The sequence below is a fragment of the Harpia harpyja genome, chromosome 2, assembly GCF_026419915.1.
Source record: "Harpia harpyja isolate bHarHar1 chromosome 2, bHarHar1 primary haplotype, whole genome shotgun sequence".
NCBI classification, from domain to species: domain Eukaryota; kingdom Metazoa; phylum Chordata; class Aves; order Accipitriformes; family Accipitridae; genus Harpia; species Harpia harpyja.
In genome coordinates this window covers 16,294,216-16,438,394 of record NC_068941.1, presented here as the reverse complement: position 1 = coordinate 16,438,394, position 144,179 = coordinate 16,294,216, and the positions used below count along the sequence as shown (strand labels likewise).

Below are 144,179 nucleotides of genomic sequence, written 5' to 3'. Positions count from 1 at the left end.
TAGTAGCTTTATTCTCATGGAGTCCCTGTTTTTCAGACTCTATTCTCCCTTAAGAATAGGTATTTTAAAAATACTTACATCTCTTCTACTTTAAAGAGACCATCATGAAAGCCTGTCAGCAATTTACTGTGGGGACAGAAGGGAGGGGAATTCGATTCTTCGTACCAGATTATCACCAGCTATCACACAATGTGCTGTAAGGTATAAGGCTAGAAACAAATTTGTATTACTTTATCACAGAGCTCAAACTCAATTGCTTAATGATATGACCACACTGATGTAGCTGCTGAATAGAAGACCACGATTTGGACTGTGCGTATTAGACTTGTATATACAAGCAATTCAGGATAATAGGAGCAAAAACCTGCTTACTGTACAGCTACTTGGTATTACCTGTATCTATGCTTACAGAAGAGAAAGTTGACAGAGCAGTAAAAGCATATCTGTGTACATTATTCCTGTACATTTGTCTGTCAGCAGATACAGTTAAATTGATAACTACTTTCAATATTGATTAAGATAGTATGCATGTTTTACCATAACTGGAGACATTCTTTTATGTATTCAATGAGAAATGCTTGGTAACTCACTGGTGAATTACGAGGTAAATTAGTCAAATTATTGTCTTAAATAAGTCTTATTTAAAAGACAGAGCAAAATTTTGGCTACCTTTAAGTGACTTTATAAGCATCATAGGAATCTTACTTCTAAACTGTAACTGCCATGATGCTGCAACTCTATATTGACAAGTTTCCCATTACATTCACTAGACTGTATTTATTTGGCTGTGCTAAAGGAGGCTAATGGTTAAAAGTACTCACGTCTCTTTGTGGCTGAGGGAAAGCATCAGAGCTCCACACTTCACAGATTTCTGGGAAGCTAATAAGATGTGTGGCTGATGCAGCATGCCAAGAAGTGGGCAAATGGCAGCAGAAAATCATTTCAAGTCACTTCAGGATCTTTGCTGAGTCATATCAGTTTCAGTGTCTGTGTGAGCAAGTCCGTGTGGATTCCACATCATACTCGAAACTACCAGAAGGGATTTTTGCCTGCCTTTAATATTTTTATAGCTAATTTACAACATCTGCCTGAAAAAACACCAAACCAAATTGAAAAACACAGACTCAGATGGTGTGTCTGAACATCTCATTTCACCATAATTTGACAGATCCAAATCCAATTGCACATGGACCATTACTGAAAACCAGTGTTCTCCTTACAGTCTGTCTGTTAGATGGTGAAGCTATCATCAGTACAGACAGAACTACTATAGTATAACATTTCCACTAATTCCTTTTCATTTTCTGACGGAGCAGCTGATGCATCTCTTACTCTCACCCATGCCTTGCCTATTTTAGGTCCAGTAAGTGGCTCAAGGCACCTCTCTTTAACAAGGTGGGTGGGCAGAGTAGAAACTGATTTATTTATCGGAGGAAGCACTCAGAGGCACTTTCACTCAGAGACAGGAGTTCTGGACCCCAGTTTTCCTCCCTGTTCTCTTCATTGCTCCATGGAGGGAAAAGAGACCATGCCTACCAAGCAGCAAATTATAATAACCATGCTCAGCTCAACAGATCTTACTGATTGATTTGGTTGATAGATTTGGTCAGAAGGCAGACCTAGCGTTCATTTTATTTCCCCTCTCTGCTTGTCTACTTGCTGAGAGCCAGAGGAGAAACAGCACTCAATGATTGTCGCAGCTTTAATTCAGACCTAAGTCAAAGGCTTAGGCAGCCTAACCAAACACAGCGCAAGCAATTTCTGCACCAGTTCTTCATTGCTGTGTTGATATATGGAATAAGGTCCTACGCTGCATGTTCCAATAATCTATCCATGAGTAGATAATGTTAAAGATATACAGGCCCACGCTGACTCCTATTTTCTGACTAGATACAGACAAAACATAAGGCTTTTTGGGAATGAGTGCCCTTGCTTTACTGCCATTGAGGATCTCAAACTATTCAGATGGAGAACACAAGTGGCAGCTATATGCCATCCACAAAAGAAACAGATACAATTCTCACCTTACCTTTGTCTGCTTCCAGTGAATCAGCATTAACTCAGACTTATATCTAGCTAGCTCTCACCTGTACTCACCTTAACCAGACAAACCTTTCAATGGTGTGAGATGGAGAGGGATAAGCCTTGGTTTCACTGGCATATCAAAGCAGCCCTGCAACCCTTTCAACAAATCCCAGTTTATACAGTCAATGGATGGGCAGAACTAGCTCTGAGAGTGTCATTATTATGATGGAGCTGTGTTAAGTGCGCATTTACAAATTCAGTTCTTTAGGACTTTTTAATTCACTGTGAGTTTGTCTTTTTTTAAACAGTATGTCGAAAATTTGTACTTGGAATATAAACCACTTTATGGGATCATCATTTCAACAGACTTCCAAAATAAAGTTTTGCTTGTAAACAAGAACAAGTCTATCAGGGAGAAATAAACATATTCTCAAGCTCAATGCTACCATTTGTATTGTCAGGGAGCTCCCTGTATCCCTAGATCATAAAGACTTAGAACAATGTAGCCTAGGAGTTAGACAGCGGTAAAAAGATTTTTTAAGTCATCCTACTTACTACAGCAGTTTGATTTGTTCAATCTAGAGGCTTCTTCCATTTCCCTCAGGTGATCATTTGAACTAAAACAACTCAGAGTCAAAAAAATTACTGGCCTGTATGCTCTAGTTTATCCCACCTGTCTCTAATTTAATCATGCTAATTAGCTGAACTATCATAAATACCATACTCTCCTTCTGTCATTACTGTTCAGATTCTCTGTATTTATCTGCAGATGCCATGAGCACTTATTTGTTCTTGCTATATGGTAAACATTGTTATGTCAGGAACCCTACTCCGATAAAGCTGCTTTTCAACAAAGAGTCACCCTAAGGGAAAAAAACAGTGTCCGCAGCTCAGTAACAAGTGGTAACAGGCTATCAGGTGGTAACAAACACTCAATGATTTTATGTCTAACAGTTTGTCATATGTTAGCAATTCAAAGTAAAGATTTTCAGGAGCCTAGGACTAATCTTAACTATTTTTTTAATTTTCATTAGCGTATTAACTACACAGTTTAACACTGTGTTACTATTATGCATAGGGAAATAGCATACCATTTTTTTTCAAGCAAATATAAGAGCTAATGTGATTACATATGGTACCATTTTGCAATCAGGTAGAAAAGAACAGTGCCTCTAACCTCTTGGGAGCACAGACAGGAGTTGCAGCTGATCAAAGAGAAGGAAGAGCAAGAAGATTCTTAAAATGTTGCCAGTTTTTGAAATATTTGGGAGTACGTTTAAAAACACAATTCAGTGCCATTGCTTCTACACAACTGTATCTTATACATACGATTTGTTTGGATGCAGCAGTCACAAAATTTAGCTTGAGAAATTTTGCAGGAAATCATTTAACTACTTCTATTTTTTTGTTTCTCTATTGATATTCCATAAACTATAATCAGGTTGTGCTTTTTAAGGATGCCCTTTATTATAAACAGATAAATAAATAATTGAAATCAAACGGTCAATGTCACATTTTGAGGTTTTATGCAATCCAACTGTAATCCAGGTCATGGATTTAGAAGATACATTTTTCTTATGAAGAAGTACATTTTGCATAATTCGGAAGAGTTTTACACAGAATTGTATTCTCAGATGGATAAAGATGTGTAAATTCCTGAAAATCAAAGGGAACTGATACCCAGGAGGGCAAAGCAGACAAAACAGCCCATCAGCAACTCAACCACATGAAAGACCACAAAGAAACTCCAAAGCCACCCACGCAGCTGCCTGAGGAGTCTGTCAAGGAATGAGAGGCTCTTGTTCAGCTCATGTTGCTGCTGGAAATGTGTTTGAAGAGCTTGGCAATACATCTGGATTTTACAAGTGGCACACAAAGATGAGAAAAATGAAATTGGATTGAATTATGTGCTGCAGTATGCTGGCGGTGTCACATCTCAGCTAACTAGTATGTAATTTCATTTACAAGATAATGGAACAATCTCCTGCATTTGTTACTTCCAGAGGGGCAGCTGACAAACATATCCACAGTGTAAGTACAAACTTAACTAGAGAGTCACCTAAAAGGCAAAGACGACAGGATCATCTTTTTCATAGTATCTTAAACTATGTTTATTTTTTAAAGGTATCTAGAAGGCTTTTGTTTCTGAAAAATGAATATTCAGGCCTCGAACATCAGAGATCTATAAAACCAGAATAGGTATGGTGAAGAATCAATCCCTTTGTTTCTACACCCGTCAGAAACTACCAGTACTTACTGGTAGAGTAACAGAGCAACACAGCTATTGTATCACTTGTTAACTGCTTTCTACCTGTTTGTTTCATATAAAGCTGACAGGAATGCCCCATCTTCCTGTCTTTCCACCCACAAATCTGAAGACATCCCTTCCCAAAATTCTTTGTTTTCCTCAGTCAGAAAGAAATATGACAAGAGACTGACGTTTTCAAAATATTTGTCAATAAGTGTTCAAAACAACTCATCTTGAATTTTGATCTCTACTACACCAACATAGCTCAGCTAGCTGCACTGGAATGTGAACAGAGTTTTTGATGAGAAAACACTTATTTAAAGTACATTTTCAACAAATTATTTATTTCAGATGCCTTCAAACTGCTGCAGGGAGTAGAAGGGAGAATGAGGAAAAACCTGGAACACTGAAGACACTTGTCTTCAACACTTGTTAAATGCTCCCTTGTTTTGTTCACTTTGTGAATCTGTAGCAAAATGAACAGGATCCTAAATACATATGCTGAAGGCTGCGAACTCCTCATTCTGTCTCTGTTTAATCTTCCGCAACGCTTTTTGTTTAAATTTGTGAGTGACTCATAGCAGTGGCTGCAGCCAAGCTTAGCACAGACAGACTTTGTGCGTGCCCACACAAATACTGATGAGTCTAATTCCCACTGTTGGCTTGTAAGATTCCCACTATCACTATCCTGAGCTTTTTTGAGGAGAGATTATTCTTTGCATAGGTCTCTGCCAAAGTATCTCATATGCTGGTGATGGGAATAGTCGGAGACAAGAGACTCTATACATTAACTTTCATTTATGACCTAATATAGAAGATTATTTTTTGCATTAGTTCAAATGAAATATTTGTCCTGAGAATTATGCTTTTAGAGGCCCCTGCATAATGCTCTTTTATTTACAGTTAAAAAGCTCTCTAGGCAGTACCTTTTATATAAAACAAATTTATGTTGCAACAACATTCTCAAAATAAGAATCTACTCACATGCCATTGCTCATTGTTCCACACAGTTAGGAGAAAAAAAATTAGCTTTGACCATCTCAATTAAAATCCTAAATCCTCTTTCACATGAGAACCCTCTTCCCCATGCAAATTTCCGGCACATGACTAGCTTAAAAATAGTTATTGTATAGTATGTTCTGCACTGTAGTTGCCCTCCATTCCTGCAATAATTAGCACACTTGTTCAATATGTAGATGTTCGGCTTAAAAAGCAAGCAGGATGTGATTATCCATTAAGTATAGAAGGTCCGGCCTAGGGGATCATTACTGTGCTAAAATGACCTAAATTTTTAAAGAAAGGGTTCTACCCCACCCCACTTTTCTGAGAGGGATTATTTTCTTCTGGTGACGTAGTTTTTAGCCAGATCGATTTGGTCGTCTGGCATATCTCCTGGCTGCTCGAATGCCGGTGTCAAGCCTGAGGGAGGCTGTGGAAATGCACACCTTGGGGCAAAGTAGGAGCTCCCCTTTTGGCACTGCCCCTGAGCTTAGGTTGGCGTAAATGATCCTGGCACCACACTTGAAGATTCTGGTGGCCTATTATTAAGTGCACCAGCAGTGAAGTGTAACAGGGTTTAGTTGTACTTGAAGTTTTACAGCAGTTCAGCAGAGTGCTCTGAAACACTCTTGCATATTTAAAGGCCTACGAGCCAACCACTTCTAATTCCTGGCTCTTAGGCCTTTAAATATGCAAGAGTATTTCATATATGATATATACTCTACTGAGGCACCATGGGAAGGTGTATACAGTTTAGGATTAGGATAGGGTTGAATTAATTAAATTTGACATAAAAATTGAGGTAGGAGTTGGCTATACTGGAATACCATCCTAAGAGCTTTTGCATTAATTTTTATGTAAACCCTGTACATCCTTTAGTGGATTTCTACTGCATTGAAATATACCTGAACTGTTATCTGATAAAAGGCTACTTCTAGCTCAAGATCTGCCTCATGGTGAAAAGCATACTTGTGAAGCTTGTATTCAGGGCATGAATTAAAGTCAGGTGTTTCCCTGAAGAAACTTGGTGGCGACAGCTCTGATTTCAAGTTACGCATTTCAAGACTTTTTCTTGGCATCTATGCAGGTAGACTAAGGCTCTCTTTGTCTGTAAGGAGACTGCTGTTACCTATGGGTCCCATAATAGACCTGTGGCTCTGAAGATTTTCCTGTGTATAGATGCAAGATCTCAAGTAGATAAATTCTGAATTGGTAAACCCTAATTTCTGGTCCTCCCTTCACTTCTTTAAAGAAGGCATTTGTTTCTCAAGCTTCACGTAGGACTATTGTAATTTTCACTGTATTTACAAAGTCTCATTTTTTATCCAAGTCATTCTAGTTAACCTTTAGTTAAAATTTTTAGTTAAAAATCTCACCTTTTGGTTTCACAACCAACTTAGGCTGATCTAATACCTTCGTGAGCACAGCTGGAAGACTCCAGATGTACCAAGAGGTGCATTTTACAATTGACCAGCAAATTAAGTTCTTTGAGCGTACAATGGCATGCACTAGGTCAGTCCAGATCTTAGGGCACCAAATATGACTCATTTCTGTTTATGTCATGCTTTTTCCTGTTTTCAGATGTATTTCTACAGCAATCTGATTGACAAATTGATTGAAATTTGGGGGAACTTGGCATTACATGAGCAAACTTAAATACTACATAACGTAACATACCTTACAGGAAGTGAGAGTAAGAGAAGTACCTAGAAAATCTTCTGAGTGCCTCCCATTTATTGTATTCTATAATACAGTATCGACTTGTAAAATGAAAGCTGAAAGATACTACTGCCTAGTGATGGAAATATTTCTTCTGTTCACATTCTGGTATAATCCATCAAACACCAGGATAGAACTGTAATTTAGATGCATTTCACTGCCAGCTACAATCAATGATGGTAACCAAAGCGGTAAATAATTACCCAGTTGCTTTCCTAGATGTTTTTGAAATAAATTATCTTACAGATGCTTAAACCTATCCATCTATGCATTTATATAAACTTCTGATGAAAATTGACAGCTTCCACATTCAAGCGTCCTTCAAGCTTCTGAGAAGGCTAGAAGAAGTTCATAAAACTGTTTGCTGTTAATGCTATAACATGAAATAAACTCTGGGCTTTACATCTGTCATGATGTCTCATCACAACAATGGGGCATAGTGAAAGAAGAAGGAAGTCGTTTCAAATACTAGTTGGGTTCACATCATCCAAATGGCTACCAGATGGGGCTCTGAGCTGCCTGGAGATTCCACCTGGGGGGTTAGAGTTGCCCATGCACTTTGCAGCAGGATGAATGGGCTCTCTGTGTCACCACTGCCCCGAGTGTGAAACCCAGCTGATCACATCTGGTGAGAGTCTTGAGGTAGGCCACTGGAGCAGACATCAGTAGGGAACCCATGGGTGGAGGGAAAGGCTGACAGTGCTTCCTAAATTGTCCAGGAGTTCCTTAACTGTCTGTTTTACGTGATTTATTAATTCTCTGGGATTAGGCAGTAAGCTTCTGCAGCTAGAGGGAGAAGGACGTTTTCAGTAGCTGCATGGATTTTAGTGCTGTCCTACCAGCCAAGGCTGGGGAAGGCTTCAAAAATCCTTTCTCAGTCAGAGGTCAGGAGTTACAACAAAGGGAACAGGAAATGAAAAAAGATGACTGAAATCTAAATATTTAATTCCATTAATTCCATTAATCAGAATGTATAATATAAATACAAAAGCACACCGGATTACTTATCTGTAATATAGGGAATTTTAACAGTAGTTATAATATTTTTATTTTTGGTGTATCAGGTTTAGCTGTGTATCATACAGCTAAAATTACAGTTAACTTTCTGATACTTGAAACATTTGTTCTCAGAGTTGGCAAATGGACGTTTACCTATGGTGAATTTAAATCAGACACAAATTTATATATTAGGCTAAAAAAAACCTATAAAGTTTACTCTCTGCAATTTATATATGTCATCTATCAGAGACAATGCATCTCAAAGCACTTGCAAAAATAGAACTTAAAGATAATTACTCACAGGTTTTGTGTGTGAAAGCAGCTGTTCTAATAAGCTACTTCATTTAGAAATTAAACCTACTTGTGTATTATTGCACAATTTTTAAAATATTTTGAAATGAAAAATGTAATTTTTTAGCTTGTAGAACTATATGCAGTGGGTTGTTTTGTTTTTGTTAAATATATCATTAGCTATTTGCTATTTTGCTTCTTAATATGTATCTTGTATATTTGTATTAGTGAAGTCAAGTCAAGAAGTCTATCTTGTACAGAGAAGTTAGTACGATTTGCAATAATTCTTAGGTGCCTTAGATTGTTGAGAAAATGGTGTCTCTCTCACTGATGAGTTTTGATTTTCTTATAGCGAATATCATTGCATGATTGAGCTGGACACTATAACCCTTGTGTTCTGGCACAGTGGATTTCATGTATGTAGGCAGGATACAACTGGTCCCACACTAGGAAAGGAGACATCTTGTAGCACTATGTAATTGTGGCTGCGTAGTTGGACTCAACCTGTCAAAAGTCTTGGGCACATCACAATATGAGGCTTTCATGGTTTTCCTCGCCAGTGTGGAATTACTCCCATTTTGAGTGGCAGAGATAGGACACCACAGACCCTCTTAGAAAGCAAGAGGAAACAGCACTAGTTAATCCTTCATAATTTTTTACTATTTAGTGAAAATGCTGCAGTATGTATCTGCATACTTTGCAGGCAGAGCTCATTGTAAAATTCTCACCCCCTTATGCACAAAGTATTGCTAAGTTAGTTAAGAGACATGACTCCCAGAATACTGGTATTGGGTTTATCTTGTAGCAGTTTGGGCTTATCTTGAAAACAGACATCATGGGATCTGGCTCATGTTTTCATGCCTTTATTAGCAACCATTAGGAAGAAACTAACCTGTTAAATGAAAACTTTAAATTTGATGAAATGACATGGTGCCAAGAATAAGAGCTCTAAAAATTAAGCTCTCATACAGTTGGTTATGTAGTGAGTGGCAGTATTCTTTTTACTGAACAAATAATGAACTCACAAGTTTTGTGCTCCTAGAAGTGCATTCCTTGAACAAGATATAAAACTTGAGTCCAGTACATATGATTAAATGAAAGATGAATAGAGAAATACTGATCTGGGTAACTATATTCCATTGAGCTGAATCTCACTTCTCTTGTAATTGTCCCATAGTTTTGCTCTGCACTGATAACCAGTAACCATGATTAAACCCAGAAGTAGCCATCTTTTAACATTAACTGTGAAGACAATTCATGTGTATGTACTGATTTATCCTGAGTACCATCTGCACTGAAATGTGAACACAAAAGTGTCTGACTTTTGTGGTATGTCAAACCCAAATGAAACAAGAAAGCACTTAGATCACAGGAGAGGTTGAGGTTTTCAATCTGATTTTCAAAATAAAGCATTTAGATTTACTTCAGAAACTAATTCAATTTTCTGGATCCTTACTGGAAAAAACTGAACCCATAATCTTTATGCTTGAAAGAACTTCTCTTCTTTTTTAGCAATACCAGACTTCCACTGATTTCACTTTGTATTTGGACTGTCTTTTATTATATGCCGTAAGAGGAAGACTGGCAGTAAGCAATCTTCTAAACAGACATATTACTCCAGGTTGTATGTCAGGCTGTGGATGTTGTTTACCTGGACTTAGTGAAGCCTTTGGCACCGTTTCCCACAGCATTCTCCTGGAGAAACTGGCTGCTCGTTAATAAGTGTACTCTTCACTGGGTAAAAAATTGTCTGAACAGCTGGGCCCAAAGAGTTGTGATGAATGGAGTTAAATCCAGTTGATGACCAGTCACAAGTGGTGTTCCCCAGGGCTCAGTATTGGGGCCAGTTCTGTTTAATATCTTTATCAATGATTTGGACAAGGGGATCAAATGCACCCTCAGTAAGTTTACAGATAAGTCGGGTAGGAGTGTTGATCTGCGCAAGGCTAGGAAGGCTCTACAGAAAGTTCTGGACAGGCTGGATCAATGTGCCGAGGCCAACTGTATGAGGTTCAATGAGGCCAAGTGCCGGGTCCTGCACTTGGGTCACAACAACCCCATGCAGCGCTACAGGCTTGGGGAAGAGAGGCTGGAAAGCTGCCCGGCAGAGAAAGACCTGGGGGTGCTGGTTGACAGCCGGCTGAATATGAGCCAGCAGTGTGCCCAGGTGGCCAAGAAGGCCAACGGCATCCTGGCCTGTGTCAGTGGCCAGCAGGAGCAGGGAAGTGATCATCCCCCTGTACTGGGCACTGGTGAGGCTGCACCTCGAGTGCTGTGTTCAGTTTTGGGCCCCTCACTACAGGAAAGACATTGAGGTGCTGGAGCATGTCCAGAGGAGAGCAACCAAGTTGGTGAGGGGCACAAGTCTTATGAGGAGCGGCTGAGGGATCTGGGGCTGTTTGGTCTGGAGAAAAGGAGGCTGAGGGGAGACCTTATCGCTCTCTACAGCTACCTGAAGGGGGGTTGTAGTGAGGTGGGTGCTGGTCTCTTCTCCCAAGTAATGAGCGATAGGACAAGAGGAAATGGCCTCAAGTTGCACCAGGGGAGGTTTAGATTGGATATTAGGAAAAATTTCTTCACGCAAAGGGTTGTCAAGCATTGGAACAGGCTGCCCAGGGAAGTGATTGAGTCACCATCCCTGGAGATGTTTAAAAGATGTGTGTGTAGATGTGGCACTTAGGGACATGGTTTAGTGGTAGGTAGACTTGGCAGTGTTAGGTTAACAGTTGGACTTGATGATGTTAAAGGTCTTTTCCAACCTAAATGATTCTATGATTCTATTCTATGATTCAGATACTTTGATGTCAAATACTCCTACCAAGGAGGCATGTTCTCATCACATGGTTCTTGCAACGTATTCACCACTTTACGAAGCATTGACTCAAAAATGTTCAAATCAAGGAGTAAAAAAAAAAATCCTTTTCAAGGATTACTGTAGACTACAATTCAGCTTTGAGATATGAAATGAAGCAAGGTAGTAAATGCTGAAGCAGGAGTGAAGAGTGAAAAGGCAGCCTGATCAGTGTCTCTGAAAGGCTTCTACTCCTTCACTGTTTTCTTCACAGAAAAGTTTTATTTCTGTTTTCCATTTAACTCACTCTTCTTGTGCCTGATTTTTTTAAGTGAAGCTAAATAAGAAAATCAACGAAACAAGCGCTTTTTGTAAAAGTAAAAGCTGTGCATTTATGCGGAAACATCGCCTCTTTTCAACAAAGAGGTTTTATATGTTTTCCATACCTGCTACACTATGGGGAAACAAACTTCCATTCACTTTGTGCAAACTGTAGTCATCTGTACTCTTGTTTTTCTGTACCCTGTGCCCATTGCTGCTATAATAGAAATTTCACATTCCCTGTTAGTAGTTAAAAAATACACATATATACATATATACTTATGAATATTTTGCAGTCAGAGAGAGAAGAAAGTTACTCACTGGCTTGTCAGTTTAGGGACTGATGCTTTCACTTGGTGTTGCACAGCACAGAACAAAACTGATCTGTTCTAGTATTTATAGAAATATGGGTACACAGACAAAGACTAGACACAAACTCTGAGAAAAAATACTTGGACAACTGAAATTAATATGAGAAATCAAACATATTTTCCTACTTTCTATCTCATACTATGGAATGGAAATGTTTATTTTGCTGTCTGATGTTTATTCACTAAAAATATCAACTGACAGAAATCTTATAAAATGTGATGTATTTGTATGAAGGTTGAGAGTGAGCTGAATAATTCAATGATTAATATAGCGATGAGGGACATAACAGCTTATTTCTACCCATAGGTGACATCATGCATTAATTTAGTAGCATTATTCAGGTCTTGAAATGGGGCAGGGGAACAATCTTGATGTCTCTCAAAGGAAAGGGTGTGGTACACAGCTAGGAGAAAGAGCTGATAGAAACAGAACATAAAAAATGTTCATGAAATGTGTCAAGGCAAGCACTGTAGGAATCTAGATGAAACATCCATATCCCAAAAATTAAAGTTCAAAATGTTTTCTTACAGTGATGGAAGAAAGATGTGCAGTTAAATGTAGGAGAGGAAGACAAAATGTCACTGCAGTGCACTGAGTCCAGTTGAAATTTTAATAAGCAAGTGAAAGTCTCTACACACGACAAGCTTCCACTAATGCCAGCTGCTGGTGATACTAATTTCTACAGATAACCATACGGATAGATGACATGCAGTCTTCAAGGAGGTATGGTACTTCTTAGGCTATATCTAAACTGGGGACTTTTCTGTTAGCACAGCCCAGTTGGGCAAGGCCTGACACTGGTGCAGACCTCAGCAGAAATTTGACAAGCTGCTCCAGCTTACAGCTAGAGTCACCCGAAAAGAACTTTCCACAGAGCAGCATATCTGGACCACAGATCACCCCAGCAACTCACCCACTTCATCTTCATACATACAGACAGCATTGACTAATCCTGCTGTAGGACACTGAGAGCCAGAATGCTCTGAAGTAGTCAAGGGGGGACTAGGAGCTAGCTCAATTATTATAAGAATGGGGACATCAGAGTATCAATGTGGGGGAGCCTGAGTGGGTTAACACTACTCAGGGAGGTAAACTTCTCAATTATCCCACACATACAACTGAGCATTCTTACTTTGGTAGGCAGGATATATGGAGATTTTACCTAATGTATTCAAAAGTTTAATCTGCATCATTCACATGCTAACATCTTTGCTTTTGCATGTTTTTATTGATTTATTTCTTTTAAAAATCACAGTATTCTGACCAAGGAAAAAAAGCAGCTTCATAGGAGAAAGCGACAATGAACTGTCTACTAATCAGGAAAAACCTAAATTCAAGGGCAAGAATTCTGCAGGAATCCAGGAAATGCCTGCAGGTTAATTTACCGGCTAGCTAAAGAAATGTAAAACACAGCTGAGATGAAGCAGAGGTGGAGTAGATGGCTGACATGTATAAGGCCTGGGCAGCAGAGCTCCCAACTTCTCAGCCTGTCCCACCCAAGTTTAACATATGTGGCAATCATGAGAAGCAGAAACAGAAGGGAAAAAAGGTGGGAAAAGTCTAAGAGAATAGAAATCACGCAGCTTCCCTTAACGTGCATGAAAACTGATGAATGAGAGGGAAATAATTTTCGTCCTAATGATCTGTAAAATATGAAAAGTTCTTGAATCTGAAACTGTGTAACTACTGCTTATATAAGGGTATGTCTGTGTACATGGGGGTATATATACACGTCTAGTTTTGGATTTGTGGTGACAGGTTGTTTAGCTAAGGGGGAAGATTAGGACCATATTTGGAGGAGGAATGATTGTTAAGTTTCCTTTGCAATCCTTGATATCTTTCTAGTAAAAAAATTTCTATGAAAATTGATTTCTCAAAGCAGTTTTGTAAATATGGAGACAAATCACTGAAGTGAGAAAACTTAATTCCTACTTAAATGAGAAGCTTACAGTTAGCCATAGAATCACTACTGCCACCACACACTACCACCACAAAAAGGGAATCTGGTCTGCTATGTTCAGCTCCTAGTATTGCACTCAGCAAAACACATAGAAACGCGTATAATTTTAAGCATATTCTTAACCCTTTCCTGAATCAGAGCCTAAAATGTTCCCAGTACTTCCAGCCCAGTACAGTTATTGGATTAGGTGCATGGAAAGTGAACAGCATAAGGGAATGTGCCTATTCTAAGGGAGAGATTGTTTCTTAAAGATTTCTACACACGCTATGTTTCTTCTCTGTCCATTCTTGGCTTCATTAATATTAATAAAAGCTTGTGTATTCAAGACATTTATAATACTGAATTACATTAGTCAGTGGCTCTAATTATGTTATTTCTTGAATTCCAGATTGACTCCCAGCCTTACTCATTTTACCAGGTTTAAATAAGAATATGATTCATCATTTACAGAAAGCACATTACATAAGTTGCACAGTTTCACAATTGAGCACACTGACTGCATTGAAGCTACAAATAGGAATAGAAATAGAGAGGATTTTCTATCCTTAGTTTGAAATTAAACTTAGACTACTGTATCAATCATGTGAGCTCTGGCTGAAATGAGAACAGAAAACATTCATCACATGTTTTAGATGTTCCAAACTAATAATAGGCTGGGACTGGTTTTCAAAGAAAGATATAGCTGTGCTTAGGAAGGGTGTGAATCCCAAGTACGACTGCTGCAAATAAAAGCTTTGTTTCTTTTTTTCTGTTGGATTCCTCATGAGGAAAATTTACTCCATATGTAGTACATATAATGGTTTTGCAATTCTAATGAAAAGTGTTAGCTACAGGCAGATCATACAGCATCAAAACTCTAGTACACTCAGCAGTGCACTGTGGCCTACAGATGTGACTCCAATAATAGTAAGTGAGCTCATCCTTAGTGTGGAAGATTATTCATCAGGGAGAGAATAATGTAAGTGATATGATCATTACATCACCTTTTCCTGTACATTATTCTCACTACAGCTGACAAGGAAAACATTTCTCCGTTTTAAGTTACATTATTTTCAAATTTTGCAGAGTCTAGATAAAAGTGGTATTTGAAAGTACATGTACTTTCAAAGTTTCATTTGATAACAAAGAAGGTTAATGCTGCAGTGTTGAATTACTTGTTCAGTATCTCTATCTGTTTTCTTCATATAAAATAGTTATTCCATAGTATTACATCCCACATCTATTAACACTAGCTATTTTAATTTTTAGGTAAAGGTTTTGAAGAAAAGGTATTTTGAATCTATATAATCACAGAATCACAGAATGAAGGCTTTTGTTGAAAGATAGGATCAATCTGATTAGTGTAAAAGAGGTCTTAATATTAAACTCAAAATAAAATGGCCAGAAGTTACAAACTCAGGGAAATGTATGTTCAGATTACAGCAGTAACATGTTTTGATGAGGATGGAGTCAATGAAGAAATATGAAAAGAATTCATGGCTTTTTCTGTGCTTTTGGTAATGATGGTTTACATCCCTATATTCAAGGATGAGGAGAAAACTACATTCATTATGATTAGGATGGAATTTATAATGATAAACAGTATGTTTACTGATAGTATTGCATAAAGGAGGGAATAATGTAAACCAACAGCAGAAGCCCTCCTAATTTTGTGACTGTGGCATTCATAATTTTGAAATTATGCATATTTTGGTCTTATTTTTCCAAATCGGACTGCTGTTCCACAATGTTCTCAGCACCTGCCATCAGAATGAGAATTATTATCAACAGTTTGTAAAAGCCTTAGCCTAGACTATATTAGTAGAGACATATGCATTTGTATATCATGGCCTAGTTTTTCAAGTTTCCACTAAATAAGGATGCTGTGAGGATTTGGAATGCTTATGTGCAAATCTTACGTAGCATTTTAAGAACTGAATTTAGCAAAAAAATACCAGTTTCAAAATGTAAACAGTAGTCCTATTTGTGTTGCAGACATTCTTCAGACAATTAATACAATAAAATTTTTAAAATAAACCCATTCACTCCATTTAGTGTATTTGATTGAATACTGAAGTGGGGAACAGGAACAGACTTTTCATTCAGTTCTGCTGCTTTCATTGGCTTACACTCCTTTGCATAACCACTTGCCACTGTCAGTATTAATAGAAAAGAAACACGTTGTTGGCTTAATCATAGCAGAGTGCCACTGATCCAAATATTTTGTGTAAGGAAATAATAAAAAAACATTTATCCTGGTTTTGGCTTCTTTGCTATGGTATCTACCTCATGCACTTGTTGCATTCACAAGGATTTCCTGCTGTTGTGTGCACCAAGCGGGTTTACTACATGTGTTTCTACTTTTGTACTACATTGCTTTTCCTGCCTGAATGGTTACCAAGCAGTGCAGTATCAGTCACCATGCAGTGTAAATGCTACATCAATAGACAAGTCTCCCAAGCACAATTAAATGAAATTCTGGAAACCTGCTCAGAGATATAAAATTCCATTTTCCTCTCATTCCTATCATTCCCAGATGTGAATGAAATAGAAAATGTTTTCTCTTTTTTAAATTCGGCTATTTCTGTAGAACCATGTGTGAAAACTACGATTATTAAGTTGTCTTTAAATGTAAGATTTTCCTGATCTAAAACATGGCAATGCTCTGAGTCTATATTTCATGAATGTAGATACACTTGCAGACCGGTGGTCTCGGAAAATGGTTTGCAGGGACCAAGCCAATTCTGTAAGCAGTGCAATAAAGGCAGTCTGGTTTACTACAAGCTGACATCCTACTTTAACTAACATTACTTGTCTTTCTTCCTTTTTTTTTTTTTTTTTTTTTAAAATGTGCTCCTTTCTTCTCCTCTCCCTATTTCCCAGACCTCTTCTAGGTGTTCTGTCTATTTTGGATTACCAAGTGGCAATATGTACTATGGCTGGAGTTACTGTGAGCAGTTTGCCTCACTGGTACCCACATTGTTTAGGCAACTGACTACAGCTTCTTGTAGGCAAAAGCTTTCTCCCACCATGGAGACACTGTATTTGGGTCTCCTGATGCCTTTGACACCCCTACTTCTCCATCAATAGGCTGACCAATAGGTTTAAAGATTATTACAGTGGACTGGCACTAACAGTCTGAATGTAAAGGGCTCACTTCCATGGAAAAACAGAACAAAAATATAGTGGAGAAGTTGAAGGTCTGAAAATACCAAAATCCTCATTTCCTTACAACAGGAGTATGAAATGATGCTAGTGAAACTGATAAAATTATTTTTCCCTCTTTCCCTCCTGCTCTAACTAAACAACTGAGATCTATTTTACTAAAACATTATTGCTTTCCGCCTTTAATCAGTGTTTCCATGATTTTTTTGGTTAACTTCAAGGTTTCTTGTCTATTGTTGTACAAATTTTTGGAGGTTCATACCCGCAAAATTTCCACCCTCCCCCAAAGACCTAGAAAGATATTTTTTCTTTGGAGTGGTGGTATTTTTAAATAACCTCCTGATTACAGGTGGGCCTATAAGAAAAATATCAAGCATTACAATATCTTACAACTGTAAAACTCTTCCTGACAGTTTTAAAATAAAAGCAATACTTTTTGTGACACGGACAAAACCACATAGTTTATAAATGTTGAATTCAATCCTTCTTCATAGTAATAGTGCTACTTTAATCAACAGATTTCAAGACGAAGCCTGTAACTTACCAGTCATCAAGAAACCAGTTAAGGGTAGTTTTCATAGTTGGTATTATCCATATAACCAAAGTGCTCATACGGAGCCCTGTACTGGAATGCTTTACTATCACCTCTCAAAAGACCTCCATGAGATATGCAAGTACCAGTCCCATCGCTTCCCAGGTGTGGGAAGCAGAGACATTATTCTTCTGCAGCAGAAGACCTTGTTGCTAGCACTTGTACTGGCTTACATCTACTGACCTTGCTGTGTCACCAGAGCACATGCCCACCTGGGTGCCTTTGCCAGGGCAGCGTGTCTATGCCTATATGAAATTTTACTCATTAAAAAAAGTTTGTTATGAGCGGGGGCAGAAGCTTCTAGGTGTCCGTGCTGTTATGTCATTAGCAGCGTGGTTGGTGGCTGAGGGCTGGTGTGGTATGGGAAGACAGTTTCTTTCAAAAGAAGGGTTATGTTTTGCTAGCTTACAAACTTGTGTGGGAACACAAGCCAACTTTTCTTAGAAAATTTTGTAGTGTAGATGATGCCTGAGGAAATGAGGCGCTCTGGTTCCAAGGACAGTTCTCACACTGACAAAGCTAGCTAAGTGCTTCCAGCCCCCTTTCCTCATCACTGATCATTTCCACGCCTGTGCTGGTGCTCTGTTTGTTCTAACGCGATTGTCTGTGGAGCTGAATAATAAACCAGATCAGAGAGCTGATCCAACTTTAAAAGCACTCCTCCCCCCCTCCCCTTTTTTTCTATTTTTGAGGACATGCTGTTGAGAGAAACAGCCATAGAACCAAGATCTGTGAAGCTAGGGACCAGATCCTTAATAACATTACAGCCAAAAAAGAAATTAGATACCTAATTAAATCTGTGAATCTGATCTTACATGACCTGTTTAGAATTATGAGAATCCAGAGCTTCAGATTCTGTCAGATTCTGTCAGATTCTTCAGATTCTGCCAGATTCTTCTCTGGCACCCTAAAACTCAGTTAATCTTCTTTTTCATTTAGTAAATGAATGGTACTTTAATCTGTTGCCTTCTAGGTGCCAAAGTTATATATATTTCACAAATTTAATTTCAATGGAGGTAATAATAATGCTGACTTAAGTCCTAGCTGAGGGATATGCAAATGCAACAGTATACCAAATATATTTGCATTAAAGATCTAATTGAATTAACTGTTCACACAGCTTTGACACAGTCAGCTTGTCATGGCTTCCTTTGCGGCTTGACTACCTCCATTTTTGATAGAGAGATTTGAAAGGTTTTCTCCCTTTCCCTGGGATTAAAGATAGTGATGAGCACTAATTAGCCACCTGCACCCACAGCACAGTGCTACAGCTTGTTTACCTTACAAAGGCTGCTGCACCCCTGGGGAGAAGTCATAGTGTGGTGGTTTTTTTCTTTTAAACATTTCAAGTTCAGTTCCTTCAAGAAAAGTTTAACAGTTTACATAATTTTTAGCATTACTAGGAGGAGAATGAGTCCCCTTTTCTCACAGTGTTACCTGGATGTAGAAGAGAAAATAAATACTGTTTATTTTTCTTCTCTTTTTAATTTTTCTTTTTCATCCAGCGATTCACACATTTGGTGTTAGCTGCAGCACTTTGCTCCCTATAACAAGTAAAAATAAGACTTTGAAAATAAAAGTAACATTTAGCAATCACAAGAGCTTTACTCATGTTAGCATAATGTAGAATCCACTAAATAGCCAACTAAAATACAAGAAAAAAATCAGAAATAAATAAATCTCTTCTCAAATCCTTTAATGCAGTAATGTTCAAGCAGTTTTTTTATTGTCAAACTGTGTCTTTGAATGAAGCGCTATTTAGGACTAGCAACTGATATAGTTATAATTTAAACTGTATTCTGATTCTTGTTTGCTGTTTTTCCTTACCATGACTGGCTAAGAATGGCAAAAAAATGTTCTGCTTTGTTTGTCTTTTATAAGTTCTGACTCAGTGGCAGGCAAGTACCACTTATGGGCCTGATGTAAAGCCTAGTGAAGTCAACTGGAATGTTTCCAATGACTTCATTAGACTTTGGATTGGGTCTGAAGTGCAGCAATTTACTCAGCTCTGGAGCATAAATTACAGACATAAAAAACAAATTATTTGTGTGTTGCTGGATTACTGACAGAAAAATGTATGATGTCAGAAAAATAATAGGCAGAGATAGCCTGCACAAGTTGGAAAAGCTTAAAATATAGCCAAAGATAGGGGAATACTCTTTGGCAAAAATAGAGACTGTCTTAGTTCCAGTGCCGATGGAGGAAAGTTGAGTAATTTTACAGACAATTATGTCATTAATCTACTAGGAGAAGACGTTAGTAGGAGAAGACGCTATCTGTCTCGCTCAGTCACCACTCTGCTGCCTGATCACTGGACTAATATCTGGATGAGACGATGGTCTGCTATCACAACAGGAAGGGCTCTGAATTAATAACAACCGATAGAAACCCTGTTGGAAATGTTAAGAATTCCAGTGGCCTAAACTCAGAGCAGAGGCGAACAATGTCAACCAAACATGAGCTGAGTTTGTTGCCAGAGTATGTATGACAATGTTGAAGAGAACTGAATGTTACTTAACAAGAAATCAAGCAATGTCCCCCTGAAACATAACATTTTGTTTTAGAGCAAGATCTCCCAAATATTGTTCTTCTGAAATTTTATACTATAGGTCTTGATGAGTTAGGAGTGATACAATGAGCTAGGTACTTGTTTCAGTCAAAACTTACTTAATTTCCTCTTGTTTGAAAACCTCAGGATGCCAACATCTTACCCTAGCTATCCCAGACAAAACTAACCAAAATATTTGTTACACAGTGGTCATTTGGTTGAACCAACTCTTCTCAGGTGAGTATTTTATTTCAGCATACAATAATCCAATCATTGAAGAGTAATTCTACTTTGTAAAAAGATTGATTATTTTGGAATAAACCCATTTTTTGTTCTGGAAGAGCCTATCCATGCAAGAACTGTTATCCTGGAATACTGATTATGCAACAGCTATGTCAATCCACTTTAAAGATGTGTAAAACCTTAGTATTTAAACATTGATTTCTCCCAGATCGGAAGTATTTTTAACTTTTAGAATTTGGTTCAAGTTATTCTTTAGCTAAGTGTATATATCTTTAGCTTCACCTTATTAGCAAATCAGGAAATAGTTTTATTTAGAGAGGTATTTACATAAAAGTTTGTATTTATGTTAAAAGAAATATGAAATTGGGATTTAATGTGGGCAAGATACCTTTGCATCAGTAGGTAATATTACATTGTAAGCCACAGAACTGAAAGATGCACATATTTTGTTTATAAAGTTGATATGCAAAATAAAATTGTATTTTTAAAAAGATACAAAGATGCAAGTTAAACTTCAAAATAATAAGTTGCGTATCTTCAGTTAACAATTTTTGTCTTACATTAATTTATATGCACAATTTATTTATACCGTAGCATTTACCGATTTGTTTTTAAGTAATTTTTTGCCATCAGAAGCCATCTCCCTCTCCCAAAAGCAAACACTCCCCCTTTGAATAAGTAAAAAAACCTTTTAGCATTCCTTTTCTATTCAACTTTCTCCATATTTTGACCTCCTTTGTTTTCACAAATTTTCTTCACAATTGAAGCAGGGATGGACAGGGAAATTGGACAGGCAAATGGAAAAGAAAAGCCAAGGTTTGTTTTTTTATTATTAAACCAGATGACACAGTAACAATACAGATAAGGTACTGGACAAACAAACCTTTCCTCAGATCACACCTGTGCCTTAAAGTATGGTCATTTTTTACCACTATATCAGTCTAATAACAGATTCTCCTCACAAACTTTTCCTCACTTACTGCCTCGAATTGTCATGGTCATTATAGTACTACCCACTCTGGAACAAAAAGAAGGGGAAAGGGAAAAGGGTACAGAGAAGAAGCCCTTGGAATAATCCCTGGAAAGAAAAATTTTGAGTAACTGGAAACACTTGCCTTTTAAAAATCACTATACAAGAAGAGATGCTTTTCTGAGATAATTTTTTCCCTTTCTTTTTATACTGGCTATAGCAGAAACTGTCGTCTTTTTCTTAAACAGCATCTATTTTCTGCTGGGCAGATCACATACAACCTCACCTCACAGGTGCTGCACACTCTTGCTTTGTTCCAGTAAAACATGTGCTCAACTTTATGTATGTACACTCCCTGTGAATTAATGTCAACAGATAATAAACTATTTGATGCAAAAAGCTTTGTTTAACATTATTAAAAAAAAATTTGGTAGGATTCCCAGGCAGGATTTTTACAGACATTTTCCCACATAAGATGGGCAATTAGACAGTATGAAAAGTGACTTCCAGTTCTCAAAGTTTCATTTCATTTGGGAGCCAATATGATTTAGCGGCTAGACTAGTTTAAAAGACAAGGAGCCAGAAGAGTTTAACATTTTCAGGAAGGCTGAGCCATTCACTGAATTACCTTGGGCTAATCACTTAACTGTTATGTTCTTTAGTGAAACTATCTGTAATACTGGGTCAAGCGCCCCCCCCCCCCAACTCATTGAGAAACAGATGCTTAAGTCTGATTCAGTTTTCCAAAATAAATAAATTACAAAAAAGAGCAAGACAAATATGGCATGAGAACAAGACATTCCTTTAGCAAGGAAAGTCTACTTACTAAGTCAACCTGAGATGCAGCTGCAATGAAAGCCTACTCAACTGCAATGTTGTGTATCACTGAGTTAAAAGCCAGCATGAAATACATTCTGATGTCCACTTGATTATTAAATGCTCACTTTGAAACCAGAAGGCAAAATTCAGACTTCACTTATATAGCTACAACTTCACTGCATTCAGAAAAAACAGTGGAAATCCATGGAGTAGCATCCTGTGAAGTGGAGTCTAAACTTCATGCACACAAAAGAAGACACTTTTAAGTCACGGAAACAGGCATTGGCAGCATTCAGTACTTTGCGTTCTTTGTTGACACATTTACTTACTTTAAAGCACTGTGCATTTTTATGGTACTCTATCAAAGAGAAAACAGTTGTCATAGCCATTGTTCTAAACTGGACACTAGCTCAGACTATCTCATGGAAAAACAGCAGCACTATTACCATATAAAGATGTATTGCAAATGGAAAATTAATCTGGCAGTTAAGGCAGGAGAATAGAGATCAGGAACCCACCCAGGTTCCATTTCCAGATATGTCGGAGACTTCCTGGATGATCCTGTGCATATCATTAAATTTTGATGTTCCAGTTTCCTCAACTACAAAATGGATCTAGCAGCACTTGTTAAAGATGTTCAGTGCTTTGAGACTGAGAAGAAAAAAGGCTTAAAAGGTCTGCAGTTAAGGAGGACCTGCACATTGCTAACTATGGCAGCCTTGCTCAAGTCTTTTCCTTTTCAGTTAATGCATCATTCAGTTAATTTGGCATATCATTGAAAACATTCTGCAGTAGAGGCATACACCGTTTAAATGCCCCTATGTGTCATCATCAGCTGAATTAATACTCTCTCTTACACAGAACACACATGAATTTTGTACTTAAAAACATGCAGAAGCCCTGTATCCTACTGAAATGCAACACAGTATGTGGAGAATCTATAGTTTCAAACAACGTTACTTGCAGTGGTTTACAAAACCTAGGAACACAATGGTATTTTCAGCAAAGCAGTGTGCTATCAGTTATACTTCTTTTCATAACCTTAATCATAACTATGTATTGCAATACTGTCACTTCACACATCAAGAGTAGAACTAGACGTAGCCACAGCACAGGGAGCCACTAACGTATCACTTCAGCATACAAAGAGCCTACCGTGGCGTCAAGCCAATAAAACAACAGAACAGTGTATTTCTGTGCCTGTATACAGCTGGCAGAGGCAGAATAGATGCAAAAACAACCTGACAATGCCCCGCTGCTTTATTTACACCTCAGAGTTGTTGTAGTACAATGCCTGGGAATAGACCGAGCTCAGAATTGGACATTTCTCAGCCCTGTGCTCTGGAGCTGGGCTGCATCCTTCATGTTTTCAGTCAAAAATATCTTTTTATGTTTTTCTCTCTTTTTTTTTTCTTTGGGGGGGGCGCGGAGGGGGAGAAGGAGGCAGCATGCATTGAGTGTGCTGACTGTGTTCCCCTAACAAAATATCAGTTCAGAAGTTATTGCTGTGCTCCCTCATCTCACACTCGAACACGTTAGAAAAATTAAACTCTAAAATGTTCAAGGAGCTAACGCCATCTAAAGGCTAATAAGCTGAACTACAACATATGGCCGCTAGCCTTATAACCATGAGGACAACCACTGCATCTGCCTGCTACAGATTTTCTCTTATTCTGTTGCTGAGAACAGCATAGGCACCAGGAGGCTTTAGCTGGAATGGCAAAAAAAAAAAAGTTCTTTTTACTCAGCAATATTGTCTCATACAAAGTCCATCTCTTTGTATGTGACTTTTTAAATTTATCACTAGAGCTTTATTAGTAACATTATTTATCCTGATTTTATTTATGAATATTATTTCATTGCACTTGCACTTACTTTGAACAAATTTGACAGGAGTATGAAATGCTGCTCATTTCAAAACACACCAGAAGTCAAAGAATTAATATTCTGCAGCAATATTAGAGATTTATGTATTTGAACGACTTTTTTTTTCTAACTTTGCTGAAAGACAGGCTCCTCCAATCATGTACAGCCTTCTTAAACATGAAAAAAGTACCTGATTTATAGAAGATCCTGACTTTGTGCTCGATTTAATTGTAAGGCTAAAAAATGGTTCTTCCCTGGTAACTTCTCCAGGTCTCTAAAATAAAATAGTAATAAAATCAATCAGGTTGGTTAATTTACAATTTAATTTTAAATACGTTTGCTTTGCAAAACAAATACTACAAAAGTAGTATTATTAAGCAGTATGGACTTTCTGTTCAAGCTGTAAGGAATGTCAAGCTGCTGAATTACTCTTGGTTTGCTGAAGTGTTAAACCAGTTTCTGAAAAGCATCTTTTTTCTGCAAGCAAGGTGGCAGTATTTCCTTCATTTCTCTTTATTCACCTAGCTCACTTAAATGAATTGTTTTCAGCTGATTTTTTTTCATTATTTTCATCCATAAATACAAAACAGATGGAAAGGACAGGATGATCTCTACTAGTTCTACACACTTGAAAGGCTGAGTGATTAAACCAATTAAATTCTCTTCCTACAAGTATACTTCAATTTTTTAATAAAACCTTTTTCAATGCAAAACATACTTAGATAATCTTCTTAAGAAGAAGGTTCAAATACATTTATAGTAATCTTATTTAGCTAAGAGCAACTATAAAAAGTTTTTTTTTCTCATGATTTTCTTTCAATTCCCATATTTATCCGCTAGGAGTTTGATACAAATCACAGGTCAAAGAGTAATAATTATCTAGTAAAAAAAGAAATTAAACAGTCCTCATCTCCTAAGATAGTAAAATGTACATAAAAGCTAAGAATCCATATAAATGTTATGTTAAAAGTCTGAAATGTCTCAGATGTATGTAGATATAGTGTGCCCTCTGTTAGCAAAAAGAAATGCTAAATTATGCATAAAGACTATAATCAGCACATTTTAATGGTTACCAATCAGTGAAAAATCAGTCTTTAAGAAAAAATACAACTGTAATTCAAGATTAAAAGCAATAATTCAAATCAAAGTTTCCTGTTCACTGATTTGATTCATTTTCATGATGGCTGATTTAAACCACTCCTCTCATATATGCTATTTACTCATTCTGAGTTACAGAAAATATTGTTTTCTGCTTTTGAAACAAAATATTGCTTCCAGACTCCTCACTTTTTCTAGCTGCAGTCACACATTTACTTCTGTAAACAGGGTTATGTCCCTTCACTTCCTAACCCATATCATGCCCCCCCCCCAGTCCACCTTTTACTGACGTCAGTGTACTTGCAGCCAAGCAGTCAGCTGCATCAGTTTTCTGATCCACATGTCACAAATTTGTTGAAAACAACAGCAAACTACTTTTTATGAAGGACAGTCTAGGCACAAGAGGAGGGAGCTGGAACAAGCCTGTGGAAAAGGTCGGACTCTGCAAGAGTCTTGTGGTGGGTTGACCCTGGCTGGATGCCAGGTGCCCACCAAAGCTGCTCTATCACTCCCCTCTTCAGCTGGACAGGGGAGAGAAAATACAACAAAAGGCTCGTGGGTCGAGATAAGGACAGGGAGAGATCATTCAGCAACTACTGTCATGGGCAAAACAGACTCGACTTGGGGAAAAAAACCTTCATTTTATTACCAATCAAATCAGAGTAGGATAATGAGAAATAAAACCAAATCTTAAAACACCTTCCCCTCACCCCTCCCTTCTTCCCATGCACGGCTTCACTCTCGGATTCCCTACCTCCTTTCCCCCAGCGGCGCAGGGGGACGGGGAATGGCGGTTGCAGTCAGTTCATCACACCTTGTCTCTGCTGCTCCTTCCTCCTCAGGGGGAGGACTCCTCACCCTTTCCCTGCTCCAGCGTGGGGTCCCTCCCACGGGAGACAGTCCTTCACGAACTTGTCCAACATGAGTCCTTCCCATGGGCTGCAGTTCTTCATGATCTGCTCCAGCGTGGGTCCTTTCCATGGGGTGCAGTCCTTCAGGCACAGACTGCTCCCAGTGTGGGTCCCCCGCGGGATCACAAGTCCTGCCAGAAAACCTGCTCCAGCGTGGGCTCCTCTCTCCACAGATCTGCAGGTCCTGCCAGAAGCCTGCTCCAGCACGGGCTTCCCACAGGGTCACAGCCTCCTTTGGGCTTCCACCTTCTCCAGCGTGGGGTCCTCCCCAGGCTGCAGGTGGATATCTGCTCCACCGTGAACCTCCCTGGGCTGCAGGGGGACAGCCTGCCTCGCCATGGTCTTCCCCACAGGCTGCAGGGGAATCTCTGCTCCAGTGCCTGGAGCACCTCCTCCCCCTCCTTCTTCACTGACCTGGGGGTCTGCAGGGCTGTTTCTCTCACATATTCTCACTCCTCTCTCCCAGCTGCAGTTGTGCAGTTTTCTTTTTCCCCTTCTTAAATCTGTTATCCCAGAGGCACTACCACTGTTCCTGATGGGCTTGGCCTTGGCCAGCGGCAGGTCCAACTTGGAGCCAGCTGGCACTGGCTCTGTCGGACGTGGGGGAAGCTTCTAGCAGCTTCTCACAAAAGCCACCCCTGTAGCCCCCCAGCTACCAAAATCTTGCCATGCAAACCCAACACAAGTCTCTGTTAATATAAAGAAACTGGGGAAAGAGTACACTTTTTGGGTACAGTGTAACTCTTCGCATTACCTATAGTAATATCCTACACCAATTTGAACCCAATTACTCATGTTTTATCTTTATACAACTAAAGCCATTCTTTTAAATGGATATGGCTCTGCCATCTTCCGTTGTATCAGTTTTCTTGGCCTCAGAGCATACTTCAATATCACACAACACTCCAGACCCCTCATCTAACTCCACAGCTATACTAGAATCCTATATTAATGCATGTAATGTTTCTCTACATATGTACCAACTGCCTCACAAACTTCTCCGTGTGGTCTTCTGTTCTCTTCTGATCACCCGATACCTCAGGTAACAAATTGGCTTTGTATTAATTGAAGGTTTACAGATAGACTTACATCTTCCCACTTTGGAGTCAAAACCTGACTGTGAAAAGCATTAAACTCATAAAGACAAACCCTTCATTCATCTTTAAGACTACCACTTTTACTCTAGTTTGCAAAAAAAAAAGAAAAATAAAGAAAAATAAAGGCAAAAAAGGATCATTTATAATGTCTGCTTGATTACCTGTTGGTTTCTTCTCTTCTCTCTCATACATGTTTGGAATCAATCCGCAAATTGTGAATAAATATGACAGAGGAACAGAAGTCTCTGCGATGATAAGATTCTGTCAGTATCATGAAAATCAATATCCGAGTCAAGGAGAAAGACCCAGATTACTGTCGCTGTTGAACACTGAAGTTATCTGTCCTGTTTGGCCTCCTGGCTGGATAATGAGGACATGCCAAGCCCCTCAGCACAAAACCACAGCGTATTTCAGAATCAGGCACAACACCTGCTACCTCTTGTTTGGCTAGCACTTTGGGAGCACAGAGGGAAGATGAACGTATTACAGGCCATGTCAGAGAACTAAAAGTCTAATGGGGTGCCAGAGCATCTAGAAATAAGGGAACACGGCAGGAAGCTCGTGCTGTTGTTGTGGCAGGACAGGGGTATAGGTGATGTAAAGACAGAAGACACAAAACTGTGGGAAACCAGGATTCAGTATTTCTGCTGCTCCAAGATGAGCTATGCTTAGAATGCAACCATTCATGACTTCCGAAACCTTGTCAATGACTTTTCTTGCCTCACTTCTCAGTATTTCTTGACTACACAGACCTATGACTTCAGACCAACATCTTCAAGACATTTTATGAAGAAGTGTTCCTCAAGGGTAGAAGGAACAGCTTTTACCACAATGTGCTTTTTATCATTTCTGTTGTACTGAATGGTAAAGATTTGTCTAAAAAAATCCAACCAAGGAAAATTTTCTTCCCCAAATTAGAGACTGCAATGGGATGTTCTGCCCAGAATCTCAGAATACACCTCCTACAGCAGCATCAAAAATAATTCTAGTAAAGAATTAAGAAATGTGGCCACCATGACACATGCAGCCCTTTTATCCTTTCTTTTTCATTCTATGGGGGACAGTGCTAATTAGTTGCTCTCACAGGAATTCATTCCACAAACTCAAACCAACCCTTCTGTTGCTTGCTCTATTGTGCTGAGGTATTAAGCTGCTGACTGTGCCATCAGCCCATCATTTTTCAGGTACTGCCCTCCTGAATGTTAAGCACCTCAAATCTGATGCGGTATTAAATCTACACAGAAGGAAAGCAGTTAAAATATCACGCTGGGGTTCTAGCCTTGATCAAAACTCTCCAGAAGGCAAAATGTTACATGATTACTACATTTTTGAATAATAATAATTTTGAACTCAAGTAGACTGCATTTCTGTAGTACCCTGAGATGTAATGAAGGAATGATCCTGGGAGTGATGATCTTTGACTCATGCATAGAGCACAAAGATGCAGTCAGCTATAAATAGTATGCAGGAGTAATGCAGCCATCACTGTATTCCGCTATGATTGCACTGTTATTCTGCAAGACGGACATGAAATCCAGGTCTATTCTTCATCAGCAGAATTAAAAACAAGCTTGTCTACACACAGAGATCCATAAATAAAATGGTTTATGTTGAAGATGCTCTTACCCCCCTATATTTAAGCCTGATCCATCACCCACTAATGGCAATAGAAGTCTTCCTACCGACTCAATTAAATGTTGGACTGAACTATTTATGCTACCTCTGATGTCAGGAAAAGTTTATTTTTTCCTTTCAACGGGTAACAGAATCTCTTACTTACTGTTCAATTATTTTGTGTATATGTATTTTTAAAGCTTCTGCATGAGGGACATAACTGTTTTTTAGATGTCAGTATGAACACAACATGGATAAGGAATTGTAAACATTCACAAAACACTCCAAAACCAAGTAATGATGCCTTGTCAGAATGCACACAGTTGATGGGGAAGCAATTTTACCATGGAAGTATTAAACTAAAACATTGAACAGGCTGTTAAGATTTGGTTCAAGGGGTTTGGGACAACTCTAACATCCTTGGTCTCTCAGGTTGAAGTTTGACAAGGATCTGGCCTGGCACTACACCAGAACCAAAAGCTGCCGTCTTCTCTTCATCTGTTTTCTCTTTCCCACCTTCTCCCGCTCTTGTGCTGGTGTTTGCACAGCAAGCGCATAGCAAAATGGTTTGAAAACCTGGTCTCACTGAAAAATATTGCAGGGGAATGCTTGGCTGTCAGCCGGGTCAGTTTTCTCAGTGTGCTTCACTGTCCGGCACAAACGCCCGCACATGGAGGCACAACCAGCTTAAATGTGTACTGTAACTTTAAAAACCTAAGACCAGATAGGGATAAATGACTTACACTGGATTGTTTTTTAGCCTACTGTCTTCAAAAGTACTGTTCACATGCTGACTTCTATTTATTGTGCACAGAAAAGGTAGACTGAATTGGACCTTACCAGATAAGCCTAATGGTTTATATAACCTTGTATTCTATTTCAACCAAAAATGGTCATTCCAGACAAAGACAAAAATCTCAGACTACTAAGCAAACAGGCAACCTAAAAATATTTTTTTCTACCCAGACCACACTTCTGGTTTTTTTACTGTGTCCCCTTAAGCATCAGGCTTTATCACCGCTATTAATACTTGAAATAATTTATTTATTTATTTTGTTAATTCCCCCTAAACACTTTGTCTTGATCATGTGTTTTGAGTGATTTTCTGGCCTTAATAAGCACTTTATTTGGGAAAAAAAAACCCAAACCCAAACCAAATTTGAATTTGCGACATGCTTGCTTACTCTTCTCACAACCTTCCTACTACTGATTTACAGACATTTTACATATTTCTTCATGTCTGTTACTGCATTTCTGAGGAAGACCAATGCGGTACGCACACACTACTACTGCAACGGCACACACACATAGCAAGGGCACAGTTTAACAATTTCGGCAGCGAGGCCTGCCGATCGGACTGCCGGCTCCCCTCTCTCCTGTCCCGCACCTGTTCCTCCGAGCTGTTAACTCGTTAAAAAAAAAAAATTACCTGTCAGAAAAATTCTTAAAAACGTTTCCCCTTGCACCCCACAGTTGGGGGGGGTTACAACCAGCTTAAACTGCTGGAGGAAGCGAAGCCATTACGGCGCGCGCGTGCGGCGGACCCCAACACCGGGACCTGCCGGGTAGGGGGGAGACGTTCCCCAGCTGTACCACTGCGTGCCCCCTGCGGGGGGGGACGGGACGGACGGACATGAGGCGACTGCCGCTCGCCTCGGCAACCATCCGTTTCCTTAAGGCCACCTAGCGACGAAGCCCAGCGAAACAGCCCCGCGCGAAACGCCGCTCCCTTCTCCAGCACCTGGGGCGTTCTCCCCGGCCGCCTCTTTTCCTCCCCTGTGCGGCAAATGGTACGAGCCCGCAGCAGGTGTGGCCGATGGGCCAAACCAAGAGCGGGCGCCGGAGGGGGAGCGGCGCGGGCGCGCGCGCTCCGGAGAGTGATGAGAGGCGGCGAGGCGGGAGGGCGAGACCGGGACGGGGCTGGCAGCGGCCGCATCATCGGGGAGCGACGTGAGCAGAGCGGCCGCCGCGGGAGATTGAAGTGCCTGCGCCGCCGCTGGGGCCGAGGCCAGGCCAGGCGAGGCGGGGAGGGGGCGGCGCCGCCGCCGCCGCCGCTACCGCCGCCACTGCAGCCGTTGCTCGGGGGGAGGAGAGGAGGAGGCGGGGGCCGCCCGCCCGCCCCTCCGCTGGTAAGTGCCAGTCAGCGATGGGGGGAAGGGTGCGGGCCGCGACCGCGCCGCGGCCTCTCCGGGCGGGGAGTCCGGCCCCACAGCCCCGGCGGCGGGTCGTGTGCCCGCGCAGGGAAGGCCGCCGGGCAGGCAGAGGGCCCTCGTGGGTCTGCTGCTGCCGCTGCGCCGGAGAGCCGCCGGGCTGCAGGCCGAGGGGCCGCCCCTGCCCGGGTGCTTGTCCCCCGGCCTGTGCCGAGTCGCCCATGCCAGAGCTGCGGACTGGGAGGAGGCTTCTGGTGAAGCGGCGCTGTCTGAGGCGGGAAAGGGCGGGCGTGAAGCTGGGGGAAAACTGGTCTCCTCTCTCCAAGGTTGATGAGTACAGGCAGCCCCCCACCCGCAGCGGCTGCCCCCCTCCCCCCTTTGCTGGCCCAGGTGTTGGCAGAGGCAGGCCATGAACTGAATCACAAAACTAGTCTTGGTTTAAAAAAAAAGTTGCTGTGGTTTTTTTGTGTTGTTTTTTTTGGTTTGGTTTTTTGGTTTTTTTTTTTTTTTGTTTAGCTTGAGTCAGCTTCCTGAGCTGATTCAGTGTATGAGCAGCAGAAGCGCTTGTGTGGGCAACAGAGGTTGGTGCAGAGGAGGAACTAGTGGCTGGGGCTGCTGCTTGTGGTAGAAGTGCTGGCTGAAAGTGTTAATAAAGCTACTTGCTAATTAGAACATCTGTAATAACTTATGAGTTATAATTTGGCCATTCTTATCTTGATGGAGCATTTATTTTAATGTTGAGGTATTTCAGACATCTCTTGGTGGATGCGTTTCTCCTTATGCCTTAGAAACTGTGTGTGTACAGGCTAGGTTTCTTCAGTGAGGACTTCACCTTTTTAGAAATAGATTGCTTCTTGTGCAGCAGTACTTGGAAAAAAAAAATCAGTGGGTCACCATTGCTTGATTGTCTTCAGGAGTCAGTTGCAAAAAGAGCAGGCTTTTAGGAAACTGACAACTATATGACTCTAATTTTCTCAGTGTATTCACTTACCAGAACTACATTTACATTCTGTCACATACTGGATGACCTCATGTGTATAGGCATTCCTGAATCTAACAGATGTGATGAAAGGCATTTGCCCTTCCCTTAACTGGCCTTTAGAATCACAATGACAAAAGGCTGAAATATGATGGAAGACAAATTTGTGAACGTGTTGGAGGATAGTTCTGTCTCTAAGTGTGACAGATAGGGTGAGGAAAAATGGAATGTTCCTAAGAAACTCTGTAACTGGACGCTAGTTTGATAGGTCTCAAAAGCATCTTGCCAAATCACTTTTATCTACAGAAGCAGCACCTTGCACGTGCAGGACTCTGCTAGTCTGACTTTCTTAAGTGAATATGGTAGCTGAGTCAGTGGCAGTTTATAGTTCAGTCTTGTTAGATGACCTTTCCCATCTTCTGGTGAGAGGTTTGAGCTTTCCCTCCAGCCCCTCACTAGTATTTTTACCTCATGCTCCTTCTCCCAAATATCCCCATGCTGCCTAACCAGCTCTCTGTGTCTGGGAGGTTCAGATGCCATGAGGGCTTTACTTCCACTTTTCTCAGTTTCTATTCTCCTTGTCTACAGATATCGCTAGGAATTTGCTTTTGTTTTCCAGTAGACCAACTCCTTGCTGGCAGACCTGGGCTTCTGTTAGGAAAAGGGTGTTTGATACTGCTTGTACAGAGCTGCTGGAGCACTAGACTCAGCCTGGCTTGTAACTTCTGCTTATTCAATCAGTTGTTGTTATATCCAGATCTCAGCTCAAGTCACCGCCCTCCCTGGTCTTATTACTGTTGGCTGAAAGTAAAACTCAGGGTTTTCATTCCTTCTGTCTTTGCCTCCCTTTCTTGCATCTAAATTTGTTCATTTAAGCTAAGGAGTAGCTGGTAGCATTTTATTTATTGCTAGAGCTATTGAGAGCTTTGTAGCTCTCCCTCCTAGGTAAGTCACACACCCACAGTAAAAGAAGCCTTGGAAGTTTGGAAAGCTTCCTTTCTTGTCACTTTTTGTGCACCAAAATCTTCTAAAGCATGTTTACAATGCCAAGCAAAACTTAGTCATGCAATTGTAATAAAAATATTTGCCGCTTCTTACCACTAAGAGCGGTGTGCAAAAAAAGTATTGAATGGCTATGGCGTGTTTTTTTAAATCCCTTTTTAATTAAGCCTCCTTTTACTATCCCAGTTTTATCTCCATCTTCTTTCCTGCAAGTGGATGGATTTCAAAAATAATCTTACAATCTAATCTGTTTTGGGGGGGGGGGGGAGAACCCAAACCAAAGCCACAGCCCCCACATACCTATGGATTAGGTGTCAGACATCCCGGTGTTACTTACAAAACTAAAAAAGCTGTTAGGGAATGGCATGAGCCTGACGGGGTGCGGGGCTAACTGCCAAGCCCTGAGCACCCCGAAGGCGGGGGTGGGTGGGGGGGGGCGGCCGGCCCCGGGCGCTGGGCCCGGCTCCCGCTTCTTCCTCCTCCGCCGGGACTACCGCTCCCAGAAGCGCCCGGGCTGAAAGTGAAAATAAACGCCAGGTTACGCTGCCCTTTTTTTTTCTTTTTTTTTTTTTTTTTTCTTCCTCTCTTCCCCTCCCCTCCTCTCCCCGGCGGCGGTAGCACATGTCCTTTCTCTTTTGTTTTCCGCCTGGCAGGCCGGCTGCGCGCCCGGGCTGCGGAACCCGCCGGGAATCGCCGCCCCGAGGGAGAAGCGGGATCGGGACCCCGCCGGAGCCGTGTCCGGGGGCTGCTGCCCGGCCCTCTAGAGAAGCCTAGAAGCGACGGTTTTTGTGGAGCTGGAAGTCCAGGCTGCGGAGCAAAACTTTGCCGTTTCTCCCCGCGATTCCCACATGCGAGTTGATAACGTGAGACCGGCTGCTTTTCTCACTGCTGCTGCTACCTCGAGTGCTGGGGGGGCCAGCGCTCTTCTCCCCCACCTGCTGCTGTTTCCTTTACCCGGCCCTAGAGCTGCTCGGTGGGCTTACCTTGCCATGTGGGGCTAGGAGAGGTGCGGCGGTTCTCCACGGTGTGAAGCGGTAAACATGGAGGCGGCGTGCAGACCCGACGGTGGGGAGCAGAGTCATCAAGGCAGCGGCATGGACGCCCCTGGGGACGCTTCTATGGACTGCTACTTGCGATCTCAGGGCTTGTACAGAAAGAGAGTTGCCAAGGATGGATCTTGTCTTTTCAGGGCTGTGGCCGAGCAGGTAACTGCTTACATAAACAAAGCTACTTCTCAGGAAAGCGTGGGAAGTGGATCTCGTTAGTGGATGATAATTAGCGTTAACATGCAGACAAGTATAGGTTAAGGTTACGCAGTCGTGTGCCGGGAAAAAAAATTATTTCTGTCTTGTGAGGCGAGAGAAGTTCTGTGTGTAAAGCCGCCTTCTGTCATCAAGAAATTGTTACCTGTTTTGACCGTCCACTGCCTCCCTAAAGCTTTTTTTCAGCGTAAGATTTCAACATTTGGGTACAACTGCTTTGTATGAGACTGTTTAGGAAACAGAATTTAGTGGCAAGAGCTGAAAAGCCGCCGCATTCTTAGTTTTGTTAATCAGTTTACTATAAAATTAGAGAAAGTGAGTAATTTATCTTCAGTTCTTCCTGTTGAATTCCCCTCCCCCATTTCAGTGTTACTGATAAAGGAAAAAAGTGACAGCGTCATCTTGTCTTAAATACAAACAAACAGCAGTGGGAGCTCTGGTGCTTCTGATTGTGGGAGCCCAGATTCCTGTGCTAATTATACACAGTTAACTTTTTTTTTTTTTTTTAAAATTACTTTCCCCACTGACTTTGTAAGTTCAGGCAAGCAAACACTGTTGATCTGATGTGAGTGGGGTTTTTTATTTCAAGGGAATAATCAATGAATATACGTTGATACTCTGATTTTTTTAATTAATATATATAGAAGGTTTCTCCCACACTCCAGTGTATATGGAACTTTTTTCCAACTGTTAATTAAATTTTTAACATACCATTCTTATTTTATTGAAGGGAAGGTCTTTAATTCAGAGTTAGTAGGTGTTTATCCACAAATTTGGCCTAATCTCTGTATTCTTCATGCAGAAAAACTGAACTGATTCGAATTTGGAAGTGTTTTAAATGGAAGCTGGTGTGTCAGGTTTGCAAGAGAGGCTGCGACTTAAATTGACTAGAACTTCCCTAGTAGTGAGGATGCAGACAAAGTCACATTAGAGATAACTCTGAACCTATGGTAAAAGTAGTGTTTTTCCAGTAGAGATTTGAACAGGAGGTAGAATGCAGGTGTCATACTGGGATCTGAATTCTTGGCTTCTAAATCAGTATTTGGGCAACAGACCTACACCTCCAGAAGTCAAGAGAAAGTAAATGTGCACTTTGTTAGATTTGGTTGGATTTCATTTGAACAAGTGCATGTTGGCAGTTGATTTCCTCACCCACTCCTGCAGTACCTTACTTCTTCCATTAATTGAAGTCCTTTACAAAGGAGTCAGTTAAAGAATGACAAAAAGTGCTGTTCGTTTCGCTCAGTAAATCCCTATAAAATTGAATGTTTGAATTTAGTAAATCTGTGAATTCTGCAGTTAACTTAATTTTTTATTAAGTAATTGGGGTTTCACCTGCACAGAGATGTTGTTACTGAACGAATATGCATTTTAAATATTCCTAAAAATAATACTAGAGTATTTCCAACCCCGTATTTAGACAACAGTCATTAATTATTTGTGGTCCATCATCAAAACTCCTCAGAACCAGTGTCACTTTCTTCTCTTTCTCCCTTTGTAGGTGTTACACTCTCAGTCTCGGCATATTGATGTTAGGATGGCTTGTGTAGACTATCTTCGGAAACATAGGGAGAAATTTGAAGCAGTAAGTATTTTTGTTTTCTTTGTGAGCATTTGAAAAAAATATTACTTTAATCCTTCTACTTTTCTAAGGTATATGCTGCTGTTTGTGATGGTATTCAGCATAGCTATGTACTAGTTGATGCTTTTTAAATTGAGTGCTCTTTAAATTAATTGGCACATGTGTGGTAATAACTCATTTTCATAAGCCTGGAGAAAGACCTATATATTGCTTGGACTGGAGGATTAGTGGAGTGGGAAGAGTTTTTTTTAATGCTCATTAAAAAACAAAACAAACTTTCTTAAACTTTAATAGTCTGTAGCGGAGCTACCAAAATCTGGATTTTATTTTAGTATAATGCCTATTTTAGTGAAGGTCATAAAATGTTCTTACTGCGCTATTTAATTGCTTTTACAATATATAGGGATTTGACTGATGAGATGAGTGAAATTTGTTTCAGGGTCTACAATTTCTTATGCATTGCCGCTGTGGTTTTGTTTTTTTTTTTTTTGTAAACATCTGTAACGAAGTTCTCCATCAACCATAGACATAAAATATTTTGATATTGATCTATATTTGGCCAATGTTTTCAGTGTTAATATTATAAAATCCTTTTTTTTCTTCCTTTTAAAAGAACAATAATAAATAATGGTGCTCCTGTTTGTGTATGTATGTGTTCTAGTGTATATACTATTTAACTAATTTCCAGGATAGCTGAAACGGGAGTATGTGTAAGCATTTGTTACTAGAGGATTATTACTCAGCTCTCTTTCTGTTCTAAATTTACCTGGACCCAAAATAAAAAGGCTGTTTTAGATGCATGTTGGCATAGGGAAGAGAAGGAAAGCAGGAGTAAGAGTGTGTGTATTTGCTGTAATTTCTGACAAAGTCCCCTATGCTCAAATGTTGCTGATCGCTTTTAATGTGGAAGTTGTCAAGAATGAATGACATAAAATACAGTGAATCTCTGTGGGAGAATGCAGCTCTGACTTGACTATTTCCCTTTGCCAGGACTGTTTGCTTGTTTCCAGTCCATCTGAGGACTTATCAACTCTTAGATCTCTCTCCCTTCTTTTTTATTTTATTTTTTTCCCTGCTGACTTTTTAATCCCTTTCTTTCCACAATTACCCCACTCACTCCAATATCTGCTTCTCTACTTCTGTTTTCTTGTTGCATTGGGTAGTTTTTGGAAATACTGTGACCCTTCTTGACTCTAGATGTGTGTCGTTTCCCCTCCCCAGTTCTGGCATCCTCTCAGCCGGGTAACTTCTTTGTCAACGCTGGCTGGTTTTACTATCTTGGTCTCTCTCCTACAGTTTCACTGTTCTTTTTTTTTTTTTTTTTTTTTTCCTTTTTTGCTGTCCTTCTGAAAAGTCTCTCTTTTTAAAAGTTTTTTGCCATTTTTCAGAATAGGTGTTTCATGTACAATGTTGAGGTGTTTCATATCTGTTCTCATTTCCTCATGTTCCTGCTTCCTCAGGTACCTCACTTCAGCTCTGCTGATCTCCTTTGCTCCCCATATCTCTTACTGTACTTTGTTTTCCATCTGGAATATAGCATTGTTAACTTACCTGTCTTAAAAAACCCGAAAACAACACAAACAACAAATGCCTTTTTCCCTAGCCTCTTAGTTCAACTCTTTGCTCATCTGCCTTCTTAGTAGTTATGCTCTGTTGATGTGTACTGGTGGTACTCATTGATAAGTTCCTCTTCTCTCTGTCTATTGTAACCATTCCAGCTTGGATTTCTGTCTCTCTCATTCCATTCATACTGCTATAACCCAAGTTTCAGGTGGCTGTGTGTAACCACCATCTTCATTTTCATCCTCATCCTTTCTTGAAGTGTTATCTTTGCTGCTGTCTTTCCTCCTCTTTTTCAACTCTTCAGTTTCCTGTGAGAACTTTCTGGTGCCTCTCCTTTCTTCCTCTGTGCGTTATCTTTAGCTCATTTAATTTTGACACACAAAACAACTGCTGTCTATGATCATGTTTTACTGATCCACCTTTTAACTTCTTACCTGGTTGCTTCTTTCTAAATTAAAAATTTTGGCCAGACTTTTTGGTTCTTCTCATGAACAACACTGTCCAGCCAGGTTCAAAATGACTAAAGCAGAACTTTTAATCTCACTACTCTACTCGGTTTTCATTTATACCTTGTTTCTTAATCACTATGGGTAAAGAGGCCACCTAGCTTGTCGCTTAAGTTCATAAAGGGAATTAATTCTTTGTTTGGACCTCCTAACTAAAGTTTGGATCTTAACTAAATCAAGCAGATTATGTCTAAATAGCATTTTTTAAATACAGCCTCTCTGTTGGCCAGCATGGCTGAAACACTTTGAAGTTAACATGTCTCAGTTACTGCAGCATCCTTCTCTGGCCTTGACAAATGTGAATTTGGCCTCTTCATGCATGTTAAGGAGTGCAGCTGAAGGATTACTTTCTTAACCTGGCAATTAGTGTAGCCTGATTGTTTGTACCCTTTCACTGAAAGTAAAAGCAGTTTGTTTGAAGCGATACAGAAAAGAGGAAAAAGTGCTCTGTGATTTGCCTATACTATATCTTACTGCTTCTTGGGTGCTACAGAAACGTGACTCCCATTTCTGATTGTCCATTGCTGCTCATTTAACAGGATACTTGAATAAGCCCACGCATGTTCTCAAGTGATGCTGTGCACGCCTGGGATTAATTGCCCGTAAACATCTACTTGATACCATCTTTGCTTTCTTTCAGGTTTCCTGTTTGGCTGCTGCATTTCTTTTTGGGTTTTTTGTTTGTTTGTTTTTGTTTTGGGTTGTGTGATGACTCTAAAAGCTGTTTATGTGGTATTTTCTGGAATGCACACCTATATGTTTGACCATTTATTCCGTCATCTCTACATCACTTTATACTTGGATTGTAAGCTCTTCGAGGGCAGGATAGTCTTAAATTTCCAATGGTACGTTCCCATTGCTACAGTGGGTCATAGACCGGGGATTCTGTATACTACAGTAATAAAAATAACTAATTGTTACTTTTTTTTTTAAATACAGTTCATAGAGGGGCCATTTGAAGAGTATTTAAAATGTTTGGAAAATCCACAGGTATGTTAAACTTGATTTATAATAGAAAGCACTGCTTTTGTTGATGGGTAATTGGATTTTTTTTTTTCCTCACAAATGTTTTTGAGCTTAAGAGGTCTTAGCATTATGTGAATATTTATACTTTTATGCATGTACTCTCTATTGAAAATGATTTGGAGAATTTTTTGTTTCTTGATTTAAACCTGTTATTCCTCAAAATTGTATCCAAACATTTCTAGCCTCTGCAAATGCCAACAAGCATAGCGTGGCTGTTGTTTTCTTGAAGACAGCCTTGAATAACGGCCTAAAAGTTTAGGTGAGGAGAAGACAGTTATTGATATAAGGGATGTTATGAATAGTAGCCACAGGCTCTTGGGAAGATACTGATTTGAAGTAAAATTATTATCCCCCTCTCCATTTAATTTTAGTATTTTTGTTAGGGAGTTAAAAATTCGTGTAAGCTGGGGGGAGGGGAAGAGGACTATCTACTGCAACATTGCAAAATCAGTTAATTTTTTGTAAGTGTTTGTACATAAACCTTATTAAATTTTCCCCTCCTAGAAATTAAAGCATGATTTTTATTTTTTTTTTTTCCCCTGCCATGCCTACAGCATCCCTAGTTAGAATGGCTAACCAGATGGTCCTTTATTTCAGTTTCCAAAATGAATGGTAGAAGGGGGAAGAACATGGGTGTTAGCCTATTCTGCTTCTGTCTTGCTTTGTTTATTCCAGGATCTTTAATTGCAAAGCTTTGTTAGTCAAATCCTGAGGTTATACGCTATGCTAAATGGTAAATCATGCCATTTTCCAGTAGAACTTATGCTGCACTGAACTATGCCAATGTAAATGGTTTACAGCACAGCAATGTGTGTGTAGAGAAAGTGTCTTTCATACATGTCTGCTAATATTTCAAAAAAATAGTTTTGAAAAATAATACAGTAGCTTTTTTACATGATCAGAGAAATTAATATTAAGTTATTCTAGATATTAAAATTGTCATGAGAATTTAAAAAATGATTAAAAAAATTGGGACTGCTACAAAGTCCTGCACCAAACTTAAGAGCTGTTTTTAGTTTAGTAAGAATTTAGAAAAGAAAAAAAAAAAAAACAACCCAAACCAAAACAAACCACAAAACCACCACCACCACCAAAAACCTCCTAAGAAAGGTCTAGTCACATTATACTGGAGCACAGTACAGCAGTTAGGCTGGTAATGGAAGCAACAACTTGTACTTTTCTATGATTTGAGTCTGGGTTATAGAGTGTTGCTGACATTTCACTGTTGAACAGCTTTAAAGGGCAGATTTTTGGTCTTTCTTCAGGTATTGATATACAGCTGCTTGCATGAGAAATGCAACTAACTGTCACAAGTTTATTTTGGCTGTTTGGAAGTGGTCTGTCTACTTTGTGTTGGAGCACTTCGCAAGACTGCGTCAGGATAATTGTGTGGAAGTTATGTGTGTTTTAGTCATGAGAGTTAAGCCTCAAGATTCTTTTTCCAGTTCATCTATAGCTAAAGGCCCACAAAACCAGAAAGTTTTGAAGGTAGAGAGTAACATTTTTAAAAGCACTTGGTAAATCTGACACTCACTTTTAAAAAAAAAAAAAATCACTTTTGAAAAGCTAGACTGCTGGTTTAAATTTAACAAAAGAAAAAAAATAAAAACACTGTATTACCTCTCAAAATCATAGTCTTTTAATGATAGATCTGCATTTATGTGATTGGTTTTAGTTCTCTCAGAAATGGATCCGTGTGAAAACTACGTTGGGAAAAAATCCCTCTGGCTTGTACCCCTTAACCACCTTACTGGAATAGTTACTGTTATTTCAAAAAAGCCTTCAAATGCAATCAAAGTGTGTCTGCTGAACTCCAGACTCAGTGTTAATATATTTATTTTCGACAATGATTTCTTGCTTCTCTTGATCTACATGTGAGGAAGTATAATAATTGTGTGTGTGTTTGAACTTAATTTTCTTTTGGTTTTTTCCAATACAGGAATGGGTTGGACAAGTAGAAATAAGTGCCCTTTCTCTTATGTACAAGTAAGAAAACCTTTAAATATGTTTTACTGAGATTAGTTCAGTTGTTTTGTTAGTGAATTAGTTGGAATAGCAAAGATGGAATTGTATGTTATACTGTAATTCTCCAGAAAATTACAAATATGCTTTGAAAATTGCAGCTGTCAAGGTATTAAATAAAAATAGAAAAGTGAGCTTTGAAAATGGTGTTTGATCTGGGATTTGAGTAGAGGTTTGCAGTAAAGTCATGCATGTCACCTGCACAACTAACTGTGGGTAGAGTCATACCATTTGTATTTTGTTAATTTTCATATCTTAATTTTTCTGTTAAAATTGCTTTTCTTCCTATTTCTTGCCGAGGCTTTAATATTAACTCTATTGCTAAGCTGTGGCCTGTACCCATTTCTTTATTACCTCTGTACAAATGCTCTGATGTAGCTTAGTGGTATGAGTATTGTAGGCTGTATGCTAGAAGGCTGTTCTCACATCTTCCCTGGTGGGAGGTTATATGTGCTGATATAAGACTTACCTGGTGTACTGCTGTAGCTTATTCTCTTTTCTGTATAAATTTTCCTTTTTCCTTTGTATCAGTATAGATGAAATAGTACGAGTTTTTTGAGGGCCATAGCTTGAGCTATGCTTAAGAAATGTTTCAGTATTTGTGCACAGATAAACACTCGTCTTGGTGATGAAGGCTTTTGCTGATGTGTTTTTATTAAATGTAATCCTATATATTAATCTTTCTTCACAAAATAGTATGAAACAATATTCTGAATATTTATAATTGCTTTCTAATTACTGTGCAAGGGAATGAGCAATGTACAGCATCTTCTCTTTCTGCTCTTTGTAAACTGGTTAAATTCAGTATTTCAAAATGCTTACTGTAAATTAATGACTTTGACTCTTGATGAGAGATTTGATAAGAGGAGAGAAAAAAACTAATTAAGTATTGCTTTCAGGTACTTAAATGAGTGCTAAGTGCAGGAAATTGCATGAAATTCTATCTTTGCATTTTATGTGGTTACTGGGACAGTTTAGAGTTGCATGTGCTGCATGGGTGGAAGAGGACCGAACTGAAAGTCAGAGTAAAGTTTGGCTCAGGAGGCTTGGAGGGAAGGTGTGATGGTTAGATTGAGCCAGGGTGTAGAGGGACATAACTCAGTTCAAGCATGCAATTTTGCTGACTTAATTACGTCGGAACTGGTTGGTCGTGATCTTCTGTTTGTTCTATTTCTGGCCATGAGAAATGTATTCTCATGAAATAGAAACAGTTTATTTTGAAGTCATGATACATCGGTATCCAGGACTACAGCTGATAAATGAATAGAGAGGCAAATCCTGGTTGATAATAGTATTTTTTTAATTTCCATTGGAAGCATGAGGAGGCTTGTGGCATAGTTGTAACTATATGCAGTATTTCACTGCAGAGTTGAACACGCAAGAATTGTTATTGCCATACTTGTTTTGGGAAGACTGGCTGTTATTAAAAAGGCAATTTAGAGGCTCTGGCAAAGTAGGAATGGTGGTGGAAGTAGGGGGAAAGAGTTGCTTTCCTTCCTGTGTGCTGGCAGACTGAAGGAAAGCAGAAGTTTGAATTTCGTGTTCTGTGCCAAGTGGAGAAATGAGAGTTTCAGGCTTTTCAAGCGTAGAATAGAAGTGTAGTATGAATAGGTTTGTTTTCACTTTCACTCAGATCTGTCACAAGTATCATTTGGTTATTTAGTAAATTTTCCTTGCCTCTCTGAAGTGTGTGGGTCTGAGCTATGAAATTCTTTTCCTCTCAGAATTGCTTTTTCTGAGTTTTTTTTAATACAAAAACTGCACCTGTGAATATATTTAAACATGTTGCAAGACTAAAAACTGCTTGTGTGAGCAAGGAAGAAGTTGAAGGAAGTGATAGGTTTCTGAGCAAAGAATTCAAAGGGAGGATTATGGATAAAAGAGAGAGAAAATAATTAAATTTAAGATCATGACAGAGATTGATTATAGCAGAAAAACAAGTAGCAAAGACTGATAGTCTTTCAGTTTTTAGAAAATAAAAAAATCAAATAGCATGCCATGTCAGTATCGGTTGTGGGTTTGTCTGTATTTGTCACTTCATAATTCTTTTTTTAGTTTCTTAGATTAAAAAGCATAAAAAGTTGAACTGGATATAAGTGTGGAATGTAAATTTTAAATTTGCTTAACTGTAGTAGTTCAACTCTTCATTTATTTTATTTTTAATCCTCTTAAATGTAATGAGGTATGCAACCTTAGTTTGCAGTGATAAAAATTTTCTAAACCTGTTTTGAAAAACTACACTAGACTTAGACCCTTGATGATGAGTATCTGTCTGCCAGCACTGCAACGGCATGCTATCTGCTGGTTTGGTCCAAGCTTCCCTAAAAGTTTGTTTCCATTCTCTCAGTTGAAGAGACAACAGAGGGGTTTCTTTGCCACCTTAAATCCAGCAATTCAAGTCTAGCAAACACGCCATGGTGTTAGAATCCACATTTCATAGAGTCTATCTGAAGAGAAAGGGAAACTGAGCCCTCCAAATGTCTTTTTTTTTTTTTTTTTTTTCTTCAGTGTATTATCAATTTTAAACTGCAGGAAAAGATTCTTCTTGCTACGCGTGAAAAAACTGGGGCATGTGGAGGGCATGATTTTCAGAGGTGCTGGAGACTTGGTTACAATATCTGATCCTCAGGCAATGGCTGCTGATGGTCTGTTGGGCTTTTGGCATGTTCCTTAGCATGCTGTGGCAGCTGGGCTACCCTTTGGGAGCAGAAATGTGCTCAGAAGGGTCCACACAACGAGAACTTGGTTTGGGAGGCAAGAAGAGTTTCTGAGCACAGACATGAGCCGTTCTGGTAGTTGGCCTCCATGCCCAAAAAGGTTCTCATGCACATGTAATCAATCGGCTAGTATGGTTTTAGCCTAAGCCATGGCTTACCTTCTGGAAACTTATCACTTTTTCCTGTCTCTGTTCATAAAACCAACCTCCTTTTTGTTCTGGTCGGTTTCCAAATGACAAAGTGTAATGAATTTCTCCAGGACTGGGGAGCCATCATCTTTCTAGACACAGCTCCAGAAAGTGGTGTCTGGAAGTTTGTTTTACTTGTCACTGGCTCTGTGCATGTTGTGCCAGCACATCTTATCCTAGTGTATTCTTTCATAAAAGTAAGCCTTTTTTTTTTTTTTTTGACCAGTGATAGTTGTACTCATCTTCTTCAGTATTCTTTTGCACTAGGTGTTTTCTGTGGTTATGTATGTTCTTTGAACTTGACTTGAATATTCCAATTTTTATTCATATTAATTTTTAAATGAATTCTTAACTGCTTCTTTTTTCTCAGGAAAGATTTCATAATATATCGGGAACCAAATGCTTCTCCTTCACATGTAACTGAAAATGGCTTTTCTGATAAGGTAAAAAAAAAAAAAATAAAATCTTGGCTATTGTGAAGGGCTGAATTAAGACTATAAACAGCAAGTATTTTCATGTGAATTTTATTATTCCACACAATAAAATGTTCTGAGAATTCAATTTTAACAATTTCTTTTGTACATATTTAAGGCAGCTATTCTGTTAATACATGCAGCACTTCTTTTTAAATAGATGGCACATATTTGGGGTGTGGTATATCTTCCTAGTAATCTAAAATTCTGTAACGATACATTTACAAGTGCTAACTCACATAGCTACCTCTTGTGTTTAATTCCTCCTGACTTTCGGTCAAATTCTTTTTGGTTTAAAGGACATCCACTAAAGATTTTGATTGTTTTATTGATACTTTGAGATCCTGAGAGATAACAAAGTGCATTGGTACATTAAACTGAATTTAAAAGGTGGATCACATGAAAAAGCAAGTGAGATGCAAAACCTAAAATATGTGTGGTTTTTTTAATAGGTATTGCTGTGCTTCTCAAATGGAAACCACTATGATATTGTGTATCCCATAGAGTATTCAGAAAAGGCTGCTCTGTGCCAGTGTAAGTACTATGTTGGTTACTTAAAAGCACGTATTTTTACCAAAAATGTTAAAATGATCACATCAGGTTTCAGGAAAAGGCTCTGTATGAGAGTTTATTACAGTCATTCTCTAGCAGCTTAGTTTTCCATTTGAGTTGTCAATGACTGTATGATTTTGCGAGAACACGAGTTCTTATTGTGTCCTCCTTCTTGACAAAGCAGATTATATGCCAAGAGGATAAGATTTATCTGCCTCTTTGAATCTGGGTGGTCTAATGTAAACAGAAAATGTTGGTGTACTAATTTATAATCTGTTGCATTGTCTTTGGTCAGCATTCTGGTTTTAATTTTGTATTTCAAACTATGTTAGCAAACTAATTGTTAATGTTAAAATTATCCATGCATATGAACTGTCTTCTTGGATGATTGTTTTCTTTACTAGATTGCAGAAATGCCTGAAGGCCCTAATCAGGTTTGATGGGTCACTGTGGCAATCCCTACAAGGATTCTAATTCTTCATGAAATATCTGCCTATGTGCAGAGTTACAAGGCTAAGGCCAAATTTGCCTGTCAAGAGACCTGACTTCTAGTAGTTTTCTGCATACCCATTAAGCCATAGTAGCCGCAGCTGGTTTTGCTTCTAATGCCTTCACTGTTTCAGTTAACACATCAAAATGCTTGCTTGCTTTGATTAAAGTAATTTGAAATGCATCTGTAAACGTGATACAAAATCTCATTTACCTTGTAATTGATTTTGCCCTTCTACTTTCTCCTCTTTCCCAGCTCTGCTGTATGAGTTGCTTTATGAGAAAGTATTTGATACAGATGTAAAGAAAATCATAGCAGAACTTAGTGCTGTTGGTGTAACAGAGGAAAGTAATGGTAGCAGTGAAGTGTCTGCTTCAGATTCAGAAGATGATAACTACAGGTAAATGGGATTTAAAAGTTAATGTAAGATGCCTATGTGCAATACATGTTAAATGAGTTTTCTGAATTTCTAGTGGGTAGTAGAATCTAACAGTTAGGGTTGAAAACCTTTACAAATTGCGAAGAAAAGAAACACAAAGAGGTAAAGTTAGAACTATGAAAGAATGAAATGTGTAATCTTCACTGTACCTGAGGACAGGGTTCTGGTTCCTCTGTTCTTCCTGCAGTCTAGCTTTGGGTCTCTTTACATAATGGAATATTGACATTGCAACGTGTCCCTCTTCCTGTTTAAAATAGCAGAATCCCCTGGGAGAACTGTCAATGTGCCAGTCTGGCATGGTAGACTGTGTGAGAATTACCTGACTCGCTCTTGCAACTGAGTAGAGTTACAGGAATCTAATCCAACTTGTGTTGCTTCCACATCTGGGGGCTGAAATGCCTGCTTGAGGTGTAGCTAATGGAGAAATACAGATGTAGCTTGCTCCATTTCATTCCTTGATCTTTATGAAGTGATTATATTTGTGGGTTTGTATTCCTTTTGCTGGACCTGGATGCTCTAGCTAGCTTTGAGACTTTGACCTACTGATTCCTTTTGCACAGTAAGTCTTTCATGGTGCCATTTTTGCATTTATATATTGGCAGTTTTTCTTCTGTTTAATACTGTTCTTAAAACCCTGGCTTGTGTGAAACTCCATTGAAGCCATGGAGATTATGCTGTATTAGTGCATCATGTCCCCTCTTCCTGCTGAACATCATTAAAGTCCTTTCTGGGGGCTCTGCTGTAGTCTGTGTGGCATGTGACAGAAGAAATTCTTTGAGATGTCGGGAGCTGATTTTTTTCCTCAAGCTGAAAACAACAGAAAGGAAGATGATGGAAATCGCCACAGAAAGAAAACCAAGTTCTGGGAAAGGGATTAGCTTCCTTTCTTGCTTGGAAAAAAAAAGTACTAGGGAACATTTCCAATTAAAATACAAAGTATTTCTGCCTCAGGGAACAATTATTGTAGTTAAATGTCAGAGAATGGAAACCTTTATTCCTTTCTGTTCTTAGAGCTTTCCTGGGCTTCATATGCAGTAGCATTACTCTGTATCTTTGGGATTCATAAGAAAATATACTGCTAACCTCCATAGCACCTTTGTAAATGAAGGTCATAAACTCACTTGAGACTATCAAACTCAATGTTTTTGATTTAAACCATATGTCTTATGATGCAAGAGCTAGTGTGTGTGACTCTTGACCTAGTTAACACAAATTACAAACACCTTGCTGTGTTTATGAAGTCTTTACATCTTTTGCTTGTCTTAAAAGTTTACTTCAGCTTGTTTCATTACCTAGTTTTCCAGAAGATCTTTTTCATTTTATAAATGTGAACTTTTCAGTTATGTTGTTATTAAATGTAATAGTTTATTTTGGTTTTGGGAGAAGTTAATGCTGACAGTTGCCTACAACTGCTCTAGGGAAAAATACTTGTTTTTTCTCTGTGGAAGGTAATTTTCCAGCAATGTCAGGTGTAGAAAATAAGGCTAAATTAGAGTGCCTGATGCCACTTAACTAATGGAGTGGATTTTGGTTTTGAGTTTTGTTTGGGTGGTTTTTTTTTTTGTTTTGTTTTTTATGTCTGCATTTGCTATGTTTTCCTTGCATAGTTGCAAAAATTTTAGAGGAATTTTTTTTTCCCTTGCCTGCCCCTCTGCTCCTTTTTTCTTAAGTGATGGTTAAGTCAGTACACATAAGTTAGACTTCCTAAAACTTGTACTTAAAAACAAAAGTCTTATTTGATACAGAAATGTAGTTCTTGTTTTAGTCTTAGCTTTTTCATTTTAAGAGATGAAGATGTTCTGTAGTATGCCTGTTGTGGAAAAATATGTAGAGAGTGGTAGTTTCAGTATTTTTATCCACTTCCAAGATGTTTCTTACCTGATTTCCAGGCCTTACTAATACTATATTACCACAGCTTGTTTCTGTCCTTTTGCAGAAGTAAAGCTACAACAGTTAGTGATATGAATGGATTGAAATCTCTTTCTGGCAACAAGGTATATATATGTTAAGTTTTATTTTCTTCCTAAGAACTTGTACTCTGCTATGTTTTTCAGTGTTTAATGTTCATGAGAGAATCTTCAGTTTCTAGTTTTCCTAACATGTAATATCTTAAAAACTACTTATTTCTTTGAAAAGTAATGTTTGCTTTTGATGTGCCAAAAGGTGGATAGTGTCCTTTTTAATGCTGCTTAGTTCTTAATTTTGTTCTGATAAGGTTAAAAGAACACCATTGAATTATTTTTTCAAAGCTCTTTATGCTTTATGTATTTTCAGCTTCTTTATATTTCAGTTTAAAGCTTGAGCACTGTAATTGAAAAATGGAAAACTGTACATCTTTATGCAGTTGACCGTTTAGTACTTTGTTCTGTTTCATACAGCACCTTAAGAGCAATGGGAATCCTACCTTGTTGGTCTTACCTAAAAAAGTTCTTAAATCACTCAATCCATCAGTTTACAGAAATGTTGAATATGACGTTTGGCTCCAATCCAAATGGGGTAAGTAACCAAACACTTAAAAGTTCCAACTTCTGCAAGCTGATGTATAAAGTGAAGCCCTCTTGAGGAACAGTGATGCAAAAAGGAGTTTGGGTTTAGGCAGTGGTCTTCCTCACGTGGGTCAGTGTGCAGATTTAGGGCCTGAACTTCTGGTTTGCATTTTTACTGTATCAAGAAAGTAACTCTTTTGGTGTATCTAAACTAACAGTGTATTACTACTAATGTATTTACAGATCAGCAAAAACAAGATTTTTCTATTGCTGCTGGCATGCAATACTCAGTTGGAGATAAATGTAAAGTAAGTAGCATTGAATTATAGTTTATAGAAACATTAATATTTTGCTCGAGATGCCAATTTTCCCCCTTTGTTAACTATTTTGATATATGGTTGCTACTTTAAATATTCTTTGCTTGTGTCTTCAACTGCGCATACGCTCATTATTTAATTGGTGGTGGTGTTCATGACTTACAGCATACATGTAGAAAAGGCATGTGTGAAGAAATAGAACATCTGATCAGTGCAATTTTACTGCATTAAAAAGTCACAAGGTTAACTTCAATAATATATTTAACAAGATGACTGTGGACCTTAATGTTAAGTATGCAAATAAGTTTGTGCAGGCTTGCCTCCATGGTGAGTCCTTGCTCGGTGTTGCAGAGTGTTAGCCTCTGTGTAAGTGGGTGCATTTAGGGCAGTTTACTTGGTTCAGGCTAAGCTCAGTTCTTCTCTTGGTGGGCTCCGTAAGCAAGCTAGTTAATCCTGTGATGTGTAAATGTGTGGGGTAGGTCTGTTTTTATAAAACTAATCGTTATCTCCACTGCATCTTTTGCTGATGGCAGCACTTGCTTTATCATACTGCTGCATGATAAAGTGTTTGTGTGCATACAGTTAGATGATGAAGAATGAAATTTTAGTGTTTTCTGTCATACAGGCTTTTCTTTGGAGAGACCAAAACCAACATCACAGTTTCATGTATTTATGTTCAACTCCAGAGATAATGATTACTGTTAGTAAATTGGCTTTGTTCTACTCACATTACTTTCAAGTAATAGAATACAGCTTGCTTTAGTTACTGAAGATCCCGAAGTTTTGGGTGATTCTTCCTCTTGAAGTATTCAAAGTGTTACACAATTGCTCTTTAAATTCCATTAAAACTTGTAGTGTGTATTGCTGCTTAAGAAGAAATAAGATTTGCCATTAAATGCTGTAGTACTCAAATTTTAGATTAATCTCTTTAGGTGTGTTAACTAAACTTGGTTGGTGCTTGGCTAAATATGCTTCTTTCTAGGACATTTGACCACCTATTAAAATTATTAATGTGAAAATATTCAATTAGGTTTATCATGCAGCATGGGGGCTCTTTCAGTTTGTGCTTTTTTTTATTTGTGTAATGGAATTAAGCATAGTGAATAAATTGCAGGAAAAACACATCTCTAAACTTTACAAACAACACAAAAGACCACAAAACAACCCCCCCCTAAAACCACAACCCCCCCAAACCCCACACAAAGCAAACAACAAAACTTCCGCGGAATTTATTATTTATTGCTTAATAGTACAGGCTTAAAGTTTGTATTTAAGACCCTTAGGCTGTCTTGTGTAGTATTTACTAAAGGGTACAGATATTATTAGTAGGAAAAACTGTGGTAATTGACATACTCTTTCTGTCAAATTTTATATGTGCGTGGCAAGACAGTAAATATATGGGATAAAAACACGGGAAGGGAAGATGAAGTAAATAGTGAAAAGTGAGGTTGACCAAATTAATACAACTGGAAAGCCAAATGTAGCAGAACGTTATGAAATTTATTTTATATTTAACAGAAGAATTTTAAGAACATGGAATGTCATTCAGACAAGTAACACTATGATCATGTCAAACAACTTTTTTTGGTTGTTTTAAAAAGCTTTCTGAAGAATAACTTCAGAAATAATTGGTGTTAATCATGTTCTTAATTCAACTAGATTTCACTGAAGTTACACATAAAGAAGAGAAAAATTGATTACTATTTTTAACAAGGAGAAGCTTTGGGTTTTATTCTAAGAGAAAGTGTTTTCAGTAAAGCTGAAAAGCCTTGATACACGGATTACATTTAACTTTCTCATGTAGTTTTGAAAGCCATGTTTCATTAAGTAGTGTTACCTGGCAAGCTTTCTGGGTTTTGTTGTTGTTGTTTTTTGTTTTTTTTTTTAAATAGTATTTTTATTTCTTTTTGAAGAAGTGATATGGATTGAAGATTTGCTTTTGATACATTTACTGAATTACGTGGTGTTTATTTCTCAGGTCTGATGTTGCCCAGAGGAAAAGTTGTATTTTTAACATGGCTGATATATTTTAAAGAGTTACGTCCTCTCATTGTCTTCTCTGAAGCTAATGCACCTTTGTTTTGTTTTTTTTTTTCCCCTTATAGGTGCGCTTAGACCATAATGGGAAATTTTATAATGCCCATATTCAAGAAGTTTGTTCAGAGAATGGGCCAGTTGTTGTATTTGTAGAAGAGCTTGGAGCAAAGTAAGTGTTTAATCTCTTTTGGAAGAGAGTGCCAAAATGAACCTTGATAATGGCAGCATTACTTTAGTTCAGAGTTAATTTCAGCCCTTGAAGTGTATCTACTACTTTACCTGAAGCGGTACTACCACAAAATTGTTAAGAAAACAACATACTAAATAAAAAAGGAAAAAGGAGTTCTGCATTGATTGTCACTTCTTCAGACTTTTTTCTTTAGTAGTCTGGATATTACTTGCAGAGTAAAACAGTAACTACATTAGTATTAAATTTTTTTTTTTACACAAGATTCAATCCTAAGCAGATCAATGCCATCCTAATTAAGTGTTGCTTGTTGTGGTTAGTAATTAGATGCTAGATTTGTGACAAGCTTTTCATATTAACAGATCCATCAAAGCACCTAGCTTCTCTGTTGGTTGAGTAGCTCTGCCTGATTTCAAACAGACACTGCCAAGTTGCTGTTTAGATCAGCGTCATCTTTGTCCTACCTTGGGACAAACTAAGTTTTTAAAGTTGTTGTTGGGGGTTGTGGGGTTTTTTTGTGTGTTGTTGGTTGGCTGTTTTTGTTGCTTTTTTCTGGGGTGGGGCTTTTGGTTGTTTGGGGGGGTGGTGGGGGTTTTTTTGTTTGTTGGTTTTTTTTGGGGGGGAGTGGTTTGAGACATCTTCTTGAGCTCTGCTGTAAGTTCTGTAACTCTACTGGGGCAAAAAACCCCCACAGTTGAGTATAGTTTGGGAAGAGGAAACACCTTCAGTCAAGGTAAATGAGGGAAAGAGAAGGATGCCCATTAATCTCATGTGATCTCCTTCTGTTAAATAAATGAAAATGTTGTGAGATCTGAAGATTGTCTCGCAATTTTTTACCTTTTTAAATTGAGATTTAACCTGATTTGAACTGTTACAGATTTGAATGTCTTCCTTTCCAGTAATGTAAAGAGTTGCTTGGACATCCTACAGCATCCTCTATTGCAGTGTTTGTGATAAGTTTATCCGAGTATATTGCTTTTTCTGATTGTTCTCCTTTTCTGTCTGCCCTGAAGACGTGTTAATACTCACTTCACAAATGGCTGCTCATTCTTTACTGGATAAGTTTGCATCAGCTTATTGGAGAGAGTTTTATTTAAAAAAAAAAAAAAAAAAGGTTTGTTCTTCTACACATTGCTTGAGTGTAATCATAAAGAACAAAGGACTTTGAATGCAATGTTCTCAAAAATGGAAAGATCCATCAGTCTTAGTAAACATGTGGTATTAATTTATGCAAGCCCCAGTGTGGTCTTTAAGATATTTTTCCCTCCGTAATTCCTTGTTTTGTAGGCATGCTGTCTCACTGAAGAGCCTTAAACCTCTTCCACAAGCCTCTCCTATGGAGGGCTGGAACACTGTGCCAGGGAAGAAGATAAAAAAGTTTTTCCCAACATGGGGGCAGAATGCTCAGCCCGGTAGGATTGTACCTGTCTTTGTGTAGCAGAATCTTTATTGTCAGATGTTTTGTCCCAAAGAGCTTAAAAAATGATTAAAGAAAAAAAAAATCCATTTTCACATCTTTATCGCAGATGCAGATTGCAGAGGGGCAAAGAATCAGAGCAAGTCAATAAAACCCCAGTCAGCACTACCTCCTCGACTTCAGCATACTGTGGGAACCAGGCAGCATCAGTTCTTATGTTCTGGACCTCAACCTCATCAGACCTCAACTGAGCAAAAAGCTCCAGGCAGGAATCCTTCCCAAACTGTAAGGTAAAACTGCAAATAACATCTTACTTATCTTAAACGCTAGCTGAGCTTCTTGGAGCCCAGGTGCCTGCTTCAGATACTTCTAACGTGCTCTTTTGAAATATGTTGCCACTGAGCTCTTAAGAAGCATTCCAAGTCCTGAAGAATACACACAAGCACAGGAGAAACAATTCCTTTTTTTTTTTTTTTTTTTTTTTTAAACTTTTAAATGTTTTCCAAAATTGCTGCCATCATGAGCTCCCACTTCTTTTCTTGCATGGCAGCATCTCCCCTGGAAGCACTGTACAGAAAACTGCAGTTTCTTCTTGGGAAGTGGATGTTGGGTTTTTTCTGGTTGGGCTGAAGTACTGTTGCATGTAGCACTTCTTGGGCATGGCTAAGATCTTACCTCAGCTTCTGCAGAACCTGTCATAGAGGACTGTTTCATGTTACGACTGAACACTTGAAGGAGTATGAGAACAGCATTTTGCCTGCAATTGTTGGTAGTGATTTTTTGATTTACTGTGCTGCTGCAGCAGAGTTTTTCATCATTGCCACTCTTTTTCTATCCTATTTAAAAGACTATTCTGTACCTGGCTACAAAGCCAAACTCTTCATGGTCTATTCCATTACTCTTCTGTATCATAACTCTTTGTGAAATAAATGGGGCTATGGTGTCTTTGGAGTCTGCCACATGCAACATTTTAAGGGCATTTTGCTTTCACCTTTAACCTAAATACATAAGTATCCTAAAATGTTTAAGTAATTTGGAAAGCTGAAATAGTGATGTTAATTTTGTGTAGTGATGCTTCAGACATTGAAAATTATAATGCATTTTCCCTTTTGTTGTTGTATTTACAGAAATCTTCCCCAAATTTCTCTTGCATGTTCATAGGTAGGAGATGGGGGTGGTCAGTTGTCAGTTGTCATAGAAATGGATTAGATCACTTGATGCAGGCGTTTGTTTTTTAACTATGATGTAATAATTACCATTTGTTATAAAGTCTTTTCAAAATTGTCTTGAACAGAATAAATCATGGACAAAATCCATTCTTTCCCTTCTTTAACTTTTATGTGTATGGGTAACTTGCAATAGGCAGAAAGGGATCTGGTATATGTGGAATCACATAAGCAGTGCTATAATTATCTCCTTTTCTTCCTTCTAAACCATGAGTTTGTATTGTGTTTGTTACTGGTGAATTTCTTTGTCGAATTGATCCCATTTCATTTTTTCCTTTACAGAAAATCAGACCGGGAGAGAACGGAGGATCTGAACCATGGGAGCAGAGATTGTAACTACTTTGGCCTGTCTCCAGAGGAACGCAGGGAGAAACAGGCTATAGAAGAATCTCGTTCACTTTATGAGATCCAGCAGAGGGATGAACAAGCTTTTCCTGCTCTTTCCAATGTATGCTTCAATAGTGCATTTTTCATACTTGTCCATGAACCTTTAATTAGCAATTGTTGTTTTGCTGTCCTTGCATTACAATACAATTCAAAAGTTAAGGGTATTTTCTTCACACTCACCTTCTACATAGAAATATGTGAATCTACAGTGCTTTATATATTGAAGATAAGACACATATGTAGTAGTTTCCCCTGGGAATAATTAATGTCCACCATACACAGTTCTTTAGGCATGTAAATACAGGAGACACATGAGCTTGTGAAGCTGTGGGCTTCTTTCTTCACGTTCCTCCTGTCTTTTGAAAGGCTTTGCACTCCCTTACATTTACTCAGATGTCTTTTTCTTGTGTGGTGGGATCAAACCTCAAGGTGGGGACAGAACTTGCTCTAAAGTACAGTTTAATTTAGCTGACAAATAGCTCAGTATAATTGCACTGTGGTGCTTGAATTAGTATCAGAGGTGACTAGGTGATTGTTTCTGATTTGGTTCACATAAAACCTGTTTTATTTATAAGTTACTTTTCTTTTTTGCCTGAGAACTTACTGGTGTGGGAACTTGCCTGGTGTCATAAGTAATGCAAATTCTTTGTCAGACTTGCTCTTTTTCCGTTGTGGAGCTGAGCTGGCTTCAGTGGACTTGTCTATGTCTGAAGGAAGAATGTAGCCTTTAGATTTTGAGAGATTATTCTACTGATGCAATTTTTAAAAGAAAGTGGATTGGAGTCTCAGTATATCCAGGGAGCGAGCAGATTCTGTGGGTAAACAGCTGCTGTCTACATAGGTTTATTCTAGAGATGTGGGCCGCCTTGGATTTAAATCCTAGGGCAAACGGAAACAAGAACCAGGGTGGGAAGAATGAGTAGGTGAAAGGTGGGCCTTAACTCTCTTGCTTTGTGGAAGTGAATTCCTGCTCTGTATCTTTCAGTTCTTGAGCAGTAATTACTTATATTGGTGTAATCAAGAAGAAATATACAGCTCTTCTGCGCTGCAAAGAGCAGAGTAAGACTGAAGCGTGACGGACAGAGATTGCTCTCTGTCTCTGAGCTGGGGTTAACAGTATGCTGTATTTGCTCACCTGCAGAAGGAGGATGTGATTTTTAAAGTGGATATTGCCTGAGTGAAGCAGGTTTTCTTTGTCATGTAGACTAATGACATGAATGCTTTTAAAGGACACTTTGCAAAATTTAGCAATGAATGAAAGAGTAGATTAATCTGAATGATACTGATCAAGACTGCTTCCCCCTCCACCTCTCTGCCTATCATAGAGACAAGTGTTATGTGTCATGGTGCCATAATAGTGTTGTATCAGATGATGGCAAAGTGTCATTTGACTTCCTATATAAATTCATATTTCTGCTTTTGTAAACTTCTTTAGAATCAGTCGGTCTGTCAGGCTGCTACACAGACTGTGGATAATTTAAACCAGAAAAAGTTCTCAAGTAACGAGAGAAGAAACAGCAAGTGGACAGCAGAGGTGGAAGAGCAGAAGGATAAAGGTAAAAACGAATATTTTCAGATCAAGGCTTTTTTTGTTTGCTTGTTTTTATTACCAGCCTCAGAATTTATTCAAGATGGGGCATCTGTTTAGGCAATGAGGGGAAAATTATTGTAAATAATAGTGCCAAACTGAGCTAGGCTCAAGGTAGGAAAGGTGTGGTTTGGGAAGAAGGTATATGTTTTCCTGCTTTGTGAATGTGGCTGAGAGAGCAGGATCCTTGCTGGGACTTTTGTAGTAAATGGGAAGATGAATGAGAGAAACAAAAAGACTATCAGAGCTGCCCTAAATTACATCCTGTTGAAATTCTAGTGAGCGTGGCAGAAAGTGCCAGTGGGAGGAGTATTAAGAGTGCTCACTGGAGTCAGTTAAGAGAATGTGGCATGTTGAGAATTAGCATACAGTGGCACAGAAAGAGGGGAGAAGATGGTGTGCAGAAGAGTTGCACCCCCCCCCCCCCAGTTTACAATAGAAAGAGCTGTCACATGGTCAAAATTTGTTTGGGTTTTCTCCCTCCCCCCAGTCTGTTATGACACTCTTTAGCTTCTCTTCATTGACTCTTAAGCTTTTCCTTTTCTGTGAGGAAGTGGAACGTGGCAGTAATAGATAAAAGCTGTAGCTGTCAGGAGGTAGTAAATCTTTGCTAAATGCAACTGATTTGTAATTTTTTTTTTCTTGTCCTATTAGCTTTGCCATAACTAAACACTGAATTTGATCTTGGCTTCTTCTGCCTTCCCTGCTCCCCCTTCCCCTGCTCCCAGCTAAAATAAAATTCAAACTCTAGCCTCCTCTTAGAAGCTGTTCCTTCCCTCCAGTTCTTGAATGTTTTTTTGTTCCTTATCTCTGGCAACAGCAGAGACATTGCTGTTGTGTATTTATGGTACTTGTGCTCCTTAGTCCCTCTTACAACATGTAATGCCTTCTTGAATGGTCTCACAAGGACTGATGTTACCTATTTTTCATTCTCCAAACATCTGAAAACTTGTTTCATTTGAAAACTTGTTTCATCAGCAATGCCAGAAAGAATGTTCAAGTAGAGAAAGCTCTTTACTACATTGTCATGATAGATCTTGAAGTGCATGGCATGTACAGCTTTCCCTGTTTTTTGTGATGCTCTGGATTGTGTTGCCTCTTCTGAAACTAGGATAAAAATCCTATGGGAATAAACTGTACTTCCTTCTCATTATCTAGAGCTTCCTATTGGTGCTTGCGGAATTGGCAGTAATTCTCATAATCAATATTGTTTTAATTTACATTGTTGTCTAGTTGTGATGGTACATATACTAAGCTTTTAAAAAGTACGTATCTATTTAGTGGCTACTATTAAACTTATATGCCTGAATTTGATTGACAAGCAGTGGTAACCAGATTTGAACATAAACTAGAATGTGAAGAACTTGTACAGATCTTCATGTAATGAAGATATATGCTGTGACTGTTTTTCAGCATCATCTCCCCCACCAAGTGTTTGCTGGTGCTTGAGACATTAAACTTTCTGCGTCAGTCTGAAAACTTTCTAGATCTTTGGAACCACTGAAACCTTCTAAACTGATCTATCTTCTACTCAGTCAAAAGTAGACAAGACTTTAAGCTTCTGTTATCTTAACACTTGTATATGGAAATGCAGATCAAAACTTTTCACTTTAAGCATAGGACAAACATTTCTTTTTCACTAGGAAGGATTTAGGATGAATGATACATGTTTAAAGAGACAGCTACATTTCTTTCCTGTTTTCTTCAAGCATTGCCTAGACGGTTAACAAACATCAGTAAAGAACTCCTGTAGAGCTTTGAAAACCCAGGTTGAAGTAGCTGCTCTGTTACTGCCCTAATGACTGTTTATTTTAGGATGCTTTGATAAAAATTGAAGCTTAAGTTTTCTGAAGTAATACGTGCTGAGGTAGGTTTTGTTTTGAAGGTTTAACTTTGGAAAGACAAACTTTAACTGGCTTAAGTTGTGATAGCCATAAATGGTGTAATGGTTCATTTACTAGGTTATGTCTTGGTGTTACAGAGTCAAATTCCAGGCAGATCCACTTAAGTCAGAAGCTTGAGCCAAATTCATCTGAGGTAATCTTAAAGAAAAGACCAAATTTTTTTTTAAATGTTATTGCTTCTCTGATACATGACTGGCAGAGCAATAGCTGCCTTTAGAGCTGTGATTGCTGCTGCTGCTTTACAGCTTTTAGTGAAATACTTCTAAGGTTGGAGGCTTGTATTGCTGTCAGCTTTCCTCAACCCCTGTAACCCATACTTACAGTCTTTCTCTGCAATCTGAGTTCTCAAATCTGGGCTATTGAGAGCACTTACGAATCTGGATTTGTAACTGCTTAGTACAGTCTGTACTTTCAGTATAATGGGACCACAGAAGATTTGATGTTTAGTAATAGCTACTGTGCTAACAGACCATGATCTCTGAAGTTCAGTGAAGATTTGTGGCCCCTTGTTGGCTTTTAATCTTTGCTATCCTTTCAATGAGCAAAATATTACACTAGTATAATAGTGATTGGGTGCTTAGCCCACTTTGTATGTAGTGTGGTTTAATATCTTTGAATGCCTCTTTGAAAAGTAAATCTTACTATTAGACTAGCTGTGTCTGTTGTTTCTAACTTTGCTTTAGAAGAATAGTCAAGATGAGAATTATCCAAAAGCTTCATCTCCTTTGGAACAAGTAAAAACAGATTCTCCGATTCCTGCTGAGCAAGTAAGAAATGTTTGTTTGATTTCAAAGTTTTCCAGTCAGGAGACTTCAGACAAAGGGGAGCTTCATCACAGCCACGTATGTATTATAATACTGGCTTTTAATTATGTAGTCATTTCTATGGTGATAATGCTAAAATTCTGTATTTACAGTTAGGAAATCTTTATGTCCAACATAAAGAATGTAAAATGAAAACCCTTGATAGAAAAGTAAAAGTATATCCTTTCTTTGCTGAGAGAGGGGCTATTTCATATCTTTCTGCTAAGATAACCATGCTTTTCACTTTAAATTCTTTACCTTTGATTTTTCAGGTTTCTCCAAGGTTATTGGTAATCGTTTGTAAGGGTGGATTTTGTTTTGGATGGGAGATACTTAAATTTAATGCTTGTGGAGGTGGTTATAACACTGATGGCTATCTCTGGTACAGGCACGTTCTGGATAGAGCTCAGTGCAGAGTTCTTCACCCAGTGATGTAATGTATCTCAGATCTCTCATGTATACAGCCTGATATGTTACTAGTTAATATTTCACTGTGGTGGTAGTCTGGATAATACTGAGTCATCAAGCCTTTTTTGGTAGAAGTCAGACACATTAGGGGTCACCAACAATGGTGATTTAGAGTAATTTCATGTGATCTCTGTTTTTATAGAACCTGACAGAATGCTTACCAAGTGTAACTCCAACACCCTCACCAGTCTTTTCTGAGGTGCATTTACCTCCAGCAGTGCCTTCTGTACCAGCCATTGTGCCAGCTTGGCCAACTGAGCCAACAACCTATGGACCAGCAGGTTTGAATAAATTTTAACATAAATCAGAAACTACTAACCCTGAAAAATCCTTTAACTGTTTTGCTACATTGAAGGTGCCTCCAGGAGACACTGTTTCATATAACTGCAGTTTCTAAAGGCAGTCATTTATAGGAATATAGTTCCTCACTGCTGAAAGCTAGTGAGAGTTCTAGTAGAACTTTGATTCCCCATATGCATAGTTTGCTTTACTCTGTGCCTGAAGGTGGAAGAGGAATATGTACTCAATTCTCTGTTTTTCTCCTGGGTGGGATAGCATTGAGTTTCGAGGGGGCTTATTCTGAGGATCTGCTTAAGGTAGAACACATTGTCAGCATGTTGAAGCTTGATATGTGTTCGTGCTTTGTGTCCCATGTAATAAGCTCCTTGATTCACTAAGGACTCAGCTTGGGTCTGGTATGTCTGGAACTAGTGAGATCCATTTGGACCTGAGCTGCAAAGCCAGCATAATGTTTTTTCTCTGCTGTGTGTATCTTTTGATACATGGAATTAGCTTAGATTCAATATTCCTCATTAGATCAGGCGCAGTATTTTCTCTCCCACTGTTGTGTTTCTGTATAAGAACTAGCTTTCAAATTGGCATACTATGTTCACATGATATGGTAATAATCCTGTCATACTTGACTGCATCTGTGACACAGGATGCATAGCCCAGTTAATCTGACCTCAGATTCAGAGTTGGCTGTAAATGACTAGTCAGAATGAGAACTGCAGAGATTAACATGTAAGTTTCAGTTCCCCCCCTTTTTTTCCCACCTCCTATTTCCTTCTGGTATTCATAATTTTAAAAATAAATATGGGAAGGGTTTAGCTATATCTGGAAAGCTTAACTGTTTCACTCTTTCTGAAAACTCTTCTCTGCATTTAGCCATATCTTCTTTTGTTTGTAACTTCCTGACTCAAGAATTTCTTCCTGCATCTTCATGAATACTTTTTTTTTTTCCTCCTTCTGTCTTCTGAAACTTGCTTTCCCACTGTCATTTTCTTTTGTGATTGTATATAGTTGAGCTATATATGTATTTTTTTTATTATTACTATTTTTTTCCCCTTAGGTATTCCAGCCCAAATACCTGCTTCTTCATTGATGCCAGCCCCAGCAACGGGACCTGACTCTATTGTATCACAGGCTCAGGTAACATCTGCTCCAGTTGCTGGAGTTCCTGTGTCGCTACAAGCAGTTAACCAGCCTTTAATGCCTTTGCCTCAGACTCTGAATCCTTACCAGGATCCACTATACCCTGGATTCCCATTTAGTGAAAAGGGAGAAAGAGCTGTTGCACCCTCTTACTCCCTGTGCAATACTGGGGAAGACTTACCTAAAGGTGAGAAGCTAGAAGAAGGTCTGGATTTTATACCATTTTTCTTAATAGGTTTTCTTTTCTTAAAATGTAGATAAAGACGACTTCTTTGGTCCTGTTGTTAGTCTGTGTCAAAAGATCTAATTGTTGTCATTCCATGATTTAAGGTGTGGGAGGGAATATTGAATAGAGTTGTAACTCTAGTTTGCCTTGCTAACATTGTGATTATTTTAAGTGGTTACACCTGGAAATCTGATACAATCATTTTGTGGTTCTTAGCTTGACCCACCGTAACTTTAGGTTTTGTGCATGTACGGGATTTTCTTTGGAGAACTGCTTGCTTTTACAGTAATAGGTTTTCTCTTGTAATCAAAAGCTTGGAAGTTGTTGAGAATTCCCTTACTGGTCTGGGAAAACTTGGCATACTACAGGTTTTGGCATACTACAAATAGGGAATATGCCCATAAAGAACATAACATGTCTGACTGCACGGTGGTGTTTGTTTACAGAACTGTTTCTTTAAAAAGTAGCATTTCAGTCCAACAAACTGTTAAAGATGAAATTTAAACTGCAGTTGTGTTCTAGCTATCTTACTGTGGCAACCCCTCTGCCCCCCCCCCAAATCAATCAAAGACATGCAAGCAGCAACCAGTGTTTCTCTACTGAAATGGAACTTTATGCAGTGACTAATTTTTTGATCGGATGAATTGTAATATTTTAGGTCTTCATAGATCTCTTTCTGTGGTTTTTTTTTTTTTTTCCTAGATAAGAATATTCTTAGATTTTTCTTCAACCTTGGTGTGAAGGTAACTCTTCAAACTTACTTATGTTTTTGTGCGTGTTATACCATAAAATTTGCCTGTATTTGGTAGTACTTAGAGTGCAGAAGTTTGCTGCAGCTGTACACTTCAAGTTCATCTTTAAATTTGAAATTCTTTCTTATTTTGTCTTCTATTAACTGGGATCCCAACAGTGGTCCACATTGCAGGTCAAGTCAACAGAAATAAATTTTAACTCAACAGTGATAGTGAGAACTATTGGCTTCCAACTGTGGCTATACAGTCAACAGATTGTACTTTGAAGATACATTCTTTCGGAAGCAGCGTATAGTAAGAGAAAAGGCCCTCTGACTTTGACCATGTCCGTGTACTGGTAAAGCCACTGCAGTACAAATACCTCATATACCTGTGGACAGACACTCCCTTAAGTAACCTGCATGTCTGTCCTTTCTGCTCAGGTTAAGGACAACAGTATTTTACTTTTAACCTTCTAAGTAATTGTAATAGCGCTTGATGTGTATATGTGGTGCAAATCTGTGTGTGTGTTTGGGGAAGAGGCTCATCCAAAAAGGCAGTATTTTCCATTTCTTGGTAAGGACTAGTTGTTTGCTTAGTTTGTCCCTTCTGCACATAAAAATGTTCCTATTTTACCTTCTCTTACTCCTTCTGTCAGGCAAACTACTTTGGAAAAGGTGCTCAGAGCTCTCAGGCTTATTCCACAAGACTGTGGCCATAAGTAATGATTTTCTTTGGTGTCTGTGCATGGAAGGAGGGAATGTTCAGCACAACTTACAAAGTAAATTCAGATTTGATAACTGTGTGCCTAATACAAGTCTCTTTGCTTAATAGAAAATCCATAAGTTATTAGCAAGTGTCACTGCAATATATTTAAACAGCATAAGCCTATGTATATTTGGGACTCTCCTTACTGGTCCTTTGTATTTTTTAGGATATAGTCTGTCATTTTGGTGCTTCAGCTCCATCTACTGGTCAAAGTACCGTGTTCTAGTAGTGTTGTGTTCTCAGTGGGTGACCAAATAGTATGTATGGTAAACCTGGGAACTACTTTTGGCATTACCATGCCTACTGCTTTGGTCCCAGATCCTGCCATGCTGTTATCCACACCCTGCCAGCTGCTTGTTCAGAGTGAACTGACTGGTTCCCATTGAGAGGAGGTCTGGGTAGGCTTCTCAGGGTGGTTTGCTCTGGGGACTGTTTCTACAGGTGGCACAGCCAAGATTGTGCCAGGTTTTGGGCCTTGCCCTCTACCTACTCCAATGTTTTCTTAGACAGCCTTGCATCTCCAGCAGCCTTGCATGGTGTTCTGTATGGCCTGAAATATACATATTTGGCACAGTGTATTAGAAAAACATCCTACAATGTTGCTTGTGAGCCAGTTGCTATGTACCATAGTACAAACACAAAGTCTGTGTTTATAAACTCTTAACTCTGAGCAATGTAACTGTAAGCCACTCTGCTAGTCAGTTAACATGGAAGTAGAGAAAAGGGAAGGGGGTCGCCACCTGAGGTGGACAACATCAGTATTGTGAATGTAGCTTGTGTTCAGTAACAGCACAGAAAAAGTTGCTGCTGAAAATGGTGTGTCTGGTGTGTGACTCCCACTAGTAGCTGGGAAGTGTGTTGTATGTTCTAATGAAACCTATCCCCCTACTTTATGAAACGGCTTCTAAGAAAGCTGTGGCTTGTGTGCATATATATGGATATATGGATTTCAATCTTTACAAATTGTCCTTGGGGAAATGATCTAACCTCAGGTGTCTGTGTAGTCTTTTTTTTTTGGTGAAAATATGTGTGTGGTGTGATGACTTGTTGATTGTTATCCCTTAGAATTTTTAAAAGTGAGCTAGTAGGGCAAATTGCCAATCAATAATTGTGATTCTTGAAAATGAATTTGAAATGTGTCTTCAGATGCATAGCTAAAGCTTGACTTAATAGCATCATGTGTTTAAATTAATTATATAGAAATTGTTACCAAGTTTTCTTACTGGTCAGAACTGTTGCCCATTGCAACTGCATTTGGAAGGAAAACAAAAAATGAGAACATTATCCTGGAGTCCTAGATATTTAGAATTGAGGGCAGTCACTGTAAATAAAATTAACTGTTACTTCCTGTAATTAACTGTTTCAAAATGGTAAATGACCTGTGTGCTATTATGTCTGTCTGAACATTCAAAAGACCAAATACTTTTATTTTTTTTTTTTCTTCTTCCCCCACCCTGTCTTGCAGGCATACAGTTGTCCCATGTGGGCACCCCATTCTTACTTGTACCCCCTGCACCAGGCCTATTTAGCTGCTTGTAGAATGTACCCAAACGTGTCCCTTCCTGTGTATCCGCACAACCCCTGGTTCCAGGAGGCTCCACCGACTCAGAATGAAAACGAAACTGCACGAACAAACAGGCACTTTCCTGTTCTGAGCGAGGCCAGATCCAACGGTCAGATTCCCCAGGTTGATAGTAGATCTCCATCACTGCCTCTGATTATACCTACAGCTCAGGTGTCAGAAAGTCAAGGACAGGTCTGTGTAGAATCGGAGAATCCGGTGCAAGCTCTTCATGCAAACTATGAGGAGTCCCTGAGGGGGAAAAATATGTTCCCACAGCCACCCTTTGGACACAATCACTTTCTAGGAGCTGTTCCAATAGCACCTCCTTTCTTTCCTCACTTCTGGTATGGGTACCCAGTTCAGGGTTTCATTGAAAATTCAGTAGCAAGACCTAATGTTGTCATGTCACCTGAGGACAAAGAGGCAACAGCTAGCACCTCTGCGACCATGTATGTGGCTAAAGAATGCAGCCCTCCAGTTCCTGTAGTAAACTGTGCAGAACAGCTTCAGAAGACTAGCAGCAGCAGCGGCTCGAACACTGTACCATTCCCTGTGGCTGGTGCAAGCAGTGATTGCAGTGTGCCGAAAGAAACGTCAGCTAGGGCACCTCAGCTGGAGCAAACTTGTCCTTTGGCTTCTCCAGCTAAGCAAAAACCAGCTGGGCAGCAAAATCGTTCTCTGCAGACGCAGGGGACCGAGAGGCAGACTGCGGTGCCCAACACTCCACCACTGTTGGCAGAACCACCGAAAAATGAACTGAAAACCAGCATTCCCAGTCGTAAGGAGAAGACTGATAAAGGTAGAGATTCCAAGGGTGCTGGTAATCTGCAGACAGAAAGCAGGGCACAGAGAACAAGGGAGGAGAGCTCTGAAGATGAGAGTGAAGTTTCCGATATGCTGAGAAGTGGTAGATCCAAGCAATTTTATAACCAGACTTACGGCGGAGGCAGAAGGCCTAGACTTGAGTGGGGTTATTCCAGTAGGGGAGGATACCAGTTCCAAAGAAATGAGGAAGCCTGGAAAGGACCACCCAGCAGAAGCAGAGATGACAGCTACCAGTATCAGCGGAACTTTAGAGGGAGGCCATATAGGAATGACAGGAGAAGGGCAACACTGGGAGATAATCAGAGGGGGCATCAAGCATAGAATGAACGGATAATTGAAAATTTTAAAATGCAAAAAGTAATTTGAAGTAGCAGTTTAAAAATCTTAAATCTCTTTCTTTTTAGGAAAGTTCAAGGGTATGTTGTAACTTTTGGCGAGTAAAGACTAGGACGATGTGAACTCCTACCATATGTTGTTTTTGGGGGATTATAGAGTTTGGCTTAGCATTTTTTCCTTAATGTCAAGTTAGAAAAAAACCAATATAGGTTTAGTGTTTGATAGCTTTTTTTTTTCCCCCCACAAAGGTTTGAGTTTGTGATAGAAGATGGATACGTATGTTTACTAGAGTGATGAATTATAGCATTTGATGTGATCTAGATTTTAAAATTGACAGTAACATTGCACCAAATATAAATATATTTTATCATACAATGCCTTAGTTCTGAACTGAGCTAAAGGAATTCTCAGCCTACTGCACTGTTGTCTTTGATATGCTTCCAACCCAAAGGCCTTTCATCTCAAAGAAAAAAAAAAATCTGTCAAACTTGAATGTTTCTCTTCAGTGTGTTACACCTATGGCAGCCAGCTAACCCTGTGTCTTAGGTATGTTGTATATAGTTCTTTTCATATTCATAGGGTCTATTTTTGAATTTTAAAAAGCATTTATTTGTTGAAATCAAAATCAAGACAAGCAGTCAAGAATAGCTGTGTATGAATTGGTAAGAATGGCTGTTTCCACCAGGAATTCTTAATGCTGGTGTGACTAGAATGGTGCCTATGCCAACTGAATAATTACAAAGACAATAAAAATGTAGATGCTATGCATTTCCAAAATAATTCTGCATCTGTTGTAACAGCAGAAGTTTTTTTAATGCCACTTTAACACTAATGCACTGACAAATCCTAGATATTTTGTGAGGAGAGATGCATAAAGTACATGTTACGTTTTTTTTAAGTTTGTATGATCGAGCTACTGTTCAGTATTCTTTTGTTGTTGCACTGTTGATGCAAATTTGTGTTTTGCATGTACAACTCCTTGCTGGAACTTTTAAAAGCAAGATGGAGAATCGCGGTGTGCTCTGCTCTTCCCTACAATTCAGAAGAAAGTGGCTTCTGCCTTATATTTTTACACTGTGTCAGAGTTCTGATGCTGTTTCTTCTGACCCTGATAATGATCTCTGCAGTGTTCCTGTTGCCTTTGCAGTTTGGATGTTCAGCTGTCCAAACTCAGAGAGTACAGTGTGCACAGTATTCACTCAGCTCTGTTGCTCTGTAAAATTAACTGTTGTGTATATTTTTATATCTTCTGTATATACTAGTGTAGGTGATGGTACCCTTTCCTTCATGCCCGAGATTGTACACCCTTGATCAGGAAACTTGAGTGATAGTTATGTGGTAAAGAATTCCTTTTCAGATGCATGCCATGTATAAAACCCTACTTAAAATAAATGTTTGTCTTTTCACTTTCTTTCTAAATTATATTTACATATTTGAAACTGTTGCAATGACATCAAATGTATGGTTTTGTTCTGATAGAGCCACTTGTAGACAGCAGCAGAACTATAAACAATACGCAGGCATAGCTGCAAACTAAAAGGGGATGTAAACTCGATTTCTAGTTCTTATTCAAAATGGTAGTGGTAGGGGCTGTGCTGTGTTTTTTTTTTTTTTAATCTGAATACTTTCCATTTAGCAATGTATTCAGGATTTCAAGAGGCAGTCTTCAGTTTTTCAGGTTGAGAACTAAGCAAGCACTGAGGGATTTAACAGTTGATACCATTCTGGTCCTCTGTTTACCTCTGCTACTTACAAAGACTTTAAAGGGGTTTCTTGTCATCTTTCCTGGGAGGTTCTGAAGGGTAGCTCCAGTTATAGCCCCATTCTGTTCAGCAGTCACTGAAATAATCCTTTGGTACTAGAGCAGGCATTTAATCATGAGCTTTTTTCCAAGAATAAAGGCCGTGTGCTTTCTACAGAAACTTATTGGGAAATGATGGAGAACATAGGCCAGGCAGTAACTGGTAGGGCTGTGCTTTTAGAATTTACTTTTAAAAATGAACTTAAAGTATTTAAGCTGGGCCTATGCCCTGCCTTGCTGTTCTAGGACAGTTAAGGACTGAAATGTGCAGATGTAGTATTTTTTCCACCTTCACTGTTAAGTATGGTTCCTGTTTTTGCTGAAGGACTTGCAGATTGATTGGCCAAACCCTTTACCTGGGGCAAGATGTTTCAGGTTGCGGGATCCCACGGATTAGCAGGGGCCTATATGTAATATTTAGCATATAATGAGCTGAGATACGTAGGTTCAGATACGTGCTAAACAACATCTTTACCTTGCCCCCATTAGGACAGAAGATGCAGAACTCGAGTCCAAAGGCATTTCTACTCTAAACACAGTGGTGGGGGTGGTGTAAGGCTGTGTTCATTACCTGTACTTCATGGAGTACCTCTGTTGGCATAATATGGATGGATTTCTGTTGTCGGTTAGACATAGCGAGGTAGACTGTATGTAACACCTGATACTGCCAAGGTTATAAAATACCCACTAATAACACACATAATGGCTTAAAAAAAAAAAAGACAAACCACTACTGTCTTCTGTAACTTAAGAGGCCAAGATGTAAATAAAAGAACAAAGCCATGTGTTCTTTCATCTCTTGTAACGGTTGTCGCACACCAATGAAGACAGAACAGACAACTGTTGCATGGAAAATGCTGTTCCTTACTTTTAAGAGGTGTAGCTTAAAGTTATTTTTACATGTCTGTGAAACTTATTTGTGTAACATTTGTTTAGGAACCCTTAAATATGGGCACTTTTTCCTCTGTCTCCCCAGAGGACCTTACTTTGTATGGAAGTTGGTTTTTAACAAGCTATTATTTACCTTCATTTTTGCCTATAGTAAGGATCAAAGCTTTCACCTTAGGCAAAAGTACTTTGCATCTCAGCCTTGTAAAAACTTAAATCTCTCCATGGAAAGAGGGTGAGTGCCAGTAATTACAGATGGAGGAGGGAGCTGGTCAGGATTCTCACACCTGCTACCAAGTCTGAAGGGGTCACTTCAGTCTCAAGCTTCCTTACCTACAAGAAGGGATTACCTTTCTAGAAACTGCAACTTTGTTGCTGGAAGCACTGTAGATGTGTCCCTGAAAATGGTAAGTTTTGTAGGATGTTTAATCTACTAAATGATGCTTGCTTTTAACCTGCTTCTAAAAACTGAGATAATCACTAAGTAGAGAAACAGAGTACTACTATAACATATTACAAAGCAGTGTTAATGTGTTAAAGTGAACTCTATACAGAAACAGGATGGCTTATTAAGCAAGCTCACTAGCTGGCTGCAAAGTGGAACATGCTTGTTTTCTCCTCAATCAGTACAACACAAGGGGGTTCTCTTACCTGTCTTGAAACATTGATTTCGTTATGTAAATCCCCTTTTAGTTAGGGTGCTATGAGAGCCCTTAGAGACAAAGTATGCTTTGCTGTGTGCATATGAACAGTGTAAGGCTTCAGTTTAGCTTTTCAGAAAATCCCAAAATCTAAGGTACACTCTGTGCTGAGAGGTGAGCTGCCATACACTTGTCAATCCTTAACAAAGCTGCATCTAGATACCAATTTGTTACAAGCTTTAGGTAAGTGTTCTTTTTAGCTCTATGTGGCTCTATCACAGTACAGAAGGGTTTTGCTGACAAGGTGTCAGTGCTTTATGAAACACATGGCTTTTATTACTCAAAAACCTACTTCCTATGTATACTGTCAAGTTTGTAGAACAAGCAACTGGAAAAAACAGCCATTAACCTTTCTTCTTCTAACCTTCTATGCAGGTTTAAGTTACAGAAGATGAAAGGATTTTAGTACTTTAAGACTTTATTTATGTTTATTCTTCTGTAACTAGGTCTGCAAAGATGCACAGGGACAGATGACTGAAAAAGGTGTAGAACTCTTCCTTCATATTGTTATATGTAATTTGTACTCCATCTTTTGTGTGTTCCTTTCTACAGTATGAGAAAAGGTGTGCATGACAACATCATATACACACTTCTGAATTAGTAATTCAAGAATTTTTGCACTGTGTCACAGAAGAGCTGTAAGTTAGGAGGATATTTATTTATGAAACCCTCATCAGAGATTCAGCGTTTTTAAAATAGTCATTTCTGTACCTTGACGTTCCTGGTAAGCCTCCCTCTTATGCAGAAAACAGCTTCAAAGTTTTTAAAATGAAGAAGTGCAGTCAGTACTTGGTACGTGAGTAGGATATATTGAATTGAAAACCTCCCTTAAATTTTGAAAAATCTGGAGACTCATTTGCAATTTCAAGATGGTCTATTTTGAAATTATTACACTGAAAATAGGGCTGTGTCACCAAAATATAGAAAGTGGCAGTTTTACTCAGACTAGGATTTACACTGCTACTGGTCTTGGATGTTAAACGCAGCAAGAGAGTTTAAGCTCCAAACGATGAAGTGTTCTAAAACCTGATTTGAGCCTTCTCGTCCACAAATATTTAGATTCCAATATGCATTCCTATATGCCAGTTACAAAGATGCTCAGATTCAATATTTAGTCATCCAGGAAAAAGTAGTTTCCACTCTTCTTTTGTTCCACATCCTTGGGAAGAGAAAAAAGGGGAATGTTACCTGAAGTAGTCTTTGGCAGACTTGAACACAGTTGAAATAAAAGACACTTGCCTATACTTGTTTCCTTATTACTCTTACTACTCATTTCACTTGCTGTTTTCCAGCACAGCAAAACTACCAGGTTAGTCTTCATTTTGTTCCTTGTTTTAAAACCTGGCTTTATATTAAACAGTCATGGCTTCTTTACTGTAAAAGTGCTTCTTTCTTACCTTGATTGAATTGAGTTTGTTTATTCTTGGTCTGTAATTGTTGGGGTCTCTTCTAAAAGTGATTTCAAGTTGGGATAAAAACTTATTCATTCCAGCCAAAAGAGTCTGCGGACTGTTAAGAGAGAACATTCCAGCTAAATTTTCAGAAGTTCTATACTATGCAGGTTACAGGCAGCTTTGATCTCCATCCTAAGCTCATTCAAATCTGGTAACACAAGTGTGATCTGTGTTTGACATACTAGGATGGGCTACACTTTCAATCAGTTGTGTCCCGGATAAAGTCATAACTGCTACTCTCATCTTTGAGCAGTATCTCAGCATGGCGCTACAAGTTTTCAGACTTGTTCATTTTACTTTGTATCTGTACATGCATGTGCTGGCACACTGAGTTATTTACATTCAAAGAGAAAAAAAACCCAAGAGTGGCACCATTAGCAAGATGCAACAAAGACCATAACATACATGGATGCTGAGAAACAGTTACATGATCATGATTTTTTTAATTCAAACAAGTGTGTTCTTAGACGGAATACCATCAAAACTAGGCTAGCACTGTGTTGTAAACACAGTAAACAACATTGCTAGACCAGTGTGTTTACTTCTTCTGGCTCACATTAAGTACTTGGTAATTACACTGTTCTAAAAGCCTGGTTTCTAATAAGGCTGCTCCTCAAAAAGTCTCTGTAATTTACATGAAATTATTTAAAGGAACAAAAGTAGACGTACCAAAAGGGACAGCTTTGAAAGAGTAAAATCAGATGGTGTACATTCTACATTGCCATCAAGCCTTGCACTTCAATATTTACATACATGTACCCTTAGCTTGCTTTTAATACAGCTGAAAGTTACTTCCATAAGCATACTTAGTTTACAGTTGGCCCTTTTTCATTCCTTGCAATTCATGCCACTTACTTGTTCTCCTCTGATTGTAATTTAATTGGTGTGCAGTTGCTTAAGGCTAGTTTAAGCCAGGAGCTGGGCTATTTTTTGAGGGCTTGGTTACATTCTCCAACTACGCCCCAACTCTTTGTGTAGGCAGCCTCTAAGTGTAGGTCAATCCCATTTTCTTTTGCTTGCTTCAGAACAAAAGCCAGAACTCCCAGGACACTCCTGGGTAACTTTAAATGTAGCTTAAATTTCCATAGGCAAGGATGCTTCACCTCCTTATTTTTGTTGATGCTTCTGATAAACAATTTATTTCTATGTTGTCCTCTTATCTTGCTTACTAATCCAAACAAGTCTCTTACCTGTTCGCAAGTGTGTTCTTGGAAGGAATGCCATCAAAAACAATCACACGATCAGCAAGATACGTAGCCATGATAAAATCATGTTCTACCACAAAAGCTGTTTTTTTAGCATGAAGAATGAAACTGAAACAGAAATAAAAAAAATGAGAGCTGAATGTAAACACTGTGAAACTACTGAAAATTTCAGGTAATTTTCCCATCATGTATACTTTACCGTTTAATGACTCTAGCAGCCATTAGACGTTGTTCAGAGTCCAAATATGCTGAAGGTTCATCAATTAGGTAGACATCTGCAGGTTTACCAAGACAAAGAGCTAATGCAACGCGCTGCAACTCACCACCAGACAATGTTTGAACCTATTGGGGCAGAGGGGGAATAAGGCCATATTTAGTTCAGGTACAGGTAGAGAATTAAAGAAGAAAAGTTAAGATGTTGTCTAAGGCAATCAGTACCTCCTGGTCAATGATATTTTCTATCTGAAGAGGTTTCATTACATCAGTTACAAACTGGGGGTGCGTATAGGCATCTCTGATCTTCTCATGCAGTAGCTGACGGACGCTTCCCTATTAAAAGAAAAATGCTGCCACTCAGTTTTATGTACCACACCACAAGAAAACAAGAAGAAATAGAATTAATAGAGCTTTTTGTTCCAGGCATAAAGAAATTCTACCTGTGTAATAAGAATGTGCTTTTTATAGCAAACACAATACTTAATAAATAAGGCTTAAACGTACTGTAGATTTAGGACTGATCTTCTGTGGTTTGTAGCTGACATTTAGAACCGGGACCTCACCTGTAAAAAGATAAAATTTGTAATGGAAACAAGAGCCTTTCCAGTATCTTCAAAATAGGTTTCAACTAAGGTATTAAGCACTACCTCCTTCATCAGGCGTAAGTCTTCCTGCAAGCATTCGGATAAACGTAGTTTTGCCAGTTCCTAAAATAAAATGCAATTTACATATTACTTCAGACTTTTTAGTAACTTAGACCTCTAACAATTAAAAATTAAGTCACCGACACAAAAAAATTAGACTGCTTTGAGAATTCCTATATTCACTTCCAGCAAGCAGCACCTGCTATTACTTGCTTTTTCAAATGGAAGAGACATCTAAAGCTACAATAGTCTAGACTTGTGGCTAAGCTCACCAGGTCAATCATCATCCTGCCAATCTAAGTTCTTAAAATGGGGTAACAGACAAACGCAATGACATCATTAACATTCAATAACTTCAAGTTCCCGCTATTTAGAGAGCGAGCTCATGGTGTGACATCTTCACTAGGAAACAAGCAGTTCAACCTGACTCAAAACCAGTAATTTTGAAGCCTGGCTCCCAGACTGAAAAAGGGCTTCAGGAACATATTTCGGGCTGTAGAAGCTGTTTCCAACAAGAACCGCACTTACCATTCTCCCCTAACATCACCATAATTTCAGAATCAGTGAATTCTCCAGCTACTATGGATAGTTCAAATTCTCCCATCTTTTTTTTCATTCCGGGATATTTGTACATACACATCTTTTTAACTTCTTCTTCATTAGCTGTCTCAGCCACTTTAAATACCAGAGATGCATCTCGAAACCTTAGATTTTCTGTTGGAACATAGCCATCTAAGAAAATGTTTATGCCTATGAAGGGAGGAAAAAGATCATTAAAAAAGGTCTACAACAAAGCAAGACAAGATGAATTTCAATTCTTGGCTGTAAATTCCAATCAGATAAGGAGAACACTGGATTTTAAATGGCATGTTAAAAGAGGCAACAAAACCTCCTATTTGAAAGCATATACCTTATGCAAACTGAATGAAGAAAAATCTTACTGAAATTACAGGAAGGATATAGAAGCTCTTCCTGAAAACCTAGTATTAGTAATGTGTGTAGGCTTTAAAGAAACTAGTGCTGTTGGACCCATTCTCACAAAAACATTTATTACTGAGTCTCAGTGCTACAAGTGTGGTCAATTCAGTTGAACACTACATACCTCTGTACTGTGCAAACTGTCTCCTGCCCTTTCTTTACTATTTATAGGGTCTTTTGTGTAACTCCACACTGTTTACAAAACACCTGCAAGTATCAAAATTATGTCCATAGCAAGAGACAAAGGGCATTTCATAATTAAGACTTTTGGGTTGAGTTACAAATTTACGATCATGTAAAAGAGAAATTCTGCACAAACTAAACCAGTATTTTTTTTAGTTACTGAACTGTAACAGGAGGAAGACGTGTTCACATAATAGACAACTAGCATTTTGGCACATTTTTTTTCTTCCACAGAATTTTTTTGGTATGTTTAAAAAGAGAAATATGGCAAGAATTACCTTCTCTTACGCTGAAAGGCATAGTAACAACACCATAAGCACTTGGCACACCATACAGGCAGCAGATAAAGTCAGAGAGATAATCTAACACACTTAGATCATGCTCTACAACAATAATGTACCTGAAAAATAGAGCCAGAGAGATGCTTTTATACTTCAATACAAAACATTTTTTCTTTCTTTCTTAGTCTAGTCTTGCATAAGCAAAAGCTATCAACCTGATTTTCATTTAGTACAGTTTCTTAGCTTTACACTAAATAAAAGAGTTCAAATCTCTGATAAGCATTTTTTTTAAACTGCCCAATAAACAGATATTGTGAATGACAAGTTGAAAGTCCATCTTCAGTGTAAACTGGCAGCTTCTTTATGTACAGTAAATGGAAGGATATTGATTGACTGGAGCAAAAAATACTTAGCGCATTTTAAGAAAAAAAAAAAAAACAACTTTGTGAGAAGGGGATGGAACAGCAATATTCAGGTGAAAAATAACCACCTATATTTTCACTTTGTTATTATAAAATTTACCCCAATGCTGAAATAGTACAGAAACTATAAGAACTAATTTTACAAAATGCAAAGGAATAGAATATTACTGACTTAGAATATTTTAAACATCTAATAGTACCATACTGAGAAGTCAGCACTCCAGGGAGATGGACTGGATGTTTCTTCCCTCTGGAAACAGTCACTTGTTATTACAGTCTAGCAGAATGTTTAAAGTTTGTATTTACCTGTCAGGGTTTATTAGGGATCGAATAGTAATGGCAGCCTTCAAGCGTTGCTTGACATCTAGGTAGCTAGAAGGTTCATCAAACATGAAGCTAGCCCCAAAAGAAAGAATGAAGTCTTAATGAGTGCAAACTTTCTACATATTCAAACCTAATACTAACATTTCAATCATTAAATACACAGAAATAAAAAATTATTTATATTGGGAGACAAAAATGGGAATTATGTACTGACACCTGCCTTAAATCTCTGATAACTGTCACGTGAAATTGTTAAACGCTTCGAGTTAAGTATTACTTTGCCAAAAGCTCTGACAAAGTTATCAAATGTTACGAGAAATCAGCAATCGGTTAGGAATCCTGTGCACTCAGTTCTGATTCAGCTTAAATTTAACATGAACCGAAAAGTGCAAAAATACTTTAGGAGACTGGAAGAAGGACATCTTCCAAAAAAGAAAAACAAAACAACAAACAAGAAAACCCACCGCACCAACCAAAAACCCTACAACCCAAACAAAACAATTAAAGAAAAATCAAAGCAAAACAAAAAAACCAAACCCCCATAACTCTTATGATCTTGCTTTCTTTGTCCCAAGGAGTCGGGAAACAGCATAGACTAGACAGTAATTTCCTGGTTGCAAGACAGGAGAAGAGGGACATGAGTCCCCAAAGGTGGGGAAGGATCTGTCCATTTCTTATTCAGAGAGGCTAAGCGAGGTACGCTGTCAAACAGGATACATTTATGTAGGATTTGGGAAAGGTTATGAAGTTGTGATGCTGAAAATTATCATTGGCCTCTGAAATTAGCTATTTCCAGTCAAATGAATTAAAGCATAAAAACCCCAGGGATTATATATGGAGTAAATATGGATCTTGGCTGCTGAGTTGGTAAAAACATTTTTTTAAAAAAATCCTTTTGTTTAAATATTTTAAACAAAAGTAGTATTTCTAACAATAAATGTAAATTAGAGGACCATATTCTGAGACAGATTAATAGAAGCAATGTGTAACAGAAGTAAACGAAACATACATATCAGCCTTCTGAATGCAAACAACTGCACAAGCAAATCTCTGAAGTTCTCCTCCTGAAAGGTCCTCAACATTTCTTTCTTTCAGATGGGTTAAGTCTGCAAATAAGTGGTTAATTTTAGATATGTTACAGCCAACACAACAATTCATATTTTTATTACCTACAGAAACATGTATAATCACAGCAGACATCCTACACAGAGGAAAAAACAGAAAGAAGTAAAATAAGTGTTCAGTTTATATAGAAGTATCATAAAGCTATTTCTAAGTCACAGCAAGTTACAGCTTCTCTGCAGCATTAGCCGATTAATTTGTATGGCTCCTTCTTATCATGCAGAAGGATTACATTTCTATTTGTTTTTCCACCATGTATTTGGTAAAGATTTCTGGCCCTAAAAAGAAACTCTACCAGTTTTAAAAGCGTTTCTTGTTAGACCTGGCTGAAGAGCTCTGATTTTCAGGAAAATCAAGTCCCCCAAATGTTACAGCAAATGGGCGAAGCCAGTATTTTCTCATCAGAATACACATTTCAAGAATATAGTTTCACTAGCAAGTTAAGTGTGACCCAAAGACGACGCTCTTGGTGGCATAATGCAGTCCCACCTTTACCACCCAGATCTACCAAAAAGAATCCTATTCTTAATTTAGTGACACCTAAATTAACACCTATATTTAGTAACAACTCAATTCAAAACACCTACAAAAAATTACCAGGGCTGGACTATGCAGATATTCTTCTTAACTGCATTGTTCTCAGAAGTCTGTTGTCAGAATTGACTCAGAAGTCAGTATTACTCCAATTATAATTACCAATATACAGCTTTTTTTTGTAAAAAAAAAAAAAAGAAAAAAAAAAAGGTTTTTTGTACTTGGATCAATATTTTCCATATGCAATGCTTCTCACAAGAAAGGATGCCAAGATTTTGCCAGAGTTGTAAGCAAGCAAGAGCAGCAGATGGTAGCTGGAATTTTTCCAGATTTAAAAATGAAACACTTTCTACCATGAAACAGAAACTGCATTAGATTCTGTTGCCTTTGCCACTAGATTGCATTGGTTCAGATACGTTTACAGCAAGCCCTAGGCTTTAAACTAAAGCATCTTTACTTTTTTTCCTCTTTTTTTTTTTAATTGGTATAATTTAAAATCTACTATCTACTACTACATTAGTAGTAACTTTATTTTTTCAGTAAATATGAATTTCTCAAATGCTTTGAAGTTTGACTTTACAAAATTACTTACCAAGCTGCTGACATACAACAGTTTGTGTCTTAGTTTCATCCTTCCTATCCAGAATTGATCCCACTGTTCCCTGCACGTTAAATAATAAAAAAACCCAAAACATTATTTCAACATGAAAAATTTCAGACAGTAGTGGATTTTTGACATTGAATTATGCTGCTAAATAAAATCTTTAAACACAAGAGAAGTATTACAGGAGAAGCTCCCAGCCTTCTATTAGCTCACGAAATTTCTCACCTTTGCAGCTTTAGGGATCTGGTCCACGTACTGAGGTTTAATGATAGCTTTCAGGTCATCTTCCAGGATCTTGGTAAAATAATTTTGTAATTCAGATCCTCGGAAATAAGTCAAAATTTCTTGCCAGTCAGGTGGATCCTGTGACAAAATTAAAGCCTGTGTTTACTTACACCATTCTAAAAACATCACCCAAAATATCTAATTTTAAAATTCCAATCAATACAGCAAATAGAATATGCTTGCAAGATTTAAAAAAAGCCTGGATAAAAGCTAGTTACCAAACTTATGTTGCCTCTACAAAGTTTCCATTAAAAAAAAAAAAAATTGTAAAGTTGCATAATGGAAGGCATAAGTTCAGATTTTTTTTTTCCAGGTGCATTATCACTAGCCCTTTTCAGAAAAAGCATTTTAAATTTGCACCTAGGATATCCAAAACTGTCCTTAGACAGTTAAGAAGCTATGAGTGAAACTACTTCATGGGGAAAATTGTAGTATGGATTAGTGCAACTGCGCTTATTAGCGATCTGATCCAGCTAATCCAAAGGAAAAGGGTTGAATTGATAAAATCAACTTGCACAAAAGATGCAATAAAATTTGGTCATTTTCTCCACTTCTAGCAACATTTCCAAGAAAACAGAAGACGACAAAGGAAAAATGACAAAAAAAAGAAGGAACTGTTCAGAGCAATCACCCAGGAAATGTCCCAACTTGTACAGTTTTGTTTTACACAGCATACTACTCTGAATGGTGCCGAGTTAATTATTTTGATGGTAAACAGTACGGAAACAGAATGACCCAGCCATATTTCCAAACCAAGCAAATACACAGAGGAAATGCTTCGTAAGTTTTAGAGCAGAAGCAACATGGAAGATTCAATTCATACCACGTGTTTCTGTGGTCATAATGATTTGGCTCTTCACAGGAAAGTCTGATTTTGGAAGCATGGTAATTCAATTAAGTACACATTCAGAAAGTCAAAAGTTTTGCTATTTCTGCAATACTACCACCTGAAACAAGAAGTCCACAAAATAATATAAACAAACCTTGAAAGAGAATGGAAAACGAAGCTGGGAAATTATTATTTCTTTGCAGTTTTAAGTGGCAGCCATGAAACGAACAATTTATTAAAACATTACTCTTTCAGGTAAAGAAACTGATGAAGAAAGTTTGAACGCACTTGTTCCTACAAGTCCTTCCCGAAGGACAAAAGCAAGCATCAGAATTCAAGTGTCACCACGTGATTTGAAGGTGAGAAGGTGATAAATGAAATACTGTCTGATAAAAAGAGTCACAATAGTTATTATCTATGTCTTATCTAATAATGTTCACTCTTTGGAGTACTGCTAGGTAAACAAACCCCTGTAAATTATTTTGCTTGCTGGCTGCACAGTTTGACTTAATGTAAATACATAGGAAAATGGATTGTGATCTCCCATGAAGACCAGTAGATTACAAGTTGTTCTATGTCTGGTTCTCAAAAAATGCTATCAAAATTTCTAAGTACCTAGCAATATAAAGAAACTAAGGATTTTCAGAACTCAGTATTAAAGTGTACAGTGGGAAATATCTTCAACAACAACTTACAATAACAACATATTAAGATATCATCTTCAAAAGAATCAAAGATAAAAAAGCCTAAGAGATCACAAGGATATGTGGTAAGCGCTCATAGACACTAGAGCTGTTCAGACAAAAACAATGTTGAACTGAGAAGAAACTCCCAAACTTGAGCTACCTAAATCCCTTGATGGGGAACAGGTAAATTGTGCCAGAAAAAAAGCTGAGATTTTAAAAGACTGGTATAAAAAAACCAAAACACCCCAAACCTTAAGTGCGACTTAAAGACAGAAACCTGATACTTATCTTTAGTGAGTTACAATTATAATTAGTATCCTTATCTTTCTTGAAAGATATACAGAATTTGCAAAAAAGCCTTTGTTAACGACATCCTTCTACTATTGTTTCTGTGTGGAGTAGGTCACTGGCTGTTAATAAGGAAAGTGCCAATGTCCTTGCAAATTCTATTGCGTTCACAGACATGAAAATTCAGCAAAAAAAAAATATAACCACAGCTATCTATAATGCCAACTGTATTTTATTGCTGATACATACATCATATTTTCCAAGATTTGGCTTCTGTTTTCCTGCTAAAATTTTCAAGGCAGTTGATTTTCCAATACCATTGGTTCCAACCAATCCCAGTACTTCACCTGGACGAGGGATAGGCAACCTGTACACAACATCGATAACTCTGGATTACATTAATGCCATTAGACACCAGCATCTGGTGGTAAAGTAAATGTTACAACCTGTGTTCAGACTTTCTGATTATTTCAGCCTACTCTGTTAACTTGCCAATATATAATTCAAGTTAAATCAACAGTCCTTAAAAATAAAGATCCTAAGGAAGATTTAAGAGCAGTCTGTTCTTTAAACAGAAGGTCTGTACAATGAGAACTATAATTTTATTTCATAATACATTTTCATAAGAAAAAAGTAATTAACGTTCAAAAAGGAAGCTCCTGAGGTAACAACCAAGAACACCTTGATATGCACTATGTTTAGACTATCAAAAACTTGATTTTTTTTTTTTTACATTGATTTGAAAAATAAAATACCTGTGAAGTTTGAAGGCATTGGCACAATATCTATGCGTTGTTTCTTTCTCCAGGTTGCTAGGTAAGTTAACAATTGACAAGGCTCCAAAAGGACATTTCTGTAATTGAAATAAATTTATAGATTACTAGCGCACACAAACAATTTAACAAAATGCTATGTTCTGTACTGCACCCAGCTGTGCATTTAAGTACTTTTTAAAAGAACTTTTACCAAATTACTTCACTTTCATTTACATAGTAAACTTCAACAAGAAGTTCTATGCCACATTTTTAAAATTAAATAGCAATTTAGACCGTCCGTCTACAATAGAAATAAGGCACACTGCGTGTATTCGCTAGCTCTTTTACAAAAACATCTTTCTACTGCTAGGTGTTCATAGCCACAAACAAACAAAATCAAAGCCACAAACAAAAAGTTACAACCCACACCCTCCAACCCAACCAGTTCAGTAAACTGACACAGTACTTCACTTTCTATAAACAATAACAGTTAGCAAGGTCTAATTATTCAGGGAAACAAAATTGCCTTTTGAAGTTACAGTATGCATTACTAAATATAATAGCATAATAAGGGAATTTTATCACTTTAAATAAAGCAGCCTAACTTTTACCTTGATGCAAATACCACAACCAATACAAAGTGTTTCTGAGATCCATGCTATTTTGCTCTGTGATGTGACTTCTATGCAAAGTTTTCCTGGTGAAAAAGAATAAGATTAACTCAAGAAAGTTTCTGATGAATCAGAATTCTTGCCAGTACTACTAAATTCCACAGGGGAATATGTAACTGATTAACATTCACTGAAGCTTCACATCATCCAAAGACCTGAAAAGTGGCATTATTACTATGAATTGTTTATGCTTTCAAGTGATACTTCTAAAGGCTTTAGGAAAGAAAGCATGAATGATAAAACAAAAAACTAGCAATTATAAAAAACTAGTTCCTTCTCATAGAACGTTATTTAAAACTTCTCCAATTGCTTAAATACTTTGTTAAATTACATCTCTTACCCATTCGAACCACAGGACAACTCTTCTTGCATTCTTGACGGCATTTCTTTGGCTTACACTTGTCATGGTTGACAATAGCAATTCTTGTTAATTTGTCTGCCATAATGCACAATTCAGGGTTAAACACGTACACCAGTTATGAGGAGGAATAGTGGGAGTCTTCCAGATCTTAAGAAAAAAAAATCCAAAAGATAATATAATTACTGACAGCACAGAGAAGAACATACATATCTGAAGTTATTATTAGCAGAGTTCAGAGATGAAAAAAGCAAAATGATTTGATTTTTTTGCTTTTTTAAGCAAGATGGCAAACAGGGCAGTCTCAGATACAAGTAGTAAGGGTACTGATGTGTAAATAACTGCACGAATCTTTAACATCAGCTTTCCATTCCATTACTATTTCTCCACTGTAAAATACAAACTGTGATTATATCTGGGAATGTATTTGTTTCCGAGAAAAGCATGTTGTAGTAAGAACAGAAGAACCTATACTGCTGCAAATTTCAGTTCCACAAGCTGCTTTGTGTAAAGTAACCTTGTTCATGCTACAGTGTCTGGTAAAGTCAAATTGTGACTACAACTATTACTCCAAGAATCTGGCTATAATATTCCTTTTGAAAACTGTATGCCAATATTCTACATTAAATGATTAAAATACTGTAAAATTTAAACCAGTTTTCACGGCGAAAATTTGTAGCTGCATATAAAAAAGTAATCCAGGCAATGTGAACAGACATACGTGATGATGTTTGATTCTTCTATCTTGAGTTTCACTAGTATTTGAATAACTACACTTACATTCTGCATTTCCTAACATGGCATCAATGTCTATAATACATTCCAATAAAAATAAACAAGCTTCTTTAAAAATTACTTTATTTTTAGAAGAAAAAGCTCTTGGAGTACTAGACAATTAAATATTCTTGAAATCACAAATCAAGGCACTCGAAGAAGTGAAATTACTACTTGTGTTCCTCTACATAACTGTCTCTTCTCTTGCTTAGATATTTGTAATGCACATTGACAAGCACTGGATTGTACTGGGAATTTATGTCAACAACTGTAGCAGAAGGGAGGGAAGAACAAAGAATTTTAAATTTAAGTCTTGATAGATAAAAAAAGGTGGAATGTATTTTTAAGTGCTTTTATATTTCCTTTGCCATATTCACACATAGTACTGAGAATAACAGTAGTAACGACTTTATCTTCCTATGAGCAACACACACGTAAGGACAGCTCCCTCTACTTGCTCCGACTCCAGAACAACAAAGACAACTGAATTACGAGGCTCTCGGAAGTTTACAAGATATTACAGATGACAAATAGATTTTTTTTTTTTTTAGGTCTAAAGAAAGACCATAAAAAAAGTACAAAGCATTTCCAGTTCAACACCACTAAATAAAGTGATGGCAGCCCTACAGATCATGCCAATTCAAAACCATTTCAATTCAATGCAATACTTATCAGTAGTTCAAAGATGTAGCTAGGACGGAGTCTTGAAATACTTCAGGTTTCCACACAGTCCGCACATGCACTTCCTTCCAAGAAAAGGACTCCAACATTTCTTATTAAAGAAAGTATTTTCTGTTGGATGCCCAGTTCATCTTTGCTCCACTAAAGTATCCTGCAGTGGTTTAGAGACTGTTTATTACATACGGATATTATATGAAGAAAGGTCTTGACTTTCAATCTCCTGAGAGAAGCAGGAATAAAATAGGTGTATGGCACATTTACCACGTTATACTCCATCCTTCCCTAAACCCACCCTACTGACACTACTGTAACACAGAAGAAAGGAAGAGACTGGCATCTAACAGGGAGCAAAGGTCAGAAATGAAGATGCTATTGTATCTTTAAAGCCATTATTACACAGTTATGAATATTCTAAATGGTTCCTTTTAAAAGTGGTAGTCTTATTTCTCTTTTCAATTTCCAAAGTATTTTTAAATTCATGTCTAAAGACATTCTTCATCAGATATAAATGAACGTAATTATTAGTCATGCTTCCAAGCTTATTGCGGTAGTTTCTACTTTTAATATTTCAATTTTTTTTCTTTAATCTTTTAACATTTCCTAAGCCAAAAAGTCCTAATAACATAGTTGGATGTTTTCAATAAACAATTGAATATTTTAAAAAAATTTAAGAAGTGATTTTACAGTTCTGTATCGGCAGACCAGATTGACAAAGTATGGCTGAACATTGCAATTACATCCATAGACCAGGCCAACAGACATGGAATCATGGGTTTGCAATTCTCATGTTAATACATTTTTCTTACATAAGAAAATAAGAAACTGCAAGTCTTATTCTTAAAAACTGCAAGGATGTTTGAGTCAGGGTAATAATGTTCTAGGAGACAAATACTGGATTTTTGTCAGTGCTTCAAATAAAGATACATTCTTTGGGAATATGTCCCAGTGCTTTTCACGGAAGTCCTGTAGTTTGCAGTGCACAGAGTATTTGGGGGTGAATCACTCACTCTCTCTTTGGTTTCCCAAGGGAAGTGCCTAGCCATTTCTCCAACAACGCCTGTGTGACTGAGTACCCTGAGTAGACAGACCACACTGTCTATCTTCTGGGCAAGGCTCTCCCTGCTAGTGATCGTAGCTCTAACTAGCATGTAAACTATTTCTTTGGGTTACAAAAGCACGCTCTAGAAGACAAAGCTGCCATACTTCAGGAGCTTGCCTCCCCTGTCCAACCTCCCAAACCTCTGGTCGAGGTTACTGCCTGAGCAGTACAGACAGCAGACCAGACAAACTCTCCCCTCAGCTATCTACCCTTACAGTTTGGTGTTCAGCTTAAAGCAGGAGTGTGGGGTGGGGTTTACTCTAAAAGACCGAGTCAAAGATGGCTTGAAACAGTTATTGCCACCTACCTCACCAAGCTTTCCACCCAGTCTTGGTGGGATAATCAGGCTAAAGTTAACACTACCTACCCACTGCTGAATCAGACTGTGGTTGGTAAGTAATAAAACAGCCTAAGACTGTTTTTTTTCTTCTAACTTACTTATACAGGAAAGTGCCTGTCTGTGGTAAAGAGCTTTGAAGGGGCCACAGAAGTAAGCACACCAGGCATTTATACAGTACTTGGTGGGGGGGAACAGAACTAATGAACTGGCATGGAGACATACACTCACTCATGCCTCCCTGCTCCCATCTACATGATAGAAGTGTCAGTTTATCCAAAACACTGCAGTGGTCTTAAACCATTTTCAGTGAAAAATATTAGTGACTTTTGTCACTTTTGCAATATCTCCAGGACTGTCCTGATGTCTATGATGGTAATTGTCCACAAGAGAAAATATTAATTTCTACTTAGAACTGACAGTCTAGAGCAAATTAAACAACACTGTCCAAAATCAGACTGAACTCAAGTTACGTATTTTATATGCCGTTACTTTGGTGGCATTTAACTTAACATATGAAATAGGATCACCTGATTTCAAGGTGCAGACAGCAGAATTCTCAGTACACTGAACACAGGTCAGCAACACATAAAATATGCATAAACTACAATACAGCATACCAGTAATTGTTAAGTATAGTCAGCAGTTTAAGGGCAGGAGAAACTGGTATTCAGAAGCATTTAAGTTCATGTCTGTATTTCTGCTTTCCAAACCAAGAAGAGAACAAAAACGAAGTGCGAAAATATTAATTTGTTACTAACTACAGAGTAAAGCATTATTTTCAATTAGGGAATTCTAAAAGTTCTAAAGACCTTAACAGTATCATTTATTGAAGCCAAAAGCTGTCCATTAAGTCCATATATGACACTTAATACAAACACTAAAACATGTCCAAAAATAAGACACAAAACATGTTATCACAAGCATTTTAAGTCAGTGTTCTTAGGCTCTCTGACACAGCTGCTGCTATCTTTGACACTCCAGAAGAAATTAAGAAAAAAAAAAAAAAGCACGTAAGCACCCCTTGCTACCTGTCACAAAAGGTAACAGCCATGTACAGCCTGTAGAACAAATGTAATGTACTTGCATTAAGAAATACCAATATTTATTTCTTTCACAGGCATTAGGGTTATATTAGAATTTACTAAGTCAAATCAATTGTGACCAAGAAGGATTTGTAATTGCATTGAATTATTCAGACTTAAACAAAGAAACATAAAAAAAGTAAATGAAGACTGAAACATAACCAGAGACAATTCAATTAAATGATGTGAAGGCAAAATCTGTGTTCAGAATTGAGCCATACTTCAGTTACGTTGCAGAAAAGCAGTTAACATTTTCTTACATTGCATGAGACCTCAAAGATAAATATTGTGGAAAGAAGTGAAAATGAGTAGCATTTGCACTTTCCTCTGAAAATAATTAACCTCAAGAATTACCTCTCAATCCACTGCTAATGGACTACGTACAGTCACTCTATAACAAGAAAGTAAAGAACTAGAATACCCAAAGAAAATTTAAATGAAAGACAAAGAACAGATTTTCAAACTGCACATGGGAGATCACTACATTTATAAGTGTCAAAGCAGATATAACAGTAAATGCTAAAAGTACAAACAAAATCTACTAAGTATTAAGAACTAGTCTATGCTTAAGATTTTGACATTTTAGAAACTGAGACAAGATACAAGAAGTTGTTTAAACAAGCCCCAAACCTCCCGACAGTACTTAACTCATTATATTACTCATAAGGCATGACATGAATATGAAAATAAATACAATGTTAACATGAAAAGCATATGGTCAAATATACTGACGCAGCATAACGAATGGGTGTGTTTAGCTGGTGCTGAACAGTATTAATTATCACTCAATCTTTAATATTTCCTTTTAACATTAAGTAAAATGCATGGGAATAAGCCCATACATTAGCAATCTACCACATGAAAATTACAGAAGTATTTCACGACCACTTGGTTTAGGACTAGAGTTTAAGAAACTGTAGCAGAGCAGCTTAAATTAGAACTTGAAAACTCTCACAGGAACTTGCAGGTGAAGTAACTATGTTCATTCCAGAGAGGAAACAATACCACGGTCCTAGAGAAAAGCCCTGCCAAGTTTTTGTTTAGTTTTTACACATATCTTGTAAAAAACCAACCTTGTCCTATGACCTTATCAAACCTGCACGAAGTCTTGATCTCCTCACCACACAAGCACGCACGTGAATATTAACTTTCCCCCCAAATAAGGCAAAACATGGCATTTTCCTCCAGCCGAGGAAGTCCCCTGCTTTCACAGGAGTAAAATACCGGGTTTCCCTTCCCCGGTCCCCACAACGCGAGGAGCCCACGCAGGGTCTCCACAGCAAAGCGGTTCCTGCGGCTGAACCCAACCGCAGAAGGAAACGTTTTCCTTACACCCCGCTGCTGCTGCACGGCACAGGACGGCTGATCACAAAAAAAAAAAAAAAAAAAAAAAAAGGCAAAGCTCTGGAAGATGACGTGCAACTGGCCAGAGACGACAAACTGCATGTGCGGGCAGTGCCAGCCAGGGAAGGGACGGCCTCCCACCCACCCCACACAGACCCATCTTTCTGACCGGGCCGTGCCCACGCCGGGAGCGAGTCCCCGACTCAAGGGAGCGTGCGGTCCGGCTCCCTTCGAGCCGGGGGGGACGACGACAACGACTTCAGGGCGGCTCGGCGCAGCGGGGCCGGGCCGGGAGCCGCCGGCCCCGAGGCCCGGGCGAGGAGCGGTCGGCCGGCCCCGCTCCCGCGGTGGGTGAGGGCGAGCCCCAGGCCCCGGCGCCGCGGGAGAAGAACCGACCCCCGGGCCCAGCCCGGCGGCGGGGACAGAGCCGGCAACACGGGAAGCCGGCGGCGGCTCCCGGCAGGGGGAGGGGGGCCCCTTCCCTTCCCTACCCTCCCCTCCCCCCCGCCGGTATCCCCCCCACCTGCCCCCTCGGAGGCCGCTTACCGGGAGATGGGGGAGAGAGCGAGGCGCCCCCGCTCCCCGGCCGGGCCGCAGCGGCGAACCGCGTCCCCCGTCCCGCGGGCCGGCACGCAACGTGCTCCCGCCGCCGCCGCCACCCGGCCAAGATGGCCGCCGCCCCCGCCGGGAGGGGCCTGGGCGCGCACCATAGAGAAGAGGGGAAAGAAGGGAGCCTCACCATAGACAGAGCGCGTCCGTTCAGAGAGAGAACGAGCGAGGGAGAGAGAGCGGCGCCTCCCGGCACTGGCGGCGTCAGTCCGCGCGCTGGGGGCGCGACAGTTGGTGACGCCATCTCCGGGTGACGCCGCCGCCGCGAGAGGCGCGTTACGCGCGAGGTGTGTCCGTTGCCCCGGGTCCCCCACCCTCATCCCGGGGCGCTCCGCGAGAGAGGGAGGGAGGGAGGGAGGGACCGGGCCGTTACCGGCCCACACCGGCTACGGCACTGAAGGGAGCCCCCGGGGGTGGCAAGGCAAGGCAAGCCCCGCCCCGGGCCCCCAGCGCGCGCCGAGCTCCGCCTCTCCCCACCGGCTGCACGCGGGCACCTGCGGGCAGGCTCCGCCCCTCCTCTCCCCCCTCCCTCGCGCCCCCCGCCGCCGTTCTCTTTGAAACTGAGCTCGCGCGGGGCGTTGCGCATGCGCGGCCGGGCGGCGGGAGCCGGCCCAGCAGCGCCCCGGGCGGGCTTCGGGGTCTCGCCTGCCCTGTGCCCGCGCTGAGGGGACTCGCGCGGCGCCCCCTCACCTCACCTCTCCCCTCCCCCACCCCCATTACCCGGTGCAGCGGCTTCGAGGATCAGGTGGGAACGCTGCTCCGTACCGACCCGGGGGGCTGCGGGGGGAGCGTACCTCCCAGACGGGGACCGGGACCGGGGGGGTGGCTTTTCCCGCGTCTCGCCTCCAGGTATCACGGCAGCTGCAGGAGCTGTGGCCGTGGCCGTGGCCGTGGCCGGGCAGAAGCTCCGCCGGCCGGTGCGGTCTGCTCGCCCGGAGCGCCCGCCGGCTCCCGGTGGGGGGGCCGGGGGCTGCTTAACCGGGTATCTCCTCCGGGTTCCTCCTTCAGTGCGTGGCTGTGTGTTTGCATTGACACACACGCACACCCCCCCCGCCCCAGCCGGGAGAGGGGAGCGTGATCTGGTGATTAAGCACAGCCGATGTCTTTCGTGAGTACGTGTTGCTGATTTATTTCCAATATTTAAGTGTTTTGTAAGCCTGGGGGATGCGGCCGTAATACAGTGTTGTAAAACTGATTAATTATGCTCAAAATCGTGATTAAAAGTCCTACGAAGAAGTCGTGGGGGGAGGGCTACCAAGCAGCCTGAGTGAAAGCAGCTTGATTTGTCAAACTGACTTAATCCTCTGGTTACTGTGTTTTTTAAAGAGTGCTTTCACTTGATAGAAGCACTTGTAAAGAGGCGCTTGCATCCTTTAAAGAACAGCTTGCATCCTTACTAGCTAAATTTGGAATTTTGGGCTTGTACAAAAATACTTTTAAAAAAAGTATTTATTTTAGATTGATTAGGGATACATGTATAAAAATTGCTAATGTAATTCTCTTGTGCAGTTGCTCTAATTACCTTAATTTTAATGAAATGTGTTTGTGACAATGAAAGACTTAAGTCATTTTCACTAATAGGCTTAAAGCAATATGTTGAAGGCAGAGTAAAAATAATAGGTGTTTAAGATTGTATTGAGAGAATAATCTGAGAGATCAAATGTACGGGTGAGCTAGTTGAGATAGGTTACTACTGAATGCTTACTATCATTATGAAATACTAATTAAACATTAGTAATTTGAAATACTAATTAAACATTAGTAATTTGAAATACTAATTAAACATCAGTAATTTGGATGTCCAATGTTACTGTTTAATCTTCCATCTGAATAAAAAGCAGGAAGCATAGTAAGAGACTATTTTCTGGATATATCTTGAGATCTTTAAAGGCCTTAAACCAACAAGGGTTCATCCAAAGAAAATGAGAGCAGGGAAAAGAGCTTGTGAGGCAAAATGAGTAGTGCAAGTATGAAAATCAGGGCATCTAAGGTATGAAATCCTCTTCTGTTAAGAAGAACAGGAAAAACAGTCTTAGAAATCATGGATGTTGCAAAAATGCTGGACTAGTCAGTGCAGCCTTGGTTTGGTTTTGCTGGAAAAGTTGTAGTCGGATACTTTCTAAAACTGAATAAAATGATATGATGGGAATGCAATCAGAATAATAATTTAAAAAATAAAGAGCAAGGCTAGCTGTGCTTTGATCTCCTGAAAGATTCTGAGGAGGTGGTTTGGGAGGAGAATTTGTCAGTAAGTAGAAGACAAAAACAATGTGCAAACAGAAACTGGACTAGTTTGGTTTGTTAAGAATGGTCTGGATCTAAGTTGTTGGTTTTGGGTTTTTTTTTTTTAACAGTAGTCAATGAAGTCAGTGAGGAGGGAATATAAGTGGTTTGTCTTGAGTTTTACAGGGTTTCAGCCATTGTCTGGGTTGATGTTAAGCTACTGAAATGTGGTCTAAAAATAATTTTTGTGAGATTTTGTACAGCTGGTTGAAAAATTGCATTTGAAGCTGACTTGTAAATAATTCTTTTTGAGACGGAGATGTCATGACGTCCTCCTGGCGAGTTCTGTTTTGAATGTATCTTCATTGTTTTCAGTAATGGTGAAAACAAAATAGATACGTTGCCAACTGGGAAGGATTGCAAGCACTGTACAGCTCAGGGTCAGAATTCAAAATGATCTTGAGAAGAATGATAGCAGATTGGAAATCAGTGTAATTAAGCTCAGTTAACAGGAACTGAGGGAGGAAGAGAACACAGGGAGGAAAAATCAAAGGCATAATTAGTGGAAAGGGTATTACTGAACAGCAAACAGTATCCCAAAAAAGCAGTTGAGCGCTGTAGTGCATAGTAAATTAAATATTAATTGATAATATGATGTCCTTTCGACTAGACAAATGTTATTTTGGCAAGTTAACTGGTGTGACTGAATATGAAGATAAGGAAAGTGATTACTCTGCTCTGTTGAATAAGGGCCTTGGCTAAAATGATATGGCTATTTTTTTAACCACAATAGGTAGATCTCTAGACTCTGCAAAAATTCTAGGTTTATAAAACTTCGTTTGTGAGGGAAAGTTGAAAGGCATAGGCATGCTAGAAAAGAAGAAACTAAGCAAATTTGTTGAGTGCCCTCACATCTATAAAAGTGTTGCTACGTAAATGTTAGTGATTAACTAGTCTTCAAGTTCTCTGTAGAGCAAGAGAAGAAATCATGCTTGTTTTTAGAAGGTAATACTTGGGTTGGATGTTAAAGCAAAACGTTTGGATTTCAGGTTGATGAAACACTGAAGTTGGCTGCCCACAAAGGTTGTGAAATCTCTTTTGTTGAAGTAAATTGCTGGACAGACATCTGTTGAGGACAGTCTGGTCTCTCAAAGGTCCTTACAGGTGTGCGTTTAAACAGTTCTGTGCATACTAACATGGTGGAATTAGAAATTTTAATTTGAGAAAACTGCTTTGGAATCTGCAAAAGTTTCCTTGAGCCTGGATTTTTATGGAGCTTTAGCAGGAAAGGACTGTGATGGATCCTTATCTATCTCCTTCTTCAGTGTATTGCGGAAGAGTGTGCGTGTGCTTAGTGAAGGGTTTGCTTTCAGGTATGCACCTTTTAAAAGTGTCTTCCACTGGTATACTGAGAATGACTTGTCTGTTCTGTTTGTGAAAGGTAAACTGTTGAACTGTTTAAATCCATTCCACCCTCTTTATAAACTGTATGTTTGTTAAAACATCTTTATGGGCTGCTACTCACAGGGATGTTCTCTGGAAGAGAGCAAACTTCTCTAAGGAAGATGCAGAGGGACAAAGAGTTCAAGGAGGGGGGAAAAAAGCTTAGCTGCTTGTCTTGATCAAAGGATGTGCATACCATATAGTGGAAAGTGGAAAAATGAAAGTGTGACATTGATCATGTCATCAAGGCATTAATATATTAACATTGTTAATAAGGAAACAGCAGCCTATTAATGATCTTTTGGAATAGCTGAATGGGAAAATCGGACATGTGTCCAGCCAATGCTTCTATAGATGCAGTCTGTCTTTCCATTTTTCAGCACATGTCAAGGAGAAGGGCTTCTAGACAGATTACCTGTTTTTTACACAGCCTGGGAAAAAAAAAAAAAAGACAAAACAGTTCTTATTCCATTGTCTTCTTGGGCTAAGAATTTTTTTTTAAATTTTATTTGGTGACTTAAATTACTTTTAATGGTAAGTATTTGTCTCTTGTCCAAAATGAGGTACTTGTACTTCTGCTAGTAATATGTCCAAAAGTGTTACTTGAGTGAGCTCTGTATTATTTTTCCTTAGTACTTCCATAAGCTTTCTGCTTTTAAAATTCTTAAGAGTATTTGGAAGCTTCAGCAAAGCTATCCAGAATGTATTGTTACTAAGCTGGTTAAACAGAAGTTCTGTCATGAAAAACTGACTTGGTTGGTTCAACTCATTAGTTCAAACATGAAAGATTTTCAGTCTTTGACATTACCAGTGCACGATTAGTGGCTCACTTATTTGCCAGCAGTGGTTTGGAGTTGAAATCTGGATCTTGAGTAGCTTTGCCTGTTAGATAGGAGGAAACAAGCTCAGTATAAGACAGTAGGAAACTTGGGTGGTGGTTCTTGCAGTATGTTTCAGACCCCCAAAATGTATGCCTCAAACTTTTGTGAACCAGTGCAATACAAGTCTTGGCAGTGTTAAGTTATTTAAAACTTCCCTGTGTGTGCTGAAGCTTGTAAGAAATCTCAACATCGTTGTCTTAAGGGATTATGCATACTTTAAAATTCTAGTAATTTTTCTAAAAAAACATGTGTAATCAACTTTCTGAGATAATCTGACTGTACAATGTAATTTCTGTCATTTACCTTATTTTGGTGGGTTTTGATGGGATGTTTGCATACTCCTTATGTCTTAAGGTTGGGTTTGTCATTAATCTGACAATAGCTATTTCTAGGAATGAAGATGTGACTATCAGATTTGGAGTTTTTAATTTTCTCTTGAAGTCAAAATAATGAAGGAGTGTGAAGACTTGCTGGTGATGATATTCAAAAGATGTTTTGTATCAAATGAATAATTTGGGTTTACTTTGAAGTTGAATTTTCTATGTATGTTTTTAGAGGTAGGAAGAACAGCATAATTGGTTTCTCTATAAATCTGAGAATTAAAATGAATGCAACTCAACCTTTCTTAGTTGGTTCATTGTCACAAAAGTAACAGAATAGCGCAGAGTTTGGACTAGTAGGTGATTTGAGCTTTAAAATTCATGAGTCCAGGAAAATAGTCTCCCCAGTGCTTAATAAACATAATTTGAATTTTGGTGTAGGATGGGTGTTGGACTAGATGATTTTTGAACGTCCCTTCCACCAATCCAAACCATCCCATGATTCTGTGAAAAATGTTTGTTTTTCAGGTAGCTGTGAACTAAGTGTTTTGTAATTTTTTTCCAAGACTGTTTTAAATTCTTAGAAGACTAGAATACTTGTGACATTGAGTTTTATTGTTGCTATCAATAAATTTAAAGTTGTATTAAGTAGCAACTAGAGTAAGTTATTTTCTATTCTAGTCTATGTTCTCAGATACACAGGTTTATGGTGTAGCCAATTCAATATAGAACAACTACATTTTAAAAAGCCTATTGTAAATACTTGATAAAAGATTAAAACAGACAATGCAACACTTAAATACAGTGACTAGCGAAGATTTATGTGCTAGTGTCTTGTTATAGGAATGGCTAAATGGATTGCCTGTTTAATTTTTTTTAATAGTTCGATTTTTTTTTTAATAAAACTGCTGCATGGGCAAGGACTTTAAAACATCTTGTTGCATGAGTTTCTTTTTAATTGAATGTCATTGGGATTAGTATAATTGTGAATTATATGAATATATATGTGATATCTGTAGGATTAGCTGTGTAGTGTTCACCTCACTTTCTGAGAGGATGTGTTTGAGCAAGGCTTTCTGTTTGTGGTCTTTTGTGACACTTGCTGTTGTCAATACTTAGATTTTACTACACATGTAATTATTTCTTCAGATTTTTTATGGTAGTCAGGAGTGCAGTAGTCTTGTATATGAGAAAGTAGCAAAAAAACCCTGGAAGTCTGTCTCAAGTCTGTTTGCCAAATGAAAAAAAAAAAAAAAAATTAGCCAAGGGCCAATAGAAAGTGATTGGTGCGGACAGCGATGTACACTACAGAATTCAGATTTCCTGTGTCTGACAAAGTTTTTAGCTGCAGAGTTATCCTTATGTAGAAAATCTTGTCTCTGCCTTATATCACTTCTGTAGTGGGTAAGGTCTGGATCCTGTGGATATCAGTCTAGTTCAGTACCTCATTTACTATCTAGGTAAGTGACTGGAAGACTTCTGAGGTTAGCAGAGTGTAATACGATGTCATGCATGTAAGCAAAGGATTAGAAGTCAACTCTTACTTCCCTGACTCTTGAGTGCTTTACGTTTAATTTAAGCTTTAGTGTAGTTCCTTGCATGGAACTTACGTTTCTTTGGAATCTTTTTTTTTTTTTTTTTAAAGGTCTTTTAAGCTGCTTTCTAGGAAGTGTGAGGTGCTCTATACTATATGAAACCCAACATGATTATGTTGTAGTATATATGGCAGTAGTCTAGGTGTTGAGACTGAATGTGATTACTTGAGCAGTGCAAGTCACACGTTAATGATTCCAGATGAAGTTGTGAAGTTAAGGAAATGGATCATGGATAAATGTGGCAATAACCAATCCCTACCAAATTAGAGACTAAGCGATTTGTTTAAACTCTCATTTCCTATTTTTAAAGAGGAGTTATCTCCAGGAGGACAGGCTTGCTCTAGCTTCTGAATAGGCTTCTGAATGTGTGGATTAAGAAAACTCTTAAGTGTATGTGGGGGGCGAAATGAAGTTATATTGCTAGCCTTTAAATCAACAGGGTCTGTTTTAATTTCTTAAAAAACAAAGAAAACCATAAAAAAACAAATCCTGAAACCCTGACTAACTCTATATGTATGAATTAGAACGATACAAGCAAAATATCTTATGAATGTTCCAAGTGTGTATTGAATTTTTAAAGACACAAAATTTACATGTGTGTGGAACCTCCTATTTAAAGTTGTATTTTATTTTTTACTTTATATATATTATTTTATTATATATAAATAAAAGGTTCTACAGACATGCAGAAGTGTATACTTATATCAATATATGTGTGTATGTATAAACCACATATTCTGTAGACTATTATGTAAGTGCGAGGCCAAAGAATTAAAGTGTCTATATGAACAAACACAACCCTTTAATTTTCCCATCAAACTAAAAATTTATCAACTAACTCACTTGTTTTCTTTTACTAGAAATGACTACCCCAAACAAGACACCACCTGGTGCTGATCCAAAGCAGTTAGAGAGGACTGGTACTGTTAGAGAAATAGGCTCACAAGCAGTTTGGTCTCTTTCATCCTGTAAGCCAGGTAAAATCACAATAAGTGATGTAAAAAGCTGAATGTACGTTTTTCTTCTTGGAATATATAGTGGTTTATGTTTTGGCAAGAAGACATACATACAGACTGTAGCAGTAAAACTGCTGTAGTGTAAGCTGTATGGGTAGCCACTACAAATAATTTTGGCCTAGTCTATATTTGATGCAATATGAAAGCTATAACTATATCAGAAATCCTACAATGAGGAAATATCTCATATTAACAAAACGGGCCTTCTACCGATTTTATAGTGAATTGGTTTTTTTACTTGCACAGTGAACAAACTAAACCATGTGAGCAGAAGCACACCCAGCACTGTGTAATTGTTTCTATGCTTTGGCATTTTGCCTGGGTATCTTTGATTTTTAACTTAGAAAACTCATGCAGCTGGGAAATGTTCTGTCCAAACTTTGTGTGGACTCAGCCATTGTAGCGTAGCTCCCTAAAATGGTGCAAGTAAAATGAAATTATTGTAAATGGTCCTGAGGTGCAGTTAATCATAGCTTATACCTGCTCAAAATATGTGAAAATCTGTATTCTTTTCATTTGAGGTGGTTGAGTTGCTATTTCAGAAATATCTGTTGGGAGTTGATCTGGTATCTTGCTGCAGCCTAGAATCAATGATCCCTTTATGTCACAATATTGTGCTCAGGCTGAATGTCTTTGGTCCGATATCCTGGTATCTTACTTGGAGAAAAATATCATGGTTTAGTTGCTTCAGAGTGAAGATAATTTTTTATTGCAGATTAAACTTCAACTGCTGAATTAAAACTGCAGCTAGTGTGGGCAATCAATAAAAGGATGTGATTAGTAAAAGGGCAGATAATGAGGGAATGGAAAAATAAAGATTTGGAGTTGTTCCATTGAATGTGACAGCATTAACTTTCAGGAATACTGTTTTTGGCATCTATTGCTTGTTCTAGCTACTAACTTGAAATGTAAAAGTATTTCAGGAGACTAGTTGAAAAGAAAATGTTATATTTGGCTAAAATTTTATAATAAATGAATGGTCTCTGCTAATGATTTTCCTTTAGTTCAGCAGTTACATTATAGACTAGGTGGAAAAGCCTAACCATTAAGTATTGTTCTTGCAAATAGTATGAATTACTACTTAACCATTTGAAATTCTAGGACATGTTGAATGGTTTCAAACACCACAGGCTTCAATAGGAGATAAGAATGTAAAGACACTCAAGTGTCTTTGATTGACAGATTCCCGTGTTACAGTTTTGTGTCACAAAAGCATAGGCACAATTTGGATATCTAGAAATGTTGCCGTATATGTTATAACTTAAGAAATGTACTTTAGTTTGTAACAGCTGAAGAAAAGTTACGTCTGTGATATCTACATCACGGAAATGGGATTTTCAAGACTATCACATTTTCTTTTTCTTAGGATTTGGAGTGGATCAGTTACGAGATGATAATCTAGAAACTTACTGGCAGTCAGATGGATCACAGCCTCATTTGGTGAACATCCAATTTAGGTATTAAAAATTACTCTATATGGGTTAGGGTGTTTTGTATAACTTTATTGATTACTGTTCACCAAGATAGGAATTTTGGAAGTGCAAGGACTCCTGGGTTAATCCTCTTACCCAACTGGTAAGAAGCCAGTTAGCATTTATAAAAATGACATTTTCAAATGTAATGGTTACTAAATGCCTAAATAAGCAGCAAGAAGGAATGTTTAATAGTATGTAATTTGTAACAGTTTCATATTTACCTACCTAAGGTGACATTTTTGTCCTGACTTTCTGTCTTCTAATGTAATTTGAGGGGTAGATAACTGTTTTTAAAGTAGTCCTGTATGGCTTAACAACTGATTATTTTGAGAAACCTTTTCCTATTAAATTCTGTGTAGGATGCTTTCAGTCCTTTTTTGTTAACCAAACTCTTAAGATAAGGTTAGATGTTTGTCACCTTTTCTTATTTGCTTTCTGGAGAACTCTTTGGTAGAGTAATAGAGCCCATATTTGATAAGCTAAACATATGCTTCATTGCATACAAGTGCTTATTTGGCATCTTGGCCTTTCATTGTATTTCTTGGTATACTGGCATTTCGGAAGGCAGACAAAGGAGAACAGTGAAAATCAACTCTGTGCATAACTTAATGTGGAAAAACACCTTGTCGCTTTGACAGCGGGGTTCTTATAAATCAGTAGACACACTTGTATTAAGTTTTAGAACATTTAAATCCTTAGCTACTACAAATGAGCAACAAACTCATCCTGAATATTTTTCTTTACAATGCATACATTTGTTGCTTCTTGCAGAAGAAAAACAACAGTGAAGACGTTATGTATTTATGCAGACTACAAATCTGATGAAAGTTACACTCCGAGCAAAATCTCTGTCAGAGTAGGAAATAACTTTCATAATCTCCAGGAAATCCGGGTAGGTCAATGATGCTTTGCTTTTCGTCTTAAAACAGTCCTCTCTCATTAGGACATCTAATGTGGTAAAATTGGTTTTGGAGGTAAAATATGGCAATGTGCTTGCTTGGAGGGGAAAATGGCTGCATTTATTTTGATGTTTGCTTTTAGTTTTTATCTTGTAAATTTACTAGGCTGGTTTCTGTTTTTGTCGGGCTCCAGTACCATCATGGTTAAAACCAGACTCAATGTATAGACTCTGTAATGGAATAAAGAGTGGGGTTTTCCAGAACAGGCTGTTTAGAATTGGTTAAACTTTGATCTCACTTAAAATATCTGCAAACAGTATGCACTGCATACATCAAAAGGGAAACTTGGCTTTTAAATATTTGCATTTTTAGACTTAACTTGAAATCATGCTTTTTTTTTTTTTTTCCATGAATGGGTTACTCAGCTATTGAGTCTCACTAGGAATCAGAATTTAAAACTACAGGTTTTGGTTATGTCTGTGTATGGTGCATAAATATGGCTGTGTATGGTGCATAAATATCTTTGGAGTCTGGATTTCATTTTTGGGAGGCTGCATGTACTCTTATTAACTAGTAGCAACTGATTCAAAGCTCATTTTGAGACCCTGGCAAAAAGAAATTGGGACACAAGGCCTGATGATCAGCTATGAAGAGGTTTCTTTGTATTCTGCTGGTTAGATAATCTTCATGTAAGTGAGAATCTGTTTCATATTTGCTAACAGCTGACTCCAGCCAGTACTGGTGGTGAAAGCTAGCGGAATTGCAACACTAACTTTTCCAAAATCATATACAAAGCAAGCAAGATACCAATTTAAATTGGAAGTCTAATGTAAATTATAATCAGTTGTGTTCATAAATAGTGTTTTACTATAGTAAAAAGTATAGTTTCTAATATTTTGCAATGCTTTTTTTATACTGGAGAGTCACTGAGATGTAGAAATTTTGGAAGGGATGCAGTATTTCTGTTTTTAACAGTATGATGCAAAATCCAATTTCCATTTCTGTAGATATGACATCTGATGCTTAAGAATTCAAATGGGACATAGAATTGTAGTGTTTTGTTAATGTTTTTATTTACAAAAGTGTAATAGTCAAAGCCAGTGACTTTTCAAGGTGACACTTCTGGACAGAAAAAGTTTCTTTGGAACAACTGAGATCAGATTTGAGTTGCTTTAACTGCTTGGTTTTGCTAGCCTTTTGGTAAGTAGTAAAAGCAGGTTTAAAATAATCCATGATCTTTGTAGAAGTCCACCTTGTAAACTAATCAGGTTACTCAGGAGCAGGTATCTTTGTTAATTTTGAGTTATGGTAGCCTCATGTTTCAGATTCCTCTTCTCTAGAGCTCAGCAGCAACTGGCTGATATATTGGGAAGGTTTAACTTACCTCCCTTATATGGCAGGTATTACAGTAACAGGAGGATTGGAATGATGAGAAAAGGGAGGTGCTAAATGGTTGGCTTAGATTTTTACTTCTGTGGTTTTTATTGTTTTCACTTTGTTTTTCAGCATTTGGATTCCCAGCAAGCACAACTTATAAGTAGAAGGTTGTAGATGCAGTGGGAATAGAAAGTATAGTAAATGCGTATGCTTTTATTATGTTGGCGCTATGTATCTATCTATATCTTTTCAACGGTTGGTGATGTTCCCTCAAGTTTTGACCTATACTTGTATCCTAAATCTTAAATGGAAGGGTCTTGACTCTGTTCTTTCAAAAGAATATTTAATTTAAAAAAAATGAATCACCACATTACTTTGACTTTCATCAGCTGCAAAGTCTGTCTTTTAATCTTCTGAATTGCATCGTTGCAATTTGGGAGTTGCACATTGTGTAACAGTAACAGCAGCTGGATCTTTTTCCTTGTTAGGCTATGGGTCTGTTTTCCGAATGTCCACTAGATGTCATTGTTGTCCTTAATTATCAATTTGATTTTGTGCTTGTAGTCTAATCTTCCAATACCTAAATGATTATCCTTTTATAATAATGTTTAGTACAGCATTATACATATAACTGCAACAACTTGAGTTTCTTCTACAGTGGCAAACTTCCACTTTTAAGGGCATATGTGTTATTATTATACATTTTATTTTTTCTATAGATCTTTGAGCATATTAGTCTTCTGTAGTTTCTCAGGCAATATTTCTTCAGCTTTTTTCTTGCTAAACACAGGATTCTATATATAATGTATTTAGTTAAATAAGGCACTTCTAAATGAAACAAGTTACTAGTATCTTTTATAGTATATTAATATGATTGTAATGTGTTGCATGAGAGCAGTAATTCTTATGCATACCACAAGCTCATATGCTTTTTTACTTCAAAACTGAGAGGACAATATGGTCAAGCTGCTTACTAATGAGATACAATACTTTGATGCTGTTGAATACTAGTGACTAACTTTTGTTGCCACTGTAATGTTAAATATTGCTATCAATTTTCATATTTCCTAAACCGCTTGATATTCAGAATGTGTTTCTTAAATTTTCATTCAGTCCTGCAACTTTCTCTTTTCTTCAGCTTCTCCGACACATAGGCGGGTTATTAAAGCAGTGTGAACTGTTATGAGCTCTTTAGAGAAATCTGCTTAATTATACAATGATTCCATTGGCTTCAGGACTGATTAACTGGGTGGAAAATCCAGCTCAATCATTTTATATTTTTTCCATGGATTCTTGCCCAGCTCTTAGTGTCTGATGGAAGTCCTATGATGTCTCCATGTGTTTTCTTCCTAATAGTCTAATTTTCAAAACAATGCAATGTGCTGTTAGGCTAGGTTTTATCACTAGTATAAGATTAGCTTTAGTTTGTGGTCTAGTATGTAGGCATGGCCTTTTTGGAACCTAAGATGAAATTATTTTCTGAATAAAAGTTGTGGGGGTTTTTTTTTTTTTTTTTCTTCCATCTGAGAAACAAGTCATTTGTACCCCATCCTGTGGGTGAGAACAGACATCATAATCTGGCAGTATTATTCCTTTGCTCAGCTGGAGGAACTACAGTTAAGATGTGTGCAGTAAGCCTTCTCCTCTGACTTAAGTGCCTTTTTATCACAGCTGTCAAACTTGGAGAGCAAATATTTTCTCATTTCCAGTCTCAGAGTTCTCCCACATAATGGTCCAAACAGTCTGGATGGACAAGATAGCCTACAGAGGCATTTTTGGAACAGCATCCAGACTCTTCAGTATGTGATTTAAGTTTTTACTCTTTCTCGTGATACAAAAGTAATCCATTGTAAAGAATGTGAGTGAAACGTTGGCTGCAAGAGATCTCTGGTCTCTTCAAATAACGCTCACCTGCTTGTTGCCTTTGTACCTCTCCAAGACATTTAGGTTATCAGCAGTTCATCTTGCCATAAAAAGTCTTAAGTGTTGTGATGCTAAGTGCAGGCAGAATTTCAGCTTATATTCACCTAGCAGTTTCAATGGCTTCTGCTGTCAACCTATAATGTAGGGACTTTACACAGCAAAGCAAGACACCTGTAAACTCTTGTATTAGCCAGTTCTACATCTTTGGATATAAAAGACACTCTGGGAGGGTGTGGGTCAGACTTCCTGAAAATAATTACTCACTTCTTGCATTAGTTCACATCTGAGAATCCACTGGTGTTTAATCCCCAAATTAAAGTTGCTTTAAGAGGCAGAACCCCTCCTGAAAGAGACAAAGTCTTCTATTCTGCTGTGCCCTGTAGAGGACTCAACAACAGAATGTGGTGTACATGTCTTGGCTGTAACTGGTAAGATGCAACTAGACAGGTATAATTTCCTTCCTATTCCAGTAAGAGTTAGTTCTTCCAGCATACTTTTTGGACTTTCCCATGATTTTTGATTTGGAGTATGTCATGTTTTTCACTTAGTTTTTTGTGTAGTTCAGAGAAACTGGCAAGCTTTGTGATAGGACCAAACCATTGCTAGTGCATGGTATTGCTATGTGTACTTTGCTTTTCAAGTTGCTTAAGGGTAGTAATAATCCACATGGCAGGTAAGGTGTGTTAATGTTCAGGCCTAAAAGGAAAGATCAGAAGTACCCCATTAGAGGGGGGGACAGGAAGCCTCTGGCTGTGAATGTGCTCTCTTTATGCAGTAGGGAAAATCTGCAAACAGCATCATGGCTTTGTGTAACCTAGGGAAGCAAGATGTTTGCTCTCGGCTTCTTTTGGAAGCCATTCAGTCTGAAGCAATGCTACTGGAACAGGGTAACTCCCCTGGTTAACAGCATTTATAGGTATGCAATGCTCTATCACTGCGCAGCGGTGGATACCTAGGAAAAAGACACTTTGTCACTGGAGGTCCTGTGTAGCAGACTTTGCATCAAAGAATGATACTAAGTATTAAACATTGCTTTGGAAGAGGCCTGCTTTAACTCAGTTGCTGTACACTTTCCTCGTGGAACAAAAGCCTACTTAACCTTTTCAACAAGACTCAGTTCTGAAGATGATTTTGAAGACTCAAGTGAAAGCCCTGTTATCTTAATATGTCTTTGCTGGCAACAGTGGGAGTCCTTTGTTTTGGCTTTTTGTTGTCTTCTGTTGAATTGCTGTCTATTTTGTTTTCAGTTTGTTTTCTAGCCCTTTTGGTCTTGCTTGGTGTTTTGTAACCAGGTGCTCCAGAGCTGTCATGAGCAGAGCAGTCTCCCTGGTGGTGTGCTGTTGTGACCAAGCACCACGGACAGGGCCACTGCTTCACTGTTTTAAGAGATTTGCACTAGAGCAGGGAAATCTCAACCACAGGAGTGCCCAAACTGGGGAGCTTTTCCAAGAGGTAAAGGAAGTCTGACCCTATTGTCATCTCTATACTCCTACAGTGTCCAGTGATTGTAGTGAAGAGGCTGGACTCTTCTGGACATTTTCTGAAATTCAACAGCTAGCAATCTCGACCTGCTTTCTGTGTGTGGAATAAACTTAGATACTGAGGTACAAGAAGAGGCTAACTTGTCATAGGACTGTTGCCAGCTAATGAATCAAGAAAGTGTACTGCTTCTGAGTCTCTGATCAAACATCTCTTAAGGTGCATTTTAAACTGCTTTTGTCTGAAGATGGAGTACTGAGTTGTTACTGCTTTATTTAGATTTCTGACTAGGCTTCAAGTACCATTCCTCTGTGTTCTTTCTTCCATGTAAGAAAAGATGCATTTTTGACCCCTAATTATTCCTTGGGTTCAGAATGTCAATTAAAAATATTTAGTCTGCTATCTGCAAACTACACTTGATGCTAAGAAAAGACTGAGTAAGCTTTAGTTTTATAGAATTTCAAACTGTAGTCTTTCTTGCCTGTCTCTAGGATGTGCTGCAGATGAGGTCATCACATCAGTTTGTTCTTTTTGATTGTTATCTTGCTGTTATGCTAGTTGGGGAGGGATTTAGTTCATCAGGATGCAGACAGTACCTGTTCCTTACATCTAAAATTTACTGGTACTGGAAATCTGCAAAGCAAGGGAGTAGAATGATCCACTGGTATTGGTTAGTTATTAAGCCTTGTGATTGATGTCAAGGGTAGGAGTCAAGTTTGGGAAGCAGGGTTATTTCCATTTGGTGTGGTTGGTACTCTGTATTTGCACCTTCCAGCAGAGAGGACATTTTGTGAGTCACCAATTAGGATGTTCACATGAACCCCTCTTTACAAAAGAAAGGCTAATTTAGTGACATAACATACTGTTCCCTGCCAATGTCATCATCACTGTAGATTATATGACCTACTTATTGTTCCTGTGCTTATGTAAATGAACTAATATACGCTTCAAACTGTGGAAATTATGAACAGGATTGCAGTTTTCCTGCTTTTTACAGCCTGGAATGGTAATACATTGGAACGGAGCTTACTATGTAATCATGAGAAATGCAGTTATTGAAATAGCCTTTTGTGCATATGAGTTATGTGTGTACAAATAGCGAGATCCACATTAGATCTAGAAAAATTCTGAAGAATGGAAGATTATTTTGGTCCACACATCATAAAATTTTTAAGCATTTTTATCTTACCTTGCTCTGAAATGGTATTTTAAGAGAAATAAACATCTCTTCTGTTGGATCTTAGAGAAAAAAGAGGAAAACTAAACATTGTTTTTATGCCATGGCATGTGTTGCATGTAGAAAGATAGTTTTTCTTGTTTTGTATCACAGCATTCAAAAACAAATCTGCGAAGGAACCTTTTCTTGCCACAGAAGGACTCAATTAGGCAAGGGTACATTAAAGAGGCCCTGTATTTTTAATACTGTCAGTCTGACTTTACCTTCTGAAGCAGAGGAAAAGCCATGTGAAAGAAAGTGGCAACAGCTCCATGGAAGGCAGGAACTTGACGAAGTACAGAGCTTTCCTCAAGGGAACTCGAGTATATAGAGGCTAGGAACTGACAGAAGCACAAAATTTTGCATATATGTGAAAGCCTTGCCTGGAATTACAACCTTTTTCATGATTATTCGATCCAAGTTCCACCATGGAAAAGGAATTGGAAAATGTGTATGATTTTTCATGTAAAAGTGAAAGAGCTTCTCTCTCCACTGCCAATAAGAAAAGGCAAGATAACTTACTAATCAATTTGACACTCATAGTTTATGCTGTGTAATACCTGTTTTGTAGGGAGTGTTTGGTTACATGGTTTCATCTCTTTTCTGTGCATGAAGTTCTAGTAGGAGGATTTGAAGAGATTTCTTAAAAAGCTTGTTTGTTATATATTTTACTTCTGTAAAAATCTTTCTGGTATGGATGGCTTAAAACTTCAGATAAAAAACCCCAGTACGTTATCAATGCAGGGAAACTGTCCTCCAATATGATGGGGGATTTCTGATAGGCTTTAAGGCAAGCCTGCACTAGTGCATTCTAATTCTAATACTATAAACAAATCCAGTCCTTTCTCTGGCAGACAGGAACAGGTTGCAGATAGTGCTCTGTGTACGAGAGGGACAGAGCCAAATACTTGAACGTTTTATATTAGTATTTTTTAAAAAAGTAGGGATAGAGTTGTGGCCTTACAGCAAGTATATAATAGTATAGGAAACCAACTGCAAATTTAGATGAGCATATTCTCCAACATTTTTTTGAAGTACAAAGGATGATAATACTATTGTAGAATGGTAATAGTATTAGTCATCTTGTAGGAAGGTTAAGTGATCTGTTTGTAGTCTATGCAGATTACCTATGCTATTGAACCAATATCCTAAGTCAAAGTCCACATCAGGTTGTGTCCAGTTTATACCTGACCAACAGAAACTTGTAATTGTCATGTTCATTGGTACCAGACTGAATGCTTGACACTTGTTCAAATGAACTAATTCTGTCTGGAATTGCCTGATTTACACTAGTATAATTTACATCTACCTGAAAAAAAACCCCACAACCATCTACACTTATGTATAAAGTTTCTTCTTCAGTTAAGCCAAAATAAAGCACTCCCTGTCCTTAAAAACCTATTGTTCCCATTTGTTCATCAATTTATTATACTGACTTGACTTTTCTTGGTAACATTTTTCAGAAAAGCTGTTTCTTTTCAGTGGTGCTTTAATGTTGATTAAATAGCTATTAGAGATTTAATATACTGTGTATACTTCTGTGTTGTTCACCAAGTTTATTGCTTTATGGAATCTGTATTTCCTTATTGATTGATTGTCTCCTGTACTACAGACTTCCCAGATGGTTTCAGTAGGCTTTTCAATTTCTGTAGTATCTGTATAATACCCAAAGTGGTAGAATACAGCCATGAAAGATTGCTGGTTTTCCATGGTAGTTTCTTGAAGGATTTGTTCAGGGAAGACTTGAATCATGAAGAGCAGTATACTAATAGACTAGCCCCTTTACCTTTCCTAATAAGTAAAAATGAAGAATCTCTTCTTCGCAAGAAGATTTTGTATGAAGGGTGAAGGGAGTCCATGTATGTGTTAATAAAAGTTCTGTGAGACTAGGGTCTGTCACTTTTCCTCTTGGCACATTTTGTCAGCGGCATGGCCATGCTGTTGACATACAAGATTCTAGCTAGAGCTGTGGAATAGTCCTTTTTTTTTTTTTTTTTTAATTTTTTTTTTTAACTCTACTAACTTCTGCAGCTGATTTCCACCCACCCCTGTGCTTCTGGCTTTTGTGAAAGCATTTTATATAGCCTTTAACCCTTGGTGCTACATATAGCATCTCTTTGTTTCTTTTAAACTATGGCTTTTTTCTTTTTAATGCCTGGATACAGAAGAGATGCTGATCTGACTCTCTTTGATAGCATTACCAAATTTTTGGAGCTCCTAGAGAGATCAATCAGATGTCTGTGTTCTTTAGCTCCTAGGAAGTGGTCCATATATGTATGTTTAGGTACAATAGATCATATATTTAAAACAGTAGCCCCTCCTGCCCTTTGCTCCCTGAAATTCAAGTTGTAATCAAACTTATGTGCTATCAGGCTGAGGGAAGAAAAGCATGTTTTTCTTTTACATGTCCAAAATGTAGTGAAAATCCCTGTGGACAGTCGTGTTTACAAGGGTAACTGTCTGCATTCAATTGTGGGTTATGAAAGTGCTTGCTTGAATAAGTACACTGAGCTATCAGACAGAACAACCAATAGTTCGTTGGACTAATTGACCTTGTCAGTAGAATAGAAACACTTGCAAAAAAAATTACCATTGCCAGCAAAGTTGCAACTGAAAACCCCTGAAGAAACTGTGTATATCCTCTAACTATCTTGGAATGCAATGATTCAAGCAGCAGATATGTGTGGTAGGGGGGTAGGAGGGGGGAATCATTAACTAAGAAAGTTTCATATACCAGCATTTTTCAGTGATCTTTTTTTGTAGCGTGAGGTTTTATGCATTCCTAAAATCATTAAGTAGTTCACTTTCCGTATTCAGAGTTATGTTTTCTCACAATTGTTATTACTTTTACCATATCTCAGGTCCCCTTGTATTACTTGTTTTGCTGGTGTGCTTTTATTATAACGTACTCTTTTCAGAAAAGGCAAAGATGTTTGGCTAGTAACCACAGCATGTTGTAATGAGGGTGGAGTATGTTTGTCATTCTACAGCCCTGGTTGACTTACATGAATGCCAGTGTCTATAACCACACATACTGTGGCAGTTTATCTTTTTGAATATAATCAAATTGCATAACAATGGAAAAGAATCATAGTAAATAACAGAATATCTGGTCTTCCAATCAAAAGCATGACGGACCATTTTTTACTTTACCAGTGGTGAGTCGTGTATCATCTTATTAAAAAAAGGAAAGTATTTCACTCCAGAAATAAGTCTTCACAAATGAATTAGTCATATATCAGACATTTCCTTTTAAAAAGTTGGATAATGTCACACAGGTGGAAGTAGTATTAAAAAAAAAAAAAGCAACAGTGAAAGACATAACAGGCTTCACTGTGTACTATAAAAACATGATTTTATTTTGGTTAGAAAACAAAACAGGAAAAATGGCATTTGGGAAAGAAAAGTCTGAAAAACAGTCTAGTTAACTGCTAAATAAACTTCAGAGATGAAGGTTTAAAAAAAGCACCAGGATTTGTAAAAGGGGGGTGGGGGGGGAGGATAGTGTATTTCACCTTAAGTAAGGGACAATGTGTAATAAGGGATTTTGTGGTTTTACAGCTCGGTGCATGTGTTTGAAAGCTGTTCTCTCAGCAACGTGGGTGGCAGGTTATGCTACCATATAATGTATTGTAGTTGGCTCTCAACACTTGTCAGGGTTAGCGTTCAACCATTCGGAAAATTTTCCCATTGTTCTATCATGTGAACCAAGGCTAGTGTTGAATTCCCAATAACCTTCTGCAGGAAAAAGAGGTTTAATTAGAAAGTTTGAAATTTGATTACTTCTGTTATTGTCTTAATGTACTTCTCTCTAATTTAGGTGCTTATCTGCAAATGCAATCAACTTTTGCTCAGAAAGATGAAAAACAAACTTAAGACTGTACTGCAGTTGCTTCAATGCTTTTAAAAGAAAACTTGTATACTCAATTCTGTCTTTCTTCAGCATTAACACTCTATTTCCATCTTAAACATGTTTGCTTTAGATGGATCATAGCTTTTGGCAGCTACTGCATTTTTAGCAAATAATACTGTTTCTAGTAAGAGTTGCAAAAAAAAAAACTTTGTGTGAGGTCCTTGTAAACTGAACCTTGGGAACGTTATGTTATTTCTGTATTTTCCCTTCTTTTGTGCTTCTTCTCTATTTGTGTCATGGTTATAAATTACATCGTTTGAACTAGAGAATTAAAAACACTTTATTTTGTGATTCCTGTAATTTAAAAAAGAGAATGTTTGTTTTATGTGTATTTTTTTTTTACCTGTTATTTCAGAGGTTGGCACACAGAGAAATAAGCAATTATGGTATTGAAATTCCATTGTGCCAGCACCTCCAGGGCATAATCCAAAAAAAACAGAAAAATCGCCTGCTGGGTTGTATGCAGTATGCTTGTGTGAACATCAGTGTCTGCTGTTCACACATCATTTTTTACTGAAAGTTCCTGTTGGAATAAAGGTTCTGTGTTTGGAGAGTGTACTGGGACATTTGCTGGTCAATGGTGTTTCAAAGTTTGTAGGGATTTCTAATTACAGTTTACCAGTGTAGGTTCACTAGATACTTCTTGCAGATAATCATAAATGCTTCAGAAGTAAGAGAAGCAAGCAGAGATTTGGTTTTGGCAACATAAAAACCGTATCAAGAAAGAGCTTAATGCTCTTCCCTTCGTTTAAGCGTTCTGCTTGAACGCTGAACATGGGAGTGAGGAATACGGTGGGTGGAGGTGGAGGTGATAGCATGTCAGAAGAGACTCAAATACTTAGTTTCCCTACTTCAATATTTTAACCCCTTCCATTCCTTTCCCCTCCCCCTGCTCCCACTACCTTTTTAATGTAAATTTGTTGTCTAGTTGACATTTCAGAACAGTACAAGTGCATCCAGCATTACAGCTTATACTGGGTTTCAGTGTGCAGGCTCATCTAGAATATCTTCATGGTGCTCAATCAGATCACCTCCCTCAGCTGATCAGAATTCATTTTAACTGTAGTTTACGAAACGTGTAATATTGTTCACTTGCAAACTGTAGTGTGTAGCAACATCTATTTTCTCATTTGTTTTTAATCTCTCTGCACTTGGACATATTGTTGGAGACCCTGGCAGGCAAACTGTTTAATGCAGGGACAGATGATTATAGTTTCTAGTCTTTTGCTAGACTTGTAAAAGTTAAGAGAAAAGGAAATTATTCTAAACCAGATTATAAGGTTCAGGCTAGGTAAAGTGTGATAGTTTACCTTGATATTCAAGATAATTATCTATTTATCTGACTGAATAAACACTCCTGAAATCCTTCTACTAGTATAATTGCCAGTGGCAAATGATGTCAGTGTATGCCTGCCAATACAGAAATTATGCTTTTGGTTTTCTATCTAAAAAAATATTACAGACTGACTTCACTTGTGGGGTTATTTTTGTTCCTGCCCTCTTCAACTGTGGTTAAGATCATGTCATAGGGCCACAGAACTATATACATGTGTGTCTTTCGTTAAGTGAAGTAATTGCAGAAGCGTATGTCTTTGCTTTTTACTGTTATCAATATGATAGTAGGCTAGTTCTTAGGTGTAGGTTATCTTAACTTCTTTTTCAGATTAAAGCATAATGCTTTTCCACCCAGGTGTGGTCTTCTGTGTTAAACAGCAAATTACTTACTTTATATTACTGTTTTTATAACTTCTTGTGAACAAATGTGCTACAATCCATTGCAGAAATTAGGTCAACAGGTTGTTTGGGCACAGAATTAGATTTTTTTGATCATTGACAAGGGGAATGCCTGCACTCTGAATTTCCATACAGTTTTAATTGCTGTAACAACATCATTGCATCTCTCAGTTTTCCTTGCTTGTAAAGATTTGAAGGGAAGCTTTTGGTAACAAGTTTAATTGTGTGTGTCCCCAGGGGGAAATTGCTGAGTGGATTGTCGGTTAGTTTTTTTCTTGGATGTTTGAAGAGGCTCCTGGTCACATAAGACTTCAAGGTTTGAGTAAAGGAAAGCTGAAAATCTTTGCTTTCTTTCTTTGTCTACTGTATCATTTATTGGCTTCTGGGGAAGTTGGGCGAGGAATGATGAGTATTCTGGGAGGAGTCCAGACACCTGCCTTTACCAGTTATTTAGCAGAGCAAGAAGGTAGGTACCATTGAAGAAACTGTCTGGAACAAGGGACTTTAGAGAAGTGCTTTCTGATATCAGCAGAACTGTATTTGAAAGGGAAATAATGTTTTTTCTGTGGTGAAGGGCCCTGCATACTACATGGAAATTTTTACATACAGGGTTATTTACCTATCTCCTCTTCTTTTTCTCCTCCCAGCACATTCTACAACCATGCTCTTTCCCATCCTTGACATTCCCTAGACCTGAGAAATCCAAAGTTACCTACTCTGTTTTTGAATCCTATATGTAAAAGAACACCGTGAGAGTCCGATACTGAATGCCAGCATCTTCCTTGAAAGATTTAAAACTGAGTTCCTTGTTGTCAAAAGTGTTAGTAAGATGTTGCTCATTCACTCCTGCTTTTCTCTTTCTGGAGAGGTTGCTAGCTAGTTGGAAATATCTTGCAGTGGCATTTGAGCTTTTTTTTTTTTTTTCCACAAACTGTGGATCAGGATTGGGAGGATAAAGTCAGTGAATTATAAATAATCAGCTTTGATTTACCCGATTGTCTTCACAGACTTAATTGTGGAAAGTAATCCTTAGAGGGACTACTAGATAATTTCAGACAGTGAGAAGTGCTAAATACGTGCAGAAAGGTAAAATCAAAGATTGATTCTGATCCCTCTGGGTGCTACTACTAACACCTTGTTAAAGTTCTTCAAAGAGGAAAGCCAGCAGTTGACATTTAAGCATAAGAAAAGAAGGGAAAAGGAATGGGAACTTTCTGGGATACCCAAGAACTAAGAAAGTCTTGTCCTGTCATCTCAGCTGGTGCTGGTCAACTTGTGCACCACACCTTATTTTCTGTTTCACTTAAACAACTTGTAGGCAACAGCTGCTGGGACCATCCCATGCCTATCTTAACCACTCTTCTTTAACAGTTTAGCAATGGAGTGGGGAGAGGAAGTGGCCCCAATGTAGAAGAAATTAGGAGATAATTGGTCTACCACTTATTATTTTCTAGCCTATGTGTGGTTTCCATGTTGTAAGTATCTCTATTTGCATCAGTACAAATTCAATCAGATTTAACTATTTGTAGCAGGTATTGCCTTGTGGCAAAGTTATCAGGTGCTGCTACTAAGATTTCAAAAAAACCCAAAACAAAACCCCACAACAAATCCATAAAATGCACTGGATGTGCCATGCTTTGTCAGACCAGCACCAAAACAACCAGCCAAAAATATCCATAAATTCACAAGTAGTTTTAGCATGCATGAACAGTAGTAAGAATATATTATTCTGTATCTGTAAAAATGAAAAGACAGGCTTTTTCTTCAGGGAAAAGTAGCTGAACAAATGTATTTCACGTAGGTATATGAGAGGGTTTTATTACAATCATCCTTTTTTTTTTTTTTTATTATTATTATTCCTGAAGCTTAACACTTTAGTGGAAAACTGAGATTATTCACAGGGCCATTGAGAAAGTAGTTATGAAAAGGAATGCTGTTAACATGACAAGTTAAAGCAATCCTTGAGGTTTGGAAGAAAATGCTACCTGGCAAGTGATAGGTATCTAGAACAAATAGAGAGCTCTTGAGCAAGAGATTCAGTTGCTTCAGAGCTATCATCATGACAGTCCTTTCTAGAGTTACGTCTTGCTCTTTTGATTGCTGAAATGTTATTTTGGTCAGGGGATCATGTGTCTGCTAGGAGCTTCGATGAGAACACTGCTAGACAGTGTCTACATCGTATTCTTTGCTGGTTTTTTGGTGGGGGGTGGGCAGGGCAGAATCAAATGTGGTTTTATCCTGTTCCTCATATCGAGTAGTGCATGGAAATGTTTCTACAGATCTGAAGGATAATTTATTTCTTTGTGAGGACTGTTCTCTGTCTTAATCTGTCATAAGATAACCGAGATCATGCAGTTGAATCAGAAAAACGTTTCCCAGGATTTTCCCATTTTCTGCAGGAAAACATGAGAGAAGGTGAAATGAGAGCAATAATGTAGCATATGTGTCTGGCTTGAGGGCCTGTGCTCTCTAGCCTTCTTCATCCAATTCCTAAACTAGCTTTATCTCATGCTCCTATTTTATTTCAGAATGAGTTCTGGAGTGTTTTATGTCTCATGTTAAAGGAATGTTAGCAAAGACAGTTTTTATCGAGGCTTTTTATGAACGCTGTTCTCAGTCAGTCTTTGAGTGAACCATGAGAGTCTAGCCCCTAATACTTACTACGCTCCTTTTTTTTTTTAATTTTCCCCCCTCCTCTGTATCTGTCAGAGGTCAAATTCAGCTATGTGTATGAAGGATTTTTTTTGGATAACTTCTACTAGCAAACGCAGGAAATCCTAATTTGTTTCTCTTATGTTGAGGTTCATTTGTTACTTCTTAGCAAGATGATGTTACTGAGGATAATTAGTAAGGTTAAATCAAATCATACTTTGTTTTTTTGTTGTTGTAAAAAGAGTTGCAGTTCCATATTAGGAGAGATGATTTAGTGAAACTTTCAAGTAGGCTTCCTTCTGTTTGAACAGGTTTGTTGTGATGGTCGCCATGTTTAATGGAGAGGTTTTAATAAATTGGCTTTGGGTAAATCCAGCACTGCTGGGGTAAGAACTTCTATTGTGGAATTATTAAACTTCTTTTTATTTATACTGTCTGTCATGAGGAGATAAAGATTTACTCACATAGTGGAATTAAATTAAGCAGAGGAGCATATGTAGCCACAGGACTTAAAGATATAAAGTAAGTCACATACATTTGTAATCCAATTCCATCAGCTTGTACTGACTTCACATCTCTAAGCGGTAAGATGATATTCAACAGTAGCTCTAGACTTAGGAGTTAGTAGGCCTATTGGTAAGCAAGTTTTCAATTATGTCATTCCTGTGTTTTGTTTTTTCCACTGCTCCCTCATTCTTCAGGAACGTGCATGTAATTTTATTTTGATTTTCATACAGTTTATGCTGAAGAGCTGATATTCTTACATCTGTTGAATGTAGCATTAAGACTATTCCAGACTGCCATTTATAGTAGACATGCTGTTGCAGCAAGGTAGTCATTAGCCCAACACTGTATAGCTTCATCTGAATATCTTTTTGAACTGTGCATTCTTTGAGTGAATGGTGACTTGAAGAATCTTTGACTCCTAGAAAGAAGTCAAGAAATAGAATTCATGTAGCTTGAGAGAAGCAGAGTCCAGAGTCTGACCTCCACTTTAAACAATGAAGCATAGCCTTGCATTTTTCTGGACACACTTAAATATGGCTTTGTAAGAAGGCACAAGCAAAAGGTAAAAATTCTACTGCATCTGTTCCAGTACGTTAAAGAAAAAGAAATTGTGTGTAGATGTAAAATTAAATGCTTCCATTGGGCAACAGTCCTGATTCCAGCTTTTCAAATTTATGAAAGTGTATTCTGGCTCATATAAAACTACTCAGCTGAACCTCTGACAGATATACTCTTATTTCTTCTCTTTTAAAGTTCGTTTGTACAAAAATATATCTCCAGTGAGAGATGTTTATGAGTTTGGGATCTTTCTCAGATGAGACATTGCATTTTAAATTTACACAAATAGTTTTCACAACAGTCTCTTGCATTTGTTTCCAATGAGTAAATATGCCTTGAGTTGAGCATTACATCTGCTCTGTATCCTGTGAAATGTTACTCTGCATTTGCTTATTGAAATCTGGCATGCTATAATGAACTTGAGTAATGTTACAGTTTATCAGGTTTTGCCCCACTTGCCTTTACTGAGCATCTGCATCCACAGACTCCTTATCCACATGCAAAAATGTTTTACTTGTTTGTAGTATACTTCTGTAGGATTTGGGGATTATTTACATAGGTTTAGGGTCTTTAAATTCCTTGGTTTTAGGAGAGGCAACCCTATTCTATTCTCTACTTCCTCAGAAACAAATCCTTCCTGTGGAACCAGGAGAAATGCTTTCGCTTAACCCTTGTGGTTTTTGTGTCTTTACAAAGCATCAACTTGTCCTCTTGCTGGTAAAGAATAAGTAGGATTTTTTAATTTGGTAACACTTGGGTATAATTTATTGCAGTCTTTTTCTAACAATTAAAGTCACTCAGGAACTACATTTTTGTGTAACAGATAAAATATTAGAGCCATGCAGTTTTCTGAGCCTGTCTTCTGGTAGATCAGAAATCTAGTTCTCTTCAATGTGTAATAAGAGCCCTTTTCGGTGAGGGGAATGTTTTTCTGTTGTTCTAGATGTACTTTCTTCCCCTCACCTATAACGGGTGCTTGAAAGCTAGCAGCTGGCTGCTACTACTACTACTATTGATTTAAAAAAAAAAAAAAAAAAAAGTTATGATATTCCCATTTTCTTATATTTCTTCATTTCCCATATTAATTTTCTGAAGCATTCCCGCATTCTCTGGGATGCAAAATGCAAGTTATGAAGTGTAATCACTAGGCTATCTCTGCTGCTATTCAAGATGATTTGACATAGGATTAACACAGTGTGGCTAGTTTTCAGACACTTAAATCTTTAATATTCATTGCATAATCTGATTTTTTTCAAATACTTTCTTTGTATAATTTAACTGTAGCTATGTCTAGACATATTTCCTGGATATGGCTAAACAATTTTGAAAGTAAATTATGAGCTGATTTTTTTTTTTTTTGCACTTTCACACAAACATAATATCATTCCATTATATATGTTAGAACAAATGGGAACTGCAGACATCAGAAGTACAGTTTTCATCCATTTTGCAAACCTCTGCGCATTTTCTAAGATTAGTTATTTCCCAGTAGTGTTTTCAGTCATTTAGCTTCCATTTGCAATAAATTTGTGCAGTGCATTCATACAGTCCATTTATATTGTTTCTGCTTGTACCCAGCAGTTCTGGTTTAGAAAAATTGATGGGACCCTCTTCCATTATGCTCTTCTATCTCCTGGTTTCTGATGTCTTAATTCTATTTGCCTTAAGGTCATCTTGTATAAGGCCATTGCTTAACAAGTAACTATTGCAGGATTTTCTTTTAAAGCACTTGTTTCATTGCTTACAGGAAATTCTGCTTATTCTCTCCTTTCTTGTAGGATTCTGTGATGTTCTGTTACCTTTCATAAAAGGCAGCTGCCAATATTAACAGCTTGTTCCATTCTTTGGTCAGCAGTCCCATTTGTAATGTAAGTTCTCCTGAACTTCAGAGGGGTTTTTTTTAATATATTTTCAGACTTCTTTGCTCTGTAGCATGTTCTACTGTTCTTGTTCAATCTGTTTTCTGTTCTCTTTGTATAGCTGTCTGCTCTTTTACTTTCTGCTATCCTACTTCCCTGCCTCTCTTCAGTAGATGGTTGAAGTGCTACTATCTTCCCTGAGAGCAGCCTGACTCACCTGGAAATTGTAGGAGATATGTCCTTATTTTGGATCGATGGTGCTTTGAAGAGGGGCTAAGGTTTTTAGATCTTTGTACAGGAATTGGAAAATCTTAAGGCTTCTCAGTGCTTGGGGGGGTGGGGAACTCAGATTCATTACTAAGATAAGAATTTAAATAAAAAGGCTAGTAATGTGTAATCTTAAGCAGTTTTTACCAACTTCGTGCCCTGTTGCCTTTGTTATGAAAACCTTAGTCCACATACTTTACCAGATGGCTTTTTTGATAGTTCTGTCACTATTTTGTATTTTGTGTTGTGACTAGAAAGTTTTAATTTGTTGGAATGAACTTGAGAAATTGTAGGGTCATCTTTGTTTTGTTGTGTTTGACACTTTTTTTTAAAGCAGACTCCCTGTTTTTTCCTGTCTTCTGATCAGGTAAAAGTTACTGGAAAGGTTTTAAAAGAAAGTCCTATGGATCACATTTGCCATGTTTATGCCATCATTTGCTCCATTTTTACAACAGTTAATCCTTTAAACATATTATTGTTGGAGAATCTTCTGGTTCTATTCTGTATTGTCACACAGCATACCCAAAATTACTTGTATCGGTTGGTAATCATCTGCTAGACTCCTATTTAGTAGGATACTTTACCTGTTACCTTGTGTATATGGGGTGTCCTCCTTAGTTACTTGTCTGTAAAATGAAAAAACACTGCAGTGAGATAAGGTTTTATGATTTGAATTGCTTCCCAAAAGGTGCAAAATGTTTGATTTCACTAAATGAAATTTGCACTTTCTAAATGTGCAGTATTGGCTATGTATTTTCTAGTAGTTTTTTGTGGGTTTTTAGGTGTACTGTTTCCTTTCTCCCATCTGTATCTTTAATACTCTGAGCTACTAATAATTTCAGTTGGATAGTACCCCGTTTTTTAAAAAAATAATCGTTGTAGTTTAAGCCCAGTTGGTAACAAAGCACCACGAAGCTGCTCACTCACTCGTCCCCCTGGCCCCAGTGGGATGAAGAGGAGAAAATATAAAGAAACACTCATGGGTCGAGACAAGGACAGGGAGGGATCACTCGCCACTTACGGTCATGGGCAAAAGACAGGCTCAACTTGGGGAAGAAACAAAATCAATTTGATCTACTACAAGTCAAATCAAAACAAAGATAATGAGAAGCAAACCCAAATCTTAGAACACCTTCCCCCCACCCCTCCCTTCTTCCTGGCTCAACTCCAATCCCAGTTCTCTCTACCTCCTCCTTCCACAGCAGCGCAGGGGGACGGGGAATGGGGGTTGCAGTCAGTTCATCACACCTTGTCTCTGCTGCTCCTTCCTCCTTAGGGGGAGGACTCCTCACTCTTCCCCTGCTCCAGCGTGGGGTCCCTCCCACGGGAGACAGTTCTCCATGAACTTCTCCAATGTGGGTCCTTCCCACAGGCTGCAGTCCTTCACAAACTGCTCCAGCGTGGGCTTTCCCATGGAGTCACGGCCATCTTTGGGGGCATCCACCTGCTCCGGTGTGGGGTCCTCCATGGGCTGCAAGTGGGCATCTGCTCCAGTGTTCACGTCCATGGGCTGCAGGGGCATCACCTCCTCTGGCACACCTCCTCCCCCTCCTTCTTCACTGACCTTGGTGTCTGCAGAGGTGTTTCTCTCACATTCCAATCCCCCTACTCACTGCAGGTTCCCCTTCTTAAATCTGTTCTCCCAGAGGTGCTACTACTGTCACTGATGGGGTTGGCCTTGGCCAGAGGTGGGTCCGACTTGGAGCCGGGAAAGGTTCTAGCAGCTTCTCACAGGAGCCACCCCTGCAGCCCCTCCTCTGCTACCAAAAACCCCGCCACACAGCCCCAAAACAATAATAATAAAAAAAAAAAGATCCCATCCCTCATTCAGAATACTGGAATTCTGGAAAGTGTAAAGACTTGCAGCAAACCATAGCTTTTCTGCCATTCATTTTTAGGACCAGACTGTCCGGATGCAGTCTGTTCTAGTGTGTCAGAAGTAGGCAAACTGAAGCAGAAAGTTTGTTTTGGGCTGCATTACCTATTTTTGACACTGTCAGGCAGGCCACCACTCTAGAGCATAAGCTCAAGAATTTTTTTTGTTGTTGCTTTTTCAGCTTCAGCATACTATCTGCCAAGCTCAAGGGAAGTAACTGAGATTCATGTTGGAGCCAAGTCCCTGTAGGTCTGAAGGATTTCCCCTGATACCAGGAGTCTTCTCAAAGTTTAATAGCAGTGCACCTGCAAAGCTATGGCATTCCTGTCTATTGTGACAGCTGGTTAATGAGATGTAGGTCCCAGCAGGAGAATGCTAATGAGCTTAGGATATGTTTGCCTTCCCTTCCTCCACTCTTGACTGATTCTTAAATGAATTATGAAAACCATTTTTCATTAAATCAGAGATCCAAGATTTCACAGCTGTTACGGCTGATTTCAGTTGGAGACAGTATTTCTTCTGGAGCAACAGGTTCCTGTAAAGATGGAATCTGTTTTAGCTGAAACCAAACTAAACTTAGATGACTTCCTGCTGCGGGTTGAAGGTTTGCTTTGGAGTTTTAGGCCTTGTTTCCATACATGCACATATGAAACACCATGCTAGACTGTGTTGTCACTCTGTATTTGCTGATTTGATCACACTGCTCTCCAAAGGGACAAGGAGAAGGTTTTTGTATTTTTCTAAAGTTTCAGTGGATAGGATGGATGCCACCTAAAACATACACAGGCAGTCCTTCTCTAATAAGATTTAATTTATGGATGTGTCAAGCATAAACTCTATTATGTAAAAGTTCAAGTGACCTCACTCAATAAAAAAATAGGATTTTAAAGATGTGGGACTTGAGATCAAACTGTCCAAGCCTATTTAATGTTTTTGGCCTTCTCTGAAACACTGTATACATCTTGAGACATATATTTTTGCAATGAATTTTGAGCTGCCTATGCATTGTCCCTCACAGAACATACTAAAAAAAAGTGTATATGGCACAACAAATGTGAAAGAAGTGTTCCTTTCTTTCCAGAGAGACTTTCCTAGCAAACAATCTGTGACAAATTCCTGATGGTTTCTGTGGATCCATTTTCTAGAATGAAGAGTCGTTTTCAGCCACATTCTAGAGGATGAACTGTTCTAAGATTGTTGTCTCTTTTTTCTTTTCTTTTGGTTGCTCTTTTTCTGCCACCCAGAGTTAAGCAGACAACATTTTCTGAAATGACAATTAAGACAGTTTTGGCTGACAAATCCACAGTAGCTGAGCATTTGGAAGGCTATTTATTTGTCTCTCAGGCTGCATGTCCCTGATCATACAAGTGTTACTGGCAAGTACTGTGAGCAGATGCAGTAGTGTGAGAGTGATGGGCAGGGTAGTGGTTGCTTAAGTACCACGGACAGGGGCCCCTCCAGGCATGTCCCGACCATCTGTGTATCAACCTGTGGGACTTCCACCAAAGTGACTTCATCTGTCAGGAGTTTTTCATGTGGGCAGTTCAGCACAGCCTTGACCCTTTTGCAGGCATCAGTACTTATGATCCTTTATCACTTGATACTTTTGAAACACCTGTTTTTCCTGTGAGTCTGTGTCATAACATTCTTGGTGTTCCATAGCATTCCTGTCAGCAATTGTACACCATTTTCTTCCATTTGACAATAGTCTTATGCGCGTGCTTACTCACCAGAGACTCCCCTCATGTCTAAGAGTTAACTGTTGTCCTCTTCTGTGCTCCTCATCGGATTTCAGAAGATTTCAAAGATAAACTATGAGGGCTATAATAACGCAAACCCTGACTTTCCTTGTTTAACACTTCATGGATTAAATTTCAATGCTGTATTCTTCCTAGTTTATTCCTGTTGTAGTATTGAAACTCTGTCTGAATCAATGAAGTACATCTGGGAAGAGACTGCATTGTTTTATCAGCAGAAGCAAATCAAATGGTTCCTCGCTTTTTTACTGTATGGGGAAATTCTGATCAGGACACCTCATTCTAAAGAATATCAGAACGGACCAGTCAGTGAAACCATTTCACAAGTTGGCTGGTCAATCACTTCTGCTAAATGAAATTTAGGTTACATCATGGCTCAATTGACATCATCTGCTTACTTCAGAAACAGGCCTGTTTGTGACCTACAAGGTGGCAATGTGATATAACCCACTGACATTGTCCAACATCTGTTGTGCTGCTTATGTAATCAAAACATGAAATTTGGAAAGGCGGTATAAGAATCTCTATTTGAGCATCATAGATGCTAATCCTTGGCCCACCATGCAAGGTGGATATGGCTTGCTGGTTACCCGCACTGGGAACCTATCGATGCATTTTTGTAGAGTAGCTATTTACTTACTGTAACTGTGATTCTTGGAGGTGGTGTAGTTTAGCTGCCATGATTGAACCTGCACTGTTTTAAAAAAACGTAGGAATTTAGGTGTTAAATCATAAGGAAATGAGAATGGATCAAGATTGTTTTTATGTAGGGGACCACTAGGCAGTGGAGCACTTCTACATGATGCTGTTTTGAGGAATTCCAGTTCTTCAAACATATTTTTGTGTCCCTGAGGTGATGCCCAAAGGGGGTGTCCACTGGCAATTCTGTATCGGAGTTCCTGTTGGATAGCCATGACAAACTCATACTAATGCTCAGGTTGGTAATGATGGCAATGAGCTGGAGGGAGAGGGGGCATGGTTTGAATAAATTTAGGATGAGACTTCAGACAGGTTTGTCAATAGGCTTTTGCATTCTATGAGTGATCTGTCTGCAGATCTCTATCCATCCAGTTGCATGTCTTATGTAAAAACTAATTGCAAGTTTTCAGTGACACCTGTGTAGAAGCATTACATTTTTAGTTCCAAGCATTACACTAGCCTCCAATTTAATGGTTTTATGCTATTTACCAAGTATTGTTTGGGGGGGAGGGGGGGGAAGGAAAAAAAAAAAAAGAAAAAAAATCTTCTGTGGTTTGAATCCTTTTTGTACCTCAGTCCATTGCTCTCTCACAACTTAAGTGTATTTAAAACTTGGCCAATCATATTTTAAAGGATAAGATCGTTGTAGAGGGATAACATTGTCTCAGCTGATTCCTTCCCCATCATAGGCTATAACTCCAGTTTTTTAGATGTCTGCCTTTTACCAGGAGTTCACAGTGAAAGATCAAGATGATGGTGAGCTGCTTTTGCTTGACATAATAAAGCGGGTGTTGCTTTACAGAGCATTTTTTAAAGAATATTTAATTTTTGCAAGACTTCTTACCTCTTTATTCAGCAGTTCAGAAATGAGTGAAATGAAGACAAGCTGTGGGTGATTCTGGACGTATATACACTGTCACTTACAAACAGCTTAATTGCATAAACTGAATTGGCACACTTGATGCATTTGATTATGTGGGTACAAATGATTCTGAGAGAAACTTGGCAAGATGTTGAAAACTGATCTGTGCCAAATGAAATCAAATTTAGTGCGTTCGTGAAAAGTTGGTCTAATATATTTTGTCATTTTTCATAGTGTTTCTCTCTTATGTTGCACTGATTGAGCACTTCTCTAGTATATTTTCAGGGTCTCTGTGATCTAGTTGACTTCTATGCTACTTTAGGCTCAGATACATATTCTGTGACAAATATTTATTTTGGTAATCTGTATCAGTAAACTTTACTTACTCTTTCTAGCTTGGCTTGTGTGTTTAGTTGTCTTTTATTTTAATTGGATACAACTTTCTAACACCTGGGCATTGGTTAATTTTTACTGTTTTAATCTGGAGCAGAACAGTCTGAAGAAGGATGTTCTATAAAACTTTTTGCAAGGATCTTTTTGATGTTTCTCTTTTTCAACCTTCCCAGTCTTCCCAAAAGTTATTTCTTTCAACTCATTTGAACAAAAAACTTACATATGGTAGGAATTTTTCGTATTTGCAGGTTTCACTGCCTAATACAGCTTATTCTCAACTAGTCTTCTGTCTGCCCAAATCTATAGTTGAATCTTCCTGAGGGAGGGACTGTGGTCCTCTAGACCCTTCAGGAACTGCTATTTGGAAGAATGGAAAACTTCTCTTGCCTAATGGACTGAAGTTAGATTTCTTGACCGTTTAAGGAGGTGGCTGATTAAGACCACAGAGCTACCTCCTTAGGTGGCCGTTGCCTCGTTAGAGCAAAGAAGTGTGCCTTTCACAGTGGGTCCTTTGAGCATGCTCCTGTGTTTCTTGTTAAGCTGCTAATGTGGTGTCCCTCCTTTGACTCACTTGGAACTTGCGAAGTTTCTTTTGGACATGCTTCATTTTTCTGCTGGAACTGGTGCATCACTGCTATTAACTGGTTCTCTTCCTTCCTAAGTGAAGTGATGGCTGAAACCCAAGCTCTGCTACTTCATGTGTTGACAGTTCCAATACTTGGAATTATGCAGAGGTCTACTGATTCTGAATCCTGGTAGCTATATGGTAGGTCATGGCAGTTATGGAAAGAGAATTTTGGAAATTTAGCCAACCTTCTTTCTCCTTGCCAGTTGTTGTGAAAACATATTTGGATAGCTGTAAAAAAACAATGGCTAAAAAGGGAAAGCCTTTCCCATATTTGAACACTTAACTTGGAGAAAGTCTGTGTATTGATAAATACTTAATTTCTGAAAATAGCATTTATTTCCTCTGGAACTTAGTTGTATGATCATCTTTGCTTGGAAGAATACATTATTTATTGAGAACACCTGCTTTGAAAAACTTATGTTTTTTTATATAACTGTGTGGTAAGAACTAGTTAAGCACATAAAAAGGCAAAATTATATTTGTGAAGAAGAGTCTAGCAACTACTTTTAATTTCAAAGGTGGCTAAGTCGCTAAAATAAAAAGAAGCAGCTTTAACAGTTTTATGAGAAAAGTAGAAAGAGTAAAATCAAATGCTGTTTGGTTTCACAGCCTGTTTTAGAGACAGCCACTAGAAATACATGTTGCCATTTGGATGTGGTAGTACAGATGATTAAATGGAAATGTGATGAGGTACCAACATCTCAGAATCATGTTGTATCATGCTGAAGCTACGGTGGCAGCAGTAATTCTCAGCTTTTTGTCAGTACATGTGTGCAGAAGAGGATTTTTTTCTCCAGGGGAAGAAAACAGACTGCTTTTTCTTCCTATATATGCACAGAAAAACTTATTCCCCTGAAATCTGGGAGCCCTGTCTCGCATACATTCTGGGATGTGTTTGTAATGACCCTGAAAATGTAACTACTTACAATGTTTTTTTTTGATTTCTGTATCTTCACAAGAGATATCTTTATAGGGCAACAAAAATCATGTATTGTTTCAAGGATGTTAGCCTACTGTAAATATAGCAAACAACTTGGGTTGGATGTATAAGCCTAGTAGAAGTGGCAGTTTGAGTTATATGCTACTTTGAAGACACCACAGAATTTAAGCAGACTATCACTGAGTAAAGTGGAAAAGAGGTCAATATTCAATTTAAGTAGGATTAAGTACACTAGAAAAGCTGTCTTTGGATAAATAATTTTCTATCCTATAAGGAGGCCAACAATACCAGTGTAGAACAAGCTTCCTCTTAAACTCTGGTCTTATGTTCAGTCATCTTTCTGAAGTGTAGCCTCAAGTTGCTTTGGCCTTGTTTTTTGTTTTTTTTTTTTTTAATTTTATTTTTATTTTGTTGTGTGGTTTGCATCTTCTATGGTAGAACACCCATTAGTGTAATAGTAGCCTTGCTAAATGTGTATGGAATTGTGTCGAACCTCTGGACTGTACAATAAAGTGAAGAAACAGGGCTATTAAATTGGCTGGGGAGGAGATTTCCATTGAGAACATTATTTCTGCTTTGGCTTTCAAAATGACATGGATTACTGGAGTGGGAGTATATGTCCAAAGGTAAAGCTGTAGCATGCAGAGGACGGGAAAAATCAGAAAGCAACAGAGAGAAAGCAGAAGAGAGAGATAAGAGTATATAACAGCAGCAAAGAACAAATGAGTGACTTTTCCATTTCAATTTTTATCCCTTTGTTCTTTTATTTTGACTCTTATGCTCTTCTTGTTTGCTAATTGTCACAAAATTTATAGTATTAGAAGCAAATTAAAAAAAACCCACCAAACCAACCCCACACAAAACCCCCAAACAAACCCTAGGCTTTTAGTATATTGTATGTAAGATTAGTCTAGAGCCACAGGAACTGTCCCGAGTTACTAATATTGAACTTGCATTGATTCTTTCCTTTGTTTCCCTTTTTTAACCTTTTCTGGTAAAACATATCAATTAAAAGTTGGAAGTTTCTTTCTTCTCACTCAGGTAACTAATAATATAGCTGATTTTCAAAACTGTCCTGGAAATCCAGTTAATTGTGACTGATTCTTAATGACCTACATAGGAGGAAAAAATGCAGGAGGAATCTTAATCTGGTGTTTTCTCATAGTGGACTTGCGCTGTAGAGTTGGGGTGAAACGTGTGTGTGTGTGTATATATATATGTATACAGAGTGGCTAGTGCTTTTGAAGAACAGGGTTGACAGCAAAGTCATGCAAAGCAGAATGGATTTAAAGTATAGTATTTACTATAGGTAGAGCTGCTAGTGCTACCTGTACTTAAGGTTACATGACCCTTTCCATTTTAAGGCTTAACTCTTAGTTACTTTATAACTTTTGCCAAAGTTCAGTTCAGACAGATTTTTCCATGCCAGATGTCTGCTCTGGGTTGATTTTTTTTTTTTTTTTTTGAAAGTTTCAGCCAAAGCAGTTCTGTTCCAAGAATAAGGCTAGTGAAAAGTATGCTATTTTGCTTGTGTGAGAATATTCTGGTGTCCTTCTTTGATGCTCCAGTGCCCCCAAGCTCTGAAGCAAGGATTTGAAATTTGGCAATAGTTCAGCCTTTGTGTTGAGGATGTGCCTTTTGCCTCCCTGTAAAAATCCACCCAAATTTCCAGACCGGTTTACAAGGCTTTGAAAGATTGCCATTTGCATGGGCTTAATAGGAATTTCTTAAAACTTCACAGTAAGTTTCCTTTAGATTCTGTTCACACTGGGAATGCTCCAGGCACAGTAGAGCTGCATATTTCATCCCACTTCTGCTAGGAATTGTAACGGCTGGATCTGGGTGCTGACATTGAACTAAGAGTGGGCAGTACTTTGTCTTATACCACCACCGCCTATTCCCATGTCCTATTCCTTCTCCCTATTGAAGGACCTGGGCCCTCTGGAAAAAGAAACTGTCTCACTCATCTGAAAGAGCATGACAGATGTGGAGGAGAAGAATTTAGGAGTATGTGTGTGTGTCTGGTTTGTACCATTCCTTTGGTCACAGAAAATGTGTGTCATAATGGCAAAATATTACTTCCTTTTCTAGTGGATGTTCAGATAATAATTGTTAGGTTTTGTTGTATTTAGACTTCAGTAGTTGAGTGGGTCTCAAGGTTTTAATCATTTTACTGAGCTATGTAGGCATCAATTTAAAGTTACTCAAAAAAGCTCACAGTACAGTAATGTTATTTAGAAGGAAAATACCAAGTTTTTTCAAACATTTAAGTCTAACTCAGACCTCTTGCACTTGATACATTGTAGTACAGTCTCCAACTTCATCACAAGTGTTGTATGCTTTGTCCAAGAAGCAATTATTTGATTGGAAAGAGGTCTATTCTGAGGATGAGTCCAGGTTTTGTACAATAAAGGATGTGTATTCATCTGTTACAGAAGTTGGAACATGTGGAGTAAGTGAAGCAGAGATTTCAGGAATAAAAAACAGCTTTGTGGCTAAGACAATTGAATGTTGCTTGATGAATTGCGTGCAATCTGTGCTTAGTCGTGGTGGTTTTACATGTTGCACTCAAATAATTGTTTGTAGGTGGCTGCTCATACTGTGTGTTCTAGTGGCTGGTTTGAGAACTCTTATCAACTTGCAGAAGTGCAGACACTTAAAATTGCAAGTGAACTTGGTGGGAGCTAAACCTTATGTAAAATACTGTATGTTAATAAGGACAGTAAAAATCGAGTTCAAAGTATGTGAAATCTGACATCTGGAACTAGGGAATATTTTAATCTAATTAACCTAATGCCTCAATTGCCTGTTTTACAGATGTAGAAATTACTTGTCCCATCTCTATAGAAAGGCTCGTGAAGAAATCGGTTGCCTTTGTAGCAGGACTGAAAAATAATTGGTTGCCTTTGTAGCAGGACTGAAAAATAACATGCTGTAAATAAAGCATATGACAATGTCCCATTGATCAGGGATGAAACAAAGCATTGATAAATATGTAATCAAAAGTTTATTTATGTAATAAGATACAAGTATATTATTACATTAGTAAAATTACCTTTGCAACTCTTAACTTTCCAATGCTTACCTTTAAGACCCTAATAAGTCTCTTAAAGATGTGATTTTTCTCTGTGAATTTAATAAGCATACAACTTCCTTTTGTACAAATAGTCCAATTTTGCCAATCCCTTGGTAGCTCTCTTGGTTCTGGAGGTGGAGTCATCATTTCAGTCTTTGCCATTTCTTTCCCAATAAAGCATGCAAACCAGAACTATGTTGGAACTGTCTGAAACCAGTGATGACAACCTATAGAAAGTGGTACATTTTTTGTATGTGCAAGTTTAATTAGCAATAGCCTTTTAATTCTCTTCTAAATCATAGCCACTTTACCTTAGTACTAGTTGAATAAAAGATTACTGGGATCCTCATCCTTTCTGTTCACTGTGGAGATGGAAAGTATACTTGCTCAAACTGTTGACTAATACCTCAGCATGATAAATTTCCCCTTTGTAAAGCCACTTCAACAGTACATAATTTTTTTCACTCTGTAAAGCCAGCTGTTACCTGAAGTTTCCTATGCAAAAAAAGATTTTGTAGGTTTTTTGAAAGGGACAGGGTTACAAGAAATAAGTGAATGTGTGTTTGGAAGTGTCTAGCTCCCAGAGTGAAAAGATTTGCTGCTAAGGTTTAAGGAATTTAATGCTTTGGAAATTATCTGTTGGAGAGCCTGCAGCAGTGGAGAGTTTGGGGTTGTGGGTTTTTTTCTTTCTTTTTTCAAGGTGGAGGTGTGAGAGGTATTTTTGTCTCTTTAAACTTATAGTTATCGACCTTTTTTTTTTAATTGTTTCTTGGGTCATTCCCTCAGGGTGTTTTGCTGCCTCTAAAACAGCAGATCTCAGATGGGTCTTTTGAAAGCTTCAGCAAAGGCAAGGCATTTGACAGGATGCTTGTCATGCAGTATTTTCAGGAGAAAGACAGGAGTTTTAAGCTGCTCAAAGCATAGATCTTCCTTAGAGGAACTCAGCTGCTAAGAACAGCTTTCTTATTTGCTTAGTTGTGTGAAATTCACTTGCTTGTGGACAACTGTTTTGGGTTTTGTTCCCCCCCCCCCCCCCCCCCCCCCCGACTTCCGCTTACTTGTGTGCTCTTCCATATGTGTGTTGAGCTGTGCTTTGAAGTTGGGCAACTAGCTTTAAACAAAAGCTGTTACCACACTTCTGCATAGCATCTAGCTTGATTTCAGCATGCTGATGTGTCATTGATGTGGTTTAGAGTTAATGAAATGCAATTCTTTGCTTGCTTTGACATTGGTTTCTGTAGGATTAAAATTAAAAAAGGAAAAAAAATCATATTACACTTGGCTTGTTGTATAAAAGCCAAGTCAAAATGGACTTTAGAATGTGATTAAATGGCTGTGCAGCAATTATTAGTTGGCCAGGCATCTGTCCACATAGGTGAGATGAAGTCTGTGAGTTATCCTGTATTTTTTTCCTCTGTCACCTTCCTTTTCCTCTTCCCCAGTCCCCCTAATAATCTAAGGAATTTCTGAAAACCAGACTTTGTGTGGATTTAGTTTGCTATATCAGTCATTCTAGCATATTTTAGTTCAGAGTACCTAGATAAAACAATTTCACTTTAAGATGTATATTTTCTGTCATATTTTCTGAAGCAGTGTGCTTCAGTAACTAGATCCAAATAGTACTGCTTTGACTTTCTTTGATTTATACTCAAGTCTGTATTTTTTTTATATTGATCTTTATTTGAAGGTTAAGGCACAAAATGAAGGGTAGATTCTGAAAAGCAAAAGCAAACACAACTGTAGTCAACCAAATTAATTTGTATCCAATTACACGAGCAGTAAATTAGCTATGAGCAACTGTACTATTTCAGATTCATTTGAAAAAGTAACTAAAATCTGATTTGCAAGACTCTGCTCTATTAAACAGGTTTATGTGATCATTTATATTAAGTATGTTAACTGTTTCTGAATGTTTTGCTTTTTTTGTCTTGTTTTTGGCAGCAACTTGAATTAGTGGAACCAAGCGGCTGGATTCATGTTCCTTTAACAGATACTCATAAGAAGCCTATTCGCACGTTTATGATTCAGATTGCTGTTCTAGCTAATCACCAAAATGGAAGAGACACTCACATGAGACAAATCAAAGTGTACACCCCAGTGGAAGAGAGCTCTATTGGTAAATTTCCTAGATGTACAACAATAGATTTCATGATGTATCGGTCAATAAGATAAAATTTCCTACTGAGAAATAATAAAGGCATTTTTTTGATGGCAGTATTGTTGCTTAAGTACTTAAATGTACTTAAATACTTAAAGAGCAGGATTTACTTCAGTGTCATTATATCTTTATGTTTATACTTTGTACAATTTTGAAATAAAGATAATCTTGTGTTACAGTATATTGTAGTCTGTAATTTTGCATTACTTTTGCTTGGAGTTTCTGAGTGCCCTTGTACTATCTGAGAGGAAAAAAACCTGGGCACTTTAAAAGAATGTATTTGTGACTGAGAATCAATAATTGATTTGATATAATGCAGTTCTTGGGGGGGGTGTGTGTGTGATTTCTTCCCCTAATGATTATATATTGAAATAGTTTGTTCTATAGTGTTACTGTTGAGTCTTTTACCTAAAAGTTGCTCTTTTTAAAGAGCATTCTTCTTGAACAGACAGGTTTTAAAGACATTACCAGTAGTATTGTCTCGTCATTGCTTATGTTAATGTGTTGCACCCTTTTCTGTATAGGTTTTTTCTCCCTCTGCTTAATGACTGTCTGCATGGATTTAGCCTTCTTTGTAACTGTCAAGTAGATCATAGAATCATAGAATATCTCAAGTTAGAGGGGACCCAAAAGGATCATAGAGTCCACATCCTTGCTCCTTGCAGGACTACCTAAAATTAACCATATGACTAAAAGCATTGTCCAGATGCTCCATGAACTCTGACAGGCTTGATGCTGTGACCTCTTCCCAGGGGAGCCTGTTCCAGTGACCAATAATGCAATGAAGATGACAGTGACATGAAGAAAACTGAACCTTTCCAAATTACTCAATATAGTATATACATTAATATAGATATACTGAGTTTAGGTCATCTAAATGTGATAGCTGTTCAAAACAGGAGAGTTAGGAATGCTCCAACATCCTACAGTAACAGTAGGAATGAATCTGAAGGTCCAATGCACCTTCTAAAGTACTGAGAACTCAAGCATGTAACACAAGGTAATCTCAGACTCATAGCATGGAGTTTCTTTAATGTGTTTTAAAGTAAAGAACATTGCAAGGAAAACGTATGCTTTGTCTACTTGCTATGGGTAGGAATATATAACACCTCTACTAATGTCTCGTAATCTAATTACTAGTTATTTCACCTTTTAAAAAAATTAAGTAGATTTTAGAAAGAGAGGCTGTTGAAGTAAAGTGTTTCTTTTAAAATGATCAGTACTGATCAAAGCCGTTCTTCCTCCTAGCACTGTAAAAGTTGATGGTAAATCCAGACTAATCTCAGCCAAGGAAAACTTCTGACACTCTTAATTGTGAGCAAGGAAAGGCTAATAGTAGTGGAGGCTCATCAAACAATGATACAGCATCTTCCAGAGGAGAAAGAAGGTGAAATAGAGGAAGATGGGAAGGTTGTCAAAGAAGGGTAAAGATTCAGCTGTGGAAATCCTTTATATACTTAATGAAGCAAGCTGTTGTTTACTGAACAGTTTTGTCCTCTGGCTGAATTCCGTAGCCTTTAGGAGGGTAATTAAAATGGGCATTTCCTGATAATGAACCTTGTAGAGAAGTCCATGACTAGCCAGAGTTCTCTATTTAAATGTGGATTCAATCATTTTAGGAGCACCTTGATGGTACTTTACCTTTCCACGTAAAGGGTGTATCAACAGCAGAATTCCTGTCCAGCAGAAGCTGGTTGAACTCGTGCTTTTCACCAAGTCTGTCAGTTCAGTGGATTTTATTATATAGTGTCAAGGAGTTGCATGTTCCTATTCACTTATTTGAAGCATAGTTTGTACTTTTGATGTACCACTTTTTTTTTTTTTTTTTTTTGTTCACCCCCCCCCCCCCAAAAAAAAAAAACAAACCACCCAACCCACAAAACCCCCGGGATTTATCCAGTTATTCTTATTAGGTGTGTAATTTTCCTGTTTTTCTCCAAGAAGGTAAGATTGCAGTTATCCATCCTAGCTTTGTATTAAGCCACTGTTCCCTGCTTAATGATTCTACCACAGATAATTCTGTGGTAATTCTGAACTCTGGTCAGTAACACTTAAAATACTTTGATTCAAAGAGACTTTGAAGTTTTCTTTTATCTCACATGTCATGCTACGGTATTTATTGCATGCTTCAATAATATATGCATTTATTTTTTCATCAGTTCTTTTCAAGGACTGGTCTTTTGTGGACATGAATACATTCTGCATGAACCATCCCCAAGAATGGTTCAGGTAGGAGTTCGAAGGTTACATAAACAATTAAATGTGTCCAAGTTAAGGGTACATATTTCAAAGCAGCACCCATTATCTTTAGGCTAAGGAAGTCAAAGTAATACTGCTCTATGAAGAACATTATTCAGTTGTTGTGGTTTAACCCCAGCTGGCAACTAAGCACCACACAGCTGCTTGCTTACTCCCACCTGGTGGATTGGGGGGAGAGAATCAGAAGGGTAAAAGTGAGAAAACTCATGGGCTGAGATAAAGACAATTTAATAGGTAAAGCAAAAGCCACGCATGCAAGGAAAGCAAAACAAGGAATTCATTCACCACTTCCCACTGGCAGGCAGGTGTTCAGCCGTCTCCAGGAAAGCAGGGTTCCATCACGCTAACAGTTACTGGGGAAGACAAACACCATCACCCTGAACGTCCCCTCCCTTCCTTCTTCCCCCAGCTTTGTATGCTGAACGTGACATCATATGGTCTGGAATATCCCTTGGGTCAGTTGGGGTCAGCTGTCCCAGCTGTGTCCCCTCCCAACTCCTTGTGCCCCCCCTGCCCCAGCCGACTCGCTGGTGATGTGGGGTGAGGAGCAGAAAAGCCCTTGGCTCTGTGTAAGCACTGCTTAGCAATAACTAAAACATCCCTGTGTTATCAACACTGTTTCCAGCACAAATCTAAAACATAGCCTTGTACTAGCTACTATGAAGGAAAGTAACTCTATCCCAGCCAAAACCAGCACATCAGTAGACCAGGAACAGCCTTGTCTTGCACAGTCTTGTTCTGCTTATTCTGCCCCTGCCTCAGTAGGCATAATTTTCGGATCTGTAGAGACCTATTCCTGGTTTTATAATTTTTTTTTTTTTTCAGGGTTCCTATGTCCATACTGGCAAGATAGGTGCCAGTATTTGTCTCTTTTCAGAATTGTTATTCTTGACAGTGTAATTGAATAAGCTGAAATCTAGCTTGACTACTTATCCTGCTACTCTGAAATCACAGATGGTGTTCAAGGTTTTAAGAACCTATGATACCTATGTTAAACTGGATGATGTTAAGCTTTACTGTTGGGGAGGGAAACTGTATTTACAAATTAAATTTAATGCAGTCTTTTAGTAGGTGTTAAGGTGCCCAAGGCTCTTTAATGGTTAAGGCTGTAGTTTATTCTTCTATCAAAAGCAAATCCAGTCTGAAGCTGTGCATTCCAATATTTTGTTTCTACTTTATTGTCAGAAATTACCATTTCCATGGTTGAGCCTCTTTCGATGCTTCCATTGCTGTTCACTAAATATTAATCTGTGAAACAGATCCTTGGTCCTTCCTTGGTCCTTTAAAATAAGTATATTCTTATTATTGGGTGGAAGCAAGCAATCTGTGGTAAGACTGTGGGAATGAACAGTGAGTCATGATGAGGGTGGGAGTAGATTAAAAGCAAGAGTACAACTAGTAATTCCTTCAACTGCTGCTGACAAAATAATATATGACCATGCCTGAAAGGCAGTATAAAAATGCAAACTCATTACTAATGAGTTTGTGTCTTGCTCTTTGATATTCAGTGTTACTTGAAAACAAGTGCAGCGGCCATTCTAAATCCATCTTAAATCTTTTCTATGTTGTTTTGTAACAGTTGTAGATATGTTGCATTGGTATTTAATATCTGTGCAAGAACGTTTTTTTTTTAACGTTTTTGGTGCTTAGTCATATAAGGCTTCTGATAGTTAAGCAATGAGATTCTAGAGGGTTGTGTCTGAAAATAAAGCAAGTTACTGCCTTTGTGTATTGATATAGTACTTGGTATTTGAATTGGGATAAACAAAATGGCCTGCCAAACCATTGCAGGAAGTTACTATGCATACGTTGTGCTTAGCTGCTACGTTTTTTTTCCTTGCTCATTTTTTTTCAGACACACAATTGACTGGGATCTTATCACTTGAAAGAGCAATTTTATGTGACTAAGCACCAAAATTGTTGAGCGTACAGATTTTTCCAAAGACTGAGTTTGAGAACGGAAAGTTCTTGTAATGTTAATTTAGTTAAAGCTTATATATTGCCTAGCCACATCCTTCTTTGGAAGGTGTCAATAAGTGCTGTGAATTACAGTAAACTGCTAATGTGTGCTAGAGATCCAAAATGGTAAACCTAAAGAAAAGCCAGAATGAGTTATGTTTGCAGTGAAAATTCACAAAACCAAACATACTTAGTATAAATAATGCTGATGGAATACTAGAGCCGTTTTGATATTGATCATGAATTTGCAGGTTTTAGTGAAAACAGGAATAGTATTTTAGCTTGATATACTTATCTCTCGTATTCTCCTGCTCAGTCTGAAAATGAAATTTCCTTTGCATCCTTTAACACTATCTTACATTCATTAACTATTTTGTTTTCTTTTTCCCCACATGCACACTTTGGCTGCTGTTTGGAAGGAGACAAGTCTTGGGAATCTGTAGTCTTTAGTGTGTCAGAGTTGTCAGCTTCTCAGTAGAAATGAATACAGTGCTATATCTCTAAAAAGCATAAAGTCAGCAATTGACCAATTTGCCCTACAAGGTGGTTTTACAAATGTTAACTTCAGGGGGTGCTAAGAAGAGACAAGTTCTCAACTTGTTGCCAGCTTAAAGCATACTTTTTTTTTTAATGATGAGCAAACAAGACTGCTTCTTCAAAGTGATGAGATAAAAATAATCAGATATTCACAAATGTGGCTTGCTAAGAATTATAACTCTGTGCCTAAACGTTAGGGTAGTTATGTGAGTATTTTGGCTTGCTTCTCCAAATCTGAAAGAGTAAGGTGTACTGGTTACAAAGACAACTGATCTTAAATAATTTTGATCCATGGAAAAAAGAGAGCTTTTATAAAACTAAACATTTTACAAGGTGTATGCTCAGAAAATACTTTTTTCCTGTTTGTCAAATAGAAACATACAATCTTAGCATTGTTTTTAGCAAGCTGACTACTAACTGAAGATACTCAAAGTTTAGAATTGAATTCAAATCAGTGACATGTTGGATCTAAAGGTTTTAGGAGAAGAGGGTGTATATTTGTATTCAATAATGGCCAATACTTTAGGCTAATAAAGGTTAAATGCTTCCTGAGTAACTTTTAACTAAAACAATGATCCGAGCAGTATGCTATAGGTATGTCCCTGTGGGAAAGATGTTTCAGAGGCTTTGGTTGTTTTCCTGTACCTTAAATCACAAGACTTTCCCAGCAGACCCATAAGTAATTTCCCAATTTGTTTTTACAAACCTTGTCTATGAAGACACATACCTTCTTTACACTGGTACTCTTCTCCAGCTGGAGACTGAGATTATAGTGGATGATTTTGTGTTACTACTGTAGCAGTATCAAAATCAGCTAGTTTATCGAATAGCAACTAATCCAAGAAACTTAACCAAGGGAGTTCAGAGTTGTTTGTTTCTCAAGCATTATAAAACTCTTTAGAGCTATATGCTGAGGGTAATGCTGTCAGGGAAGGGAGAGGTAGCCAGGAGACCACCTTTATTCTGTGATGGCCTATTGTGGCCATACCTTAAAATATTTAACAATTTGTAGTCCCCTGTGACTAATGTGAAAAATGAAGGGAACTACAGAGATATTTATAAAAGCTAGTAAGGCATGAACTTTCTCTTTTGTTTAAGAATGAATTATAGAAAAATTCCAAGTTAAGACTCAGAACGCTATCTCTAAAGCCTTCCTTGCTTTTTTGAAGATGCACTCTGTTAAGTGGATGAGCACTTAATTTACTTGTTTTCTGTTACAGTTGATGGAATAGTGCTCATTAATTTCAACAGAGTAATGGGTTAGGTCCTTTTGCGTATTGAATTACAGTTACATTTAAGTCTTAGCTTTTCAAATTTTTGTTGTTGTCTGACTAGTAGTGTTACCTCATGATGACTTTACCTCAATCTTCTAAATTTTGCATTTTTTACATTTTCTTCACTTGCTAATATTAAAGAAAAAGAGAATTGCAAGTTGCACCATGGCTGAAAAGTTGGCAGTTTTCTAACTTCAGGCAAGGTATAAAAGTATATCCTGAACTTTTATGTTTAATTGCAGTATCAAAAGCAGAATTATAGGGTAGATGAGAAATGAAAGGTAGGAATCATCTTGTTTTAACTTGTGCAATGTGGATTTATTCCCTGCTCTCCCCCCCGCAAGCTGTAGCTGGAGCATTGTCCCTCTCTGTCAAAGCAGGCAGCAGTTTATAATCCTGAACGGACTTAATGGAAAACTAGAGTACCATAAAAAGGGATAAATAACAGACTACTAGTACATTATGTGTGAATTGCTATGATTAGCTGTGTTATATAGCAAATATCACTCCTTGATTACTGGATTGTATTTTCCATACCTTTTGTGTTGTCATCTAAGATGTTATTGCTAAGTAGTCTTTCTCTTCTTCTCTTGTATGAGAAGCATCCGATAAATATTGAGTAGTATAAGGTTAAGGTAGTATTGAAATAAATGAGACATAAAATGGAAGATGTATTTGTTCTAAGAAATAATGACTTGGCAGTGATCTGAATCATCACTTCAAATAGTAGTAATTTAAGGTTTTTAAAACTTTTTTTGGAAGATATCACACTAGGCCTTTCTGCCTCGCAGAACAGAAATTTGATTCCTAGCATAAGTGAAAAAGCCTTTCTTTTAATTAAACCTTGGCTTAATTCTCTTTGTAGACACTAAGAAGAGGGACATAACTGAGTGACCAGGATCTTGAGAAACTCCTGTTGAAATGAATGAGAGTAACTGTGTTTTTAGTAAGTCATGTCTGTGTGTCTTCTCAGTGCTGCAGTGTAAACAAAAAAGGCAGATGACAGGAGAGGGAGAAAAAAGGTATTTGCTGCTGGTTTCTAAAATGGAGAACAGCAAAACATTTATGTTTTGCTTAAGCTCGCATAGGGAGTCTCTGGCAGAGCTGGAAGTTGAAGCCGTATCTCCTTTGTCTATCTTCTTTCACCGTGAAGCAGATTTTTCAGATAATGATACTGTTTTAAACACAGATTTTGCGGTAATGCAATTTCTGTATGTAATTCCATTTTGAAGTTTAAACTATATTTTGGGTTTTACTGTTCTAGTTCAATCTGTAGGGGAAATGTGTGCCAACACTGTGTCTGTAGGTGCACAACTGAAGCTCTTCAGTTGCTGCCTTGGCACTTGCTCTCATCTTCCCAAAAAGGCATAGCATACTGTTTAGTGGAAGAGGGATAAGCTCCCTTACATTTTATATGGGATGCTTCACGTGGTGTCGATACTAGCTTGCAGTCTGGCTTGAAGATCTGTGTACATGCCATTTTCCATGCTTTGTTTGGTGTAAATGTAGAATACTGGACTTCTACTGATGTAAAAAAATTTTTTTGTATAGCTACTCTGTACATTACTTAGACTTCAGATGGCTCTCGCCCAGACCCTCAGTTACTTAGACATGTGTGACCTGCTTAAAGCATCACTTGCTATCTAATTCTGTAGTTGTACTAGTCTTCACAAATAGGCATGCTACTAGGCTGTGGGGTGCTCCGAGCTCTAATTCAAGCTCAAGTTATTGATAACCCAACATGAAGACTGCCAGACTAGGTGTTTACTGAAAGGTTGGCATGTAGGTTGTTTTCTGAGAATCAAAGGCTTGATCTGATATGAAGAGAGATCAAGAACTGAAGTGAGTCTTACTCTTGGGACTTGTTTTTCTTCATCTGTGTTATAATAATTTAAGGGAAATGATTGAAACATGATTTAGGCTTGAAATCTGTTTATACACTAGAGAGAGCACCAGATGTCCAGATCACTAGTACTGATTAGCAAAACCGCGTGAACTCGTGTGCAATAAATGAAGTGATTGAAGAGACTGAAGGACCATGGAGAGCTACTGGTTATTGGGAAGGCAAATCCTTGCTTCACCTAGTACAAAGTGACCCACATCTCTAGGCAGCAGGCCATTGCTTGAAAAATCCACACCTCTCCCAAAGCAATAGCCAGCTATAATTGTAATTGTCTTAAGGCAAGAATTGCAAGTGAAACGGGTGCTCAGGCAACTTATACGGCCACCTTGTGAAGTAAGTTGTGCTAGCTACAGGGCGCAGTGCCACTTGCAGTAACTCAGGGTGACAAGCCTGGACCTAGTAATTACAGCTGAATCACATTATGTCCTATAAAGAAAGAAGGAGAGTCAGAAGCTAGTGTAGTAAACTTCTTGGGAAATCCTGAAGACTTCACGCATTGTCAACCATAAATATGTGCCTTTGTTTCAAAATGACCGAGGGGGTTTCTATAACTCCTATTTTCAGGATGGATCTGGATTAGTAACACAAAAAGCAAGAGTTTGTTGCTATGCCAGGTCTAACTGAAAGCATAATTGGTCATCATTGCTGTTACTGAGTTTTGGTATGTGAATGAATTATGGAGATTGTTTTTAGTGGATATTTTTCTTGAATTTACCATCCAGCTCTGCAGCTTAAGCGGAATGCATCAGAATTCTTTGCGATCATCGGAGTGACCCCAGATTGACATCAGTGCATACTTGCCTACATGGGGGAAGTGCAAGTTTGGGGCTCTGAAGAGTACATGGTTATAACATGCAGTAGAATGCTGCGCTTCAAGAGCCTGACTTGTTTAATCAGCGGTAACCTTTGGGCTCTTATTCCTAAATTTTGTCATGATATGTAAATGGTTATTAAACACTGATCAATTGATTACAAGAATGCTTTGCATTCCTTTGCATGTATACACAAAAATAGCTGTTTATTTAATATTTAACTACCACATTATTTTACTTCTTTAATTAAATGCAATAGGTTTTTGCCAGAGCATGAGATAATAATCTAAATGCAATTAAAATGTTCATAGTATTAAGAGTATGTACACTGCCCTCCAAAGATGGGATTGCTGAGGCTTCCAGGCAAAAGTATTGGGTGGTCTGCTGTTGGTTTGGAATACTTAAGTGTTCTGGTTTAGATCAGAAAGGTGTTAAGGTGCTTTTATAAAACTGTATAAACCATCATTAAACATTGTTCATTGAAGTAAATTTTAAGTAATCCTTCACGTGACATATTTGCTGTAGTTCCAGGCTGAGATTTCAACAAGCTGTTTTACATCAGCCTAACAATTACCTGTGACAGTTTCTCCACTTGCACCACAGAATAAACATTTCTTGCAGCTAGTCAACAGTATTAGTGTGGTTTAGTTTAATGGAAGAGGGGGGGAAAAAAAAACCCAAGTAATGAAGATGATGCTAATACTGGATGCTGCTAGAGGATATAATCCATACATAATTATATATGAAATGAGAAAGTAAGTTTGGGGTCACTGAAAGCATTAAATATCTGAACTCTGATCCCACTGAAGTGAATTACCACTGTTAATTATAGTAGGGTACAGTTAAGCCAATATTTAATACATTAATTCAAGTAAATTAAATGGGATCAGTGACTTCCCATGTAGATAAAAACAGGCTGACCTGGAGCAGTTTTGAAAATTTCTTTCTCGAATGCTTCTTTCAATATACAAAACTCCTTTAGGAGTAAATTCCAGACACATGCAATGTAGCATTGAACATGTCATTTGTTGAAATCTTTTAAAATTGGAAGGTAAAAAGTCCTTGTTTAAGATGGGAACATCAGAGATCCGCAACACTAAAGTTTTGAGATGGCTTATGGCTACAGATTCAGTTCTAGTGCTGACTGAAGATGCCTACCATCATCACACTGCTGACTGGTTATCTTCCCCCATCTTCAGGAAAGCCCAAAGATGACTTAGATCCGGCAACTGAGCTAACAGTGTGATTTCCCCATGCTGCCCACCCCACCCCGCCCCCAGCTGATTTACAAACACAGTTTATATCGACTATCACTTGCTTTTGACTGAGTTAGGGATTGCTCTTCAATGTAAAGCGAGTGGACAGGGTACTCCAGGGCATGGTTTAGGGGGCATGGTTAATGGTTGGACTTGATGATCTTGAAGGTCTTTTCCAACCGAAATGATTCTATGATTCTATGATTCACTTGTGTAATTGGCATACCTGAAGGGTAGTAACTGCTGGTGGGATGGGTTGGAATGAGTGACTTGACTTACAGCTGCGGGTGGGCATGGATGCAGTAGTCTTGCTCTTGCTGTGTATAGAGCTAGGAGATGTGGTTTTAGCATTAGTAGTGTTTAAACTTTTCACTGCTACTTGTTTGAACTGAAGTTTGGCAGTTGAACTAATGCAAGTTGAGAAGGAAAAGCATGGGGTTTGGGTTCTACAGAGAGCCTCGTACTACATATCGGTAAAAAGCTCACTGAGAGAACTATACGGAATTCCGTGCAATTCCTTGAATTGATTTTGGTTACTGAAACCAAGCTAGTAAGAACAATTTAATTCTCTAGTTTTCATCAGTTTATTCTTTAATAATTAAGGGAAATAAATTCCAAAAGAAATAATATTTATAACTTGAGTAAAAAAAATTTAAAGCTAATGTAAATTTAGCTAATTAATCAATTCAAGGAAAATGAGATTTGTAAGAAAAAACTAATGTCCTCGTAACTAAACTAAAAGGAATATTTAACAAAAGGAGTTACCTAGGTTTCTTGAATATAAGACTGTAACATTGCCTGGGGGACAATATCTAGCTTACAGAATTGACCAAACAAAATAGCTAATAGCTGTTTCATTTCAATATTTACCATATTTTTGTACTGGAGTTTCATATAATCTGTAATCTGAAGCAGCAGAGGAGAAAGCAGTTTGTAAAATTGATTCTCATTCACCCTAGAACAAGTGCTATCATGACAAGCAATGAATTATGAAAAAGTAATGTCTAGATGTCTAGGCATTTTAATTGGAAAACACGTCATGAAAGGAATTGTCTTGTTTTCTGCATTTGTGCATTTCCTTTAAAAATGTGTTTCTCACTCTGTTTAAACTGATTAGAAATTTCAAGTAAAAGATGAACTATAAACTCTTACTGCTCTTTCACAAAGGTATTATTTGTCTGTTTTTCAATACAACTGCTTCAGGTTGCTGTCTTGCCAGCAATAACCATTGAAAATCAGTTGTAAAATAAATAAGTGTTCATTCTGGTGCTTCAGGGTAGAATCTAATCTTGGACCATACATCTCAAGAGAATTTCTAGTCTTAGGAACAAATAAAACCACACAATCTAATCCTTCAATTGTCTTTTAATTAATTCTCATGTTCTCTCTGGTATGATTTTTTTTATTTTTTAAATTTTTTTATCTTTAAACCCAATGTCATGTTTAATATAATACCTACTACTAGGCCAGGATCTTGCGATAGCTTGTATTCAGTATTAAAGCTTATTCTCCTGCTTTTAATTAAGACTAGTCTTAAATATTTCAAACATTATGATGTATCTGTTTTGTCTGTTGCAGATATTATTTCCCATTATTTGACAGGTGACAGTGGAGAATTACAGCACTTTCTAAAGGTATATTTTCCATTGGAAAACCACCAATGCGATCGGTAGTTTAAAGGGGCAAAGATTTGAACCAAAATCTTAGTGCATGGAAATGCTTATGGGCTATTGTTAATCTTTTAGCAGAGCTAGCTAATCTTGCAGTGAGTTACGTATACCTTCATTATGTTCTGATTTTCTGCCTTTCAATGTATTGAACAACCAGGAGACAGTCTTTATTTTGTGTTGCTTCTCAGCTAAGTCTCAAGTTATTCTACATCTTCCTAGTACATAGATATGTAAACCTCAGTGGAAGCACATGTACCACATCTTCTTGCTGTATCCTACATACCCAATCCTACTGTATTTTCATACTTTTATTCAATGTGGTTTTTATAAAACCTTACAAGAAAACAGTGATGTAGGTAACCAAAAAAATCATTTTTTCTGTTATTTTTTGTCATCTTCCCTAAGCTCCCTTTTCTACCTCCAGTAGCAATTTGCGTTTGATTCTTCTCTGTCTGTGATTTTTTTTTTTTCCTCTTTTCCTTTTTTCAGATTTTATGAAGGCTTGTTATCAAGTAGTGGTACTTCTAAAAGGAGATAGTTTATCTGGGTATACCTGAAAAAACAGCACATGATTTATCTTTGGTATTTACCAACAAAGTGTTTGTGTCATCCCTGGCTCTCTCGGAAATACTATTTGCTGAGTATATCATTCCCATCAAATATCTGTTTAGACTGCTTTCCTCCAGATACTGTAGTTTTCATTTCTTCCAGATAGAAGAATTAATTGTGCTCTCATGTTAACATAAAGCAAGGGCAACCTCATTAAACCAGTGGAACAGCGTAAGTGAGGAGAAAGTCAGGTCTTGCATATTAAATGAAAAAAAGATTGATAAAACTATCTTGCAAAGGTTGCAATGACAAATAGGTTTATCTTGTCAAAAATTAGGGTTATCTACATTGTTTGTGCAATCTTCTTGTTCCCATAAATTATGATGAAGTCTTTATGTATACTTTTTTCCCTACCTTGTTTTAGGAATGAATCAAAATAGCATAGTGAAAGGAGTCTGTTACTTCTGGCTCATCTGGAAATTTGAACAGTATACAGTGAATGAGGTGAAGTCTTGCAGAAAGGGAGGACATGGTCTTTTGATTAAGACAGATTGCTGTTCTGGAAAGTTGGACTCCATCTTTAGCTTCTCACACAATGATTCTAGCAAAGTCACTTGAATATTTTCATAGGTGATAACTAATTGTCTGTTCCTTGGAGGATTTACTCTGAAACCCCTGGTTCAGATTTTCTAAAGTATTTAGTGTTCTTGGATGTTGCTGAAGGCAGAGATTTTCTTGCGTCATCCATTCTATTCCACTAAAGAGTTGGCCTATTTAAAAAAAAAAAAAAAAAATCTTTGATTTAAAAACAATGTAATTCACTTATATTGGGGACAAAAGCTTGCATTCACTTAGTCCATTTCTCTGGCTTCTGGTGGCAGCCCTAAATTTCTTGCTCTAGAAGTAGGCATCTCTGCACCCTGCTTCACCCAGCTGCAGTGCTCGTTTCCTCCCCAGTCTTCAAACTGGGCCCAGACTCATCTCCAAGTCTGAGTGCTTTCCCACCCTAGCCTTTAGTTATCCACTCGCTCCTGTTCTCCTTCCCCAGAGCTCTCATCTGTCTCTGTCCCTTTCCCAGGTTCACTGTTGCAGCATTTTGTATCCTGTTTTGTCATAATTTTTCTCACCCAATACCCATTTCCTCAGTTTCCCCCCCCGAATCCCCTAACCTTCCCATTTCCCCTGCCAATCCTGAAGATTTTCCTTCCTTTCTCAGCTAGTACCAACTAATGCCACGTGCTTCCTCCCCATATTCTATAATACATATTCTGCCTGTGAGCTCTCTTCCCATCCTGCTGAAGTAGCAAGATGATGAGATCATTGAGCGCACAGGGGAGAGATTTTTCCAGTTTTGGTTGTAATAGTCAACCCAGCCCAAGGATACAATACCTGGAAGCAGCTATTATAGCAAAAGGTTGATTTTGCCCTATAGCTTCACACCAGATCATGTTCAGGATTGTTTTGTGGGGTGCGCATTTTTAGGCTTGGCCAAAATTGGGCAGACTTTCATAAATGGCCATAGGTACATCTTCTATTCTCTCTCCTTTCCCATCTAATTTCAGAAACTCTACTGCAAAGCATTACAGTGCTAAAAGTTTCCAAATAAAAGATTGTGAGAGCATTTCTCTGAAATGGCTGAATAGTTTTGGCTGGAGTTTTCCAAAATAAATTCAGCCCAAGGCAGACAGCTGGTATGGGAAATTTCAGCTAAAAGAGTTGCAATCTGGCTAAGTTTTAAGAAACTCAGAAAAGATTTGTGAGGGAATTAACCCTGGGTAATGTTTCACGTTTCACCAAATACGGTCTTGTGGGCAATATGCTTTGTCACTTTGTGTGGACCTTCCCATTTAGTTTAAAATTTGTTCTCTATAGTAACTAGCTAAGCTTCAATACAGTAGAAGAGCTATTTATATTTGGGGTTTATAGAGTCAAAGAGTTTTTAAAAGAATTTATTTGCTTCCCCAGACTGGTTGAAGTAGCTTTCTGTATAGGTGTAGTCTGTCAGGGGCAATTGTATTGGAAATATCTTGGTTCTTTTATACTTGTTTATAGCTTACACCAGGGATTTGTGCTAGAGTAGCACTGTCACAGAGCTAGCTCTCTTAAACAGTTTTAACCTACCACTGTCTGTAGCACCATGCTGTGAATCTGCTTCCCTAGTGTGCAGTCTGTATGGTAATAAAAGAAGCAAAGTACACTCCTCCTGCCCAGTTCTCCTTAACTACTTGTGTGAGCCAGACTTATTCATGCTCTTGTTTTTCAAGCTCTGTCATTATTAAACTTTTCTTTCTTCTTTCTTACAGACCCCCCCCCCCCCCAAGCTTTTCACTGGGTTTCGACCCAGGCTTACATTCATTACTGCAGGCCTTTTTGGGCTAATTAATGGTTCTTGATTCCTGGTGTATGGCTGTGACCTGCCCAATCTATTAAAAACTGTTAAAAAGCCAGTATCTTCTGTCATGCAAGGTTGTCTTTGCTAGATAGATGTTCCAACCATCTTTATTGTCTCAAAGTACAAACCTCATGTACCTTATCTATCTGGCCTTCCAATACAAGACTTAAAACTGCACATCAGGGCTATTGGGAGTTTCTAAACTCTGAACCCCCTAAATCCAAAAGCTCTGCAGAAGGCAAGGAAGTACTTGACAAAGACAAATCTGATCATATGCAGCCTTTTTGTGCTCTGGTGGTCCTGAAGCACTCAAACCAAAATGAAAGCAGCCAAAAAAAAAAAAAAAAAAAAAGATGTCCGTTCACCCTGGAAGATAATTAAGGCATAGAAAGTCTTTCCCCATCTATTTCCTGTTAGCTCCTATTACCATCTGGATGGGTGAGTTGGGATAGAGGAGTGCTACCTCAAGACAATCTCTCCATTGAATGTAATTTCTTGTTTCACACACCCGTTAAAAAGCAGTCTGCTAAAAACTGAGCACTCTCAAATTGATTCATATCATGAATACCGTGGAGTGAGTAGGGATTGACTTTATTTCTTTTTTTCCTCTCAATGTCTTTTTCAGTACAAGAATGGGAGGCTATCAAGTTATGTCAGGAGCTGAGAAGTTCAAAATAAATAAAAGAATGTTGTTCTCAAAGCTGTATTTAAGCTGTGTAGCTCCTGACTACAGCAGGTGGTAGCCATGTCAAGCTTGCACAGTTTCTAAACATGACTGAACAAATTCATGGGAGAAATGTCCACTGAAGATTATGAAATACAAAAGACATAGGCCATAAATTGTTAGCAATTTCTATAGTACTGGGTGATATACCATTTCATGCTTGTCCTCTAACACTCTTCCCTAGGCATTTGCTTGCTGCTATTGGTCTATACCAGTTCCTTTTTAGGAACAGGATGATGTCAAGCCCTAGCAAGACTAAAGAACTTTTGCTTGGAAAAGGTGGAAGGGATAAGGGAAGCAAAAGCTTGGAGAAATGAAGTGACTACAGGGGACAACAAATGTGATGAAGGGGTGTTAGGTCCAAAGTATCAAAGCTGGAAAAACAAGGGAGTGGAGGGTACGCTGTTCAGAGCACCCTCCAAAGCACTGGGAAGTGCTTCAAAATATCTAAGGACCCGGTAGATACTTCCCAGGGGCTCCTATCAGGGACAGGTTGTTGAACTAAATGGACCTTGTGGTTTTACTTGATGCTTCCATTCATACATTCTTCAGTGGTTTAAGTTCTTGAACATTTGGCTGTTGGCAAAATTTGCTCAGAATGTGAAGCCAGCTGAGAGTAGCAACATTGTGATTTGAGAATTAAGCAGTAAGCAAACTTTAGAGGGAGGAATGCATTTAAGAAAGGGGGGGCAGGGGGGAAGACCCTAACTGTTTTCTCATCGCAGTATACTGAGAAAATGTTTAGACTGATATATAACCTTCTTAGTGTTATGTTCTATAAAATTGGCAAGAGCTTAGTTCTTAGTCTGAATGCTATGATTGTTTTGAAATTTAAATAATAAACAATTTATATATGTATATATTTTAGCTTAAAATCACATTTTGTCGGATTTGGCTGTTAATAAAAGCTTATGGTGGAATCAGCACTCTGTCCATCCAGTGAAAATATGAACAGGACCACACAAAATGCTTCCACTGTGTCATTTCTTTTACTGCTGTTCCATTAAAATAAACTCTGTGCCACAGAACTTGTCATTTCCCACTTCTCAAAAACATCACAAGTAGTCTAATTTCTAAAGCTTTTCCACTTCTAGCTTTGGTATCTACTTGACGGTATTTGCAGCAGATCCTTTTATATTCGTCCCTGCCGTTCCTTTTCAACGACATACTTTACTGGATCTTAAATGTACTGTATTAAAGGCAGGTTTTGGCCAGTGCTGCTTACAACTAAACCTAGGCTAGTCAGATAGTGTCATATTCATTTTGGTTTCTGTCATCACTGATTCCAGAAAGAAAGTGCTTTTGATCTTAATGTATGTATTCTTCTGTCCATGTCTACTTTAGCATTTACTGAGATAAATTCTTGAATTGTATCTTCTTCTGGTTACAGTATGTTTCTTCTTTTTCTCCTGGATTTCATAGTTTACTGAGCTGCACTGAAGTAAAAAGTAAGAGACTTTATGGGCATTTGTTGGACTGGATAATGAGCTTATTTTGCTTGTATGTTTGTGCTATCTCCTATAACATGGCCCTGTGACATTATCACGTCTGCTGGGCTTTCTTAAGTCATAAAAACCACGGGTGTATTTTTAATCAGCTTCCTTGATTCAAAACTACTTTTTGTTTCACTTGACAACGGGATTTCTACCCTCCCACCCCCCACCCTCCTTTTTAACAAAGTATGAGAGTCATTCTTTAATGTGTGTTTTCAGTACTCATGAGGTTTTTCTAAGTTACTTTTCTGAAGGCAAGTGCATAACTAGGATTTGTTTAGAAAGCAGAGGAACCGGTTTAGTAGAGAAATATTTTACAATTTCTGCTTCATATGCATGAATGAAAATTCACAAGATTTCTTTGAATGTCATCTTAAAACTCAAAAATGTAGGTAGTGATACCTTCAAATCACTAATGCCCAGCAAGTAGTGAACGGGGACTCTGGAGGTTTAGGATGAGTTGTCATATGAATTTATTATTCAGTACCACCAACTTTGGTATTTCCTTTGGCATTGTATCACCTTCAGAGTAGGTAGATGGAATTACTAAGATGCTCTCCGTAAGACTCAACTATAGCATCATGATTCAAAGATGGTCTCCTAAATGATAGGAATACATGAGACTGGTATCCTAATAGGGCTATAGTTCTATTCTGGTAACAGTACACAGTAAAACATTAGATGTGCTGTTAACATCCTTAACAAAAGGTTTTGTTTTAAGCATGATTCAGGATTCATTTTAGTTTGCAAATCAACTTACTTTACCTCTTAAAATCATAGAATCAAACAACAGCACTCACTTGCTCCTACAGTTGAGGAATACTCACAAAAGTTTGTTACATTTTTCTATGCAGTTAGTTTCCAACACCTTCTCTTAGTTTACAAGGGTGTGAATAATCTGCATTTACATGCACTGCCAGTAGTGTTCACAAGCTGGCAGGCAGGTAATACTAACTCACAGGGCTGTGCTTGAATGCGTCACTTCTGCTATGCTCTTGCCCTCCACTGTGCCAACAGCTGAGAGAGCTGTGAGTTTTCCCTACACTCACATCTTTCTGGCTCATTGTCAGTCAAGCCATGCCAATTGCACCAGCCAGGAAAAGCATATAGGAAAAATAAATTTGTCATAGGAAAAGTACAGAAAAGTGATTACTTTCATGCAAGACTACAGTAAAGGCACTGTTAGGCTACACTTTGCTAATGCTGAAAAAATAGCTTTCAAAATCAGGGGGTTTTGTCAGGGATAGTGTCTTTGAGGACACTTCCACTCAAAGGGTTAGGACCAAAACTTGTTTTTTTAAAACTGCTGTAATGTAAACATTTTTAATAACTCTATGAGTGGATAAGAGAACATGATATCATTGTGCTGTATCATTCTCAAAGAATTCTGTGTAAATAATAGTAAAGGGATGTGCTGGCTGATACACAAGAAGATACAGCAGATGTGTGTAATGAAAATTATGTTTGATGATGAACTGCACTTTCCACAGTGGTTTCTTCATTAAGTCTCCAAACATAGCATTTTTCAGGTTATTTATATTGTAATATAAAATAATAGAAAGTAAAACAGTTGCTGAAGTACACTTGTGACTGTTAAAGAAACTCAGCAGACTTGTTTTTTTTAATCTTCCCTAAACACACACTTACCATTTCCTCTTGTTATCTTAGGGAGGGGAAATCAAGCAGGTTCCTTTCTGTAGAACTTCGCTTCTAATTACAAATTACAGCTTCAGGATTTGTGTGATTATTTTGTGTCTAATTCTCCCAGAGAACTTTGCAGGACCATGCAGAAGGCACTGAATGCTTCATCTTACGCTTAAAGTTGCTTAGTCTTGGCATACTAATCTAAATAATGACAGTTTGCATTTTTTGTAACTCATACACATTTAACAGAATCAGTCTCACAAAAGTCAGTAGTACAACTAAAATTAACATTAAATAATGCACACAATATTTGTCAGAACTGTCTTAAAGGACTGTTGCAAGTGCATCAATTACTTAAAGAGTAAGGTCAATCTCATTAATCTGTATTTAATATATTGTATTGACATATCAGAGACCTAATTTCTAGCCTGCGCTCAAGACTTACTTCATATGGCAGAGATGGCTATTGAGTAGAAAGTTCTTTTTATTGCTCTGGAAATAAGGAGTACAGGTCATAGAATGGCGTCAGATTTTCTGAAGT

General features: G+C 38.2%; 3 protein-coding genes and 2 long non-coding RNA genes across 13 annotated transcripts; 2 read left to right on the top strand and 3 right to left on the bottom strand.

Moving 5' to 3' along the window:
- Nucleotides 1-24,031: 24,031 nt before the first annotated feature.
- Nucleotides 24,032-30,161, bottom strand: LOC128152394 (uncharacterized). Its single transcript, XR_008238647.1, has 3 exons — nt 30,057-30,161; nt 27,175-27,274; nt 24,032-24,181 (listed from the first exon to the last, which is right to left on the bottom strand). It is a non-coding gene; the product is annotated as an uncharacterized LOC128152394 (long non-coding RNA).
- Nucleotides 30,162-32,467: 2,306 nt separating this feature from the next.
- On the bottom strand, nt 32,468-33,857 carry LOC128155095 (uncharacterized). The gene is made up of 3 exons (XR_008239528.1): nt 33,742-33,857; nt 33,059-33,272; nt 32,468-32,557 (listed from the first exon to the last, which is right to left on the bottom strand). It is a non-coding gene; the product is annotated as an uncharacterized LOC128155095 (long non-coding RNA).
- OTUD4 (OTU deubiquitinase 4) lies at nt 33,277-65,688 on the top strand. 6 transcript variants are annotated; one of them, XM_052816530.1, is made up of 23 exons: nt 33,277-33,295; nt 33,412-33,621; nt 33,760-33,963; nt 35,522-35,605; nt 38,611-38,661; nt 40,637-40,683; nt 43,995-44,067; nt 44,550-44,631; nt 45,395-45,539; nt 47,515-47,572; nt 47,957-48,074; nt 48,308-48,372; nt 50,487-50,587; nt 51,893-52,017; nt 52,132-52,312; nt 53,531-53,696; nt 55,071-55,191; nt 57,205-57,260; nt 57,811-57,969; nt 58,541-58,679; nt 59,750-60,019; nt 60,761-60,801; nt 63,023-65,688. In XM_052816530.1, exons 2-23 carry the CDS (start codon nt 33,607-33,609, stop codon nt 64,265-64,267), a joined length of 3,546 nt encoding a protein of 1,181 aa, XP_052672490.1. In that variant the 5' UTR covers nt 33,277-33,295; nt 33,412-33,606; the 3' UTR covers nt 64,268-65,688. The 6 variants fall into 6 exon arrangements, with proteins under 6 accessions (XP_052672490.1, XP_052672536.1, XP_052672500.1 ...); XM_052816566.1 differs by lacking the exon at nt 33,277-33,295 and having other exon boundaries at nt 33,341-33,621; nt 59,750-59,829; nt 59,905-60,019; XM_052816576.1 differs by lacking the exon at nt 33,277-33,295 and having other exon boundaries at nt 33,340-33,621; nt 57,814-57,894.
- Nucleotides 65,689-68,311: 2,623 nt separating this feature from the next.
- Nucleotides 68,312-85,702, bottom strand: ABCE1 (ATP binding cassette subfamily E member 1). Of its 2 annotated transcripts, none has more exons than XM_052816589.1 (18): nt 85,571-85,702; nt 79,494-79,661; nt 79,094-79,179; nt 78,483-78,580; nt 77,977-78,094; nt 75,865-76,002; nt 75,628-75,697; nt 74,389-74,485; nt 73,362-73,451; nt 72,631-72,752; nt 71,720-71,941; nt 71,195-71,254; nt 71,052-71,110; nt 70,770-70,880; nt 70,531-70,673; nt 70,317-70,439; nt 69,070-69,181; nt 68,312-68,831 (listed from the first exon to the last, which is right to left on the bottom strand). In XM_052816589.1, exons 2-18 carry the CDS (start codon nt 79,594-79,596, stop codon nt 68,784-68,786), a joined length of 1,800 nt encoding a protein of 599 aa, XP_052672549.1. In that variant the 5' UTR covers nt 79,597-79,661; nt 85,571-85,702; the 3' UTR covers nt 68,312-68,783. The 2 variants fall into 2 exon arrangements, with proteins under 2 accessions (XP_052672549.1, XP_052672540.1); XM_052816580.1 differs by lacking the exon at nt 85,571-85,702 and adding an exon at nt 85,378-85,534.
- Nucleotides 85,593-125,347, top strand: ANAPC10 (anaphase promoting complex subunit 10). 3 transcript variants are annotated; one of them, XM_052816617.1, is made up of 5 exons: nt 85,593-85,727; nt 92,763-92,879; nt 94,285-94,375; nt 95,165-95,285; nt 124,950-125,347. In XM_052816617.1, exons 2-5 carry the CDS (start codon nt 92,765-92,767, stop codon nt 125,178-125,180), a joined length of 558 nt encoding a protein of 185 aa, XP_052672577.1. In that variant the 5' UTR covers nt 85,593-85,727; nt 92,763-92,764; the 3' UTR covers nt 125,181-125,347. The 3 variants fall into 3 exon arrangements, with proteins under 3 accessions (XP_052672577.1, XP_052672568.1, XP_052672560.1); XM_052816608.1 differs by lacking the exon at nt 85,593-85,727 and adding an exon at nt 86,030-86,185; XM_052816600.1 differs by lacking the exon at nt 85,593-85,727 and adding an exon at nt 86,349-86,552.
- Nucleotides 125,348-144,179: the final 18,832 nt, after the last annotated feature.

Bases quoted from the DNA above. Each gene is read 5' to 3' on its own strand.
- ABCE1 (XM_052816589.1), bottom strand. From the start codon at position 79,596: ATGGCAGACAAATTAACAAGAATTGCTATTGTCAACCATGACAAGTGT. The intron at 69,182-70,316 runs GTAAGAGACTTG...CTCTCTTAACAG, and splicing joins AAGAACACACTTGCGAACAG to TCCGCAGACTCTTTTGGCTG. The intron at 68,832-69,069 runs GTAAGAAAGAAG...TCTCTTCCCAAG, and splicing joins ACAAACTCAATTCAATCAAG to GATGTGGAACAAAAGAAGAG.
- OTUD4 (XM_052816530.1), top strand. The intron at 35,606-38,610 runs GTAAGTATTTTT...TTTTAAATACAG, and splicing joins ATAGGGAGAAATTTGAAGCA to TTCATAGAGGGGCCATTTGA. The intron at 52,313-53,530 runs GTAAAACTGCAA...TTTCCTTTACAG, and splicing joins AATCCTTCCCAAACTGTAAG to AAAATCAGACCGGGAGAGAA.
- ANAPC10 (XM_052816600.1), top strand. The intron at 94,376-95,164 runs GTATTAAAAATT...TGCTTCTTGCAG, and splicing joins TTGGTGAACATCCAATTTAG to AAGAAAAACAACAGTGAAGA. The intron at 95,286-124,949 runs GTAGGTCAATGA...TGTTTTTGGCAG, and splicing joins ATAATCTCCAGGAAATCCGG to CAACTTGAATTAGTGGAACC.